This window comes from Solanum stenotomum, chromosome 10, assembly GCF_019186545.1.
Source record: "Solanum stenotomum isolate F172 chromosome 10, ASM1918654v1, whole genome shotgun sequence".
NCBI lineage: Eukaryota > Viridiplantae > Streptophyta > Magnoliopsida > Solanales > Solanaceae > Solanum > Solanum stenotomum.
The window spans coordinates 5,815,786-5,950,218 of record NC_064291.1 but is presented as its reverse complement, the minus strand read 5'-3'; the positions used below and the strand labels follow the sequence as shown (position 1 = coordinate 5,950,218).

The 134,433-nt window shown below is 34.1% G+C and overlaps 9 protein-coding genes and 1 long non-coding RNA gene across 19 annotated transcripts in view; 4 read left to right on the top strand and 6 right to left on the bottom strand.

The window, feature by feature from the left end:
• Positions 1 to 8,014: 8,014 nt before the first annotated feature.
• Positions 8,015 to 17,483, bottom strand: LOC125842136 (serine/threonine-protein kinase RUNKEL). Of its 4 annotated transcripts, none has more exons than XM_049521346.1 (11): positions 17,221 to 17,483; positions 17,048 to 17,137; positions 15,883 to 15,935; positions 15,674 to 15,749; positions 15,086 to 15,147; positions 14,919 to 14,997; positions 14,767 to 14,826; positions 12,255 to 13,901; positions 10,388 to 11,257; positions 8,536 to 9,661; positions 8,015 to 8,397 (listed from the first exon to the last, which is right to left on the bottom strand). In XM_049521346.1, the coding sequence occupies exons 1-10, from the start codon at positions 17,266 to 17,268 to the stop codon at positions 8,546 to 8,548; spliced, it is 4,101 nt and encodes a 1,366-aa protein (XP_049377303.1). In that variant the 5' UTR covers positions 17,269 to 17,483; the 3' UTR covers positions 8,015 to 8,397; positions 8,536 to 8,545. The 4 variants fall into 4 exon arrangements, with proteins under 4 accessions (XP_049377303.1, XP_049377307.1, XP_049377305.1 ...); XM_049521348.1 differs by having other exon boundaries at positions 8,032 to 8,402; XM_049521349.1 differs by having other exon boundaries at positions 8,032 to 8,354.
• Positions 17,484 to 24,948: 7,465 nt separating this feature from the next.
• On the top strand, positions 24,949 to 30,493 carry LOC125842157 (probable peroxidase 61). The gene is made up of 4 exons (XM_049521387.1): positions 24,949 to 25,245; positions 28,779 to 28,958; positions 29,054 to 29,213; positions 29,920 to 30,493. Exons 1-4 carry the CDS (start codon positions 24,982 to 24,984, stop codon positions 30,351 to 30,353), a joined length of 1,038 nt encoding a protein of 345 aa, XP_049377344.1. The 5' UTR covers positions 24,949 to 24,981; the 3' UTR covers positions 30,354 to 30,493.
• Positions 30,494 to 31,828: 1,335 nt separating this feature from the next.
• On the bottom strand, positions 31,829 to 33,919 carry LOC125842175 (protein PLANT CADMIUM RESISTANCE 7-like). The gene is made up of 4 exons (XM_049521410.1): positions 33,479 to 33,919; positions 33,075 to 33,146; positions 32,467 to 32,679; positions 31,829 to 31,955 (listed from the first exon to the last, which is right to left on the bottom strand). The coding sequence occupies exons 1-4, from the start codon at positions 33,759 to 33,761 to the stop codon at positions 31,867 to 31,869; spliced, it is 657 nt and encodes a 218-aa protein (XP_049377367.1). The 5' UTR covers positions 33,762 to 33,919; the 3' UTR covers positions 31,829 to 31,866.
• Positions 33,920 to 35,018: 1,099 nt separating this feature from the next.
• LOC125842160 (cell number regulator 1-like) lies at positions 35,019 to 37,360 on the bottom strand. The gene is made up of 4 exons (XM_049521392.1): positions 36,777 to 37,360; positions 36,619 to 36,690; positions 36,128 to 36,343; positions 35,019 to 35,307 (listed from the first exon to the last, which is right to left on the bottom strand). Exons 1-4 carry the CDS (start codon positions 37,342 to 37,344, stop codon positions 35,213 to 35,215), a joined length of 951 nt encoding a protein of 316 aa, XP_049377349.1. The 5' UTR covers positions 37,345 to 37,360; the 3' UTR covers positions 35,019 to 35,212.
• Positions 37,361 to 52,488: 15,128 nt separating this feature from the next.
• LOC125842137 (protein NLP9-like) lies at positions 52,489 to 58,482 on the top strand. Its single transcript, XM_049521351.1, has 5 exons — positions 52,489 to 53,551; positions 54,819 to 54,863; positions 54,977 to 55,726; positions 55,974 to 56,097; positions 56,646 to 58,482. Exons 1-5 carry the CDS (start codon positions 52,733 to 52,735, stop codon positions 57,785 to 57,787), a joined length of 2,880 nt encoding a protein of 959 aa, XP_049377308.1. The 5' UTR covers positions 52,489 to 52,732; the 3' UTR covers positions 57,788 to 58,482.
• A 1,562-nt stretch (positions 58,483 to 60,044) lies between these two features.
• LOC125842146 (uncharacterized GPI-anchored protein At1g61900-like) lies at positions 60,045 to 73,275 on the bottom strand. 3 transcript variants are annotated; one of them, XM_049521375.1, is made up of 8 exons: positions 73,056 to 73,275; positions 71,572 to 71,711; positions 70,210 to 71,164; positions 68,600 to 68,845; positions 68,479 to 68,493; positions 64,590 to 64,730; positions 64,416 to 64,463; positions 60,045 to 60,265 (listed from the first exon to the last, which is right to left on the bottom strand). In XM_049521375.1, exons 2-8 carry the CDS (start codon positions 71,596 to 71,598, stop codon positions 60,198 to 60,200), a joined length of 1,500 nt encoding a protein of 499 aa, XP_049377332.1. In that variant the 5' UTR covers positions 71,599 to 71,711; positions 73,056 to 73,275; the 3' UTR covers positions 60,045 to 60,197. The 3 variants fall into 3 exon arrangements, with proteins under 3 accessions (XP_049377332.1, XP_049377331.1, XP_049377333.1); XM_049521374.1 differs by having other exon boundaries at positions 64,590 to 64,733; positions 73,056 to 73,273; XM_049521376.1 differs by having other exon boundaries at positions 64,590 to 64,733; positions 70,210 to 71,061; positions 73,056 to 73,269.
• Positions 73,276 to 86,324: 13,049 nt separating this feature from the next.
• Positions 86,325 to 113,964, top strand: LOC125842143 (NAD-dependent malic enzyme 62 kDa isoform, mitochondrial). Its single transcript, XM_049521370.1, has 19 exons — positions 86,325 to 86,732; positions 89,560 to 89,656; positions 90,201 to 90,319; positions 93,768 to 93,935; positions 94,802 to 94,930; positions 95,572 to 95,632; positions 96,617 to 96,720; positions 96,805 to 96,888; positions 97,573 to 97,679; positions 99,855 to 99,966; positions 101,614 to 101,727; positions 102,483 to 102,548; positions 103,093 to 103,165; positions 103,240 to 103,326; positions 108,841 to 108,895; positions 109,004 to 109,075; positions 109,178 to 109,240; positions 110,177 to 110,291; positions 113,458 to 113,964. The coding sequence occupies exons 1-19, from the start codon at positions 86,553 to 86,555 to the stop codon at positions 113,530 to 113,532; spliced, it is 1,881 nt and encodes a 626-aa protein (XP_049377327.1). The 5' UTR covers positions 86,325 to 86,552; the 3' UTR covers positions 113,533 to 113,964.
• Positions 113,965 to 125,106: 11,142 nt separating this feature from the next.
• LOC125842139 (pentatricopeptide repeat-containing protein At5g55740, chloroplastic) lies at positions 125,107 to 128,468 on the top strand. 3 transcript variants are annotated; one of them, XR_007443874.1, is made up of 2 exons: positions 125,107 to 128,237; positions 128,346 to 128,468. XR_007443874.1 is itself a non-coding variant. In XM_049521360.1 (2 exons), exon 2 carries the CDS (start codon positions 125,634 to 125,636, stop codon positions 127,677 to 127,679), a length of 2,046 nt encoding a protein of 681 aa, XP_049377317.1. In that variant the 5' UTR covers positions 125,265 to 125,448; positions 125,579 to 125,633; the 3' UTR covers positions 127,680 to 128,425. The 3 variants fall into 3 exon arrangements, 2 of the variants coding, with proteins under 2 accessions (XP_049377316.1, XP_049377317.1); XM_049521360.1 differs by having other exon boundaries at positions 125,265 to 125,448; positions 125,579 to 128,425; XM_049521359.1 differs by having other exon boundaries at positions 125,107 to 128,425.
• Positions 128,469 to 128,530: 62 nt separating this feature from the next.
• LOC125842149 (UDP-glucosyltransferase 29-like) lies at positions 128,531 to 130,710 on the bottom strand. The gene has a single exon (XM_049521379.1). The coding sequence runs from the start codon at positions 130,708 to 130,710 to the stop codon at positions 129,352 to 129,354; it is 1,359 nt and encodes a 452-aa protein (XP_049377336.1). The 3' UTR covers positions 128,531 to 129,351.
• Positions 130,711 to 132,933: 2,223 nt separating this feature from the next.
• The window catches only part of LOC125842186 (uncharacterized), a 5,227-nt gene continuing 3,727 nt past the window's right edge, over positions 132,934 to 134,433 (bottom strand). For all 3 annotated transcript variants that reach the window (XR_007443877.1, XR_007443875.1, XR_007443876.1), the window contains 2 exons: positions 134,175 to 134,270; positions 132,934 to 133,140 (listed from right to left, as the gene is read on the bottom strand). This is a non-coding gene — a long non-coding RNA (uncharacterized LOC125842186). The remainder of the gene's footprint in view (positions 133,141 to 134,174; positions 134,271 to 134,433) is intronic.

Here is a 134,433-nt window from a genome sequence, read left to right as displayed (position 1 = left end):
TGGTCCAGCCCACCCGTGCCCGACCTTTGGCTACAGCACCCGGTTCGAGTCCGTGGTCCAGCCCATATAGGTTGACTTATTAGCTATAGTACCCGGTTCGAGTCCGTGGTCCAGCTTGCACGTGGTGTATTCCCAATTCCTCACTAAAGCTTCAGTTTAGTCTTGATTACTCTCATCTCTAGGTTGAGGTTTTGGAGGTTGAAGAGATTCCGATTAAAGTTCGGGACGTAATGAGATCCTGGAATATAATTGGGAATGGTTCAGTTAAAAGTCCGGAAATTGGTAATATTGTGATAGACCTTCTTGCTCCATTATTTTACCTCAACTGCCGGTGCATCTGCCGGGTTTATGGAGGTCCGTGCAGGTGGTTTCTTTTATTGTGCACGAGCGTACCCGTCGGGTTTATGAGAGCCCGGCGGAGTTAGTTAGATTACTTGTCTTTGTTGCCTGTACGCTCGTGTACATACCCACATTTACTACTCTTTGCACTTGATGTGACCCTTTATTTGCATTTCAGTTCACTTTTGCTTATCTTGCTCAGTCGGCCTATGATGCCTACTAGGTACCTGTTGTTTTGGTACTCATGCTACGCTCTGCATCTATTTTGTGATGCAGGTCCGAGCACTAGTAGCCAGCGTTGATCGAGCTTGAAGTAGACTTATCTGGAGACGGGGATGAACACAAGGCGTTTTGTACTATTTCAGTCTCCATCTGTATATATAGACTTGTCTTCTTCCTTTCGAGACAGTCCAGTCTCTGTTGTCCACTTTTAGGACTTGTACTCATTTTGTAGTAGCTCTGTACCAGTGACTTCCAGGTTCTGGGAGGGATCTTTTTTTGTATATATGTTTTTGGTTTGCGTCCGTCTGTTTATATTGTTATTTGCCTACTCTTGTTTAATTTCTACCCTCAGACCCATTACTTGTTGTTCCGGGTTACGGGTTGGCTTACCTGCTGGCGGGTTATAGTAGGTGCCATCATGACTTGATAAATCAGGTCGTGATAGCTGAACTACTACTCCACTCTATGACTGGCTCATTAGGAATCTTAAACTTGACAACTTGAGTTCTGCCATCTATAGAGGCATAACAGGCATGAAGCCAGTCCATACCTAGAATGACATCAAAATCTACCATGTCTAGTTCAACTAGATCAGCCATGGTGTCTTTGTGATTAATGGAAATAGGACAATCACGATAGACTCTTTCTGCTAGAATAGACTCCCCAACAGACACAAAAAGGTTCACAAAGTTTCTCAGGGATAACATCAAACTTATTTGCAACATGAGGGGTCACAAAAGATAAATTTGCTCCTGGGTCTAGCAAAGCATAAACGTCAAAAGCAAAGACTTTGATCATACCAGTGACAACATCTGGAGAGTTCTCTTGCTCTTGGCGACTGGTGATTGCATAAAGGCAGTTTGCTCCTCTGCAAGTACCAGAAGTAGCTCATCTAGGTGCAGTCCTGTCTAGTGAAGCAACTGATGAAGACTAGGCTCTATTGCCTGGATTTCCACTACCTTGCTTATTCTTGAGACACTCTTTCAAGAAGTGTCCCTCTTGTCCACACTTGAAACAACCTGTCAAGTCATCACGACACTTACCTGGGTGGGTTCTCCCACACTTAGCACATACAGGAGCCCAACTACCTCCTTATGCCACACTACCCTGGGACTGCGCTGGTTTAGATCTGAAGTTTTGCGAATTTTGACCATAATATTCGCCTTTGTTTCGAGGTGCAGGTGCACTAGCAGATGATGGAGCAAGCCCTTTTTGCTTCTGCTGAAAGGACAAATGATTCACATTGCTTTCTGCTGCCCAGATTCATTCCTTGTCTTCGCTTTCTTACTTCTGAACACTTCCATGTCTCTCAGCTTCTCTTCCTCAACCTGTTACACATAAACCATCAACCTTGATATGTCCATGTCACCTATCAGCATCGCTGCCCTGCCCTCTTTGCTTGACAGACGACCCAAACCAGCAATAAACAAGCTCATTCTGCTCCTCAAGTCCTTAACCATTTCAGGAGCATAGCGGACAGCTGGGTGAACTTCAACCCATACTCATGCACACTCAAGGAATCCTGTTTCAGTGTAAGAAATTCTCGTACCTTAGCCTCCTTCAGTTCTCGGAGAAAGAAACACCCCAAGAAAGCTTTCTCGAAACAAGCCCAACTAGCAGGTGGTGCATTCTCAGGTCAACCCCATTTCCACTGATCGAACCATGTTCTAGCAACATCCTTCAGTTGATATGCAGCTAGTTCAACTTGCTCAATATCTGTCACATGCATCACATCAAATACCTTCTTCAACTCCTCAATAAAATTTTCCAGATCCTCAGTAATGACCGAACCAATGAAACTAGGAGGATTCATTCTCAAGAATTCACGAATCCTCGAAGTGTTAGCCTCATCTTCTCTTGGTCCTCTTGGCTGCCCAACCTGGTTAGTCACAGTTCGGCTCAGCATCCGAATAGCCTCATGGAATTCAGCATTAGTGATCTCGCCTTGAGGTTGCACGTTTGGTGCATTAGGTACCCCTTGCTCTTGTGGTTNGAATCCTCAAAGTGTTAGCCTCATCTTCTCTTGGTCCTCTTGGCTGCCCAACCTGGTAAGTCACAGTTTGGCTCAGCATCCGAATAGCCTCATGGAATTCAGCATTAGTGATCTCGCCTTGAGGTTGCACGTTTGGTGCATTAGGTACCCCTTGCTCTTGTGGTTCAACGTTTCTCCTAGCTGGACGACCTCGTGCTGCTCTTCGTGGAGGCATGGTTATCTGAAACACGCACAAGCACGAATTAGAGGGAAACTTTTAGAGATATACTCTAATGCACGAAATGGATATGAAGGAAGTGAAGAATTTCCTAAATGTTGCATCCTCCTAATTATAAATGTGGCGCGCTTTACACCGATAACTAGGAATCTACTGAAACGGCTTCATAGACTCCCTAGGAGTCTTGAACTTTGTGCTCTGATACCAAGCTTGTCACTCCCCGAGCCTACACCCTGGATGTGGCCGGCACTCAGAGACCATCGCTGGCCCCAAGTGGACCTTTGGACTGGCTTACGTAACTCAGCGGAAGACTTAACTCAACAGAATAAACTCAATGCAATGGTTTAAATGATAACATCTTAGCCAAAACGGCAACTTATGTCTCAAAACAAAGTATTTGCAAATAAATCAATGAGAGACTCAATACTAACTGTCTAACTGTCCATGAAGCCTCTATAATATTGAGATGGATGTTGGGACAGACCCCACAACATCCTAATAAAGCAAAACTAGGAAGCGAATAAAAGAGTCCTCTGAAATGCAAAGAGGCTCACCACTGACTCTAGAGTGCTCGACTAGATCAACGGCGCGCTGGATGCTGATCCTGGTTACCTGCGTCTGCATCATAATACGATGCAGGCCAATTGTCATCAATACATTGAATGTACGAGTATGCGAGTTGGAAAGCTAAACAACAACTTAAGCTTGAAAGGAGTACAAAGGAACACTTACCTTGGCTCTGTTTAACTCATGAACAACTGAACTCAATATAAAGCAATAAGACATATGCAATATATATAAGGCTTGTAAAACAGTGTAAACAACTTAGTTCGTTAAAGATAAAGCAATAACAAACTCAACTTTACTTAAATATAAAAGTGATATAACTTTTGTGGGAGATTCTCTAACCGACAACCACTACTATGAGCCTAAGTGGTGATACAGCGTCTTGCCCATGCTGCCAGAACTGTCCTATACTTTGCCGTCATATAGAACGCTTAACTTAGTGGATCCACTAGTCTATGCTAAAAGCATTTTAAGGAGTCATCTAAAAAGTATGATCATTTACTACCCATGATGGCTACATGGTTTATGGAGACTTGAGTTAATATGAACTCGCATTCCCATATCGGTGCTCAATACCACTCCCAAAATATACATAGCTCATATGTTTGTAAAAACAAAAATCTTTCTTTGAATTGAGATAATTACTCAAAACTTAGATTAAAATCTCTTTTGGAATCGATGTTCCCTTTCTTACCCAAATGTTAAAACATTTATAAACTCTTTGGGAATACTTAGTCCCCTTATAGCTTTTTGAGAAATGAACTCAACTCTTTACTCCTTGCTTAACTTGAAACTTGAGCCTAAAAACGAAGTTAAAACGTTTGTTAAAGACTCTTGAAACTTTAAGAAACTTTGCTTTGACTTGCTTCTTAACTTCTAGATTTGACTCTTAACTTCTTTGACTTTGATCTTAACTTTCCTTGAATTGGATTATGGATTCAAGGTTCATGATCTCATGTTTACAGATGATTTCATGATGTTTAGATGTACCTTAGAGTGTTGGAAACAACTAGAAAACATAGGTACATCGCTTAGGAACAAGTACGAAAAGGTGGGGAACGAATGGGGAGAACTAGCGTCCCTGGCACTCTGAAAGGCGCGGGGCGCCAGCCCTCAAACTTCAGAGAAGTCTAACTGGCGCGACACGCTAGAGGTCAAACTTCAGAGATGTTTTTGTGGCGCTCTGGCAAGCGCGGCGCCCCAACCCTTTTGCCCAGCGACTTCCGACTTTTCTCTTCCGTTCTTCCTCTCTAAACCTCCCTAACTTCCATAGTTCCTTCCCCAAACACTTAGGATCAATTGTATACTCAATATACAACCAATCTAACTCGAAAAACAACTCAGAAATATGAATAAACTCACCCCAAAGCAACAACAACTCAACCAACAAGAATTCTACAATTTGTTCTTCAAGAACCTTACTTCTTTAACATGTAACCAACTCAAAACAATTGGATTGAAACAAGTTGGTGTGTGGGTGAACTAACCCAACACGAAAAGATCTCACATACCTTAATAGGGATCACCCCCGATGAATTCCACTCGCAAGCTTGGATGATCTTGACGAATTCTTGCCTTTTTCTCCCTTTCTTTTTCTTTTCTCTCTTCTCCAAGCCCTAAGCGTATTTCTCAATTCTCCAAACTGACTAAGTCATGTTTTTACCCCAATAAATCCCTAAAATCAAATTAGGAAATTAATTAGAGAAAAGACTACTTTGCCCTTCCCTAAATCCGGATTGGGACTTTCCTCAATCCAATTGCCCAACTTTCGAAAGGCATATCTCACTCATACGATGTCGAAATCGTGTAATCTCGGCAGCGATGGAAAGATCTCTCCAAGGGATTTCCAACCATATCAAGAGTTGCTCCTAACTCCTCCTGAGCTAGGAGTTATGGCCGTTTAAAAATGGACAAAACTCAGTTTCTTAACTTAGACAAAATTTCCAGATTTCCTTATTCTTTCCAAAAATCAATATTTTCATATTTTAAACTCTTTATAATTGTTTCTTGGTGCGAGATGTTACATATGTAAGGCTATCATAGTGGTGAACTGAGTTCGTCCTCACGCCCTACATATATCTAAATTCAGTAAAAGAGTAATCTAGGATTTTATCATGAATTTTGAGTATTCTTGAGATGAGTAGTATCATTGAGTTGTGAGTTTTTAATTTCTTAGTATTGAGTTTTCTATATTGTTATTGAGATCCTTGAGTTGAGGTGCTCATGTTTATATTTCAGCATGAACCCTATTTTGAGTTATAATTTTTGAGAATCTTTTAAAGTAAATATTTTTGTCTTAAACTGATTTTCAGAGAAAGTAAAGATGAGTTTTGAGAAAGAGATTTAAACATGATTTGAGTAAGAGTATAAGGGAACTAAGTATTTCCAAATGTATCACTTTTTTATATTGAGAAAAAAGATATTTTGATTTCTAAATGAGTTAACGAGTTTAGAGATATTTCAGAGCATTACCTCTTTAGAGAGGATATTTTGAGAAATTACCTCAAAATTGAGAAAGAATATGTTTTATACATTTTAGCATGAGTATATATTTATTGGGAGTAGTATTGAGCACTGACATGGGGATGAGTTCAGACAACTCACATTCCTCATAAACCATGTAGCCAACATGGGTAAAAGATCGTACTTTTTAGATGACTCCTTATTGCTTTCAAGCAAAGCCTTAGTGGATCCACTTAGTTGAGATGTTCTATATCCCCGTAAGGTATAGGACAGTTCTAGCAGCATGAGCGAGACATTGTACCATCGCGTTGCTCATAATGATGGTTATCGGTTAGAGAATCTCCCAAATAGAGTTAAAAGTGTATTTTTATCATATCACTTAATATGTTGAGTTCAGAGATGAGTAAGTATTTGTAAAGTTTAAATGTTTTCACTTTTTTATTTCTTTACTTACAGTTGAGTATATATTTATATCTATTGTAGTCCTTTCATTCAGGTATTTTGCTTTCGCGATAGTACATACTCATACATTCAATGTACTGATATCATTCGACCTGCATCTTTTTATAATGCATATACAGGTGTTCGGGATCATCAACAGGCGCTTTGTTGAGATCACTTGCACTTCCAGTTAGCTTTGGTGAGCCTCCTTGCATTCTAGAGGACTCTACTTTTATCTTTTAGTTAGTTATTTTGAGGTGTCGTGGATCTTGTCCCAACATACATCTGGAACAACAAAGGCTTCATAGATAGTTAGTTTTGAATATATTTTATGTATTCCTTTGTTAAATTGTATTTCAACAATTCTTGTTTTTGGAGTATTTTGAGACATTTGAGTACTTTGAGATTAAAGGTTTAATTCTGTTTAAAGCTTGATTCTGCTTGAGTTAGTTTTTCGCTAAGTAGTCAGCCATGCTAAGGGTTCGCTTGAGAACCAACAATGGTTCTCGAGTGTCGGTCACATCTAGGGTGTTGGCTCAGAAGTGACAGGAGAGGACTTCCATTTCATCCCGAGTATCGCGACCCGATTGATCCTAGTCCCGGAGGAAACCCGACTAGAGTCATCCTGATTCCAGTCGTTCCGACCCACCAAACCCAAACCCGTTGCCACCCTTAGGTCAGGTTTAGGCACCGAGTTTCCATCGATCTCACCAAGGTTAGGAACTTGACAAATCCAGGTCGTATAGACACATATTTGATCCTCGTCAATTCTTGTTTATTAAATTCATTAATTTTCAATTTTAAGTATTTGAAATGCTTCTGAGCCTCTCGAGACTCGTCCAAACTATTCAACTAAATATCAAATCATCATCTGAACTCATTGGGACTCTCAAACCTCAGGTTTTTATTTTCTTCTTTAAAGTGCATTTGAGTATTTCAAGATCTGTGATCTCCATCCCTCATGTCAAACCTTATTTATTGAGTTAATAGCTAAAAAGCCTCTTAAACTTGGCATGCACACCTAAACTATGAAAAGTCTTAATACCCCCTTAAACATGGATTTTTGGAATCTTTACCCACCCCCCCACCCCCCTCCCCCACAAACTATGAAATGTCATAGATTTTTGGAACTCTTCACACCTCAAAATTGTGAAATGTCTTGATTACCACCTCAAACATGGAATTTTGAAATTATTTACCCTCTAATATGCCACATGATGGAAAAAATTACTCCATTCATTTTATATGACTCACTTACCCTCCGCAAAGAATAACATGCTATATTAAGTAAATTTAATCTTTGTTTTTATTTATATGATGTTGTTTGACTTGACATAAAATCTACAAAAGAAACAGTCTAAAATAAGTCATAAATATTTATATGACTATAAATCATGTTAAATTTTTACTAAATCTAAAAATCTATCATTCCTTTTGAGATTTGGAAAAGAAAAATAAGTCATATAAATTGAAACATAGTAAAAGGAGGTAATTAATACTTCTCATAAATTAGGAGGTAAATAGTTCTAAATATCTATGTTTGAGGACGCAATTAAGACTTATCATAATCCAGGTTGAGAAAACACCATTGACTATAATTTTGATTCTCGAATCAAAGTTTTAGGGCATTAGAAATAGAGGGGAGTGTAATATTTCCAATTCAGTCTTGCTCAACCCTCCACCAAATTGTATGTAAGTTGTACGATATTGGATGAAACATGACAAGGAAACAAACTGATCAAATGTTTGAAAATACAATTTTTATACAGATTTTGCACATACTTTATCATAACTTATACATACCACTAAATTGAATGTAAATTATGTATAAAATGTGGGAGGGAGAGGATGGGCATGTAAAAGGTAAAAGTCTCTACCTCAAAATGAAAGATGCAGAACCTGGAAAAGGGCATAAATGATAAATTGAACTATTACGGCTTACCATTGATTACAAAAATTTACTGGTATCTGCATGAAGTATTACAAAGAATACCACTCAATTGAAGATATTAAGGATGATAGTCATACATTGGTTTATACAAAAGGTCGATGACAACCACAGTTATCTCCCCATTCACAATATCCATTTGATCCGAGCTGCAGTTTATGTATCTGTGCCAAAAGGGAGATATAACATGCTTCAACACGTCGTTGGCTGCACTCAGAGCAAAGCAAGTGTTTAAGGTTTCAATAAGTTATAATCCGAGCGATGAACAAGGTTTATTATGATGTGATAACTCCTGATGGAAAAGGAAGATAAGAAAGTGGCATACAACCAAAGCAAACAACTAACCTGTCTAAACTCAAATGCAACGAGGCAGTCTCTGAAGCTCCAATGCTGCACGAGAAGCAGCATCAACGAGAGATGGTATTGTGGAGCTTTTGACCTGAGAAACAATTCCTTCGATTTTTGATATCTCAGGCAAACTTATTGACAATATCATTGCATGTGACAGGTACTGTCTACAAGAATAACCAAGTGCAATCAGAATCCGTTGCAACAGCAAGTGAGATGTGCTTTGTCTCCATGACTCAAGGATGAGACTGACTTTGGGAAGATTTGTCAGGAATCCAGTGGTAGCTTCCCTCGGAGCTGCCTTGAGCAATAAAATTAAGCATTCAGAAGCTAAATCTGCAACATTAATCTCATTCAAATGGGTGAGCTCTAATAAGACCCCAACATTTTCACCAAAGTCCATAATATCTCTGATGCATTCATTTTGATCAAAGGCACTAGCTCCATCAGAGGAATTTTCAAATAAACGAACAGGTTCTTTTGCAAACCTAGAGCCTCTCACACTGCCTACTGAGCGTAAAAGGAAAGCCCTACACAAACGAAGCGTAGGCTCAATGAAATCCTCCATCTCCTTAGCATATACAAATTCCAAAAGGCTTCCGATCTTTCTGACAACTTTTAGGTGGGAGAGAGATTTGGTTTCCAGCTCTGGAGCAGATGTAAGAGCCAAGCAGAGCAGTACATTGTTGACATTTGCAGTTGAGAAATCACCAAGGAGAAATTCAAAGCACTGGGAGATAATCTTCATGTGGACAATGTCTGCAATTTTTATATGGTTATACTCAATGAGCATCACAAGAAGTTTCTGAGCATACGCAGGTATTGGGTCCTCATCCTCAATCAAAGAGGGGTAGAGAGGGAGGAAGTAAGAATTAGATATGGACTTCAAAGTCTCCGGCTTCTGTTCATTTTCAGATGTTTCATCCAGTAAAATGACCATCACATCAAACAAAATCTTCAGGCACAAGAATCTGGCATCTCCATCTTTATTCCCTTTGTAAACAACAGATAAACTAGGTAGAATCTGGCTAACAAAAATACTAGAACTTTCTTGAACCAGAGACATCTCCTCTGCTATAGACTCAAGAACACGTAAAAGTGTTATCTGAAAATCATCTCTACCCTGCAACCGAAAGTAAGAATCGTGTAAGGGCTTCGTAGACCAACAAGAAACCCAATCTTCTGCATGCATCTTCAGTTTATCATGGATCAAAATTTTGAGCAAACTAAGCTAAATCCCTAAGCCGTGTCGTAGGGTGTATAAGAATAGTACTGAATAGGGTATTAAATTATTATTAGCAATGCTGGGATCATTTCTTATCTGTGATTTGGTTGGCGTATTCGAGGTAGTTCTGTCTTTAACCAAGTATCAATAACCCTGGTTTTGCTAATACCATGGGTTGCTATGTATTAGTTATACACCCTATAATACTAAATAGGATTAGTTATAGATATATTAGCTATACATACGTTGAAAACACTTCCAGACAAGGTATTAAATAATACCAAGGGTAATACATCCTACCAAACGACCCTTAAGTGTTTAAAATACACAGTCCACATTGACAGATCATCAGCCTAATCTTATGCACACCTACGCCCACCCTTCTTTACCAGAGTTTGGAGCTTATATTAGCTTGGTAGCTAACACTTGGCTCAGGTGACGATTACTAGGAGGTCTTGCAAACGAACCATATTAAATTGAAGGTTCCAAATCTAGGACAAGGGCTATATGTCTTCTATGTGGGCTTTTGAAACATTTGGATTTTTCTTTTCTTCTAAGTAAGAACCTTGTCTTATATGTGGAATTTTACAATTAGAAGAAGTAATAAAGATATCATCAGATTACCTGGAAAGGAGACTCCACCAGTTTAAGTAGATTTGCCAACTGTTGCAGAACCTGATGACTAGCAACCCTTCTTTTCAGTGAAGTGCACCCAAGAAGATGGAGAACAACAGGAAATAAATGCATACTGTTCTTAGAAGAATTTCGACTTGTGACACTAATTATCTGCCCACGGCGTTTACCACCCTTCAGTTGCTGAATGTCCCCAGATATACACTCAAGCAAACTTGGTACAGTTGATGCGACAACCATCCCAAGTGCATCTAAACACTGCTTCACAAAGTCATCCTTCTCCTTAACCAACCTATCAACAGTTGAGAGCAGTTTAGCATTGCAAAAAAATAGTGGCAGCCACCTCTTCCCATTCATACAAAGTAGAGCCACAAATATGAGTGTCTTTCCCTTCAAAACTTCACTTCCCTGCTCAATTAGAGTCACAAGATTCAGAACAAGATTCTTGTCTTCGACCAAGGCAAGAAGGTACCTTCCAACACTTGGAAGTGTATGACTTTCAAGGAGGGTCATGTTCAGAACGTTTAAGCAGATTTGTTGCTCTCGTGGATTACGCTTGACCAGGCTTGAAACCATATCCTTGAATGAAAGTTTTTCCATGACTCGTTGAATACTAGAAGGGCTAAAACGAACAAGACGAGCCAAGCAAGACCCTGCTGTCAGCCTCATGCTCTCCTGCTTTCCAGGAGCCCTAAATATGTAGCAGAGGTTAGTAATGACATCTTGGCTGGTGAAACGAGCAGACCAGTACCCTCCTTGACTGGTGATATTTTCAATTGTCCTCAGAGCATAAAGTTGAGTAATATCATCCTCTCCGTTTCGTAAAAGTGATGAAACCAATGAAATTATTGGATTTGTAACCTACAACATTAACATTTTCAGAAAGGAATGTTAAGACAGAATGTGAGACTTTGCAATATGTAAAGAATTAAAGATAGTATAGATGCTTGTATGATTTTATCTTATTTTATGTAAAGATAGTATAGATGCTTGTATGATTTTATCTTATTTTTCCCACAACCCCAAGAGAAATATCTTAACACTCTTGTTCATTTTACTGCTATCTAGTGTTGCATTACAAGGGAATTGCCAGCTTATTAGTTCTTCCAGTAAAATACAGAGAAAAACTTGTAGAATCTTGTATATATAGATTCTACAATATTTCGTGATGTGGGACAGATAGCTAACAGAAAAAATTGAAGTCTATGCCAAGTTGTCATTTGTCATCCATCTTATTCTTCATGTTAGAAATTTGTCCCATGCAGATTTATAGACATGATTTACTACAAGATAATCATTGTATACACTTACATGTCTGATAGTATACGTGACTGTATAATTATCACTAATTAAAAGATTACTGGTGTTTAACCCATTAATAAGTATACCATTTATATCCTAGTGATAACTTGCATTATTTCTCATAAGAGCTGCATTGGTGCTTGAATTGTGTTTCTGATAGTGTCTATGCTTTTAAGTGATTGCTCATAGAACACTTAATACTTAAAACCCCATTGCAATATAGCCTAGTAATTTATTGTGGAGAGGAATTTTAACAAATATAACTCCCTCCGTTTCAATTTGTTTGTCCAACTTTCCTTTTTGGTCCTTTTCAAAAACAATGTGCCTTCTCTTTTGCAACTCTTTAATTTCATCTTTCCATATGACATGTTTAAGACCACAAGATTTAAGAACATTTGGTACATTCTACACATCTTTAATTTAAGTTCACAAGATTCAAAAATCTTCTTTATTTTCTTAAATGCTATGCCAAGTCAAAATCGGACAAAAATGAAAACGGAGGGAGTAATTAACTTGACAAGCTGCACCAAATAAGAAATTACAGCAACAAAGTTACCTGCCAACAGGATGAGGGTCGGCTGTCCTTAGATGGAGATTCCATTGGTTTGTTATCCCGAGCATGCTCATTTTGAGTAGATATATAAAATAGTAATTCACCCAAAGCAGCCATGGAAAACCTTCTCACTTTCTCTTGCCTGTCTCTCAGACCATCAGTTAGTGCACCTAATATTCCAGAATTTGCCAGCTCATCCCCAATAAAAGTAGAGTGACGAATCAACAAACCAATAAGTGAAGCAAGTTGAGCACGCAACAGAGTAACCTTGGAGTGACGAAGCATTTTGACTAGAACCAACATAATAGACCCATTGGTCAAGATGTTGGCTGCATCAGCATTGCTGCTCAAAAGCTCAAGGTATCTGATCACATTTTGCTTCTCCCCTGAGGGAGTATTCCCACTAACAATACTGATGATTCTACTATTAAAAGAGTCTAATTGCTCCTTTGACATTTTGACAAAATCAGACAGTTGAGGTGCATCGAATGAAAGTGAAGGAATTGCATCTGAACCTTTATCTGATTTTCTGCTAGGCATTACAGGTCTGACCGAGAGATCAGATGGATGCCAAAGAATATCTGAAAGGTTCGTAGATGGTTTTGAGATATCAGAGTCATTCGCAGAATTCTCTTTAATCACAGGAGTCTTTAGCTGAGGGCTATCGTTAGGTAGCATAGCAACCACTTCATATTTAGAAGACTGTTCATGGTCAGATGTCCTTGAATAATCTGAGCAAGGCGTATTAACCACCGCTGGTGTATCTGGATGTCTGCTATCAATATCCATCTCTTCCACATTACCCTCTGTCAGATTTGGAGCTGAAGTAGTTGACTCAGGACTCTGAGTGCTGTCAGTTTCATCAGGTTCATCTTGTGTATCATCCTCATTATTCTCATTAAAGTCAAGTTCCATGTCAGTATTTTCAACCTTAAGTTCAGCATCATTCTCAGAGTTATTAGGCAATGGCCTGCGGTAGTTCTCCTTCTCATTCTCCCTCATTAAATTAGATTTTGCAATTCTTGAAAGACGTAATAGATTGACACCTCTAGTATTGTTCGAGGTGTCTTTCTGCTTGTCATCAGTTGTCCTGCCAGAACCCTTTATTTGAGCTTTCCGGCCACTGGATATTCCTTTAATTGGTGTCATGTAACCTCTGGATCCAGTATTTGAATTTTCATCATGCTTGAGGGACACCTTTGAATCTTTTTCACGAGTCTTTTGTGGGGTCTTGTTTTGTATAGGCTTTTCACTGTTCCTTTCTGAAAGGCATTGTTTAGAAGACATTTCTATCATATTATCAAAAGCAGGCTGAGGAGGTAAAGGCACTGGAGCAAATCTTGTTTTCCAGAAAGCATGTCCTGCAAGCTCGGCCCACTGCATTCTTTCAGAAGGATCTTTTATTAGAAGAGAGTTAATCAGATTGACCAAGGGGCGGCTTGGGGTGCCAGGAAGTGCTGGAGTTGGATCAGAAATGACTGATCTCACTAACTGGGTAAATTCTTTGCCAACAAAAGGAGGTATTCCAGCATAGCATTCAAACAAGACGCAACCAAGAGCCCAGAAATCAGAGGCATAGGAATGGACCCCTCCATCCTGGAAAAGCTCTGGAGCCATGTAATATGGGGTTCCTCGCTTTATTTGTGGTAACTGAAAAATACATGATACAAAAATAGCACATATGAATGACAACAGCAGGGAAAGGACACAAATCAAAACCAAAAGCAATAAATATCACTTTATAAAATCTATATTCTATTCGGTAGTTGATTAAAGGAAACATGCAAAAATTTAGAACTGTGTTTTCCATGTTTGATTTGTGAATTGAAAAGTAAAAGAAAAGAAAGGAAGAAGTCAAGTAATTGTAAGATCTTTGAGAAAACTTGTGCGTCCTCTTGACTTTGAAATTTCTCTAGACAGACCGAAAAAGAATAACTTAGAGAATTTCTGCAGAAATGTCGAGAAGTTAGCTCATTGTAAGATGCTTCTTTTTAATGTCCAAACAACGGAAACCGTGTTCCTCTTAAGTTTTCCTCACTTCCTGCACCAGAAGAATAAAAATCTATTTCTTTTGGCTTCATTTTATGTTTTCTGGCTCAGCTTCCTAATTCCAAAGTGCAGCCTCAGATAATTACAGATGAATATAAACCACTTCTACAAACACAAAAGTGACCGGACTTGACTTGTGCAGAGTCAGTCACCCAAGAAAGTGGACCAATGAAGTGGGTGCAAACCTTGGAAATTAGGGTTCAAATCTTAATAACAACAAAAAACACTTCGTGGTTTCTTGTCATCCTCCTAAGAAGTGGTGGATAGAGTTGCCCAGTTGGTACCTATGTTGGTGGAGGAGGTGCGTGCAAACGAACCCGCACACTACCATTATTAAAAAAAGTGAATTGACTAGTGCACCATTCAGGCATTTACCTTTTATGAACTGCAAAACAGTTATGCCACCAATTTAACTTTTCCTGTGTTCATTTTAGGGGGAAAAGGAGGGGAAAGAGAGTTGAACTACCTGGGAGGAAGGTGTCTTTGATATATCACTCAATTTTCTTGCTAATCCAAAATCACACAGCTGCCAGGAAACAAATTGAACTTCAAAATCATATAATTGGTCAAAAGCATTCATCATGATGTGGAAAAATCTCAACATAAAGATCACCATACCTTCGTGATTCCATTTTCATCCAATAGGATGTTTGATGGCTTTAAGTCACAGTAAATTATTCCCTTTGAATGTAAGTATCTGGTATAGTAGACAGAACAGCAGAAAGGTTATTCATGCCCGAAACAACAAGTGTTACAAAAGAACAATGAAGGCTAAAGTTACTTACAGAAGAGCTCTAACAAGGCCACAAGCAAGATCATGAATTGAATCTTCGGGAAGCTTACCATCCTTCAACCCAGGGATTAAATGACGTTAAAATCTCCCAGGTGTAGTTAAAACTAAAATACAGGTAAGATGATGCAGATGTGACATTATCAACTACAGTAAACTGTGGTCATTTGATTACTCTCAAAATACAAATCAGAAAAAGAAACCTACTTCTTTCACCTCACTTTACTGGTACAAGAAACAAGTTAACCCAAAGTGTCGACAAAATTTATTTGTGAAACTACAAACAATCATCTAAATTGAAGTGTTCAATCGCACATGAAACCAATGTCCTTAGTGCCTGTTTGGGAGTACCAATAGGCGCGCATTCAACAAACTTACCATGAAACCTCAATATTCCATGCCTCTATTAAAAAGGAGACCAAGAAGAATTAGGGTGTTATCACAAATTTGGAGGTTTATATCTAATGTCTGCATGAGGCATCCTATATGCAAACACTAGCAAAACACACCTATTTGGTAAGCAGTTATACCACTGGAATGATAAAATTTATTTATAAAACACAGCAGACCTGCTAGTGCTTACCTGCTGAAGCAAGCTCATGAGATTTCCTCCAACACAATATTCTAAAACCAACCACAGATGTGCAGATGTTTCATACCTACGGGTCAGTTGATTAAGAAAATAAGTCAGAGAAGTCTTCTTATTAAATGCCAAAAAGACCTTCACCCCAGAAACGAAATTGAAGAAAAAGAAAGGAGTTATATGCAAGAAAGGAAAAAGATAATTCTTACCAGGAGTAGAACTTCAACACATTTGCATGATCTAGAGAATGAAGAATTCTGACCTGCAGCAAATGTTGCCAATAGAAGAATAAAATACATGCATAAAGAAAACTGAAGGAAATAGATTTTAAGAAAAAGGTTGGGTTTCCTGATCAATTTGTTCACTGGACTTCAATTTTATGACACGGAATAGGAAGGCTGTGTTATGACTCGTATAATTTCCAATAATCTCATAACTACAATAGTCACAAGCACAACAATCCATAACATCAATAAATATCATGCAAGTTGTTTTCTAAGACCACACTTACTAAAAGCATATACATTTAGCTTCTGAAGTAGTTCAGCTGCTTTTGAAGATGTGCAGGAACTACAGAAAATGTTAGAACAATTGAGAATGCAGATCTATTGAGCAACTGTTGATAAGCAGGCACCTATAGAATTTTACAGCAAGTCAATGTATAACTTACACAACGTGTTATAAGTATATTCTTCCAGCAGATGATTTCTAAATTCCATACTGAGGATGGTTCACAAATAATTACTAAATTCTTTTTGTCTATTCCTCCAAAAGAAGTTGACTACAATGAAAAGTCAATATTATGAAGTTTTCAAAATTCTAAAAGACCTACTGGGTAGGCAATAAACTGTGCAGCTTGGTTCCCAATTAAAATCATAAATTCTCATCCTCCCAATATGGTGGCCTAGCAATCAAATAGATCAAGTAACAGCTTGGGAACTAAGGATAGAATTTCACCAAAGACAACACTAGGTGAAATCTTCTCATCTACATAAACCTTAATGAGCATAGTTAAACAGACAGTCTTATGTACTATAATACGTGGCCCAGATACCACTGTTATCAAGAGTATAAATCAGGCACTTCCACAATTTTATTGTGTCCGAGGTGCAAGCAAATTCAGCTTAGGGTCTATCAAAAACAGTCTAGTCTCTCTACCTCCCAAGGTAAGGATGAGGTCTGTGTATACTCTACCCTCCTCAGACCTCACTTATGAGATTACACTACGTATGTTGTTGTAGGTGAAATCAAAATCAAAACTTCAACGATCCAATTCCACTTCCCTAACAAATTCTATACGAAATAAATCTCAAATTACAATTAAAATTCAAATACAAAACAAAGACAGAAACTTTTTTTCCAGGGATTCCTTACTTCATGAAGAACCTTGTTTTTCTGAGATTTATCCACACTTTTAATCGCAAAATACTCGATTGTCTTCTTCTTTCTTCCTTTATATACAGTCTGCAAAAAAACCAAAAAACTTAAACAACACATTTAACCTAAAAACGCAAACAAAAGAAGAACAGAGAAAAAATAACCATTACCGAGTGTTTACCACGGCCAATAGCTTCATATATATGATACTGATTCATATTTTTCACTTGCTCGCACAAAATTTAGCTAGGGTTTTTCCTCTTTTTCTGAATCTGAAATTGAAACAAATACAGTTCTTTTCTCTGCTAATCAAGGAGATTTACAGAAGAAATGCATTGAAATCAAACAAAAATTCACTGAAATTTTTTGAAAATGGTGAGATTTGTGAGGATGAGAAAGAGAGAGTGTGCGGGCGGGAAGATTTAGAGTTGAAAAATAATGAAATGAAATGAAGAATTATTATTTTTTCAGAGAACGAAAATTTAAAAATATAGAATAGGGGGCAAAAAGGTATATTCCGTTTGTTTAATAATTGTATGCAACGGTTTGATTGACTAATTAATGTACTATTATCATAAGGTTTAAATTTGAATCCGTAACTGCATTTTTAGTTGAATTTTTCCTCTCTTTTTTTTTTAGTTTTACTTAGATAAATATGCTTTATAAAAAAAAGTTGTTTTATTTGTTAGAAAATAGCATGTTTGATCTTTTTTTAAAAAAGTATACTATGTTTGTTCAAAATTTTAAAATATATTTTTGGCCAAATAGAATTTCATAAGAAGTAACAATTTTAGTTGAGGAGGGGGAGATAGTATCTACCCGTTCTGAAAAAAGGCAAGGCAAGATGAGAAAGTGTATGTAATGACACGAAAGGTCAATTTTGAAAGCCTTTCGTAAAATTACCTTTTTACCCTTCTCGATAGTTGTCGCGAGTCATTTCTGATCAGTTTGTGAAATTGGTTTTGAAATTTGAGTGTAATGACCCGTTAGATCATTTTGAGTACTTGAATTATTTGACTATTCCCGAAAATTTTATAAGGGGTATTTTGGACTATTAGTTAATTATAGCTATACAATTAATGGGGCAATTTTAATTATTTATTTACGGAAAAGGGTCAAAAATATCTCTGAAGTACAAGAAAAGGTCTAAAAATACCCTTCATCCATCTTTTGGTCTAAAAATATCCTTCTACTCATCTTTTTGGTCTAAAATTATCCTTCCATCCACCTTTTTGCTCACTTATACCCTTACAACTAACAACCCTCTCTCTTTTTTTAAAATATTTATTATGTGTCATTTTCTTATTGAATGAAATAAAAATCCATCTCTATTAAATTTTTTTCCATAATTTATCCAAATCAAAACAATATATCTTTCCAAGATCCAAAAAATATAGTTTTTTAAATCTAGTAATTTCTATTTTCTATAGCTTTTTTCCACACAAAAAATAATTGTTTTAGATAATTAAAATATTTTTAAAAATACTACTCATGCCACAATTACAGGGACATAATATATTAATATAAATCCTAAAAAAATGTCTATCTTCTTTTTTTTATAAAAAAGAACATTTAATTTTCTTTGACTAATAATCTTATTGTCCGCGTCATTAGTGATCAAATCTTGGACTGGTGCACCAACTGGACCAACTTTTTTTTAGGATTTATATTAATGTATTATGTCCCTGTAATAGTGGCATGACTAATATTTTTTAAAATATTTTAATTATCTAAAACAATTTATTTTTTTTGGAAAAAAGCTATAGAAAATAGAAATTACTAGATTTAAAAAAAAACAACTTGGATCTTGAAAAGATATATTGTTTTGATTTAGATAAATTATGGGGAAAAATTAATAGAGGTGGATTTTTATTTCATTCAATAAGAAAATGACACATAATAAGTAATTAAAAAAAAAGAGAGGGTTGTTAGTTGTAACGGTATAAGTGAGCAAAAAGATGGATGGAAGTGTAATTTTAGACCAAAAAGATGAGTAGAAGGGTATTTTTAGACCCAAAGATGGATGAAGGGTGTTTTTAGACCTTTTCCTGTACTTCAGGGGTATTTTTGGCCCTTTCCGATTTATTTAAGGTCTTATATTACTTGGTCCATGTGTAAAAAAAACTAGGTTTATAATATTTGTGGAAACTGCATAGTCGTGCAGCGTTAATCATAACGACCAGAAGAGAGCGTGAGCAGTGAGTTCTCTTTCTTTAGCTGAAAGAGATTGGAGTTGGAACTTGGAAATTCTCCTAGACAATGTAGGTGGAACAATTTCATGGGATTAAAAATTACATTGATTTGAAAACTCAACGAAAAGGGAAGGCTCAAGTCTCAAAGTGAATTGTGAATCAATATGAGGCAAGTGGATTTCTAAACCCTTGTTAAGTGTATGGAATTCGTGTATTTCCTTGTAATATGTGTTTAAGGGGTAATGAGACTTGGTGATGGGTTGAATTGTCCACATTGATTAATTCTAATGATGAAAAAGGGGTAATAAAAGGCAATGTGATTAATTATTTGTGTGTGATGTGTTGAGAATGGTTTGAAAGGCTTGTTGAATCATTGTTGATGTTGTATCATGATTGTATTGTTGTGAATTGTGCAATGTTATGAAAATGGTCATCTCCTCATATTATTTGTATGAACATGTCATTTGCATTGTTCTGAGACATGGTTGTGACAAGTGTTATGTGAATTGAGAAAGAATAAGAAATTAAAGAGGATGTACCATTTCGAGGAACGTATCACGCGCCGCGATGGATGCATGGACAGATATGTCCCCCATGGGTCCTGGACTGAGAGACAGCGGGTGTGTATCGTTAGGTCAAACATGCATCACTATACTTGACATTACATTGCACATCTTTATTATTGGTGAACTTGATCTTGTGTGTTGCTGATCTTGTGAGTGCCTTTCTGTGGAACTTGTGACTGATGAATATTGAGCATGTTATTGAAGATATGCAATTGTTAGAGTGTTGTTGTTGAGGATATGAAATTGTTAGAGTGTTGTTGTTGAGAATATGAAATTGCTAGAGTGTTGTTGTTGAGCTATGTGCTTTGTAATTGTGAACTGTTAGGTTGGGCTGGTTTTATGCAGTTTGTAGTTGTGGAGGTTCGGTTGGTGTGTAAAGGAGTACCCGTATTTTATCCCCTTAGCTTGTGTTTAAAGGTTTACTTGCTGAGTACCGCGTGATTTGGTACTCACCCCTTGCTACTACATTTTTTGTACGTTACTAGCCCGGACATTTGTGATATATTCTCTTCTTTTTCGAGGCTTCTTGGAGATTTGTGAGGTAGTTGTTTGTCAACTCAGCAGACCTTTTTACTCTTGTTTATGATCTTGTTCTACTCTAGAAACAATGTCATATGAGACTTGTATTTTTCTTTCGATTCAATTGTAATACTTTAGAGGCTTGTACATGTGACAACCAGATTTTGGGGGTATTTTTGAGTTTATTATAAAAATTTCCGCATTTTATTGTAATGGTTGAGTTTTAGGCTGACTTGTCTTGGTGGGTTAAGACGAGTGTCATCACGTCCATTTTTGGGTCGTGACATTGAGTAAGAGATTGTGATTTTTGAAAGTGTTGAGTTTTTAAAGGTTTAAGTTGTTAAAAAGTGGTTTTCGATAACAATCAAAGTTTTGCATTTCGGAATGGAGTTTCGTCAGTTCCATCAACTCCGGAATGTGGAATTTGGTCTAGAAGAGTAACAGAATTCTGAGGACTTTCGTGGACTTGAGGTCTTAAGTTGGAAGTTTGGGTGATTTTGGCCTTTGAGTTGACTTTGGTCAATATTCGGAGTTCAGATGGTTTGATAGAAATTTTGAAGAGCTTAGGACCTCATTTGTTTGCGCTTGATTAAGGTCTTAATCTTAATTATTTAGATATCAATCATTAAGTCTATTTGTTTACAAGGTCTGGATCTTAATCATTCAGATCTTAATCATTAAGTGCGTTTATTTTTCTTAGTCTTACAACCACTTAATAGGTCTGAGTGATTAAGATCTATAACAAAGTGTTAATATCATCAATGGCATAAGCAAAAAAATTCATAAGTGGTATCATTTTTTAAAATGAGAAACAATAAATAAAACAATGTTATACCATAATAAAAAAGAACAAAATATAAATAAAATAAAATTCACATATACCATTTTACCTTTTTTTTAAAAAAAATAAAAAAATATTATAGTTTTTTCTCAATGAGTTTTTTTTTTAAAAAAAAATATATGAGTATAAAATAACATGTATCAAAATGAGGTCATGTGAACTCACAACCAGGCCTATGATACACTAGCACAAAACCAACCAAGTTACGTGCAACTTCAATTAATGGAGTGTCATTTACGATACCTTTATATTTGCTTCTGCTTCTTAACGGTATATATATCTATTTAGTAAATTTTTTCGATGAAGTAGTGTCATGTGACACTCTTTGAATCTTCCTAAATCCACCCAAAGTTATTATTAAAATGACAGTTCACCGCTACTCCATTCACTTTCACCCACCATCTACAAAGATGTCTATTTTAGGGTTACGCAAATTTTGAGCAATAGACTCGATCTATCACTACAGAATCCTCAAACAAGTGTAGAAGTACAAACATTTATGGCAAGCGAATCAAAAATTGAAATTACAATTATCAATTTTTGTATATTCGGCTATCGGATCGTGAGAATATATCCCTATAAAAATAGTAAAATCATCACGTGTAAAGATTTCTTGCTAATATATTTCAGTATCTCAATCGATTCAATCCACATATCTTATAAACCTCGGAGAATTTAGTTGAATCCTTTTTAAAACGAATAATTTCATTCCTAGTTTCTTAAAACAATTTTTTTATGCTAATCCATGGTCGGTCAAGTCATCCATATGTTGCTTAATTTATTTAATTTGTGCATTATGCTTCATGAGTAGTTAATCACTCTTCACAAGCTAATTAGCTGTTTTAACTTTATCCTTATACAATTGTTACTACTAGTGGCCAAGTGGATGAGAATAATTTGGCTTGAATTTAGGAAAACATACTTTTTGAATGTCCCTTTATAGAGCAAGATATTATATTGTGGACTTTATTTCAATATTTTTTTAAAGGTGAGGTATAATAACCAATAGCAAATACTAGTAGTATATATTATGCTTAAGTTAGATACAAAAGTGAACTCTTCATAAAATTAGGTGAGTGAATCTATTTAATTGAGATCAGATTATCTCGAAACTAAAACACATATATATTTAATTCAATTTGTATCTATTTTTGGAATGAAATTTAAGAAAGTAAAAAATATTTTTGAATCTTGTAGTCTTAAATTAAATATAAGTATAATGTATCAAAATATTTTTTTAATTTTGTGATTTTTAACATGCAAGTCATACGGAAAGTTAAAATGACATGGTCGCCAAAAAGGGAAATAGATATTTTTCTTGAAATAGACCTAAAAAAAAGAAAATAAATAAACAAATTAAAATTGATGGAGTAATACAATAAAATCTCTCTTAGTTAATAATATTATAGGTTCCTTTTAAAAAAAAAAAACAATGTTGAAATAAGTATCATAAACAAGGTGAAATTATCTTATACAATCTCCATTTCAATTTTGTTGATTTAGTTTTGACTTTGGCAATGGAGCTTAACTTTTTAAGAAAGTAAAAAATAAAAAATAAAAAATTGAATCTTATGATTTAAACTAAAAATATGTAAAATGTATCAAAATGTTCTTTAATTTTCTTATCTTAAACGTGTCATATGAAAAGTTAGAATTAAAGAGTTGTCAAAAAAAGGAAAGAAATATTCTTTTTCAAACTAACTAAAAAGAAAAGGCATAATACATAAGCATGACCCTTAACTTGACTTCAGCGGACAACTATGCCCTCCAACTTTAAGTGTGCACAAGTAAGCACTTAAACTTGTATAAAATTGAACAAGTAGACACACGTGTTCTACATGACATAATACATGTAGGACGTTACGTAGGACACAAAATTGCCATGTAGGACAAATGTGTATATTTGTTCAATGTTATACAAGTTTAAGTGTCTACTTGTGCACACCCAAAGCTAGGGGTCATAGTTGTCAGCTGATGTCAAGTTAAGAATTATGTTTATGTATTATGCCAAAAGAAAACAAATTGAAAATCTTATTGCAAATTATTTAATAGTACTATATATATAAATTATACATGTACCCTTTTGGGGTGGCCCAGTGGTTTGAGTTTGGGACTTTCATGTTGGAGGTCTCAAGTTCGAAACCCCTTGCCAGCGAAAGCAAAGGGTTGTCTTCTGGGTCGAGCTCGTCGCACCAGTCTTGCCTAGTGTGGGTTACCTCTTCTATGTGGTTTGCGAGCTATTGCATAGGAGCGAGGGTTTTACCCTGTGCACACCAAAGAATAGCGGCTACGGATTTCCCTTGTCATAAAAGAAAAAAAAATTTATACATGTCGAGGTCAAACATCAAATAATGAAAGAAAAAAAAGAAGAAAGAAAAAGAAACATTAAATCATGAATTCTTAAAGCAAAGTGAAAGGGAAAACTCAAGTTTGACATCCACATCTAGTCAGAGACAGCTTGACTACCATAAGAAGAAAAGTCACTTTTCCTTTGGTTCGAGGTTTTACTACGGTAGAAAATAATAAAGAGCATATAATAATCATAAAAATTATATTTGTATGTTATAGCTAAAGTTTGCATAATTGTGTTTCATAGCAAATTTTATTTTTGCTATGAAGCTTTTGATCTGTATAATTCGCTAGATACATCCAATTTTATACAAATTAATCAGTTTTGTATAAATTCATTTGTACATTGTAATTTGTATAATAGATCTGTATTTGTGTAATTATAAGTGTATAGGATGAAAATATATGTATTCATATTTGTATATACACTTTTCTCTCGCTTTATACAAACACAAACGCATTTTATACATTTGTATATCGAATGGGTAATTGTTTACCAAAAATGACTAATTGTATACCGAACCAGATGACAAAAAAATGGGATGTTTGATGCAAATTACAAATAAAATAAACTATGGCTATATCATTTAATTTGAATTAATAGTTTGCTATTTTATATAATTTTCCCAATAAAAAATTAGTGACGGATAAAAATTTGTAGCTGAATATTAAAAAAATCATATTAATTTCATTTTTAGCTATGATTATACAAAAATACAACTAGTTGATGTTCTTTATTATTTTGAAAGGAAAAATTCTTATGTTTGAATATATAGGGGTGTTGAAACGTATAAGTTGCATAGGAGTAACATCAAATCTACATGTAAACTTGCACTAAACATTTGCATACTAGTTTACTGCAAAATGTATACTATAACACCAAGTAACTTCCATAAACAAATGTTTAATATTCCTTTCGTCTACTATATTGAAAATAAATGTTCATTTTTACTTGTCCGATTTAAATAAAATCAAGAGATAATTTATTATTTAGTTCCAAATTAACACTTATTATTAACTACAAATCATTTCTCCAAAATATTGAATTTATGATATTCAAAGGATAATATAATAAAATTGTCATTTTATTTATTGCTATACTGAACAAGTAACGATGAATGTACGATCAAGAATAGAAATCCCTTAAGTTTTGATTCACGTGAAGTTCTAACTTCCATCACATACATTCCTTAAAACTCACAAAAGTGTCTACAAAACAACTATACATATAGTACTATATATATCTTATTAAAATAAAAAAGTGTGCATTGATCAACGAATAATAATATTTTCTTGAATTTCCAACGACTTTCATCAATCCTATACGTGCCATCTCTAAGCCATGTTTTAAGTCTATATATAGCTTTGTCTAGGCATAATAACATAATAACCTATATTATATTCAAGATCATTCAATATTATTGCAAGGAGAAGAAGAAGAAGAAGATCAAACGTTTTATAAAAATGGAAAAATACTCGGGGATTCTTCTTCTTCTTCTTCCGATATTGATGAGTTTTGTTGCAGTGAGCTTGAATGCAGGTTATGCAAACGCCGCGGTGTTTTTGCCACCGGAGGATAAACCATTGGTGAGACATTACTATAAGAAGCTAAATACATGTGCCAATGTGGAACCATTTGTTCAACATCAAGTGAAGCTCTATTGGGACAAGGATAAGACTATTACTGCTAAACTCCTCAAGTTACTCTATGCTGATTGCATGGTTAATGTATGTCTCTTTGTCTCTCTTTATTTCCTGCACAATTTTTAATATTAATGAACGGATATTGTTTTTTTTTTTGTATTATTCCATTGCTATATTACAGCGCATGCAATTGAGTTTGAGAAAGTTGGACAGAGTGTGATGTAGACAATCTATCCCAATATAAATTTTAGTAACTGTTTTCTTAGCTTGAATCTGTGACCCATAGATCACACAAAGATAATTTTATCATTGTTGCAAGACGTACTCCCCTCCATATTATTCCAGTGCTATTTTAGTTTCAATTACTGGACTATCACTATAACAAAAATAACTTTTAGTGGCAATAAATAAACACATTAATAAAGAGTGCTAAAGTTTTTTACCAACATTAATTAAGTACCATTAGGTCCAATGTCGCTAAAGGTTTTAGGGACATATACAAATAGTGCTAATTGTCACTAAAAATACATATTTAGCGATAATTGAGCTATTGCCGTTAATTAATTCCCACTAAAGATCATTTTTGATGTAGTGTATAATGATGAATCTAAGATTTTTAGAATATGAGTGCATCACCAAAAAAAGAAGGAAAAATGCATTAACTACAATTAATCCCCCTAGTACTCTAAGCAATTAACTCACTACTCAACCAAGTGCACCGTTTAGCCATCAATTTAAGAGTAGCATGAAAGCGAACAATTAATATAAACCAATATTAGAAAATAGAGACATAAAATATCTAATTTTACGAAAAGACCATAGATTCACGTGTCTCATTTTTAACCTATAATTATTCCACCCCTCCCTATAATTATAGTTAGGGGTCATCTTATTGCTAGTTAAGGGAGTCGTTCATATACTAAAACTAGCACAACTAATATCATGTTTGATAACTTTTTAGCTACTTTGCATAAAATTTACCACACCAAAAATATGAATAATGTTTTCAATTGCTCAAAATAACGTTACGTGTACGATTATTTTGACACAAATAAGGGAAATATTGCTAGTATTCTCCATTTCCCCATACTTGTTTACAGTGCAAAAGTGAACCTATAAATATACAAATTGAATAATGTCTACTATATATTGCTAAATTTTAAATCCTTTAATAAGTGATTATATCACTAATAGAAGGGGGTGGGGTGGAGTCTCATCTCTAGGAATTTGAGATGAAGAAATACGATGAAAACAAATGATAATATTTCTTTGAATTTCTAGGCTGAGATTCAAACTAGATCAAATTCTTTGTGGTGTCCATGAATATGAGTAAATAATATTACTCCCTCAATTACTATATGGGATGATTACGACGCTACAGACTTCGGCCAACTAGTTCACAAAATATGTATAAAATGTATATAAGTAGTATATACTTTATACTATATATATACAACACATACACTGATATAGTATAGTATATTATATATATTTCGATCATATTGATAAAGTAGTTATAAGCCAAATCATATATATCCTTCGTATAATATCTCTATGGAGGCCTTAGGAAAGAATCTTGGGTAGCTTCGTAAATTGAGATATAGCTTTAACCATAAGCAACTAAGTTTAATACACACTAAAATAGAGGACATATTAGACAATGATCTAGAGATCTAAGCCTATAAAAATGGTGTGTCTCCTCTTTAAAGAAAAAAAATGTAAATATACTACTAAGAGCTGGTTTGGATTGGTATTTGACTATATTTATAAATCAGAAGTCATGAGTTAGAATTTTTAACTTGTAATTTTTAGCTTGTATTTATCATTTTATCTTAATATAATGTGCTTAATACTTCAAAAGTCTTTTAAAAGTATTTAAAATAAGTCAATCTAGACAGGGTCTAAGTTTGTTACACACGCTTGAGAAGATAATTCCTAGAAATAAATTCCATAATAATGAATATTTTTTTAAAAAAAATTCTATAAGTGGAATTAATAATCTGAAAAATAACATAATCAATCTTCTATAGCAGGTTTAACTACACGGTACAAATTTTGTGAATACAATTTACACTAAATTCTCAAAAATAAAGACTTATGTTTATGAATATGAGTTAATTATATGTGATTATAAACAAGTGGGGTTTCTCCGAATTCTGAGGTTACGTTGGATCTAAACTACATCAATTGTGATGTCCAAGAATATAAGTAAATTATATTAATCCCTTTTGTTTTAATTTATCTGAAGAAGTTCAAAGTACGAGAGTTAATATATATATATATATATATATGAATATTACATTAAAAAGTACCCTCTAGTTTATATTAAGTGAATTCAAGTTGGGAGTATGACACACCTTTTAAGAAAAATATGTAAGGATATAAATCAAATACTACTTTCTATAATTATCCTTTTGATTATTTCTAAATTATTCTCCTATGCTATGTCGGTGCACAAAGCAAGCACACAAGGACTGCGTAAATCTTGTAAAGTAGTTAATAACTTTATTAAAAGAAAGGATTAATTTGAAAAAAAAAAAAAGAGTCTTAATAATCTTATGAACTTTGAAAAAGTTCACTTATTTTGAACAAAAAATTCTTAATAATTCCCTTACTATGGACTAGAGGAAGTACTACAAACTAACTAATAATTAATTCAAAATATTTTATATTTTTTTGATAAAATTATAATAATAAAAAATATTATTGGACTCCCCAAACAATAACACCTTATCTTAAAATGGAACATGGGGAATGTATCTCTATTCAGCGCTAAGAAAAGTATCTTGGGCAGCGTCTTAAAGACAGATAGCTTTAATTAAGCAACTAATAATTAATTAAAATAGAGGAAATATTAGATAATGATCTAGATCTAAGCCTCTAAATTTGGTTTGTGATCTCTCTTTAAAGAAACAAATTATATACTCCGTGTTTCCTGAGGAAAATATTTTTGAGAAAATGTTTTTCATATTTAATTGGTCATATATTTTTTCTAGATTAACAAGTTCTTAAAAATGAGGAAAATAACTTTCTTAATCAAAATAGCAAAAACAAGTTACATAAGTGACATTGCAAATTTATTATCTCTTCCCCACGCACCAAATCCTCTCACCCCCTTCCCCTTGAACATCCCAATCTTCGCCACCCCCGAGGGTTACAATTAATTGTAAGATTTCTTCACATTGAATTTGAGTAGAGTGTGTGTTTATATAGAAATCCTAATTATCATAATATTGTCAGATCTCTCGATAACGATATCATTCTTTTGATATTTTTTTTTATTGTAAGATAACATATATCATGAAAGATGGATTCCACGAAAAACATGCATGATTCATGTTATAGTGAAAATTTATTATAAAATATGATCGTTATAAAGAATTTTGACGGTAATTGAAAGTAACTTGAAAAACGACGCAATAAATCACATTAGGTTTGAAATTCATTACACTGTCAGTAAATATGAGTTATATATTCTAAATCATCATATAGAGTATACAATGATAATGACTTTCTTATAATACAACTATTCGTTGAATGACCATCTTAGATATCAACTCAATCACTAACTAATTAATTCGTGCATGTGTACTTATTTCTTTACTATTGTTATCCAGGGTTGCGATGCATCAGTTCTGCTAACGGGTCCAAACACAGAGAGAAATTCATCGAAAAACGCAAGGCTAGATGGATACTTATTGATCGATAAAATAAAAAAAGTGCTTGAAATTCGATGTCCTAGAGCCGTTTCTTGTGCTGATATTCTCAATCTTGCTGTTAGGGATGCCGTCCATTATGTAACTAATTTATCTCTCTCTATCGCGATTTATTTATTTAATTTATCGCGATATATATTAACTAATTTTGAAAAAAAAAAAACCATGTAAAACAGGCAGGTGCACCATCTTATCCAGTGTTCTTGGGAAGAAGGGATGGAGTAGAATCAAAAGCTGAATGGATTGATTATCCTTCACCTTCAATGTCTTGGGAGGAAGGACTTGCTTACTTTGAATCCAAAAATCTTGATGTTCAAGACTTTGTCACACTTTTAGGTACACAAATATGTGACTTATATAATTTTCTGTCATTTTAAAGGCTTATTATATGATTATTCAACTAATAGTTGTTTTCTTAAGAAGTATCTAGAATCAAGAAAAAAATATGACGTTATGAGAAATCAACCCTTATATTAATTCTTCTTTCTTGGTTGTCTTTTTATAGACTCTAGATGCCACCTACTTAGAATTGAGGAGTAGTTGTTTTGAGTTTCCCACATCACCTAAGCGATGGGGGACTTGGTCTCTTTATATGTATTGGGAAATCCTCAATTCTTGAACTAGCTTTTTGGGAAGTTCGATTCAAGATTCATTTCTTTACATGATATCAGAGCTGAATCTATCGTAATTCCACGTTTCACTAATGTTGGGCTTCCATATATTGTCCATGCTCTAGTTGACAGGTCTATACGTAGGTTAGACGATACGAGGGTGTGTTGAGCCTCCTACTCAGGGATGAGGCACTTGGTCTCTTCATATGTCTTGGACATTAATCCTCATCACTTGAACTAGCTTTTGGGGTCGAGCTAGTCAAACCCAAGATCCACTTTTATATAGTTGTTGTCATTTCCTCAACGTCCTTTTTCATCTTCTTTAACGACATTTTAAAAAAAATAATTACACACTTACTCTCCCTAGACCCTAGATTATACTGGATATGTTGTTATTGTTCTAAACGCCGGTCATTTGGTTCCTATTTCAGGGGCACATACAATGGGACAAGCACATTGCAGCTCCTTCTATGACCGCCTTTACGATTTCAAAGGTACCGGAAAACCAGACCCCAGCATGAAGAGATCTGTGTTAGTAAAGCTAAGGAACCAATGTCCTAAAAACAGCAAAAATGATTCACCTGTTTATTTTACTGAAGAATATGGTTCTAACTATACATTCAGTAACAAATTCTACACTAAGGTTCTTGCTCATGAATCACTTCTTAGAGTTGATCAACAATTATCTTATGGAGGTGATACAGGTGAACTAGTCAATGAATACGCAAAGAGTTTGGAGCAATTTCGAAGGGGATTTGCATTATCGATTAGTAGAATGGGAGGTCTTAAAGTGTTGACGGGTAAAAATGGTGAAATTCGTCAAGATTGTAAGTTTACAAATAAGAACAATCCTAATATCAATTAGGTTTGGAGGGTGGATTCTCAAATGTCATACATAATAATAAGTCATTGAATTTTCATGAAGGACAATGTATTTTGTAATAATTGAAGACATTGTAAGTTGATTAATAAAGATGTGTGGAAAATCTCAATTTTCTAGTTGAATTGTGTATTTCCATCTTGGCATCCTCTTTCTTACTCGAGACAGTCTATTGGAAACAACCTCTCTGCTTGTATAAGGTAGGAGTAAGATATGTATATATGTCATCCTCCACAGTTTTCACTTGTGGAAGTACTCGAGGTGTGTGTAAACTGGTTTAGAAGCTCCCAGTGGCACCTTTGAAGTCAACTTTCAAATCACACTTCCTCTGTTTTGATATGATGAACTCTATGGCAAGAAAGATTATTTTTTTTTCAATTCTACTAAATCTTTGACCTTGAAATCTTTTGCAATGTCTTCTTTAATTATTGTCATCATCAGTTTATCAGTAAGTTAATTTTAGGTTGAACCTAGGCATCGTGGAATAGATTCGTGTTTAGGATAGGGATATACATAATACATACTCCCCTTGCTTAGTCATATAGGTGTTGTGGTAGTTTGAATAGGCAAGTGGACACTTGGGCGGAGGCCACGATCAATATCAACCTCGTGATTAGTAAACCAAATTCTCAACCCGTAGAAGCTATTACTAATGCTTGCATTAGAATAGACTATATTCAGCACACCTATTGAGGTGCAGCCCTTCCTCAAACTCTGCATGAACGCGAGATGCTTTGTGCATCGAATTTGTGCCTATTGTAACCTAAAATGCATGTGAGTTGGACTTTACATGAACTTTTTGATTAATGATCATCTAAGGAATGCTTAAATTCATGAAGAACTTAGTTTATACAACCTATTTACATACAAAGAGAAAATTAATTGTAGATATGATCTCTACATTGACTTTATGCCCAATGCTACTAGTTTTTGGAAATGTCCATAACACAACATATGTTTGAGATTAATTTCTATCTACTTGAAGTGGAAAATATATGCAAAATCCAAAATTGTTTTTTTAATCCTAATTCAAGAAGGTAATCAAGTGGATTGTTCTGATAATTACAATCTATTTGAGAATTCACCTACATTTAGGAAAACAAATTAAAGTTAGCTTGGGACATTCCAGCTTTGACCTTTCAAAGATAGCAGCATTAGGTGTAGTTGGTAATTATATCTGCACATATAAATGACAAAATAATAATAATAACAAAGTGTAAGAATTATAGCTATAGTGATATTAATTACTTTTATAACTTGACTTCAGATAGCATCTATAGTGTGCACAAGTAAACACGCATGTCCTATTTAACGTCTTCTGTGTATTATGCCACGTAATACACATGAGTTACTTGTTCAATTTTTGACATATGTGCCAAACTTTACCATTAGAACCAAACTAATGTAAAAACAAACAAGCTGCTTCTTCTGTATTTAGAACAAAACTCTATAATTCTTACCTTGATAATTAACTGATCAAAAAAAAATAATTGAACTGTTATCTTTTCATGGCTTCTTGAACTGGAGGTGGGGTAATAGTGAAAACAGCAACAGCATGGCTTTGCCGCTCAATATTTTCTGCCCATCCTGAACATATGTACATAAAAGATTAGCATAATACACGTAAAATACCAGGTAGGATGTTGCTTAATTAGGACATGAATTGCCTTATAAAACGTCAAGTATGATATGTGTCTACTTGTTCAACTCTATACAAGTTCAAATGCTTAGTTCTGCATATTAAAGTTGGAGGACATAAATATCATATGAGGTCGAATTAAAAAACAATGTTCATGATTTAATTATAAAATCTACGGGATCATGAACCCTAATAGGATAAAATATTGACATGATACATAAATATGTCCAACATTTATTCCCTTCAACTTTGAATGTGCACAAGTAAACACTTAAATTTGTATAAAATTGAACAAATAGACACATTTGTCCTACGTGACATCCTAATGATAATTTTGTGTCTTGGCGTCATACATGTATTGTACCACATTACCACTTAGGACATATGTAACAAAAATATATCAGCTGAAATCAAGTTAAAAAGTTATTTTTACAGAATGCTTTGTGCACCGAGACTTACCAAGTGCAGGGTCAAATCCTTGACGATGAAGCTCACGATATTCTTGACATAAGGCACAATAACAACATAATGTATGAATAAGGCAATCAAGACATTCATTCCCTTCCAACTTAAATTTTCTTCTCAATTTAACTCTGTAGTAAAAAGTATAAAGTGGTGTAGTACAACATAAACAACAGAGTAACATGTTTATTATCACTCCTTCCATGCATGCTGTCCAAAATACAAAAAAAAAAGAAAATTAATTAGCAATAATTAAACATAAACCTAAGTTTAATTTAAACTTATATGACATAATACATGTGCCATTTAACTTAACTTCAGTTCTCCAATTTTGGGTGTGCACAACTAGACACTTAAAACTTGTATGAAGTGGAATAAGTAGACACATATGTCCTACATGACATAATACACATAGAATGTCACGTAAGACATGAATTACCACATAGGATGTCACGTATCTACTTGTTCAACTTTATACAAATTTAAGTGTCTTTTTCTGCATATCCAAAATTGAAGAGTCTAGATGTCAGCTAAAGATAAGTTAAAGGACAAGTTTATGTATTATGCCAACTTATAGCACACATATAACTATTTGTGGATCTTACACGTTCGTCCTTCACTCACTATTTCTGCAATTTGCCCGGATGTTATGCATGGACAAACACATGTTGTAAGACCTAGATACATGCATAAAATGAGGTCATTAATTAACAACAATAATAACAATTACGTCTCAGTTCATAAAAATAAAGAATAAAAAGTTTTGCATGTGTGAGTTTGTTCACGTTATCCATCTCAAAACAGTAGAAAGGAAGACAAAGATGGATGAAAATACAACAATTTAATTATATGTATATAAAAATATTAAATTCTGAACCCTCAAATTTAAAAATATAATGAAGTCATTAAACCCATCAAAAGATGTTGGAATAACGATATTCGATTGACAATTAACATAAAACTATATATATCCGAACATATAAAATGATTAATAAAGAAGAATACATACAATTTTTGGGGTCTCTACCACATGCAAAGATGTTGGTTGACCAAGTTGTCTCTTCCATATGTTTGGTTATTCCAATAGGGGCTCTTTGAATATATACAGAAGACCCATCAGGAGATCCATATGGTTGAGGTTGTTGTTGTGGTGGTGGTGGTGGTGATGGCGGAGGCATACCATATCCATAAGGTAATAAATGAGGGTATGAATATGGTTGCGACGATGCATTATCTAATGGTTTATTAGTAACGAATTGGTTATACCCATTCGAGTTCATGATAGGATACATCTTGTTTTGCAGAAAGAGATGATAATGAAGACAAAACAGGCATGGAAGAGAAGGAAGAAGAAAAAGAGAGGAAAAAAAAAGAAGTAAAGGGCTTTAGTTCTTGATGCACTTTCCCCAAGAATTTGTTTAATCAATTTTCTTGGTTAGGTAGGGCCATATTGGCACCTAGTTTTTTTTTTTTTTTTTAGAAAAAAATGGATATATTGACTCCACTTTTAGGGAAGGAAGACTAATGAATGGTTATAAAGTATGCAAAATTTTTAAAAAATTGTGCCCCCCACACTTGTCATTTGCCTATTTTATAACTCAAATATTTTTTACTCAAAGCGTGTACAAATCTAATTCAATAAATATTAAAAGACAATTATTAGGGAAAAAAACTCTCTCTATTACTACATATGCTAATTCACTTATTTCATTACCAACACTACTTACAAACCTATTAATTCCCTCGAGATAAATTGCTTATTTACACGGAAAATCAAGAATAATATGAGAAGAAGAGGAAATAGAACAATGATCATCAATAAGGACCTTCAATATTCAATGATATGAAGGTTTTCCTATGGATGGATGGAGATCCAGGATTTTGAGGAGAATTACTCCAAAATAGTGTTGTTTGAAAGAAGAAGTGAACATAGGTTTGTCGAGCAATAGGTACTTATGAGAAGGAGTGTTTTGTCATTCGCCCTCAACTATATCCACAAGAGGAGAAAGAAGTAGATGAGGTGAAAGGCTGTGCAAATATTGAGTGGAGAGAATGTGAGTAAATAGAAACGGAAAAATACCCTTGAGCTAATGAAATTGGTATAAAAATACCCTTCGTTGACCTATTGACTTCATATCTCCTTGGTGTCAATTTTTACAACCCTATAATACCCTAATTACAAATTAGACCTTCGAAAAAAAAAACGTGTGTGGAACTGAACATTGAAGAAATCTCAAGAGAAATAAAAGATTCGATGATCTAATCAAATGATAGTACTATGGTTCGAGAGAAAGTAACTATATCTACTAGGACACTATAGTGGAAGTGTATTAAATCAAGAACAGACAGTAAACGTCTTTATTAATTATGAACGCTTTATTATGTCCTCACTTATGGAAGGCCAAGCAGATACTCTCATTACCAACTATAATTACAGTTTTCATTAGTGAAAATGAGGGGCAGGGAACTAATGAGAAGCAAGACATAGAACATTGAAGACAATTGGGTTTTATAAAATTATCATCTAATCAAAGAAATTAGTAGTTATAAAAAAAAAGGATCATGATATATCCCATTTAATTTCCAAAATTTGTGTACATAGCATATTATAGATTCTTCAATGTGAAGAATTCAACAATTGAAATGCATGTAACTTCTGGCTTTGTTAAATATCTAATGATCTAATGATAAAAATCAATAATTTTCTTCAACCACTTTTGACTGGTTTGCAACAATCTTCTATTCATCTAAACATCCCAGGATTAGCCATTGGTGGCACAAATGGAACAGCATTTTGGCTTGCTATTCTTCTTTGTTTCTTCTTATTGGCTTTCCATCCTGAAAATAATAAGAGGTTATAATTTGGTTGGATATTCTATGAAAAATAGTTCCAAATATAAGAAAAAACAATTCTAAAATAGATAATGCAACAACTATAGTCCTAGACGAAATAATATCACATTGAGTTATGTATGAATTTATGTATTATTTTACATAAATTAGAATGTAAAACAAGAATATGTGTATTAGCAATACGAGATAAAAGTATTTAAAGATAAATTCTTGAAGTATGTAATCACAACATAAGAATAACACATATGTATCAACTTGTGACACTCTTTCATTTTTATTCTATTTTGGAAATCGATGACGACATATTTCTATGGTAAAAATAATTTTACATTTAAACTTTCATACCTTTTAACGTGATATAAGATTTATTTAGATCATAAGTTTCAAAAAATGAAACTTTGTGATCAGTCAAACATGGTCACATAAATTTATGGAGCAAATATTTTTGTTCATTACATGACAATATATCTCATCAATATCATTCACTACTTAAAATAATTCTTGTATTGTAATTTTTGTATAACTAGTACTTCATGTGAATCAAACCACACTATTTTTTTAATATTGATCATCTATGAGAATGATAAAACAGTAACAACAAATTTAGCATGATTCCATAAGCAGAGTTTGAGGAGAATATGCTATGCATAAACCTTATTTCTATCATTACGGAGTTGGTAAAGAATTTTTTTTTGTTAGGCGCACAAATCAAATGATCAATGATATCGAACCAGAATTATAAGAAAATATGACAATCAAATAGCAAGATACGAAGCATAGATAAGAATGATGAAAAGAGAATTACCTAGAGCTACATCAAAGCCAAGTTTGTTAAGCTGACGATAATTCTGACAAAGGACCAATCTCATGCAAATAAGAGTAATTGCAAACTCACTGAATAAATTTCCCATCAAATTATATTTTTTTCTGAATTGCACACGATGATACCATGCAAAAACCAATGATGCTTGACAGCAAAATGCTTCCAAAAGTCCAAACATTAATGCAGCTTCCCACCAAGCTATACATTAAAAGAAAATATCAAAAATTAGATAAAATATATATATTTCCTCTCCGTCCCAATCTATATGACATATAGTTCAGATTTCAAGAGTCAAACAAAAAAATCTTTGAGACAGAGGAAGTAATATTATATGTGAGGTTGCATGTATGAATGCGTGATCAAAATAAAGAAGTTTGACTCTCGAAATTCGAACTATGTCATATAAATTGTGACAGATGAGTAGTATAATTATATGTGTTTTGCTATATAAAATATCTTGATTAGAAAATTACTCATTTGTCCTTGAGATAAAATCTCATCCACTTGCCCAAAAGTAACACAGGGACATAAACATGTAATAAAACCTACACAAATATTGTAAAAACATGATTAGCTCTAAAAAAAATTTAAAAATGAGAGAAAAATCAAGGAAATAATTAAAGGAACCTACAATTCTTGATGTCTGAAAAACAATCAAAAAGGCCTGTGGACCAAGGCTGACTATAATTTTGTCCATTTGAGGTATTATTAATATTATTAGTAGTATTTCCAAGGAGCATTGGATGATGAAATGAATGAAATTGGTCATGAGGTAAGGGCATAGGAAAATGTGGAGGAAATGGTGGTGGCACCCCCATTGGTGGGTAATATGGCATCATAGGGGGTTGGTGACATGGAAGTGGTTGGTGTTGTGGTGGAATTAATGGCCACGGAGTTTGTGTCGATAATGATGACAATTGTGCTGGTGGAGGGGGTCCATAAAGGGGATTTTTTGGTGGTGATGATATCAAATTAGACATAATTGGTGTTGTTGTTGCTGGTATAGCTGAATGAGATTCATTCATTGAATTTTGTGATGATGATGAGGATGAGGAGAGATTTCTATGCATTGAATTTTGTGATTGAAATCGTGGTGGTGATGATTGTGATGAAATATCTCCTTGTGCAGAATTTTGTGGTGACAATTGATGACTAGGGGATGTTGGAATGTCCTCATTATTACCAGCTGTTGTTTGCATTTTTTTGAATGAATTGTTTCTTGAAATGTAAATTCAATCAACAAATGTTGAAAGAAAAATATGTTTTTGTTTTGTGTATATAAGATATAAATTAATTACAAAAACTATGAGAATGAAAAAGAAAGAGATGAGGTAATTTCATGAAAGGGGAGAGTTATAACGTAATAGTTGCAACTCTACCCTCTACCTTTTTGATAAAAGGTTTTAATTTTTATCTAATATGATTCACTTTTTTTTCTTTTGATCATCAACCACAATTTGTGGCTCATTTTCTCTCATAAAAAATAAAACAAAATGCAAAGATGTAGTTTGGAGGATATATGAATTATGAGGAGCCAACTCCCCTCTGGATTGATGACACGTGTCAATTAATATAGTTATTTTAAAAATTAATAAATAATCAATTACCAATTTTTATGAGTACGATATTCAAATTTTAAATCATTGTATTATTTGTAAGACCATATATATTTGTGTGTATGTTTGGAATCAACAGTCAATACATTGTTGTGTTGAATTTCCTAAAGATTCATGTCAATTCTCAAGTGTAGTTTGATGTGTTGAATCTCCTGCCATTTACATGGCCACCAAGAATCAGACGAGGCCAAGTTGTGCGAGGATAAAAGTGAAGGTGGATCCTTTAAGGGATTTCCCAAAGCGCATCAAAATTGGGATGATGAAGCAAAATGAAGAAGTGATAGAAAACTGGATTAGAATAAAATATGATTATGTTTCAAAATATTGTAAGACATATGTAAAGATGTTGCAAAGGAGATTAAAGAAAATCATGATTCAACCTATTGCATGTTGAGAAAGTTCTTTATCCAAGAAAATCATTTAGGAGTAGATTTTGAAGTTGAAACTTTAAAATATACAATGAGTTTTTAAAGCTATGCTTGGACATGTATTTTACTTGAAGTGAAACTTCTCCCAAAAGTTGGTCGAGTTTGAAAAATTTTCTATATGGATATTTGAAGACAAATTTCTTTTATGTGATGTATATTTCTGTAAGCTAGGTGGTCACACCCAAATATGGTTCTTTAACTAGGTAATTGACTTAGTGAATCAGTAGTGACGCTTTGCGTCCGTGGGATCAGCGTCTATAAGCTCTCGAGTTTGAACATGATCTGCGTTTGTAGGATCATCTCCACCTTAGAGATCTTACAAATCCGCAATTATAAGCTCTCGAGTTGGAACGTAATCTCCTAAGTGTCTTTTGGCATTTCAAAAACTGCTTGCTTTTTGAAGATGAGAACGCTTCACACTAAAACTTTAAGAACATTGGGTTATATTGCACCAGACACCTAATGTCATGTCCTGATGAGAACGCTTCACACTAATTTTCACTTAGACACTCCAACTAGACTGTTCATTTTAGACAACTAATGTCATGTCCCGATGTGTCATTTTGACACTTTTTGGTGGCATGACATAGTGAGTTGATAAACTCCTTACCAGGGTGTGGAGAGCTTATTTAACCTATTTTTATTTTATTTTTTTCTTCTTCTTCCCCATTTAGCCACCATTTTCTAAAACTGAAACTCCTTCCATGGAAAATTAGATCTAATGGTGCTACAACACCAAGAGATTTCAAGTTTAAACAACTTTTCTTATTTTGTTGTCATTCTTCCTCCTCGAAATGTTTTGAAAAAAATTGATTTTTTTTAAAGTTCTAGGAAATTCTTTTAATAGGGAACTCTTTGTTTGGATTTGAAGAATTGAATTTTATTTGAAGTTATAAATAAGACGAATTAGTTTTTGCAAAGAGATTGTGCTTTTAAAAAATATTTTTTTTCAAACCGTTAAATTACTATGAAAGTATTTTGGAGAAAGACAATCTGGATTGGGGAGAGGTTGGGTTCGGGGGGTGGGGGTGGTGGAGAAGATGATTTGAGTGTGGGAGGGGTAGGGGGTTGTGGACTGTGGAGAAGACATTCTGGTGGGGGAAGGGTTGAGGATCGGGGTGGGGGTGGTGGAGAAGACAACATAGGATGGGTTGTGCAAGTGGTTAATTTTTTTAAAAATTATCTGGATAAAAATTGACATTTGTCATCAAGTCATTGGTCTTTTTTTTCTACTCAAAATTTATTATTTAAAAATTATTTTCAATATATATGCCACGTCTTTATTTAAATCGTCATTTTGACATGTCATCGTTGAGTGTGTTACACACACCTTACACATTTGGCCGATTATAAAAAAAGTGTCAAAATGACACATTGAAACATGACATGAGGTGTCTAAAGTGAACAAAGCCTAGTTGAGTTGTCTAAGTGAAAGTTAGTGCCAACTTTAGGGGGCCACCGATGGGTTAGACCTATTAATAATGTTTGTATTAATTATACATATATAGATGCATTAATCTTATGCATTGTTTGATTTTAGTATATTAAAAATAGCATGCATCGCAAAAAAATATTTACTTATTAAAATACCCTTCACAATTATGATGAAAAAATGTAAAAATCGTTTGAGGCGCAATGGGATCATTAATCATGTTAATGCATGCATAATGCCTTAAATTCTCTTGTATTAATGATACCATGGATTTTCATGTATTAGTAATATACACACCACAACATAGGTTGAAAAGATGTACCAAACAAGTTACTATTAATACACAGATAATTCATGCATTATTTTTTTCTAATATACTCTACCAGACCACTCGTAAGGTGTGTATTACTAATAATACAAAGGGTTGAACACATGTATTAAATTAATTAATGACATAACTATCTCTCTAATCTCTCTCAAAACATTTTTTACTTCTCAAAGCTAAAAAGTGTGAAAGGTATTTTTATAAACAAATGTTTTCTTATAGAACAAGGCCAGTTATTTCTATTGCATCAAACTATATACAAATGTTGATAGCACAGAGATTAGTAACACATGAATTAGTAATAAATGGATTAGCAATGCAGGAATTAGTAATGCATAAATGATTATTTTTATCAAGTGTTTGATTCATTGCTTCCTACCTAATCTTGTGTTTGATTTAAAACTCTACAAAAAAATTATTTCCTACTATACCCTTGAATTACTGTGAGATTTTATATTTCTTGTAATTAGGTCAAGATAGATAACTGTCGGACAATATTTTTTTTTTTAAAAAAAAACCTATTTCATTTAATTTGTCAAGTTAAATACTAATATATATAGCTAAGAAGTATAATTAATTTTATTATAATGACATTTACGTAATTTCTCTATTCTTAAAGAATTCTCAAAAGTCTTAGTTTAACCCTATCAAATTGGGTTACGAATTGGGCCAAATCAGCCCAATGGACCTAGCTATTGAGAAAATACAAGAACAATATGGACCCGCTCAACACCCACTTTATAGTTAAAACCGAAAAGAGAAAATATTATTTAGTTACGAATCTTTTTAGCATACTCAATGAATTTTATAAACCAAAGAATTGTTCCTTCTGTTTCTATTTACTTGATCATTTTTTATTTGGCACATTCATTAAGAAAATAATAATTGACATAGTGAATTTATTAATTTAATACTATTAATTGATAAAATTTCAAAATTGAATTATTAAAGAGGTTCTATCTTTTTCAAAAACGTTAACTCTATAAATAAATTTTAGGTATAAAAGGTAAAAAAATATTGTATTTTCTTGATTTGTCAAAAATGACAAATAAAAAGGGATAACTAAAAAATCAAAAATGGACAAATAAAAAGAGATGGAGCGAGTAATTTTTTTTATACAAATTGAGATTCAGTAGCACACTAGAATCTTTTTGGAATGTGGAGTGCACACATCCCCAAATCTCTCTTAGGTGTCACCTAATACAAAATATCAATTCAAAATATTAATTTGTTTCCTCTTAAAAGAAAAACATAACACAATCTTCAGAAGATTTGCTGATTATTTGGAGGCAGCTAATTGATTATTTTTCATCATTAAAATAGAATATGTCTCATCAAAATGATATTATTGTACACTATGGTCACCATGTCTCATTTGTTTTCTAATCGTGAGTTGTAATTTCTTGTGATACTTAAATACAATTGAATGATTTTAAAATGTTGATGCCATTCGAATCTTTTAACAATTAGTAGTAAATATTTTAGTGAAATTTCAATCAACTAAATTTTTTATATATAGTTCAGAAAAATTGATCTAGTTCATTGGCTTTTATAAAAAAAAAAAAAGTTTACATCAATTTTAAATTTATTGACTCATGGATAGATTGTCCCCAGTTTTAACCAATCATGTTCGCCGATTTTGTGAAACTGACCTAGTTTAAATTGACAATGTTCAGTCTGTCGGTTTAACATTGATTTTTCTTAAAAATTAATCTAGTTCAATATCGATTTTGGCATTCGATTATGATTCAATTTTTAATAATGGTAATGGTTATGATGGTAAAATTAATTGATGTTAGTAGTTAACAATGTGGTTGGTGATCGTTGTAGAATGTGTGGTGGTTGACGATGTATTTGTAGTAGCTGATGGTGGTTCTAACTGTGATGGTGAAGGTGGTAGTGACGGCAACAACAACTATGCTAGTTGCGATTGTGAAGTTGGTTGGTTGCAAAATTTGATCGCAGTAATGGCAGTGATTGATAGTGATGGTGAAGTTGGTGGCGCAACAGTGTTGGAGCTGGAAGCGAAGCGATATAGTGACAATGATGATGGTAGTTGTAATGACAGATGTAGTTGGTAGTTGACGACAGTAATGATAAATGATAGTGATGATAGTTATTATGACAGAGACGGTTAGTAGCGATGGCTAGTGATTATGAACAAAATAATGATAATTAATATTATACACACAAGCTTATTTTTTTAATCATTAAAATCAATTAAATACTTAAATCTTAATAAAAATAAATCTATTTAACGTTCTAAAGTCTGAGCCATTCGAAATAAAACAGATGTTGCAGCTTTGGTTAGATGGAAATAGATATATATATATATATATATATATATATATAGTGTCGTCATCAAAAGGGATTTGGAATCTTATGCCTCACCTGCATCACATGTGATCAAAAGATTCTCAAATATCCAATAGGGATTTCATTGTTTGTTGGATCTATTAGATGCTAAATATAAAATATGAATGAAAAATATAATATTCTTCAACCCAAAATATTATTTCCAAATCTTGTTTGCTTAATGAATGTGTCGAAAGAAATAGATAAAATGAAAAAAATAAATTGTATCCCTCATATTTGAGATATGTTTTAAAGAAATAAATAAGATAGAAAAATCTTAGTACCTTAATTGATTGATTATCTGAACTCCACTTGATTGGTGAGGATGTGATTCCTCAATCCTCATATTGTAATCACCTCCCAGTCCCATTTCCCTTCTCCACCCCAATTAAAAAAAAAGAATTAATTTGTAATGATTTGATACGAAGACTAAGAATTTAGTAACAACTCAATATTTGTTACTTAACATATACAAGATGTACATTATCCACCTCCTTTACCAAAGAATGCAAGTAATGGCTCATATAATATTAAAAAGTGAGAAGATTCTCCCAAGTCCCAATTATGTGTTAGATATCATTACCAACCTAACTTATATATTTAAAATTATCTCAATGAGGAATCTAAAATATTCAAAAAGTTGTCCAAATTGAAAAAGGAATTCTATAATGAGAATTTTAGAATTATAGTAGAAAAAGGTAGTACTAGTAATTATGCGTATTCTAAAAGGGAATAGTAAATATCCTTCATTAGATTTTTCATTACTATTTATAGATGGAAATAATTATTTGAATCATCCTTAAGAAATATCATACTTAAAATGATACTTCCTCCGTCCCATTTTATATGTCACATTTTTATTTTGCACTTGCATTAAGAAATGATGTAGCTTTACCCTTCTACCCTTATTTAATGTTTTCTTAAGTCAACTTTATTAATAAATGACAAGATTAATTAACTATTCTATCAAGGGTATAATAGGTAAAATATGATAATTTATGCATAAATTTTATAAAATAACAAGTATTGTGGTCTAGTTATTTATAGAAAGAGATAGACATATAAAATGGGACCGAGGGAATATTTATTTACCATATGAAAAATTAGCGACTAAACATACTAAATTGGGTGTGTTGTGGCCTTGGGGGGATCCCAAATAATTGATCTTTTTTGTTGTTGTTGTTGATTCCCTCATTGATTAATTGTAATATTCTGAATCTTTATTTGCATAATTTTCGGTGCTTGTTCACTCATTTATTTCATTCATTGGCACTCCTATTTTGTTTAGAATATGATCATTTCTATCACAAAGAAAACTAGGTGTACGATAACTATACTAGCTTTATGATGTTTTTTATTAGGGAGCATTTTTTGAAGTGATAATAAGGGTGTCTTTCTTTTTATCATTTTCTCAAAAAATTAATAAACTTGACGAATATGTATTGAGAAAGTTTGATTTGGGACATTACAAAATATTTCAAAAATGTTATTCCAAGTATTTACCAAATTATGTGATGACGATTAAAGTAAAGCAAAACTAAATAAAAAATTATATAAAAGAGGGAAAATACAAAATTTTAAAGTTGAACAATAAGTCAAAGATGCATATCATTTCTTAATTTTTTAAAAAAACTAACTTTATAAATTTGACAAAAACAACTTTGTGAGAACCTTATTATATTATATATAAATAAAGTAATGTAGTCATTTGAGTTATGCTCAAGTAAGCAAGCATGAATTTATAGAGAAGTAATTTGCGAGATCATGCACCTCTCTTTCCTACTTATAACGGAAAAGAATACAATTGGTTAAAAGTAAAGCAAGAAAAAGAATGTGAGAGCAAAAGTGAGAAATAAACCAAGTTGTTAAGAGTGTAAGTGAGAGATAAAGTTAAATATAAAAAAAATGTAAGATCAAAGTTGAATTCATACTTTATGATAAATAAAATTCAAGTTGCAAATGATTTGTGCTAAAGAAAAATGAGAACTGACTTTTCACACTTTATCAACCACCTTAATTAACCTAAAATGACAAAAGTCACAAAATATCCAAATTTAATATGTTCAACTTTAAAACATGCGCACATGAAACCCAAAACTATTTAATGTTTCCTCCGTTCAATAATAGTTATTCACTTAGCATTCATCTTAAAGAAATAATAAATAATAAACTTGAATATATTATATTTAATATTTTGGAAATGCATTATATATTGAATAGTATTAAATAGTAAAAATAAAATAGACACAAAAAGATAAATTATCTCTTGATTTTTCAAACTCAACAATTATTGTTGGATAATTACTTTTAGTATAGTAGACGAATAAATATGGATGGATGGATGGAGTTTTTTTTTTAAAAAAAATAATCAACTTTTTTTTGGTAAATATCCACATTTTATTACCAAAAGTAGTTTCGTACAGCTCAAGAGATAAAAAAAAAATATGCTTGTTCCTCAACTGGAAATGCCCAGCTTGGGAATGAGCCTCTTATTGACTATTTCTTCAGCTACCAAATAAAACTAAAGGAGAACTATTAAGTAGGGCAATACAATGTTGTAGTCTAGGATGCATGTTGGTCATCACGATATAAGCCTCTTGTCGCCTTTTCTGCTTGAAAACTTTATGATTCCTTTCCATTCAAATTCTCTAGCAACAAGTGTGATTCTATATTAAGGCTGGACATCGGATCGGATCGGAACGGGATAGGTTGATCGGTACCGGGATGAACCGGATCGGAATTACCAGGATGAATATTCGGTTTCGTCCCGTCCCACTATATATCGGGATGATACCGGATCGAAACGGACCGGGACGAGACGACACATATTTCAAAAAATAATAATTTTTTTAGTTATTTTAAATCACAAAAATATGAATGTTTTAAATTTTAATAGTTTTGAAATTTATAATGTAATTTTACTTTAGTTTATTTTAAAGATATTTTTTTAAAAAAAAATTTACTTATTAAAAAAAAATTGAGCTTAAGTTTTCAAGATTTGAATTTGAATCTTTTGAAGTTTATAAGTTATTACTTATTAATATGTTATAAGTTATACTTATAACTTGTAATTTAAATAACGTAAGTTTGTAATTTTAAAAAATTAAATAAAAATAAAAGTATATAACAATGACACAAATTAAAAAAGATATCAATCCAATTTATTCAAATTTGTATTACAATTTACAACTATTAGTAGAGTGCCTAATTTACGCAGCCACCTTATAGGACGAGTTCTGTTTCAACTAAGCCTCGAATGTAATACTAATAGTGGTATCGTCCTATAAAGCCTTTCTCTAACTCAGCTATAGATTGACCGTTATCAATTATTGGTCTTGGTAAAGCTCGTTGACGATCTTGAAGTTCCATGTCGTCGTCACTACCATATCCAATGGTTGAATCTATGAAAAGTTCATATTGACTACTTAACTTTGGAAGTCCTAGATTTCTCCGCTCAGCATTTATCCAATCTCTAAACAACACCGATATCTCCAAACTGTTTTCTGCTAACGAATATCTGTGGTCTCCAATTTGAAATCTTGCCGCGCTGAAAGCTGCCTCCAAAGCTACTGATGATCCTTGAATTGCAAGCACGTCGTCCTTCACCATCCTACTAAGTTTTGAAAATTGAGTTCCATGAGCCCTCCACCAATTCAGAAGTTGTGGTATACCTTCCTCGTTTGTAATATTATCTGAACATTGTTCAAGATATTTAACAAATTCACATTTATTAGAAGAATCAAGACCAAATTTATATTTCATTCTACCATGGACACCTACTTCAGGCATAGACATTTGAGAATTTTCAACATTGTCTAAGGAACAATATTTATCATACATTTCTTTAGCAAGTAATTTTATACTATTTTGACATGTTACCAAATCAGGTTCTTCATCTGGTTGAATATCTAAATTTTGATAGATGCATTCAACTAAAGCTTTTGCACCATATTCTTTACATTCAGGGTTGAAAAGAATTGCAGTTAAATAAATTTAAGGGATAGAAAAAAAATATTTCTTAAATTTTGAAATCATAGCTTCAATAGCATTTGCAAATAGTTCATTTGTATTATATTTAGCAAAGAGAGATGAAATCTGACATACATGTATTAAAATTTCAGAAATAGTAGGATAATACATTTCAGAAAAAAAATTAGTAGCATCATAAAATGATTTCAAAAATATTCTAAGTTCATTTATTTCTTCCCAATCAATGTCATTAAGTTTTGAATAAGAATAAGCATTATTAGAATTAAATTGCATCGTAATAGGTTCTCGATATGCATAAGCAACTTCAAGCATATCATAAAAGGAATTCCATATAGTTTTTACATGCTTTGGAACTTTTCGAAATGGAAGTTGACATGCATTACAAAGCTCTTTAAATCGATTAATTCTACTATTACTATGAATATTAAAATAAAAAAACAAGCATTATCAACTTTTTCACAACTATTTTCAAATAATTTCACACCATCACTAACAATCAAATTTAATATATGCGCAACCCATCTAACGTGAAAAACATATTTACTAATAGGACAAAGTCTAGGTTCTAGCATATTAATAACATTTAAATTAGCGAANATCACTAACAATCAAATTTAATATATGCGCAACACATCTAACGTGAAAAACATATTTACTAATAGGACAAAGTTTAGGTTCTAGCATATTAATAACATTTAAATTAGCGAAGCATTAGCTAAAGTAATACTAATGACTTTATCACAAAGATCGAAAAAATTTAAAATATCCAACACAGTAGTAGCAATATACATCCCAATTTTTTTTCTGTTGACAAATTTTATAACCGATAATTCTTTTTTGTGAATTTCAATTATAATCAATCCAATGCGCGGTAACAGTTAAATAATCAAAACCATTAGGACTACAACCCATATCAATGGTAACACCAACTTTACAATCCATTATTTGAAAATAGGCACGCAAATATTGACAATATTTTTCTTGAAATTCAAAAATATCTCTTTTTACCATGCCTCTTGATAAATCAGTAAAACTAGGATTATATATTTCACGAATATATGCAATAAAATTCGGATATTCTCCAAAACTAAAAGGTAAACCACAAACAATAACTATTTTAGCAAAATTTTCACGATCACGATTCTTATTATAGGTTCGATGTGTAAGAGGACCACTTGGGTTTGAAGTATTTAATTCACTTTGAACCATATTTGACCCTCTAACCGATGCTCCAATGCTAGAATCATCATTAACACCAAGAGAAGATAAATATGCAAACCACTATTTCTTATGTTTTAGAATCAAATGTCTTTTTAATCCCTCCGTTGAACCTCCACTCCCACCAACTGTATATTTAAATTGTTTTTTTACAAGTATTACATATACTAAAAGTTTTTTCATCATTCAAATAACATAATTTCTATACATGTGATTTTTTAGTACGTTCTACCTTGGTCTTACCCCTAGTTGAAATAATAGGAGGACGACTAGTTCCAATCGGAGAATTGTCCTCCTGAGGTGGAACTTCAGTACTATTGAGGTCGGGACTAGTCGGTGTATTATCTAAATCTACTTCTTCATCTTCATCAATTTCTACTTCTTCATTTTCTTGATAATTACCATAATGTCTTTCATAAAGCTCATGGGGAATTATAGGAGTATCTGAATTAATTTCGATAGGATCGGAACGAGAAAAATTAGTTTCATTCACATGCGTAAATTCATCCGTATTTATTCTAACAAGAGGAACTTTAGATTTAGAAGAACTAGAACCTTTATTAGTTCTTATAAACATATTTTTTACTCCTTCTGCAACACCTATTTTACCTTTAATTACCACTTTTTTTAAAAGACTCCATGATATAAAATTATAAATTATAAAATACGAAATTTAACAAGAACAAATAAAATATAATAAGAATAACTTACAAATAATAAATACAAAAAAATAAATATAAGATTAGAGAGTGGAACGAAGTTACCAAACGTTTGTGTAAAGAACAAACGATTATAACCGAAAATTGAAAAATTGATGTCGAAACTTGAAGTTTGAAGATGATTCCTCCTCCAAAAAAAATCAATTTTTAATAGACTGTTGGGAAAAGAAATATAAGCATGAAAGAAAGTTATTTTTTCATTTTAATAAAATATGTCATTATTTTTTATATTAATTGATAAAAAAATGAGAATTCATGTAATCGATCTCAGTTTTTTAGAATTGTGGCATAACTATTATTATTGTAATTGTTAGAAGACAATTTTCTTCATAAAAATCTCACTTTTTTCTTCATCTCTAGAATATAAATGAAATTATATTTGTTAGAGATTTTATTTTATGCAAAATGATCGGCAAGCAGGGATGAATTTAGAAGATCGGATATGAATTTATCTAAACTCAATAATTTTACATTTATTTTACTATAAATTCAATTATTTTTATACTTTTAATTTAAAATTATCATAAAAATTATAAATTTTAAATTTTAAATTCGTCTTACGTCAGCATGCAAGTTGCAACAATTTCTTTCTTGATGATTGCAAAATGCTCATCAACATTTCTGGCAAAGCAATTGCGTTGAGCCGTTGACTATAGAAATGATAGTGACTCATAGGTAGGGGCTGATCTAATGTTACAGTAGCGGGTTTTAAATTTAATATTTTCAACGTGAAATATAAATTTATGTATAAATTTTAAAAATTTATAATAAATAATATATAAGAATTCATAAATTTAAAAAATAAACAATTTAATACTAAAAAATTATATATATTAAATTTAAATTCTGAATCCGTCTCTGCTCGCCGAATTCTTCTCCCTTGGCAGCTTAACTACTAGTAGAAATGATAACGTACTTGTTTGGTGCTCTGTAATCATCCTCTAACTTCCCTTCCTAACACGTTATTACTCAGCAAAGTGAAATCATATATTTTTATTTATTTTAATTGTCATATTTATTAAAAATAATATTTTTTGTTCATTTTAATTAAAGTGTTTTTTTTTGGATTTATCTAAAATATTTTTTAAAATATTTTTATAAGATAATAAATATTTTTAATTTAAGATTACAAAATTTAAAATTTTATTTTTATTTTTTTAAACTCCGTACTCATTCAAATTAGAATAGAGGGAGTAATTATTTTAGAAAGCTTTTATAATTATTTTGCAGATTCTATTTTTTTTTAAATATGGAATATTTATCTATAACAACAAGCAGTAATCCAATATTCCTTCAATTTCAATTTTATTTATATGGTTTTGACTTTAAACAAAATTTAAGAAAACAAAAAAGATTTTAAATCTTGTGATTTTAAATTAAGGTATATAGAATCAAATATTTTTTAATCTTATAATTTTATATATGTCACGTAAAAAATTAAAATTTAAAATTTATAAAAAAGTTAAAAATAAAGAATATTTATTTCATGTAGATCCCACATCTGGACACGTGAGCAACAGGTTAGGCGTGAAGATCCGGAGAATCCCAAGCAAGGTGACGTAAACTTGTTATTTGAGAATTTTTAATAATTATCCTATAATTTCATATTTTATAAATATATTTATCCTTTATAATTTTGAACTGAATTTTAGTCCTAGTTTGTTGTATATAATTTATGTAATTATATACATACTTATATTATACAATTTTATACTCTATACATCCCGTTTTATTATATTACAATAACAAAATAAAACTTTTATCACAATGATTATTCCCTAAATTATTATCATATGAGAATACATATAAAACTCCTCCTAAATTTGACAGCACAATTTATTTTAGCACCTAAATTATACGGACGTTTAAATACCTTCTTAACATTTTTCAAAGATGTTAAGAAGGTTATTTAACCGTTCGTGTAGTCTAAGTGTTAAAGTAAATTGTGCTGTCAAGTTTAGGATTTAGGGGGTGGGGTGGCGTGGGGGGTGGTATGTGTTTTTTCTTATAAAAAATTAATCAAACTTATATATATAACGTTGAATGATAAATAAAAAAACTCAAAGATGTTAAAGGGATTATTTAAACGCTCGTGTAGTTTAAGTGCTAAAGTAAGTTATGCTGCCAAATTTAGGGTTTGGGGGGCTTTATGTGTTTTTTCTTATCAAACTTATAATATATAAATCTAATGTTGAATGATGAATAAAATACTTCGATATTATAGTATAACTAATTTATTATCAATGACAGAGATTTATTGAGTTTTAAGTATGATTTTTTTTTTGATAGAGAACATTTTTCTTAAATCTTACATGATATGAATCTGAAATAGTTAGACTTTAATACGAATATCAAATATCAAGTGAGAAATAATAAAAAAGTTATTACTAAAGGGACAGATTTGAATTAGTTTTAGTATAAGATATATGTAGTGTCGCAATCAAATGAGTTTGGAATCTTATGCCCCACATGGATTGAGGATTCTGAGTATCTTCTCAAATTCTTATCAATAACTTCACATTTCGTACATCATGTCGGCCAAAATATGTGGCCTTTATCTAGACGTACGGTTAATCGAACTTTAATACTGATATTAAACGTTAAATAAAAAAACAAAAAGAAAGAGATAAAATTTATGTAAATAGTGTTCTTCAAATTTTATTAATAATATTTTGAAATTTAAACTTTAATTATTATTGTTTTATGTTTTATATAATTATTTAATTTTTTTTTATTTTAGTTGATTTTTATATTAAAGATAAATATTTATTTTAGTTGTTCATTTTAATCAATCAATAAAAAAAAATCTCATACTATTCTTAGTAATTCTTTTATGAAAAAATATATGAAATATTAATAATCATTTTTTTTTTCTAAATTTTGTTCTTAGTGACTTGCTTTTATGATCACACAAGTTATCGTGACAAATTTTAAGATAAAAAATTTTCAAGTCACATATAAACCAATGGAATATTCAAATCATTCATAAAGATTCAAGTTGATGACGTGAGAGCATTTATTAATATAAAATAATAAAAATATAATATTAAAAGTATAGTTTAAGAGACAGATGTTATACTTTAGTAAAGATCTATACAATTTTTCATATATTTCCTCCTTGCTATCCGCCGTTATGTTTTACTTCTCCGTTTCAAAATAAATGATATTTTTAACTTGAACACGTTATTTAGAAAAATTATCCAATCCTATAAAATAAAAAGTATCTTAATATCTTGTTTATTTTTTAAATGATTCTTTAATAATGTAAATTTTCATATATTAAAAAAAAAACTTCTTAGTAATGAAAAAAACACCTATTTGAAATAAAATAAAAAAAGTAAAATCATCAAATTGTTTCCTAATATATCATATCATATTATATCCTATTGTATTAGTTTGATGAATATCATATTTGGATAAATTACATTTTTTTTATATTTATATAATATCACACATCAACAAAAAAAAACCAATAAGAGATATAACAAGATAAAATCAATACAAAAAGGGTAAAATAACGGCCAAAATCTCTGTTATTACCTAATAATGAATTTCAATAATATAATATAATAAAATTTAAATAACAATAAAAATAAACATCATATTTAAACTGACAATATACTCGATATACAATATGTTTTTTTTATTTCTCACCCTATGTCCAATACCACATTGAGTCCAACTAAATTTGAATTCGCAACGGGAGATTCTATATGAAGGTAAAGTGCTCCTAATAAAAGCGAATGTAAAATAAAACTTGAAATCTCTTAATTAAGAAGGATGAAAAAATGTTTGCCAATCCACCACAACCCTCAGTGACCTATACAATATATAACAGCCATCTAGACAAGCTGTTACAAGTTCTTTCTTCATGTAGGCACAGGGAGTTTATATTGTCAAACACACAGAAAAGAATTCAAATCAATTTTGTTTATTGGGAACTTTCCTTCACCTTACAAAAAATCTTAAACCTTAATAACCACCCTTTTTCCCCTATTCATTTTCCTTTCTTAGCCACTTTTTATAGCTACAAATCTTGATTTGAATCTATTGATTTGGTTTATGGGTTGTTTCTTTATGTGAAATGGGGTTTTGCTAATTGTTACAATTTCTTGAATTTAGGTGTGACAGCTTGAAAAAGATTTCTTTTTTTTGCTGATAAAGTTTGGGGTGTCTTGGATTCTGTGAATTTCTTGAATCTGGTGCTTAAAAATTGGTTCTTTTGGTCCTTGAGATATAAAGTTTACACCTTTGTCTTGATGTGAAGTATAATTTCCATGGAGGGGTAATTAGTAGATTCCTTAATTAAATTAGGAAACTTTTATTATGCTACTAGTATGAGTAGTCTTACTGCACGATTCACTGAGATTTGACACTACGATGTTGGATTCTTGGAATATGTAAAACTGTAGGGAGATTGAACTGCCCTTAGGAGTATTTGGGGTTGTTGTTTGACATTTTGTTGCAATAAAGTATCAGTAGATTTTTGTTAGTTGGATTGGCAATGGAAAATGGTATTGGTTTTTGGGCATCTCCAAGGTGTTCATATATAGATGACAATGTTATGGAGATTATGAATCTTGATACATATTCTGGGATAGAGCAAATTTTTGCTTCTTATCCAACATTTTCGCCTATTAATCCAATGTCCATTAATTATGCACCATTTGAAGAACAGAATACTGAAACTTTTCCATGTGAAGGGGAAAATTTGATGTTTCAGCAGAATGATGACCAGTTTTGTTTCGTAGACTCTAGTGAAGAGGCTGATTTGGTTGATGAAACGGGGAAGAATTCGAGCAAACAGAATTATGTTACTGATCTTGTTGAGAAATGTGTAATTCCAAAATCACCTTGTCAATCACTTGATGAGAGAATGCTCAAGGCATTAGAATTGTTTAAAAAATCATCTGGTGAGGGAATCTTGGCTCAGGTTTGGGTTCCGATGAAGAGTGGTGATCAGTACATTTTAAGCACATATGAACAGCCATTTCTACTTGATCAGGTGTTATCTGGATATCGAGAGGTGTCGAGGAAATTCACTTTTGATTTGGAAATGAAACCAGGATCATGTCCAGGTCTTCCTGGTAGAGTTTTTACTTCAAGAATACCGGAGTGGACATCAAATGTTTTGTACTACAAGGAGGCTGAGTATTTACGCGTACAATATGCAGTTGACCATGAAGTCCGTGGATCGATTGCTTTACCGATTCTAGAGGATGATGGACATGATACACTGTGTTGTGCAGTATTAGAATTAGTCACTGTGAAGGAGAAACCAAATTTTGATTTGGAAACAAGTCATGTTTGCCAGGCTCTGCAGGTTTCTGCTTTTATTCTATTAGTTCCTTTATTCTCCTTTTGTTGCATATGTACCTTTACCACTGAGAAAGAATACTTTTATTTCAGTGTATTTCAGGATAAAAATAGATGACTAAAGAAATCATAATATCTGCCTCAGAATATTTTTTGGAACCTGTTTGAAATCTTGATGAACAAGCTAATAGTCTTTACTTCAAGTATTACTTCTAACTACTAGGCATTTGCTTTTTTTTGTTTCTTCTTTTTTGGTTTTCCTTTTTATCGGGTGTGTCGGATGTAATACGTATTAATGGATGAACTTTAGATCACAATATTGCCTTAACTGTCTTTGATTCGGTATCTAATATTTTGCGAAGAACAGAAAACGTAATTTTGCATCAATTGATTGTTTTAGATGTGTTTTTCCATGTAGCTTTTGACTTAACATCATATTGTAACTTTTCTCTTTTGTCTTTTTTTCTGGTGATGCTTGTGATGTACAGTAATTAAGTTCTTTCCTGTCAGAAGGGAAAATGCTTCGTCAGTTTTCTTCCTTCAGTATTATGTTTTGTTTGGGCATGTAGATGTCAAGACAGATACAGTGACACATCCATTTTTGTCCTCCCACTTGTGGCCAACAGAACTTAATAGCAAGAAAAAGAAACCAACAAAGGCACCCAAGGGTGTGGCCTAGTGGTAAATGAAGTGGTTGAGAACCTTGAGGTCTCAGGTTCAAAACTCAACGGAGACAAATAACACTAGCTGATTCTTCCCATCTGTCCTAGTGTTGGTGGGCAGAGTTACTTGGTACCTGCTGGGTGGGGGGTGGCAGGTATCCCGTGGTATTAGTCGAGGTGCGCAAAGCTGGGGCCCGGACATCATGGTCATCAAAAATAAAAATAAAAACATAGCAACCATAAGGAAAACATGTTCGTTTGATAAAATATGCTAAACATGTTTGTTTGATAAAATATGTTATTCTATTCCTTTTTTTCTAGTGCATCAACGTTTTTGTCTGATCAAATGTAGATCTTTATGTGTTAGCTGGGCTGGTTGAAAAGTTATGCTAGTGTCATGGGAGGTTATATAGGTTGGTTGTCAGTGCATATAGAGGGCTCGACTTTATGGTTGTCTGAATCTAATGGAAGCATGAAGTAACGGAATGTTGCTGTGTGCTCTTTTCTTTTCTTTTCTTTTTTTTCCCTTCTTGTGTTGTTTGTGGTTTGTCCTCTTGAGAATCTCTTAATCTGCTTTAATTTATCCTCAAGAATAGATGGTTTATGTTGCAGGCAGTAAACTTAAGGAGCACAACACCTCCTCAATTTTCTTCCCAGGTAATACTCAATATCTTAATCTCATCAAAGATCTATGCATTATTTCTGGCCATTTGATTGTCTTGATATAGTATTCCCTTCTAATATCCCCTTGTCTTATTGCTTCCTTGCAGAGTCTCTCCAAGAATCAAAGAGCTGCTTTAGCTGAGGTAAAAGATGTTCTGCGAGCAGTTTGCCATGCTCATAGACTGCCTCTTGCTTTGACATGGATTCCCCGTAGTTGTAGAGGAGGTGGTGGTGAAATAAGAGCGCATGCTAGAGAAAGCATTACAAGCTTAGATGAAAAAAGTGTATTATGTGTTGAGAATACAGCTTGTTATGTGAGTGACAAGGAGATGCAAGGATTTCTTCATGCATGTATGGGACATGATCTCGAAGAAGGACAAGGTATTGTTGGGAAATCCCTCCAATCAAACCACCCCTTCTTCTACCCTGATGTGAAAGAGTACCATATAAATGAGTATCCACTTGTTCATCATGCACGGAAGTTTGGTCTAAATGCTGCAGTGGCTATCAGATTACGTAGTATACTCACCGGTGATGATGATTATGTATTAGAGTTCTTTCTTCCTGTCGATATGGAGGGAAGCACCGAACAACAGCTTCTCTTAAATAACCTCTCACGCACCATGCAGAGAATTTGCAGAAGTCTGAGAACACTATCAGATGCAGAATTAGTTGGAGAAGGGGGTGAGAAGTGTGGGTTACAGAGTGAATCTGTTCTGAATTTACCGCCAATTGACTTGTCAAGGAAGAGTTCTGGGCAATCATTATTAGACAGCACTTTAGATTTGAGTAAAGCTCCTATAGATGTATGTGATTCAGAGAGAGCTGGAATAGAAGCTAATATTTCTCACAAACAGGTTTGTCACTCAACTTGTCTTCCTTCTGTTGTCTAGTCTATGCTTACACTGTGCTCGAGTATCCTGTTTCCTTTCTCCCTTTTTACATGTTCTTGAACAATTGTCTTGCGCTGCTCTCGATAGTTGTGTTTCAATAATTCTTAGTTTATGTGCTCCTAGACAAATTATGTTCCTTCTATGTGTTTTTTCAGTCCTATTTCACCCCTTTTGTTTGTCAATACTGAAGTTATTGCATTTCATATTGTAGACACCAAGTGTATCAAGAAAACGGACAGAGAAAAAAAGAAGCGCAGCAGAGAAACATGTCAGCTTGAGTGTTCTTCAGCAACACTTCTCTGGAAGCCTCAAGAATGCTGCACAAAGCATTGGTGGTAAGAACATATACCCTCGTCAAGTGGAAACAATCAACTAATTTGGACATATTGGAAAATTGTATTATTATGTTGGTATCTGTCCTCTTCCATTGGGTTATTATTTTGTGATTCAGATATTCCTTGCAAAAACTTTATGGACATCATCAGATTTTTGAGGCCGTCCCAATTGGGGCTAATATACACTTATTGAGTACCGTCTCTTGTCCCTTCTAACATGATTTTGGGGATCTTACCAGCCCATCCAAACTCTCCTATCCCGAGTCAAATATTCTATTTTTCTTTGCGCCAAGTTCAACTTCTACTTCTTTGTATCTGGTAGTAGTGTCTTGAAATTTAACATGATGGTTATTACAAAAAATGGATGTTTCCCGTGATTTCTGTTCTTCAGTGATATTTCTTTAAAGAAAAGTGACATTACCAATGGGTGCAGACTCTTTACGATATAAAAAGAGTAGTACATATAGAACTGTTTGAAATTGAAAGCACAAAATTATATGATCTTGTAAAAGATGGTTGTAACATTTGTTTGTTATGTGTTTTTGTAGTGTGTCCAACTACATTGAAAAGGATATGTCGGCAATATGGGATCACAAGATGGCCATCCCGGAAGATAAGTAAAGTGAATCGTTCTTTAGTAAAGATACGGACAGTGCTTCAATCAGTCCAAGGGTTAGAAGGAGGACTGAAGTTTGATACAGTCACTGGAGGTTTAGTTGCAGCAACATCTATCCTTCAAGATTTCGACTCTCAGAAAAGAACACTCTTTCCCTGCAAAGATGTCTCAATAGAAAGTTCTGAATTCCTTTTCCAAGATGCTGTGTCTGCGCTCCAAACTTCATGCGTTGACAACCACGACTCTCTGGTGAAAATGGAAGAGGACTTGAATGTGGATGGAAACCAACTACCAGAGTCGAGTAATTTCAGTCCTAGCTCTTTCAGGGTTGGGGATAAACCAAATAGTTCATTGTCTGGAGTTTGTCATGGCTCCAAATTGGCTGCATTAGATAGAAGGTCATCCTTGCCTGCAAATCCAGACACAGTGCCATGCACCAGTTCTGTAAATGTGTCACTGGATTCTTTCCATACAAAAGGAGGATGGGGGAGCTGTGGTTTGAACACAAGCAACTTAAAGTTGGACAATTCTGGTTGCCATTTCATCAGCCGATGCCCTGATTCCATGGCTAATACTGATGATATTGAGAAGAAGATGAAAGGAAGTATAGAAATGGATGGAGATGATGGTGTTATGGAACATAACAAGGTGAGTTCTTCAGGTGTGACAGATTCGTCAAATACGTCCCTGTCAACGATGAATGGAAGTTCGTCTAGCTCCCGTAGTTCTGGTGAGAGAAAACATACAACAGTTGAGGATGGTGGCTCACAAATCACCGTAAAAGCTAGTTACATGGAAGATAAAATCCGATTTAAATTTGAGCCTTCAGCAAGGTGCTTCCAACTCTATGAAGAGGTTGCAAAGAGGTTCAAACTGCAGATAGGGACGTTCCATCTCCACTATCTTGATGATGAAGAGGAATGGGTGATGTTGGTAAATGATGCAGACTTGAACGAGTGTTTGGAAATACTCGACATTCTTGGAACCCGTAATGTAAAATTTCTCGTTCAAGACGTGTCATGCACTGTAGGTAGCTCAGGCAGCAGTAATTGCTTTTTGACAAATGGCTCTTAGTTATCCAGCACGGAAATGCTTCTTGTGTTGTATATTTCTGGGCAGGAATTCGAGGATTTCACGTATACATGGATTGGACTCATAGAAGAACAAAATCAGTTGAAATTTTGTGAAAGATTCCGGTGAAAAGTTTTCATTAACACGGAATTTGTGTCGAATAGACCTTCCTTGAGTCCTGTCATGATTCACACTCGACAAAAGAGCCTTACAAGTGGCATTGCCCTTCTTCATGCATGCAATATTGCTGGATCGGGCTTAATCTGCTATCAGTGTACTGTATATGTCAGAGATTGATTGTAAAAGGTTACAACAGTTTAAGGCACTAGATCGCAAGTGCCTCAACTGGTAAAAATGCAGTTAATGTTGTAAGGTAATGGTTGAAGTTGTAAAAGTTGTTTCAGTAAGGCAAAGTCCTCATATTCTTGAGGCACTACTGGTAAACCCCCAATCTTTTCCTCCTCGTTTAATATCTCATTGAAGTCCCCGCCCACTAGCCAAGGCAAGGACATTGTGTTGACCAGTTGATCGATATTGTCCCAAAGCCTCAAACTTTCACAGTCGGAACATGTAGCATACATCAAAGTGGTAAAAGAGTACATATTGCATTCCTATAAAAACAGTTTCAATGTGATTTGTCGAGATGTATCCATAACTACTTCAACCTCCACAAAGAAACTTTTTTTTTTCCATTGCAATTGCTGCCAGATTACTCCATTCCTGGTGCTCTTCTGTATTTTTTAAAATTTGTGTAGCTCTATGAAATGGCTCCACAAGTGCAATCAGAGTGAATCTGTGATGCCTATGAAGTATTTGTAAGCAGTGGAAAGATTGTTGTGTCTACACTAATCTGATGATCCAAATCATAATCAGTGGAAAGCTTTTGCGTCGGTTGTTGAATATCTGTGTCGCGTTGTATCCTACCTCTCTTTCCTCCTTTTGATTTTGGGGAGATGTAAGATTGTTGTATTCATCTGATTCACCCTCTGTTTAACTGTTGACTCATTTCGTCTTCCTCTTCAACATTGTGGGTTATTGTATCATGCAACTTTCTAATAGGAGACTACTTTTTCTGACTATCTGACTTCAGGAGTGGGTTTCAGAAGGAAAGACTTTGTTTACTTCCTACAAATTACTTATGTAAGAACTAGTAGAAAGAAAGGGGTGATCAGCCTGTAAGGAAATGAAATATGGAGATCCACGAAGGAACGCTAGCTATATGCTTAATAGATGCAAGTCGAACTAAAATGAAAAAGTAGTCGTAAAGTAATGTTCTTGTCTTGGGAGACTTCTTTTTATGAGTAGCTCCCTGATGATCAACTTCAGTTTCCTTAATTATGTCTTGGGAGGGTATGAGTTCCCACCTGTATCTCTTGATTATTCACTTCCTGAATAGGATGTTATTGGAGCCACCACAATAGTTTTGTTATCCAAATCATGTCCTGTGTATGTAGCTTCTTCCTTCTCATCTGGAGCTTCTATGTCACGTCCATTCTTGATCGTGCATCTTCCTTATTTTCATATCTGTTTTCACTGTAACTACCAGATCCTCTTATCTCCCATTTCTTTGACTCACTGTTGAGTTCCTACAATCCCAAAAGATTCTAATTTGTTATAGTACTTGAGACTCCCTAGTATTATCTTACTTTAGATGTATCAATTGTCTTGTCTGGTTCTCCTAACTCCTTGTTGTCTGTGCTCACAATCTCTGCTACACTAGTTATTGGTTACCTTCAAACTTGTTTTGTGTTTCGATATTTGTCAGGCCTGAAGAATATTAATTGGTACACCATTTACAAATTCGTAGTTCTTTGACATAGTAAAGACTCTTTTGTCTTTCATAAGATTCCTTCTTGTTTTCGTAGCTCTGATGTAAAACTTGTACATTTTCTTCATTATGTCACTGCAGTTAAACCTTATTTTTGGTATGATGTGATTTTGGCAAATCTACCTGCACCTTAACTCTTGCACAATTGGATATGGTCTTGATTGTGGCCGAATCAACATTGTATTAGAATTTGCTTACGAAGATCATCAAGTTCAGCAAAATACTACCAAAAATGACATGCTTAGCAATGAAAAAACAATTCACATCTCTTCATGTGTTGTCTGTTCTTTTTTTTATGTTATTTTTTTCATCGATGCAGGAGGACCAAGTTCTGCAATGTGCTTTTGCTTTTCTTTATCCTTCTTTTAAGAAAAAAAAAAGCATTAGAAGTACTGACAAAAAGGCTTGCAAGCAGTCTGTAGAACAGTCTAATATTGCAAAACCATGAATTGACTTACCAAAAAGACAGCAACTATACACGAGGAACTGAGGAAGGATATTCGAAAGTATATATACACATTATCTGGTCACTCAGTGTACCTACAGGGCTCTAACTCAAACTAGATCAGCTTCTGGCAAATCTCTTCAAAACAATATAGAGACAAAAAACAAAAGAATGGGCACGAGGAGATCCGCTCCACCACGGGGACAGCCTGCAATCATGGCATCGATATATGCATCAATATATACCTCAAAATGGGGTAACACAGTAACGTGGACACCAAGACCTTTTTAAAGAATAAAATATGGCACACGTTTGTACCATTCCCACCCCACCACCAAAAGAAAAGAAAAAAAGGTAGAACAACAATGTAGGAGAGAGAAGTTTACAAAATATTTCATGAAAAAAGACAGCTTTATAAGCAACTGTACATGGTTAAAATCCATAAGTAAAACAGAAACCTACTTCTCTGTCTCATTTTGACAAGACGCAATAGCCGTCTGTTATTTCTAGAGTCCGGTAATCGACAATCAAAGTAGATATCAAATATCAAACTTCGGGTAATTTGGGATTTACATAACCTAGGCAGGATTCTATATATTTGAACTCTCTTTTCATTTTTTTTTTTTTTTATGACAAGGGAAACCCGCAGCCGCTACCCTTTGGGTGCGCACAGGGTAAAACCCCCGCTCCTATGCAATAGCTCGTAAACCACATAGGAGAGGTAACCCGCACTAGGCAAGTCAGGTGCGACGAGCTCAACCCAGAAGGCAAACCCCTTGCTTTCGCTGGCAAGGGGTTTCGAACTTGAGACCTCCAACGTGGAAGTCCCAAGCCCAAACCACTAGGCCACCCGAAGGGTTTTCGTTTGTTTTTAAATCAACGTATATACTACAAGAAGACACTAAATATCTCAAAACCATTGGATTCCCTTCAGATCGTTGCCAAATTATCCTGCTGCTTTTTTCCCTGCCTATGCTTTATATCAAGTATAATATATGTACTATCTATCTAAAGGGAATACATTTTGGCTTACAATGTTATGTGATCACTTTATGAGCTATATCTTCGATTTAGACTGTTCCTTTGGTTGTGTTACTTTTCTACTCATTAGATGTGGGGGGTTTTACCGGCTTTTTCAATAGAGGTTTGTACGGACTCACTATATTCTTTGGATAAGCAATCCATCCCACCAAAGAAGGTATTTTTTTTTAAACTAAAGAATCTAAATACATTAATGTTCCTACTGAATATTCAATTATTAATTTATAAAAAAAAATTATTTTTTTTTGATAACCGAGAAATCCGTCTGTGTCCCGCCCTTTGGACCAATTACAGCCTTCTAAACTCGGTGGATAATGGGCGCGCCCATCTACCCTTCTCCACTTAAATACCAGGCTTCGCTTTGCATGGTGTGGGGCTTGAACCTACGACCTAAGCCACAAATCCTCCACCTTTTGCCACTTGAGCTAGGCCTTGGGGGCTTAATTTATAAAGATTTTCTATTTAACAAACCTACAAAACTGGTTGTCTTTTTCAATGAGTTTCTCTTTATATCACCAACTGAAAAGTTCTCCTCATAATAAAATAGTGCAGTCAAAACTAATCCCATAAATTCTCTTTATATTATTATTATGCAAGATGGCATGAAAGAAGTTGGTGTATCTATCAAACATGTAAAGAGAAATGGTAAAGTATATTAGACTAACTCTTGCAAGGCTTAGAAATTTAATGAATGTTGTAAACTCAAAAATATAGAATGTTCAAGTCATTATATGTTTGGATGTTCCTACTAAGTGGAATTCTACCTACTTGATGTTGGATACAACATAACATTTTGAGACTGCATTTGATAGGTACGATCTTATGGATAGTGGATTGTCAACTTATCTTGCTACTAATGTTTGTGAAGATGGAATTGTTGCAGCAGTACTTGAAAGTAATAATTGGCAAAATGTGAAGCATGGTAATATTTATTCAAAGGTTTTATTTATGACTTAACTGTGAAGGTTTCAGGTTCACTCACTCTATGTCAGTTCTAATGTTCACTTTGAAGGCATAATTGAGCTTCACGATCATATAAAAGAATGTATGGAATCTAAAGATCCTAATTTGGCAAAAAGCGCAAAGAAGTTTGTCAAGTTTTGGGTGCTTCTAAAAAAATGAATAAGATGCTTTTTGTTGCCTCTATCTTAGATCCTCGTAACAACCTCGAGTATGTTGGCAGCCACTTGAGGATATGTATAGAGAGGGAAAAGGGAGGAAAATATAAGATAAAGAGATGACTTATATGAAATCTATGTTTGAAGAGTATCTAGAAAAAAATTACATAATGCATCTCGACATACATCTTTTCTCTAATTTACCGAATAAGACATCTGATACAGCTAGCTCTAACATTAACACAAAATCAACAAAAGTGAGAAATAGGCATGAAATAAAGTGGAAAAAACAAGATACTACATGTTTGGGTGATAGGTCAGTTAGAAAAGTATCTTAGTTATGAACAAGAGCTCAATAGTGATGATTTTGATATCTTGCAATGGTGGATAGATATGCTCCCAGAGGTGAATTTCTTTCCGAGATAGCTCATGATGTGATGGCAATTATGATTTCTGGTGTGGCCTCGGGGTGTGCATTTAGCATAGGCCCCGTATACTTGATTCATTTAGGAGTTCATTGACTCCAAAATCGGTGCAAGCTCTTGTTTGTCTTCAAGCTTGTATCGAAGTGAGCCTCTTCCCGTAAATCTTGAAGAAGATTTTGATGACCTTATGTAACTTGAATTTGATATAGTTTTGCGTTTTGTTTCTATTTAGTGCAAAATAAAATAGTTTTTTACTTGGTTAATTAATGACACCCTAAATTCTCTAGAGATATGACATGTAGCACCAGAGATCCCTCATTCTTGATTTCTAGTCGCAAGTTACCTCAGGCCCTTTCTGGCTTTCTGCTAAGTTTTAAACATCATTCACTCTTTGTTGTAGGAATTGTAATTGTACTCAAAGATTCCATTCGTTGTAGGCTGAAGCATTAGTTGGGATGATCTTCTTGATTTCTTTTTTGTTAGCTATGGTGTTTGGTCTAGAACAGAGCTTGAAGTTCATTAAAAACTGAAAAGGACATTGCTTCTGAAGAGAACTTCTGGGATTAGTTGGTAATTGCATTGTTGTTTTATTATGAAGAGAACTTTATTGGTGACCAATTATTTTGAACTTTCAATATTATTATTGGTGTCTTGTCAACATAATTTCTTATTTAAGACTAAGAGTCATTTTGGATTGGCTTAAAAGTTGGTCAAACCTACTTTTAAGTCATTTTTAGCTTTTAGAGTGTTTGGCAAAGTTAAAAAATAACTTAAATTAAGTTTAAAATGACTAAAAAACTTAAAAGTAGATAGTCTCCTACTTTTCATTTTTTAACTTAAAAGTTACTAAAGTTTGACTTTTTTAAAACTACTTTTAAAAAGCTACTATTTTAACGTTACGCCAAACGGACTCTAAATTTCGATGAAGTGAGACAATAACATATTGTATGTTTTGGAATTGAATGACTAGTTTTAGACTTTTAGTTGCTTCAGACCACTTTAAACTTGTTAGTTGTTGGCTCTTGGAAATTTGTGGAAATGTTTCATGCATTTCATAATCTCTGTAGTCTATCTTTTTTATCCTGAATAGGAGAAGTCTTAAGTGGATATATGAAGAGAAACAGTTCCTTCCCTTTTGTAATGCACTGAACTACTGTAGAGATAATATAATTATGTGGACAGAGCTGCTACTATGAATTATATTTATTTCTCTTATCTAACATGAGCTTTGATACATGTACCGATAGTATCCAAGACGAAAAGTTTGATATGTTGTTTTTTTTCAGGATATGCATAGTGTCAGCTATCAATTGTAGTTGATTTTTTTCTTTATATTCATGTTTTTGACTTGTATGATTATCTTTGATCGACATAAAAACAACAAAGCAAATAGCATAGGATGACTTGGAAAGTGTTTCCCAATGGTTATCGAAGATATTTGGTGTCTTTTTGCAGTATATAATTAATTAAAAGCAAACAAATTAGAGTTCAAAAATATATAGAATTCTGTCAAGTTAAGGTAACTCCTGAATTACCGTATCCGGATTTACGTACCGAACCGAACTTTGAGAATTTGGTATTTGGTATAAACTTTCAATTGCCGATTACCGAATTATTGAAACCAAAGTTCGGAAATAAAGCCTACCCCCCCCTGATGATTACTGCAATTCTAGCTTGAGCAGGAAAGCAGACAATACTACCTACTAGGATGACCTTCGCAAATAAATGGCATCACAGGGATAAGCAAAACAGGTAGGAAATGAAAGATACTCACTATAATTTCCCAATATTTCTGATGTTGGTAGAGCTGGCAAAGACATCTCTGCAAATTAAAGTGATTCATCTAGGCACTTGGTTAATGAAAACAAAGTCGATTTATAACAGCTCTATTTATCAAATGTAGCTCTATTTGACAGAATTGGAATTAATGTAAGTTCAGTCAAATTACCAGGAGCACAAAGAGTCCAGGATGTTGCTGTTGATGATGAAGGCCATGGAGCAGCAATATTGTCATTTAAGTCGCAAGTAAAGCTGAAACCTGTTGAGTTGTCATACACCAGATCTGCTGGATAACTTCGAAGCAAGCACCCTGCTAATTAATTTGAATAACTTAATCAGTACAACCTAAGCCAAGAAAACCTAAAACGCGTTCCACACCAAATACTAGTATACAACTGACTGGAGAAAAGCAGCATTGACAACATACTAGTATTGTAACATGCAGTTGAATTTAGTTTTGCAGCCAAACACAGTGATGAACTTCAGTTTGCTCACTAACAACTACAGCGGTATGCATAACATTCCAGTTATCCCTAACCTAGAGGATAACCTTTCAAGTGACCACTTCTCATGAGTAGAACAGCACGTATACATATTCTGGAAGACTGAAGTAGAATTAACCGAATAATTCAACATACTTATTGACGAGCAAGTAGCTGACTGATTTATAAGGTGAATCAGGGAGTATTGATCAGGGGTGTATCTGTGTGGAGAAGCATGGGCTCGCATGCAACCATGCTCCTCTTCCTATAGTATGTATAGCAAAGCTATGTTCTTTAAAACATATGGGGGCACCCAAGCTCAAAGAGTTTTATGATGCAATGATTATTGGTTGCCGCTCAACAAGTGAAGTTGGGGTTCAAATCTCACAATTATCTTGTTATTTTTTCCTTTCTCTTTCTGGAATTGATCTGGGATTCAAATCTCCATGTTTGAGGGCATGTCTGGTGTCCCCTCTTGTGTTTTAATCAAGTACTTTTCTTCACTTTCCTTTCTTTATTTGATTTATCCTTTCAAAATCCCCACATCTGACACATTGAAATCCCTATTCTCCTTTGTCACAGTAAAATCTTATATAAAAAAATTTTGAGACAAGGGCAACTTCGTATTCACAAAAATTTCATCATCCAAGAGATGATGAATTGGAACTTCATCCCACAAGGTATGTGCACACCCTCAAAAGATATAGAATTACAAGTTTCCTATAAAATCAACTATCTCTATGATTTCCCCTACCAATTCTTGTTTACACCCAAAAAAACAAAAAACTTGAGCATTTCATTTTTTTATCTTCAGAAAACTTTCTTTTTGTCCTTCAAAACATCTAGCATTCCTTTCTCTGCATAGAGTCCATCATATACAGGCTGGTATAGTCTTCAACCAATCTTTTTTTCCCTATGTTGCCAATTCCTGTCCAGCTGCTAAGGAGCTCCCTGGTTTTCTTTGGCATCACCTAGCAAACCCCTGATATACACAAAAACATAATCCACAAATTTGGGGCTGCTTTACAGTGGAGAACATATGGTTATTTACCTCTGTTTTCTGCTCACACATAAAGCACCTTGAACAGAATTGCATGTGTTAAATGCCTCATGGGTAAGGCAAGTTTTTCTTATCACTAGCCAAGCAAGACATGATACTTTTAATGGGAGTCTTGTCTGCCACACTAGCTTCCAAGGCCAATTATCTGACAATGATTTATTGACATTCATCCTCCAATAGCAAGATTTATCTGTGAATACTCCTTTGCTATGCAGTCTCCAAATTGGTTTATCCTTTCTTTGAGATATACCTGGTGAGGTATTTAGCACCTCCACTAACCTGGCAAAATCTCAATTTCCCAGTCATTCACAGCCTTCCTGAACACTACGTTCCACCTTTGTTGCCTCCATACTTTGGCAACAGTACCAAATCTTTGAAGGCTCAAATATGGAGGTGCGGGAATAAGCTCCTCAGGCTATCATTCCCTCTCCAAATTTCACTCCAAAAATCTATTTTTAGGCCATCACCCACACTGATATAGATATTGTTGGAAATTAGGCCACAGCTTTCTGATGGTCTTTCCACACACTACATCCAAAAGACCCCATCACCTCCTCAGTAGTCAATTGGCTAAGAAAGCCATATTTCCCTGCTATGAACCTTCTCCGTAGGGCTCACCTCTTCAATACAGAATCTCCATAACCATTTTTGTAGTAAACAGTTATTCTGGTTGTTTAGGTTTCTCAATCCAAGGCTGATTTATGTTCAGAGTGAGTATCTCCAATTTCACCAGATTGTAGCCTCTTTGTTCTTTGTTTCCTTGCCAGATGAAGGATCTTCTCATTTTGTTGATTTTCTTCTCATTCCATACTTCCAATTCCTTTTTTTTTTGGCTCCCAAAGGCAACCCCAGGTACTTTGTAGGCAAAAGTAGCTACAAAGAAGCTACCTGACATCCCAAATTCTTAGCTATACTTTGTAAAATGTCTACCAGATTAATTGGAGAGAGGAAACTTTTTGACCAGTTGACATGAAGTCGTGAGATGCCCTAAAATATTGAAAGGATTACTCTTATGTGTGTGATTTGTTCCACTTCTGCCTCACAAAAAACAGAGTATCATCAGCATAAAAAAGGTGTGCAATTTCTAGATCATCACCCCTCCCTGTCTGAGCACTAAATCCTTTCACACACCCATTTTACTTTGTTGTTCTAAACATGTGGTTCATGCCCTCCATAGTCAGAAGTAACAAAAAAGGTGACATTGGGTTACCTTGTCTCAGACCTTTATGATTGAAAAGATCCTTCAGGTTCACCATTTACGATGAGTGAGAATCTTACACTTGAAATGCAAAATCGTATCCAGCAGATCCATTTTTCTCCAAAGTCCATGACAGAATTTTTAGTAAGAAATTCCAATTGGCATGATCATAAGCTTTTTCAATGTCTAGCTTGCATAGGATGCCTGGTTTATTCTGTTCCACCCTAGAATCTACCAATTCATTTGCCAACAGAACAGCATTCATGATTTGCCTTCCTCTCAAGAATGTCATTTGATGTCCATCTCCCAGCTTCCCTATAACTGTTTTCAATCTTTCAGTAATCAGCTTGGAGATGATCTTGTAAACCCCTCCAATTAGGCTGATTGATCTGAAATCCTTTTATTCTATTGTTCCAGGCTTCTTTGGGATCGAAGCTATGAGAGTAGCATTAAAGGATTTCTCAAGGAAGCTCCTCCGGTGGAAGTTGAGGATAGGGTGCATTAGGTCTTCCTTCAGAATGTCCCAACAGTTAAATCTTATATAATTATGCCAAGTGTCTACATTTTCGTATTTTACTGTAGATGTGGAGGATGTATCATAACGGGTTCAACTAATCTCAACATTTGTATAGGTATTTATGTTAAAAATCACTAAATTTGCAACAAGAAAATTAAAATATAATTTCGAAAGTGCAACGGATTCAAGGCTAAACACGTCAAATATAAATTTAATCCACCTCTCAGTAATAGTACACCAATCATCTTGATATCCCGGATTCACCCCTGCTTGTGATGATCACTAAGGTACTTGTAGGGAACCAATTCTAAAGTCCTGTGATACTTGTACGATACAATTGAGCAATTATCCATATTCTCATCACTAAAGGTGTGAAAGTACAGATTCAGTTTAACGAGAAACTGGGAAAAGAAACTCGTTTCACCTTACCGTCCAACGATACTAACTGTATCCTAATATGTAAAAGAAACTGTTACAGGGCTGTTGGAAGAGGTAATAACTATAGTGGGAATAAAAATTTTATTATAACATTATGGCAGATGGAAAAGGAGAGTCCTGCAACAGTAACAAAAACTGCAATTCTCAATTCAAATTTAAAAGTTTTAAGTTCTTTGGGAGCTATGTATTGGTTGTAACACAGTTCAGAGTTTTTGGGGATCATAACAACTTATTTTCCAAATATCTACGTATGGAAATTTATTAAATTGAATATTTTATGCTAAAAGGGGAAAAACAGATCAATATTTCTTGACCACTAATCAGAGAACCAAAAAACTACAAAATGACGAGGAGAATCAGTACCTTCTTGCCCGTATGCTGCTCCATTGCAAACAGACGTCAATCACAAAGAAAGCAAAAATCAGATAAAATAACAGAAATCAACAAGAGATTGAAAAACAAAATGTAAAAAATGAACAATCACCCTGGAGACTGAAGTCTTTCAGGTCAACATCACAAAGCTCGTAAACATTTGTCATGACCCCGGCCTTCTGTAACATAAAACCAAATGCCGCAGCACATATAATTGCTTGTCGATTTGTAATCAACATCTGCTTCTGTATCCCAGCAATATAGGCATTTAATGAGCTACAACATGAAGGGCTTGGAGCGGCTAAATTTCTGCATGCATTGACCACTTCTAATGGCTGCTTGAATTCCAGGGGACACACTGCAACCCAGATGACAACTGCTTAAAGATATGCCCATAATCACAGCTGATATATGCTAGAAGGTATGGTAAAACACCACTGGTGTGAGCCGGCCGACCCTAACTAGTTCTGCTCTGGGGCATGTTTGTTATTGTTGTTGTTGTAGAAGGTATTCTACACAGATACAACTAGCTTTATAAAAATGTCCAAGTTAACACACTACATAAACGGGGATTATGTTGCTAACTGATTATCCTTCTCATTTGGCGTACATACCTCGTGTATATTTCCGCACTGTTTTCCTATTAGCTGACAAGAATTATGGGATACTGTTGGTAGCTCAAACACTACACCACCAACTGATGTTGACTCAGCAAAATGTGGAAAGACAAAAAGTTGAAAAGGCTATGTATGCTCTAACTGGAACAGTTGAATATGAGTTCTTACAATGGATTAGAAACACCAAGACACCCAAATAAGCTTGGGACACGTTGGCGATGATTTTTACAAAGAAAAATGATGCGAAATAACAAGACTTGAAAATGAGTTTCTATCGATCTCGCAACAGAACATGACAATAAGTTAATACTTCTCAGCGGTTAAATCCTTATGTGATGAAATATCAATATTAGATCCAGAAAATGCAATCAGACAAACAAGGATGAGAAGATAGTTTGTCCATGGATTGAGGCCAAAGTATTAAGGCATAGTGGAAGCCACACACAGGTGGATCACAGAACCAACCTTACCTTAATTGGAAAATTTGTTGGCAAATGAAGAATAGTTGGAGAAGCCATTATCAAACGTTTCTATAAAAGATGAAGATAAGGTGCTCTTCAATTAAAAAGCAAGGCTACCGGAAAAGGATGAAGAGAGAAGCTCACAACCAAGGAGAGACTAGAAGAATCAGCATCAAAGAAACCAGCAAGCCAACAAGCAGGCAAACCAAGATTTCAACAACCGACAAAGGAACAAGTGCTACATAAATCCTCGCCTCAAGTATGTATTTCGCATGTCCCTTGCATAGAGAGTTGGGTAGAAGTTGGATGTAGTGCAAGGGACATCCAAGATACTTGAGGCAAACTTGCTCCACTAACAATTAGTGGTCATGGGCAACTATTCTTAACCCCTTTGGCAATTAAAAAAAATTGTCTATTTCAGCATCCGTTAGAGTTGGCCAAAATCAAATCCCCCCCCACAAAAAAAAAAAAAAAACCAACACAGCATTGACAAAAACATAAATATGAGATTAGTATCGGTTTCACCACAATAATTTTCAGGAATTCCAGTATCAAGTCGCGTAGTAAAAAACAAGAAACATAAGTTCTTTGAGAATAATAAAAAGCTCACAGTCGCTAAGACTGTGAGGAAGACAAAAACTAACCTTTATTAACTTTGCAGGAAGACAATAACCGGAATGCAAAATTGGCATCATCAAATTGTAGTGTTCTTGCAATCCATGAATAGACCACTCCTTTACAGTCGCTAAGTGTATCAATTTCATTTGGTACTCCAACCATGTTCTTACCACCAAGAGCCGTCTTGATCCCTGAAATCAGAAGTGCAGCCTCCGAAATTGCAGGCTGGCAAACAGGCCTACAACATTCTTTAAGAGAATCAACTGTGCTACAAGACTCCAACAACTTGCTTGTATTCACAATTTTTTCGAAAGTACCAATGTCCTTCACAGGGCAAGACCCACCAGTTAGATTTGATGACTTCACAGAGCACAGACCAGAAATGGAGCTGTTTGCTCCTTTACTAGCTAATATACTGATGATATCTCTAAAGCAATCATCAGCTACTGCACTTTGTAAAACTAAAGTATCAGAACGGTTGCTGTAAAATCCCTGGAATATGTGGAGTAAGCTATTGAACTGTGGACAGCATATTACATTTCCAACTACCGTTGACAAAGATCGAGTACAATCAGATGCTGTTTTTTCTGTGATGCTTGAAATGACAGAGAAATTCACAGGGCATCTTCCAGTCAAGACAGGGTCATATGTCTTCGGAAAGGATGGGTACATTGGCGGCAATGATTTCCCCGGGAAAGGATAATGAGGGATGACAGCAGGTGGTATCTCAATTGGTTCAAAGATTCCACTTCTGGGAGGGGTAGCTAGTTCAGATGTGGAAGAAGTTTGGGTTATCTTATGCGGCACATGTAGAGCCACTACATTCTGATAGCTAGTCAAACAGATAGCAATTACTAACAGCTGATGGATAAATGAACCTGCAATCAGATGCAAGTCCTCATTCAGTGTATAGACTAGCAAAGGCCTGGATATGATACGCATGCACAGGCATAAGCATGAGTTGGGAATATCATGTTGCATCTGGAAGTGGTAATTCATGGAATTAATTTATGTAGATACTAGCTTTAACATTTTACATAATATTCAGCATTATAAAGATGTGTCGGTGATTCAAAGAAACCACAAGGCAAAATCAATAACTACACGGCAGCTTGCTCATCTTCATTTAGAAAACAACAACATAATCGCCACTACCTGGAAGGAATGAGGATATGCAACCAAAAATCTATACAACCTTCTCAACAATTGTCAGCTAAATTATGTCTGCTAGAATTAGTAAAAATAGTTTGGATGCCATTCTTTAGGGGACAAAACAGAAAACCACAAAAATATGAGTACATTTATAACAGATGCCACATAGGGAGTCCAATTTTTTCTTCACAGATCTCTAACAAATTAAAGTCTAGCATACAAGTCCAGTACTATACCCTTGAGACAAGTGGCGGTCTTTGCATAAGCCATCCGTCCACTAACCCTCTGGCAACATGGAGACACACAATCGGTACCTTTAAGCTGTTGATGCTACACCAGTTGAGCTGGTCACATAAATATTATGTCGTACCAGTACCTGAGACAGATTCAGTCACCGGGTTAATTAAGAGATTAAGGCAACACAATAAAATCCGAAATTGCCTTAGATACTGTGGTCTATCCATATCCATAAAATAAATAACTTTTTTATCTTTACTTGTAAAAGAAAGAGGTATAACAATCTAATAGGAGCATAACATTCTTCATCTGTTAAGCGGGAAGTTCCAAATGCATCATTTTCTCTTTCTAGAAACATAAACAAACCAACGGTCTTAGATGTCTCTCCATATTATGAAAAAAGCAACCTTAATATGAGTGCTAGCAAACACTACAGCTAATAAGGTAGCAAAATAAGTGCAGGAACCTCACACAACTAAATAAATGCAGAATCTCATCACCCTGTCATAAATTGCACGCTCTAGATGCTATCAGAAAAAAGAAGGCTGAATGTTTTCAAATGCCTCAACATTGCTTTCACTGCAACCGCATAATGATTTACCAATTTGGAGAAGAAGTGGAGATTAGGTCCGCTCATTTCCCTAGACTATGTATAAGCTGAAATTTCTACCACAAAACTGAAACTTCATCACATAACATATACACATAAAGGTGACAATCAGACTTTAGAATAATTCAACAACTCTTTCCCTCCACCCTAGCTTTCCATCTTAACAGAACTATCCTAGTCCGTTCATGGATGACAGAGGTGTCTAGTTCATTCACTCGTGACTTGACATCCCATAATCAAGATGTTAGGTCATTAACTTATTAATGGACAAGAAAGAAGCTTTTTCACCTCAAACTTCTATCTTTTCTCTGTAACAACAAAAAGTAGAAAATATCTCTTCTACTTTACTCAAGTATACTATAAATATCCAAGCAACACGTAATTCAACCCAATCTTGTCTTCCTCCTTTATTCCAACTAGCATTTCCTTCACTGGAAAAAAAGGGTCAACACCAGAGAAGGAGGAGGAAAACTAAGGCTACCTACATTCAAAGAAATAAACTAGGCATTAACGGAAAAATATTAATAAAAAAAACACATTTTTTCCTTGATATAATTATCATACACTGACATTATAGATAACTTGTATACATCTAGACACTTAAACACCAGCTACAACAAACTCAATATTTATGTAACTTTAATTTTTATGAGGAACTCAAGTCTATAGAACTTAAGCCCATATAGTAAAATTTTGAGTCTTCCTAAGTTCTTCAAAACATTTTACCTTTTACCTTATTTACAAACTCAACAACCAAATAAGCAGCAAAAGCAAAATGCAGCACAAAACCCGTAAGATCCGGAACGACCAAAAGCTTAGAAATACAAACTACAGACTTAATAAACATGAAGATAAGCAGAAATAATGGAATACCTGAAGTTAAAATTCCATAAAGACCAGAAATCCTCCCCATTATTTGTCATTAAACAATGTTTGCTTCCAAAATCTAATCCTAAAGACTAAATAAATCAACAAAATTGTTCTAATAAGTAGATGGATGTGCCTAATAAAAACCCTAGAACCAGAGGCAAAGGAAGAAGAAGAAGAGTAGTAGTAGGTAGAGTTAACTTTCCTTTTTTTCTTTTTTTGAGATGAACCCAAACGGTTTCTAGTCTACACGCCTGACCGACTGACCGACTTTGATTACTCCAATTTTAGAGAAAATGACAAAAATGATACCTTATGTTTGAGGTACATACAAAATAACTCCTTAACTATGCATTAAATAGTTTTGGTCCTTTGAGTTTGTTAACTTTTTTAGTCTTAGATAAATATTTAGCAATTATGATGTTTCCAATCCAATTCTATATTTTACTCTCTCAAAATGAATCTTCTTTTTCTTCGATATTTTATTATTATTTCTATTTTTATTTCTTTTTTTCCTTATTTCATAATATAAATCATTTCTTTTTTTTCTAAATAATCTCCATGTAATATAAAATGTTATTCTTTTCAAGTTCTCTATTTAATATAAATTTATATTTTATTCTAAATAACATAAATTGAAAGTAAATATTATATATAATAGGGAAAAGGGACTGATATACCCCTTAATTTTGTCACTTAGAGTTAATATACTCCTTGTTATGTGTGGCTCATATATATCATGCGGTTATACAAATGACTCACATATACTCTTTTTCTCTAACAAAAGTGAAAATGAAAAAAATTAATTTAATTTTTTAATTATATTTTGAAAAATATTTAATCCATATGGGGTATAGTTGATCCTCCTCACACGGTTTTTTTTTTTTTACTTTTTTGTTTCAACGACTAATTTAAATATATTATTTTGATGGTCAAATTTATTTTATGTTTCACTAATTTTCTTGTAAAATTTATTATAAATGATCCATTTTTTTTAATTTTTACAAATACAAAAACTAAATTGCAATATAGCTGCAAAAAAAATTAGTTTTAAATCTTTTCTTTACACTAAATAATGAAAGAAAAAAAAATAAGAAACTCGAATAATGATAATCAAAGAAGTCAAAAAATAATTTTTATATGAAAAAGATTAAAATATACCTTGAACTTTGTTAGAAATATCATATATACCCCTACATGAATTTTTTTTAAAATTTAAAGTCAAAAAAATAAATATAAAACTATTTTTTCCACTTACGTTAGATGAAGGATATATGTGAGCTCCTTTTGTAATGGTAAGGGTATATGTGAGTCATTTGTATAACGGTAAGGATATGTATGAGTCACTTTCATAACAAGGGTATATCATCTCTAAATGACAAAGTTAAGGAGTATATCAGACTTTTTTCCCTATGTTATACATATTAATGGACAACTGAAATAAAAGTGAAATCATTAATAAAATACAATTACATAATACTTAACTTTCAAGATTATTACGTTGCTCCCATAAATGTTATATTAATGCATTACACAGTTCAAAATAAGCATATTTTTCCTTAATTATTATGTTGTATATTGTATTTTTAAATTGAAATTTCATATTGTCATTTAAATTTTGTGCATTCTTTATAGTGAAAAATAATAATAATTTTAAATTGTATCTTTAAAGTGACAAAAAAAAATTAAAAATAAAATATTTTTAATTCAGGATGAAAGTAGTATATATTAAATAATATATTCTTTTAAATGTTATAATACATCTAAAAATAATTAGGAATATTAGCAATTTAATTAATGGTCTTATATAATTTATAGTATTTTAATTACAAATACTATATAATATAAATAATAATAAAATAATCAAAAAGTGAAATAGAGAGTATGAATAGTAGTTCTCCAATATCTCTATAAATGAATAATAGAGAGTAAAATAGAGGTGGATTAGAGATGGTCTTAATGTTCCTTAAAATTGATGGGAACAATGGAAAAATATCAACTATGAATGTCAAGAAAGTCTCATCTAAAAATACACAATAACAACATATCAATATAATCATGCGAATGGGTTCTGGAAAGGGTGGGTTGTATGTAGTCTTATCCTTGTCTTGTAAAGATAAAAAAGTTATTTTCAGTAGACCTTCAACGTGTATATACTAATAACGAGGGAGTAGGTTGTCATATTCTCCCACACATAAACAAATGTTTATCATCAAACGAGTATAAAATCATAAATGAAGCCTCAAGCAAATAGGGGCATTTGTCCCACATGTTCATCTCGAATTCCTAAATAGCCTCATCGTATGGTTCATCCAAAATACTTTCACTGAAGTTATTTTCTTTTATTTTAGATTTCATATCTACCTCATAAAATAACCAAGAGGACTTTTTTGTAAGACAAGTTCATCATCTAGTTGTATAATGATCTGAAATGTCATTTTTGAAAAATTATCAATTTACCTATTTGATAGTTGCCCCTAGTCATGTTCGACAAGTTTACGAGGTTGATTTTGTAATTTAATTGAAAAGTTGTGATCTTTGAAAGTTTTGAGTTTTGAAAGGGTTTAAGTGGTTAAATTTGATTTTTGGTAACAATCAAAGTTTTGAGTCTCGAAATGAAATTTCATCAATTTCATCAGTTTCAGAATATGGAATTTGGTCTAACAATGTTGTCATTTTCCATTTCAGAGTTGTTTCATGAATTTGAGCCCTTGAGTTGAAAGTTTAAGTGATTTTAGACGATGAGTTGATTTTGATCAACATTTAGAGTTTCGATGTTTGAATCGAGTATCTGATGATTCCATTGGTTTTGAGGGATGATTTTAGGAGTAAGAGAGATCTCGGTTGAATTTTCTGAGGTTCTGAGGGTTATTTGGTATTTTTGAGTCTTAAGTTAGTTTATTGCAATTTTCACATATTTTTGGTTTCTGATGTTCTACATTGAGTTGCTGGCAATTGGGGCACTTGGCCACAAAATCCGCTATATCCCTTTTCATACCATTCCACCAATAGACTTCCCGCAGATCACGGTACATCTTAGTAGTGCCTGGATGAATAGAATATCTAGAGTTATGGGTTTCTGCAAGAATCTGTTTTCTCAACTCACCCACCTTAGGAACACATAATCGACCCTGATAGCGAAGTACACCATCTACCCCTTAGGAGAAAACCTCAACTCTCTGTTGATGGATTGCATCCTTTAGTTGAAGCAATATCGAATCACTGTCTTGCTTTTCCTTCACCTCCATTGCCAAAGAAGATTCTGCCCTATTCTGAACTTCTACACCACCATCTTATATGCTCATAAGAAGAACTCCTAGCAAGTTTGTGAACATCTTTCGCTGGTTCCTTTCTTTCTTCCTCAACATGTGCTACACTACCCATAGTGTAACACCCCGTATCCGAAACAGACCAAAAATGCAGATTTTGAGAAGTTACAGGTGCACCCACGGTTGCCATCCATGAACCGTAGGTCAAACTACAGCCCATGCTGGTGGTCCGTGGTTCACCACTGCAACCCCTCCCCAACCCAGCTAAAAAAATTGGCTAAGTCTCGACCCACGGTCCGTAGGTCAGACCACGGTCCGTGGTCTGTGTCCGTGGATCAAGACTCTTTTACCCAACCTCTGACATGAACTACGGTCGACTAGCACGGACCGTCGTTCGATCCACGGTCCATAGGATCTGACCGTAGATGAGGGTTAGCAGTCAATTAGGGGAGAATTGTTGAGTGAGTCAACTTCATATGCTCATAACTCTTAGCACAAAAGGAATTATGTGTCCCATAACCTATGATATGATATATAATTGAATCCTCTTAACAATGCCACCGAGTTTGCTAAAATCTGACCTCCGAGTAAAAAGTTATGCTTGTTTTAGTGAAGCCCTGTCAAACAGACTTGACCGACGACCCCAATCTACGGACCGTCGATTGACCTACGGCCCGTAGGTTCAATCCGTTGGTCACTCCGACAAAAATTAAGTCAGGGGTCTTTTGGTCTTTTCCTATTTCGTTGGACCTCTAAGATACGTCGTTTAGACCCTAAATCATGAGGTTTTAGTCAGTTTAAGCCTAGAAATATAACTAGATCTTATCTAAGTCAAATCATTAATCAAAACTTAGAAAAATTAGAGCGTAAGAGAAGAAGAGAGGTCAAGAATCCTAGTTCAAGAACGCAACAAGGTTCCATAGTTCCAGCCCTAAAATCTACAGATTTCTCTGTGGAATTCATCACCATGTATGTGGGATTTCACTAGTGGGTTCCTTTCGCCTATTGGGTCCCTAGAATTCAGTCAGTTTCTTGATTCCCTTATTATGAATAGACCTAGGGTTTCTAGAATTACAGTAGATCATCATGAATTAGTTATTAACATGTTCCAAATCAGATTATCATGTTATTGCTCAGTTTATTGCATGAATTTCAGAACTCTAGCTATGTATTTCTTTAGTTCTTGAATTACACATGCTAGGTCAGATATTTCAGTATTCAGTTATACATGTCTCAGTTATTAATGCATCATTATCAGATTAATTATTGTATTCTCTGTTTGCATGTTCAGTTTTGAGCTATCCAGTATTTACAGAAATTCAGTCATAACCATTTAACCATTTAATTAATTGGGAGTAGCATAATACCAAGTTGGACTAAGGTTCAACGTACCTATATAGTCCTAGAACTACAAGCCACGTAGGTGAAAGTCCCCTCTGTGGTCAACATCAGTTTAGTGATCATGCCAGCATGCCTCTATACCTCTGGCAGGGTATATTGGGTCCTCTCGATAGGGCATATACATCGGACTCCACATTTAGCTCATGTGGTTTTATGTCGATTATTAGTAGCTCCCACAGTTCAGTCATATTCTATTATATTGACCATTATCAGTATATCCAGTATTCAGTTTCAGCATGTTATAAATTGGTCACTGCATTCAGTTATCTCAACATTCAGTATCTATATCATGTTCAAATTATATCATTGCTTATCTGCTTTGTTTAGTTATATGTTATTTCAGTTTTATCTATCCTGCATGCTCAGTACCTTTCAAGTACTGACGCATACGTGCGCTACATCTTCTCATGATGTAGGTTTAGGTTCTAAGAATCCAGATCACGCTTAGATCAGTTCCCAATCTCCAGTTCAGCATAATCAGTGGTGAGTCCTTATTCTCCGAGGACAATAGTCATGAGTTTCTTTTCAGTATTTTTAGTCTTTAGTTTCAGTTTTGCTAGACTTAGCTGGGGCATGTCCCAGCATTTCTAGTCAGTTAGAGGCTTATTTCAGACATAGTTAGATTCAACTTAGTATTGAGTTAATATCTTCTTTGTATTAAACTCATCAGTTTTTCATTCATCTCAGTTATAGTATATGGGTATTCCCCATCATTTCAGACTTACTTTATGATTTAACTTCCGCATTAGTTATTATTATCTTTAGTATGCTCATGATCATGCCAGCAGGATTAGCTTGGGATCACTTGTGGTCCTAGATCCCGTGTCTGCGTCTTGGGGGTAGCTTGGGGCGTGACACATAGAGAGTCTGCTAAGAGCATCTGCTACTACATTAGCCTTACCAGGATGGCAATGCACACTCATATCATAATCCTTGATGAAATCAAGCCATCTCCTCTGGCAAAGATTCAACTTTTTCTAAGTGAACACATATTGAAGGCTCTTATGGTTTGTGAACACATCTACGTGAACTCTATACAACTAATGTCTCCAAATCTTAAGTGGAAACACCATTGCTGCAAGCTCGAAGTCATGAGTTGGATAGTTCTTCTTATTCACCTTAAGTTGTCTAGAAGCATACGCTATAACCTTACCTCGGTGCATCAACACACAACCTAGGCCGACCCTGGATGCATCACAATAGATCACATAACCGTCTGAACCCTCTGGTAAGGTCAAAATAGGAGTTATAGTTAACATAGTTTATAATTCTGCAAAGTTTTTCTCACAATCATTTGACCACTGAAAATTGACTTTCTTCTTAGTCAACTTAGTCAATGGAGAGGCTTTGGATGAAAACCTTTCCATGAACCTTTTGTAATAACCCACTAGACCCAAGAAACTTCTGATATCTGTAGGAGAGGTAGGTCTGGGCCATAGTTTCACTGCTTCTATCTTCTGAGAACTCGAATCCCTTCGCTTGACACAATATGCCCAAGGAAAGCAACTGCTTGCAACCAAAACTCACATTTGCTAAACTTAGCGAATAATTGGCTATCTTTGAGAGTTTGCAGAATAACCCTCAAATGATTTGCATATTCTTCCTCATTCCTATAGTAAATGAGGTTATCATCAATAAATATAATAACGAACAAGTCCAAATATTGCTTGAACACTCTGTTCATCAAATTCATAAAAGTTGCAGGAGCATTGGTTAGTCCAAATGACATAACTACAAATTCATAATGACCATACCGGGTTCTGAAGGCTGTCTTCAGAATGTCACTATCTCTAACCTTGAGCTGATGATAACCCGATCTGAGGTTTATCTTTGAGAAATGACTAGCATCCTGAAATTGGTCAAACAAGTCATCAATCCTGGGGATAGGGTACTTATTCTTGATTGTGACCTTGTTCAACTATCTATAATCAATGCACATCCTGGGAGAACCATCTTATTCTTTATGAACAACACTGGTGCACCTCATGGGGAAATATTGGGTTTAATGAAACCCTTATGTAGAAGGTCTTTCAACTGTTCTTTCAATTCCTTAAGCTCTGCTGGAGCCATTCTGTAAGGAGGAATAGAAATAGGCTGGGTATCTGGAAGGAGATCAATTCCAAAGTCGATTTCCCTTTCGGGAGAAACTCCAGGAAGATCTTCTGGAAACATTTATGGGAACTCATTGACTACCGAAACTGACTCAAGAGTTGGGATTTCGAAGCTTGAATCCTTAACCTGAACTAGATGATATAGATACCCCTTAGAAATCATATTTCTGGCCTTAAGGTAAGAAATGAATCGACCCATAGGTGCTAAGCTACTACTCTTCTATTCTAAGATTGGTTCGTCTGGAAACTGAAAACGAACAATCCTAGTTTTACAATCGATTGTGGCATAACAAGAATGTAACCAATCCATGCCTAGACTGACATTGAAGTCTACCATTTCTAACTCTACAAGATCCGCTAAGGTAAATTTTTGTATACCCGTCTAGCTATAACTAGGTCACCGACTAGAGGAGAGACTGAGAAAGGTTCTAAGAGAGTTTCTGGACTAATATCGAATTTGTCTGCTATATAAGGAGTTACAAAGGAAAGAGTAGCCTCTGGATCTAACAGTGCATAAACATCTAAGTCGTACACTCGTAACGTACTAGTGACTATATCTGGAGAGTCTTCCTGATCCTGGCGAGCTTGAAAAGCATACAACCTGTTTTAGCGTTGACCACCACCTGTACTAGATGAGTTACCCTGTTGAGTCGGGTGACCTGTTGGTGCTGTTGAAGTTGTGGACTGAGTTTTACCATTATTACCTCTTTGACCATGTTTAGAAGGACAATACTTCAACCTTTGACCAAACTGACCATACCCAAAACATCATTCCTTTCCTGCAAGGCACTCGCTCGGATGGTTCTTACCACACTTAGGACAAGTTGGGTAGGTTCTGGTGCCTGAAACACTACCTTGAGTCTTAGAGCCTGATGTCCTACCTTTCTAATCATTACGGAACTTGGATGATGGAACACTAGCTGATGAAGGTGCTAGAGTTGAAGACTTCTGCTGAAACTGCGAGCGATTTCCACCACCCGATTTCTATTGAGAGTAGTCATAGTTGCCGACCCTAGCCTTCTTATTCTCCTTGGCCTGTTCCCTAAGCTTATCACCCTCAACTTGCTGAGCATGAGTCATGAGCCTAGAGATGTTCATATTCTCAAGTAACATGGCATTCATACACTTTGTTTTCACAAGATCGGATACCCCATACATGAACTTGTTCATTTGAGCCTTGGAGTCAACAAATATGTGAGGAGCATACCTAGAGAGTTGGGTGAACTTGAGTCCATACTCTTGGACCGTCATAGAACCCTGCCTCAGATTCATAAACTTCTGAGCTTTTGCCTCCCTCAACTCTCTTGGGAAGAACCTGTTCAGAAAAGTCTCACTAAAGCATTCCTAAGTAATAGAAGCGACATAAGTACCCATGTTATCTTTCCACTGAGTGTACCAGATATGAGCTACATCCTTAAGCTGGTAAGATGCCAACTCAACCCGATAATTCCCAATTACATGCATCACTCCAAAAATCTTCTTGACCTCATCAACGATATTCAATGGATGTGTATCATTAGGACAAACATGCATAACTATATCTAATATTTTATTTCATTGCATTGCACATTCATTACCATATGTGATCTTGTGAGTGTGTTCGTGTGAAACTTGTGATTGGTGAATATAATACTTGTGTTGATGACTTGTAATCGTTGAAGTGTTGTTATTATGCAATATGTTATATAAATAGTGAACTATTAGATTGGGCTGATTATGTGTAGGTTGTAGTTGTGGAGGTTCGGTTGGAGTGTTAAAAGTACGCGTATTCTATATTGCTTTACTTTAAGTTTAGGGGTTTGCTTGCTCAGCAGTGTGTTGTTTGATACTCACTCATTTACTTCTACACTTGTGTAAGTTACAATCCCGGATCATCGTGATTGCTCTTATTCCCTTCTTAGTCTTAGGCTTATTGTGGAGAGTTATGAAGTAGTTGTTTGTTATCTCGGCAGACCCTTATACTCTTTTATATGATCTTGTTCTATTCTAGAAACAATGATATTGAGACTTGCATTTTCTTACAAAACAAATGTATTACATTAGAGGCTTGTACATATGACAACCAGATTTTAGGGGTTACTTATTATTAGCTATGCTATCTGCATTATTAAATTGTATTAGTCTTTCGTTTTGTTTTACTTCCTTGTTTATTTGTTATAATTGAGTTTTAGACTGACATGTCTGGGTGGGATAAGACGAATGTCATCACGCTCTTTTTTTGGTAGTGAAAAGTTGTACCACATCTAACTTTATGATGTGAAAGTCGTCCCAAGGTACTTTAGGAACATGGGTAAATAAAATATCAGATAAATCATAAATATGTTGGTAAAAGATTAAATCTATAAGTTACTACTCCGATTTTTTCTAATATCTCAAATTGGGCCAATGTAAATATGGAGTCAACTTTTCTTTCTTTTCGAAATGGGTCACACCCTTCATGGGAAAAACTTTTAAGAGAACCTAGTCGTGCTTCACTAACTCCATGTCAAACTCTATTTTTTCCGATCAAAAGGTTACTGATATTATAATAATGTAATTAAGCTTGTTAGGCAGTCTGTCGTCCCGTGTTAACGGGCACTTCATTGTTATAGTTTGGGTCACATCTCGACCCTGGATAATGCAAAAAGGTTCATTTGAAACCATATTATAGCTTGTTCATATTACATCCACATCTAGTTCCTTTTGCACCCATATTGGTGCAGCTTCTAAAAAAGTTGGTTGCCTCGCAACGTCACTTTTTGCTCTTTGCTTCACAAGCTTATCCGCAACTCTGTTCTGCTCGCGGAATACATGCTCCATCTTTGTGATTTCCAGCCTCACTATTAGTGACCTGCATTCAATAATTAGATCATCATAGAGCAAGTTACTATTGTTTAGCATTTTAATGGCTTTAGGGGAATCAAAATTAATTTCTAACCGGCGAAGGTTGTGGTTTATAGCAATGGACGGGCCCCTTCGCAGTGCTTGGAGCTCCACTCTAATGGTGTTTGTTAGGGGGTGTGCTCGATAAATCTCACTTTCCACAGCACCAGGTGGTTTATTATCACACCTCCCAGCCCACCTGGGCCCGGGGTATTCCTGACTGGCCCATCTACGTTAAACTTGAAAGTATTGTGGTCCGGTGGCTTCCAGTTGACTTGTATGGTTGATTTGAAGTTAATTATTTCCATGTAATTCACAATGATTAATTGGAACTCTGTGGCTTGGGAAATTGTAGCGATTGTGCTTATACTTTCCTTTTTGTTGTTGAAAGTTTTGTGGTTCCTTTTTAGCCAAATGTTCCAGAGGTAGAAAGGGATGAGGGTTCCTCTGTTCAGCCGGTCATTAAATTTTCTGTTTTTGAGGGTCTGCCACTGGTTTATCCAATTTGTGTCATTTAAAGATATAAATGAAACGCTGCCAGGTGTGCAACTATTGAAGATTATTTCGTTCCAGAAGGTGATGGAGGTAGGACAATAGAAGAAGATATGGTTAGTGTCTTCAATGTGTCCATTACAATAGCTGCACTTGGGGTCGACACTAAGGCCTCTCTGCTTAAGGGCATGATTAGTTGGCAGTCTCTTGTGATACATAAGACAAATGAAGGTCTTAATTTTGTTTGGGGCCTTAACAACCCAAATCCATTTGAATCTCTCATTTGGTTCCAAGGTTTGAGTTTCATTGGCTGCTTTTATGTATCTGTGGGCCGTGTTGATGGAGAACAGTCCATTAAGGGTTAGCCCCCAGACTATGGTGTTTTCCTTTGTTGCCTCGCCAGTGGGTCTGTAGCTCATAATGATGGCCTTAATTTCTTCCGAAATGGTGAAGGACAAATTTTCAAAGTTCCAATCCCCATTTTGGTAGACTTCTATGACTTTGAGGTTGGTCTCTGCTTCCAAGAATGGGCCATGGATGGTTTTGTTGATGGCATCTAAGTGAGGGATCTATTTATCAATAATGAAGTTCACCTTGTCCCCTTTATAGACTCTTCATTCCGTTGCATCAAGTACATATAACTATCCCCTTTGGATATTTCTCCAAGTTCTGGAGACTATCCTTCTCGAGTTGCACCCTATGTTTGGGTTTTTGTACTTGTTCTAGAGGACCCTGCACCAGAGTTTGGTCGGGTTCTTGTCACAAATTTAAAATCACCTCTAAATGGTCCCAAATTCTAAATATGATATCCTCTCACTATTTAAAGACTTTTGATATATAATTCGCTTAAAACAATTCCTATTTGCAGTCAGAGGCGAATCCAGAATTTTAAGAAAACGGGTGCACCATTGCTTTAAAGATAAGATCAAAAAATTTATAATAACAATAACTAAGCGAGCAATACATAAAAATTACATTACCACAAAAAATATCATCAGTTTACAATTGTACTCGACGACACTTCATATTTTGAAAACGATCTATAATAGCATCATTACTTACATTTTCAAATATCTTCCGCTCTATCTTACAAACTAAACATCCATTCAAAAATTCTTCACCAATGCTATTACGTAGATCATTTTTGATGAGCTTCATTGAGGAGAATGCTCTTTCCACACTTGCCGTAGCTATTCAACTTAGTCAACTATTCTTGCAAATAACTATTCAACTTAGTCACAAATTTAACTAGCAAATTTAAAATAAAATAAGAGAATCTCATATCTTTCACAATAAAAAATAAGGGAATCACACCCTTGCAAGTTCAAATAAAATAGAGGAATCACAATCCTTGCAAATCTAACTAAAATAGAGGAATCACACCCCTTTCACATTTAACAATAAGAAAATCACACATTCATAATAAAAAGAGGACTTATGCCTCTTTTGCATTCGAAATCACATATTCATAGAAAGAAGAGGAATCACACCCCTTTCACATTTAAAAAAATAAGGGAATCACACCCCTTTCACATTAAAAAAAAAAAGAATCACACCCTTCAAAATTGATAATATAATATGAAACACATTCATTACAAGTTACATCCGCAAAATATGTAAGTTTGAAATAATCAATTCTTTAGCTATTGATGATTTCCTATTATAAGTAATGACAATATTTTTTTATATGAAAATCCTAAAATTAAAGTGATATATACATATATATNTTGTGTGGAAAATAGAAAACAAATTTGAAGAGAGAAGAAAAATATTGTTGGAACTTGGAACTTGAAAAGTGTGTGGGAAGGAAACTTTTGAAGTTTTGACTTTTAGAACTTTTTTTTTTGAAGGAAAAATGTGTTTTTAGTTAATAAAAATACATTGGAGCGAATTGGGGCTGCTTGGGATCGAACCTGCGACCTGTGAGTTGAAATCTTGCAATGATACCAATGAACCATCCAGCCATTTTGAGAACGGGTTCAACAAGCTTTAATTTAATATATTCTTTAATAATTATAGAAGTAATATATCGAGTTTAGTCGGATGACCACGGGTTCGGATGACCCAAAATTAATACATAAAATCGCCCCTGTTTGCAGTATATAATTTAAAAAAAAAAATAAAAAAAGAAGAAGAAAAAGAAGAGGAGGCAAAAAGCACAAGAAAAATAAGAAGAAGAATGAGAAGGAAGAGGACAAAGCAAAAGAATGACAACGACAAAGGTTTAAAAAAATGGCCATATTTTTTGTAATTAAATTGAATGAAGGGTCTTTTTGTGTAATTATCCTGTTAAATAATTTATTTGGACTGTCCATCCATCTATGGATGAAGAAAATGTGGTAAGCTCAACTTGAATACCTATAGCCTATTGCACAAATTACCAAAATTACATATGAATTATGTTCTGCGATCTAAACTAATAGAAATAGCACCTTGGCATGGATGGGTATTTAGTTGGTCGTTCTGTTCCCTTCGACTCATTAATTAATTTTTCTTCTTCTCCTTGTTCTTTTTTGTTGATGGTCACAATCACGATTTCTTAATCGTGGAAGCGAGAACGGGTCGTGGAGATTTCGATGCGAGGGATCCCTTCATTGTCCCTTGACTTGTTATAGCTTTTCTTTAACCTCTTCTTTGTCCGTATTGAAATGGAAGAGAAAAAAGTCTCCGTCAATGCAAAAACGACAACTATGCTCCTCTTGTAGGTCAAAGTTAGCTCTATATTTATCATTCCCGAGGTAGAGAAAGTCATCTTAGGCGTACAAGACAAAAAAGGAAAAATAGGAATTCAGATAAAATGAGATAATAGACTAGGAGAGGTCCAAATAATACCATAAATTTATTGGCTTTCAGTATTTCGCTCGACTAATATCCTTCCAAGTAAGAATGGTATTTGAAAGCACCTGAATTTTTTGAATCCCCCTCTCCAACTCGAGCATTGAAGAGGGAATCCAAAAATAACTAAAGTAATTATAAACATATTAAAATACAGCAAGAGGTGTATACGATATTTTTTGAGATTTACTATCATGATTTCATGTCTTGATAAAAAATGTAACATGAGACATCCGATTAAAGACAATATCACCGGGGCATGTAGTAGTGTCATAAATGAGCCGGGTCTAAACACGCTCGACTTTCACACTCTTTTGTCAGTGGAATTCAGCCGACAAAATTAGTCACAAAAATGCAAGGAATTAATCAATTATTACCACTAGTTTAAGCTTTTCCGGCCAGTGAACTTTTCTCGTTTCTTTCACTGTGAAAACTCTACATCGAATGTCGTGATTATTTATTTATAGGGTTTATTAAGAAGTTTCACTTTCCCTTGATCTCCATTCTTCACTGTCTTTCTTCGATCCAGAAAAATGGCGAATTTTTCCAATCAAATGCGACTTTCCTCAACTCTTCTGAGGCGTTTACACCAAAGAGTTGCTGCTGCTGTGAATTCATCTTCTTCAAGAAATTTTACTACAACGGAAGGTCACCGTCCCACCATTGTTCACAAGCGGAGTCTTGATATTCTTCACGATCCATGGTTTAACAAGGTAATTCAATTTTCGTGTTTTTTTTTGAACGTGAATTTACCAGATCGTTGTGTACTTTTGGCTCTATAACTTGAATTGATATTCTCATTATTTGGTTATGTAAATGAATTGTTGAAAGATCAGTAGAAATGTTCTTTTGTTTTGTTAGTTGATTTTTTTTGTTATTGTGGTAATTTTAGTAGCTCTCAGTTGGTTGGCTATGTGAGGTTTCATTTCACCTCCTCAACCCTCAATCTAGAAAAGAAAGAGTTTGTTGTAATTGGAAATTTGTGATCTCTTTTGTTAAGCAAATTTATTTGATATTGAAGTCTTATGATCGGCAGATTGCTATTATTCATTTTATGAGTGAGCAGTTTATGTGCAGCTAAACTAATCTATGGGGCAACTTGCTTTAACATAGAAGCACATGTACTGAGCAATTTTGCCCACCAAGGTTGGATTAGATGACCACACACTGAGTGTTGTAGTTGGGACTCAAATTGGGACTCCCAGTGCTATGCCTCGACCACTCAGTTATTCCCTTGGACACTTGCAAATTGTTAATTATAGTTGTGCACTACAGAGTGGAATTCCTCTATGCACTAGTGAATGAAAATTTAGGAACGTGAGGTCTACTTTGGGTTTAATTATAAGAAAATTAAATCCTTAAATCAATATGAAAGTGATGAAACAAGAACCAATAGTTAGATAATTCGTGCTGCCCCTTTCCACTGGTGTTTGTTTTGTGCAATCTATGCGAACCCTCAACAAATAAATAATAGATTAAAGTAGGCCAATGAATTCACGTCAGGGAAGGGGGCAGTGGTTGTAGCTTACTGACTTTCGACTATTGACCTAAAAGTACACTATTCCAGCAAGCTATAAACTTTAGCTATCAGCATTTGTTGAGAGTGATATCCAATCCTCAGGGAGTAGTCCATATTGTGAAAACTTCCGTTTCAGTACCAACAAAATGCATTCCTGATTTCGTAGTTTTTGATTAATGTATGTGAAAAAATGGACCTTGTGTTTAACTCAATCCCGAAAGCTAGTTCTTGAGGGTGGATTATTGAAGATGATATAAGGAGATAACAGTCCATTGCCCTAACCATGTGAGACTTAACTTCCCATCCTCCCCCTTCCCCTGTACGCCTAGGACCGGACAACTGAAGCGTGGATAATGTAAACACGGGGATTCAACATTGAATTACACAACAACTTGAATCGATGAGTCTTATCTCTAATACCATATGTATTGTTTGGGCAGCCATAATTAATGTCCTGAAGTTCTTTGTAATGTTATAAAGTTTGCTCAACTCATTGGGTAGTTGTCATGGTCCTCACCATAAGTAACCTTGGTAGATGGCATGAGATTAATTAAACAAGTCATAAAGACTACATCGACCCAAAATTATTTAGGAACCTTTGTTTGGAGTGGAAGTGCAAGTTGTCTTATGCAAAGGCTATTTTAGGCTCAACAGTTCCGATTTGAGAGGGTGTATCAACACGAGATGGTTGGTGGAGAATCACGTGTTGTCTCATGTCAAACTTAAATGATTTTGACATATACTCTCACTCTTTAGTATGTGCACAATAGTATTAAATTGGGATTTAACTTCAACACAATAAGCACAAAATTGGGAATATACTTGGGATAATTTTTTCATAAAGTAACCCCAAGTCATTCGATAAAAAATCATCCACAAAGGTTAGAAAATACTTAAACCCAATTTTGGACAGAACATGACATGGTCATATCAGAATGAGCCAAGCCAAACGGACTCTCTTCGATTATTAACTCTAGGACCTATCGAGCTATGGTGATATTTTGTACCGACACAACTCACATTCCAATGAAGAAATATTATGAAACAATAGGTCAAAGCTCCTTAAAAGTAGACAGTTAAGGATGTTCCAACTGACCTTCATCAAAAAAGGATGTTCCAACCTACTATCTGCTTCAAATGGAGACATGACTCTAGAACATGCAACATATCGAGACCACCAATCTTCAAGGATGTAGAGACCATTAGATAATGTCTTGTACTAATAATTTGCTTAGTCATACCACAACAACGTACCCAGTATAATCCCACAAGGAGGGTCTGGGGTATTTGTTTCATCATAAGATCCTAAAATAGACAATAATACGAAAAGAATGAGATACAATAGTTTAGATCTTATGTTACAGTCTACGCACAAAGATTAAACTTAAGGCGAGTTTTGGTACACTACTTCAAAAAGGTATGAAGTTTAGCTGTCTGTAATTGATGAGCGTGATATCCAATCCTCAACTAATAGTCCATATTATGTAAACATCCTTGTTTTTGTCTTCAGTACCACCAAAATGCGTTCCTAGTTTCGTAGTTTTTGATTGAAGTATATGAAGAAATAGGCCTTGTGCCTAACTAAATCTCGAAAGCTAGCTCTTGAGGGGTCGATTGTTGAAAACGATATAAGGAGACTACACCCCCCCCTAAAGAAGAAAGAGAAGAGATTACTGTTTAACTTGACCCGGTGTAGCTAGCAAAAGTATATCTCTGAAGAAAAGCTTTAAATCACCTTTTCTTTCTAGTGGATAGTATTTGACAAGGGGACAGCTTTACGCCCTTCATCAGTTTGTTTCATTTTAAACAATTCATCTTCTGTTTTTAAGTGCTTGAATTGGAGTATTAACTGGCAAAATTGTGTATAGAAATGTGGATAATGCAGCCTATCCTGATCACTCGTGCTGGAAAGCATCGTGCGATAAGCATTTTCTTGCCTTTAACTATTTCATATTGTGAACTTCATGTGAACACTGGAAAATACTGAAGTCAAGATTCATAATAATATGTATGAATTTTAGGGAACAGCATTCTCATTTACTGAACGTGATCGTCTTCACATTCGTGGCTTACTGCCTCCAAACGTGATGTCTTTTGAACAACAAATTGCACGGTTCAGTAAGTCTCTATCCACAATTTAATTGCTATCAAATTTGGGCTATCTTCAAAGTCAAAATCTGTGACACTTTAGCATCTGAGTGTTGTAATGAATAGATACTTCCTCGCAACCTTTTAGTATTCATTTTTTTGAGTTTGAGAAGAAATTTGTAGTTTTCTTCACAAATTGGAGATTTTCAGGATCATGTGAATTTTAACGGAGGATATTTCTGCCTTTTTTTTTCTTCTAATACGCCTTGATAGTTTCTCACTTTTATTAGCGGGATATACTTTCTCCCCTTGTCAATTCCAAGTAATGGATCCATTTACAGTTTTTTTTTTTCCTTCTTCAAAATTTGAATTGTTAAAGCTCACCAATTCTTTTTTTTTTTTTTTCTGAAACTAAAGCTTACCAATTCTTTTCCTGAAATTTGAATCCTTAAAGCAACAAATTCAGAGTTTTAATCATGTAGGCATTCCCCCCCCTTCCCCCCCCAAGAAGTGCGGTTTTTTTGAGTTCATTTACTTACATTGCCAATTTTAAACCTTTTTCTGCATGTAACAGTGGCTGACTTGAAGAGGCTTGAAGTACAAGCTAGAGATGGTCCATCTGACCCATATGTTTTGGCCAAGTGGCGCATACTTAATCGCTTGCACGATAGAAATGAGACTTTGTACTACAAGGTGAGTAACTGAACTTGTCTTTTAACAGCACTACATTGTCTTGTGATGCTCTATGATGACATTAAGGGGTCTTTTGTTGGAGGGATTAGGAAAAATAATTCCAATATAAATTTCTGTATAAAATTTACAATGCTTGGTTGGAGGAATTTCGAAAATAATCCACACATTTAATGCAGTCTTTGGTTGGTCATAGTAAAAATCATTCCTGCATAACTAATCCGACACTTGATTGGCGGTATTACATGATAAGAACATTGAATTATGCGAGAATCTATGTATTATTTTATGTGTCAATATGAAATAAAAGTACATTTATTAGCATTGCGGAGATAAAAGTATTTTACGACAAAAGTACCCTTAAAATAAGTAATCCCTTTATAACTGTTCATGTATTAATTGTTTTTCTTTTGGATAACCGTGGTGTTCGGGCCACTTGCGCGCACCTCAACTAATTTCATGGGATACTTACTTTTCACCAGATATCAACCTCTGTATTATTATTCACCTTATATAATTCCTTCATTATTATTTCCTGCATACACAATCCCTACATAAGACCCGCATATCTAGTATGTGAACTAAACAACCCCTAAAGTGCTTCGGTTTGCAAATCTCAGTCGGACATGTCTCTTGCACTGTGACAATACCCACCTTCTGTTTAGTAACTACCATTCCAGTGCATAGCAAACCTCGCCCCCTAAAGAACAAGAAAGCAGCAAGCTACAAGCTATGTGTGGCATTCTTTCTCTTACCGTGGAATTGACTGTTGCCTAAGAAATACAAAATACTTGCTCTTAAGAATTTCTTGTCTTTCAGCTCCCATGTGTCCTTTTTAAGATCTGTCATCCTGATTTTTTAAAATCCCAAAGCGTCTGATACCAAGCAGGACCATTTCCCATTACATAAACCATCAAAAATCTTCGGTTTTGTTCAGATATGGCCTCTAATGGGGTTATGTAGGATATGTCTCTGTCTCTTTTGTATAGAAGCCTTTATTTTTTTTTGTTTCTCTCTCTTTACATATATATATATATATATAAGGTCTTGCTAACCTACTATTTGAAGGTAGTTGGTTAGCAATGCCCCCATTTTTCATTTACCTAAAATACCCTCACCATCTCACTTAAAATGGGACTTCTCTGTCCTTTCATTAGAAAAATTAAAATCGAACGCACCTCCTCTCTCTCCTCCTTTTTTTCCTCTTTCCCTTGCGAGTTCCACTGCTACTCCAAAGTCTGGTGAGCTCTGGTGTTCGGATTTCAGTATTTTTTTTAATGCTCATATTAGAGCTCATAGAAAATAGAAATTAAAAGCAACATTAAAGTTCGCTGTATAGAAAAAAAGTTAAGAAAATAATAGGATGGGGAAAAATGATGAGTAAATGAGTTTGCTTTTGATCGGGAAAGAATCTCTTAAGAATTGGAAATAATGGAAGATGATTAATTTTATTTCTCTCCCCCACTAAATCTATTTAGTCATGTTATCTCTAATTCTTTTTCAGGTTAGGCACATCATCAAACATTTTGTCACAACACAATGTATATCAATATTGATGAGGGAAAAAGATTTTAGCCAACTATTCAAGTTCAAAAAAAAGAAGAAGATTTTAGCCAACTATTAAAAATCATACATCAAGATGTCTATTTCCAACATGCATGAGCAAAAATCAAATAAAATTTCTGACATGTAATAGAAACGAAAAAAAGAATTTGCCAAAAAAATAGGAAAAAGCTAACACTAATCACCAAAAAGAACATCACATTTAACAAAATTGTGATCACCAGCAAAAAAGGTGCATCAAATTAAAAAGGAACCCCCCTACTGAGATTTGGTGGCAATTTATTAGAAATGCTTAGCATAAAGATTGTTGTGCTCTCTATAAGACCTTGTGCCTTGCCAGCGCCATTTTATAAGGAAAAAAAAAATGAGCAAGAAAATATAAGTGATAGAGAGGGAAAATACCCATTTTCCAATTTTTTATTGAGAAGGCCCATTTTCCAATATTCATCAGAAATAATTAGCATAAAGAACTTGTAACAAAATTAGACCAAAACACTCCAATTTTTAATTCTCCAAAAGAAAGGAACTTGCGATATCAAGAAAAGAAAGAAGAAAATAACATGAGATCGAAAAGAAGAGTACCTTAACGTAAGGCATGTTGTAAACCCAAAGAATGAGAGAGAAGGAGGGTGTCAAAGTGAGAGCAGGGTTAGTGATTTATGGGAGGTTAAAGGCAATATTGGTGGGTTGCATACATGTGTAATGTACGGACATCACAAACAGACGAAAAATAACCTTCATCGTACCTCAACCTCATACATTTTTATATATATATATATATATATATATACACACACATATACATACTAGTTTTGGACACATGTGTTGCGCGTGTGTCCCATGCGGCAAGTAGTACATATGCTATAAGTCATATGAAAATTGTTGTGAAAGAATATGGATAACATAATTAAACAAGAAGAAGTAATCAAAGTACATATTTGGTGTTCTAAAAAAGTGTAATAGAACTTTTGGCATGACATTGAAGTTCCCAAAACCAACAACAACAACCTCCCAGTATAGTCCCAATTCCCAAAAAAGGGGTCTAGAGAGGGTAGAGTGTACACAAACCTTACAACTAGGCTGTTTACAGAAGACCCTTGGTAAGAGTAACGAACATCAAAGCAGCTAATAGAAAAATATAGAAGTAAAGAGGACATAGAAACTAACAAGGACAACATAACATAACATACCAAAGAGGGGCAACTACCATAACCAACTTATGTGATAACTAAAGCATAACAAATAACGAGTAACAAAAGTTGTGAGATAGGCCAACTCGCTAGACAAATGCTATTACTTCTGGTAAAAAAATAAATATCGGGAAAAAGATACAGTGCACCACTATATCCTGCTAGGAAATGACCTTCTACCCTAATCTGTGACCTCCATAACTTCCTATCTAAGGTTATGCCCTCGGAAAGCTGGTGTTGCGCCATGTCCTGTCTAATCACCTCTCCCCAATACGGCATTGAGGTTTTCAAAACCAAAAGAACTTATTTTGTTTATGGTGCAGACGTCGTTTCTTTGCCGACAATTTTTCTCCTAAAAAATTGAAGTTGTGAACATGCTTTTAATATGAAAGACAAAAAGGAGGAAGGCACAAGGGAAAACTTAACTTTACACACCTAGTAAGTTTGCATCTATTTATTTTAAAAAAAGAAGTTTGCAACTATGCTCCGTTGTTCTTCAAAGGTGAGAGTTAGGCATACGCTTAATGTCCATTATAAAAGATGATTAATTAATGAGCAAAATTCAATATATCATGTTAGATAATTTATCATTAATTCAATTTATTAGGTGAAGCAACATTTAGTTAATTTATATTGGTTTGTTATAAAAAAATTGTATATGAGGACCTATGGATGAGAGTTTTTCCTTACTGTGGCAGGTTCTAATGGAAAATATTGAGGAATATGCACCCATAGTGTATACTCCTACAGTTGGTCTTGTTTGCCAGAAGTACAGTGGATTGTTCAGACGTCCGAGGGGAATGTACTTCAGTGCCGAAGATCGTGGGGAAATGATGTCAATGGTTTACAATTGGCCAGCTGATCAGGTTTGTGTATATATGAACCAATCTATATGTAAAGCTTTACTTGTTACTCTGGGAAGACATTTGAATATTTTGGTATTTCCTACTAAACTGATGTGAACTGCTCTTAGTTACCTTGTACAGATCATTTGTACTTCAATATCTTCCTCGATACACACAGATGCATATTGTTTTGAATTTTTGCTTATAAAAGGGCTGAAGAAAACAGTAAAGTAATCGTGCGGGTGCTCTGCAATTACTGAGCAGTTCAGTTGATTTTTAGATGAACAGAACATGTCAAATTGATTAGATCATAACACTATGCAGCACATTAATTTGCTTTTGCATAATATTAGGTAAACATTATATGTCAAATAGAAGTTTTTCGTCAAAACAGCCTACTGACAACATAAATGGTGAAAAATGAAGATCTTGTGACCCTTATCAAGAAAAATGAACATATATACAGTTTCATTGCAATACTATCAATTGACTTATCCTTTACAGTTCCATCCATCCCTCAAAAAGGGAAAAAAAGATAAAAAAGAGGATAAATTCACTATGAGTTGTAATTGGTCTTGTGAGATAGTTAACTCTTCCTTTTGACTTTGATCTTGTTCACTAGCATGGATGATTCTACTGCTTCTCCATTATGTTTGTGTGTAATTGCTTCTTTTTTTTTTCCTTCTGATAGTTATTTTATAGTAACTATCTTGTGAGATAGTTAACTCTTCCTTTTGACTTTGATCTTATTCACTAGCATGGATGATTCTACTGCTTCTCCATTATGTTAGTGCGTAACTGCTTTTCTTCTTTTTCTTCTGATAAGTTATTTTATATATCAACACTCAACAATGAAAGTGCATTTCATAGCTGGAGTTGCAATGTAGGTTGACATGATTGTTGTAACTGATGGAAGTAGAATATTGGGTCTTGGAGATCTCGGAATTCAGGGAATTGGTATTGCAATTGGGAAGCTGGATCTGTATGTGGCTGCTGCTGGGATCAACCCTCAAAGAGTATAATCTTGCTCCATGTTGCCATTTCATATTGCTTGATGAATAAGGTTGCTTTCATGTAGTAAGCACTAAAACAAATAAATCTTGCTCCATGTTACCTCTTCATATTGCTAGATGAATAAGGTTGCTTTCATGTAGTTAGCACTAAAACAAATAAAAGGACATGGGAAAAAAATTTACTTATGGGAAGTGATGGAAAGAGGAAATAGATAAAGTATTTGTATGTCAAGAGATTTTCTTTCTCTTTATTTGAGAAGTTTTATTTGTTAAAAAGGGTTGATGCAATTGTCAGTGACTCTTGAAGCATTTATAGCTTTGCTTGCTTTAGGAAATGAATGAAAATGAAGAGATACCATGTCAAGCGCTTTATAACTTTCTATTATGGTTCTTTTATTCTTTTAAAAATTGAAGTATCATATCTAGTGAATAGTAGTAGTCTTTAATGGTTTTCTTATTGTAGAAGCTACTTTTTAGTGGATCAACTTATTTCTGACATTGCTGATGTGAGGCATCAGATATCTGTAATTCCTTATGATATAGTTTCTCTTGCCATTTTTAGTTTCTCATACATGTTTTTGTACTTAACTCTCGTCGTTAGCATTCTTTATAAATTTACTGATTCCTTTTTCTGTTTCCAATAGGTACTGCCTGTAATGATTGATGTTGGAACTGACAACGAGAATCTCTTGAAAGACCCTTTATGTGAGTACTTATTCTTTATCACGGTTGATGTTAATTCACATATAGTTCTCCAATGATCAAATCAATACAAACCAACTACTACATTATGTTCTCTTTAGGTTCTGGAATATGTCCCTGTTTATGCGTCTTTGTTTACCTGAATGAATAGGTATATATTAACACAGTTGTTTTTAATATCTTAACGGAAGGCATGATCATACTACTCATTGAAGTGTGCGGTTAAATGGGATTTTATGTTGTGTATACCTGGCATTTGGAGTTGCACAAATCCATGTATTATAAAAGAAACTTCCAAAATACAAGCGCATATGAACTTTGCCTAGCAGATGCTTAGCATTTGTTCTGATCTAACCAAGCTAAAAATTTTGGTCATTGCTTGATAGATGTACTTGCTCTTGATATATCCTCCTTAGTCCTGTTTCTCCTTCCTTACCAGTAGTAGTAGCATTATTCTTGTAGTTCCTTGTCCTTTGATTATTGCGTTATTTGGCTGTTGTTGTTATTCCTTTTCTACGAATGCTATGCTTTCCTTATTATTTACTATGTCCTCTTTGATTCTGTATTTTTCTTTTCTATTGTCTTTGATATGTGTTATTTGAGCTGAGGGTTTTTCGGAACTTGCTTCTATACCTCCATGAGGTAGGGGTAAAGCCTGTGTATTCTCTACCGTCCCCAAACCCTACCTGTGGGTTTATACTGGTATGCTGTTGTTGAGTACTTATTCAAACATCCTGTTTTCATACTCTTTTAAGTTTATCTATGTGGATACTGTAGATTGTTGAAATTTCTTATTGCAACTATTGTTATCCCTGATATAGATGATTACTATCATTGCTCACTACCTTTCGGAATCTCGAATGTGTTAGATCGTTTTTTGATATCAATTATCACTCGGTCATATTTAGCTTGCTACTAGTAATGCCTATTGATTCAGGATATCTCTCACATTCTTACTTTGAGGATATTCCCTTTTCATGCTCATAGATTTGGGACTGCAAGATCATCGGCTTGACGGAGAGGAGTATATTGAAGTAATTGATGAATTTATGGAGGCTGTTTTTACTCGTTGGCCCCATGTGATTGTGCAGGTACTTCCCATGGTTCATTTGAGCTCTTTTCTTCATTCTCCTAACTAATTTCACGCTAAGTTTGTATTGCCCTTAAATTAACAGTTTGAAGATTTTCAAAGCAAGTGGGCCTTTAAGCTGTTGCAGCGTTATAGAAACAACTACAGAATGTTTAATGATGATGTCCAGGTAAATAACTTTATCAGTCATTGCCAAAGTATTTTGGTGTTTGGAAAAATATGATTACGATTATAAATGAGTGAATAATAAAAGTTGTTGACCTTACTTATTGACATTCTTAGGATTAGGGATATTGATTTACTCATAAATCGAATGAAGCAAAAGATTAAGCTGCTACAAACATCTGTAAAATATTCAAGGCATCTACTTGCTATGTATCTGCAAACCTTGTGGGGAGAAAAGAAAATATTATGTGCATTCACCCCACGTGTCTCATCTCTTGTTGTCTAGAGAGAGTGCAAAGTTTACTCAATAATTATGATATTCATGTTTGCTTTACATGGCCATACTTCCACAACATTTGCTTGTTCTTGGATGCCAGAAAACGGAGGAACTCTAGGACTTGAGATGACAAATTGTATCCATCTTTTGGTACATTATTGGCCTTTTTGTTTGTGACGGGTGTTTCTTACTCTCAATGAGACATTTTGCTTCCAGTATCCTTATTTTCTCAAGTCAATTTTCTTATCTCCTCTTGAAATTTAGAGCCGTAATATATTATTCTTATACGCGTCTGCTCTTATCTTCAGATCAGATAGAATTCCTTACTGGAGTTCCTTAAAGTTTCTGTGCTCTTCATTGTTTAACCAAGTTTTGTGTTACAAGTGTGGTACAATTTTGTTTTTTACTCAGGGAACTGCAGGAGTTGCTATTGCTGGTCTTCTGGGAGCAGTAAGAGCACAGGGAAGACCAATGATTGATTTCCCAAAAATGAAGATTGTGGTGGCGGGTGCTGGAAGGTTAGACTAGTAAACTGTTCTTTTCCTCTCACTGCACCATATAATTTCTTACTCGAGTTATTAGCATGCCATTATACAAGAACTGTTTCGTTGTTCATATGCTTCATTCTTTCTGTATTGCATTAATGTACAATTCTTTCCATGTTCCAAGTCACTCCAATCCTGTTGTTCATATCTTATTGCCCTGAATCCTAGAAATACTGTTCGATTAAATATAGTAGATTTGGTTATTCAGTCTTTGCATTACTGGTTGAATGGTTAGTTATGGTAGAAGATGTCTGGTGTGATACTTAAAAGGAATATGGTCTCATGTTGAGTTGAATTATTGCTGCTTTCCATTTCATATGAGTTATTTGAGGGGCGGGGGACACACACTAACACATACATTGGGAAGTGGGGAGGATGGAGAGTTTGACTCTGTTAAAAAAAAATGGACCTTTGGTTGAATTCAACCCTAAGGGCTCGTTTAGTACGAGAGATAAGGGATAACTAATCCCGGAATTAATTTTAGGATGGGTTTATCTCATGTTTAGTTGGGATAAAATCGCTGGATAACTTGTCCCGAGATTAGTTATCCCGGGATTGTAGTGTTATTTTTATTCCACATTGAGGGTGAGATAACAATCCTGGGATAACTTGTTCTCCAACCAAACGAGGCCTAAAGCTAGCTCATGTGGTGAGGATTAACCAAGACCATATAAGGAGACCACCACCATTCCCTCAACCAAGTGGAAAACTTAACACCTTCTTGTACACCTAGGGCAGGACATTTGGAATGTGGACAGCAGAAAATGCGGCTCAATATTGTGTCAACTAATAATAGGGATGAGTCTGCTCTGATGCCATGTTATAGAAGGTAGACATTGGGCCTAACATAGCCACAATAACTAGCTCATGAAATGATCTTCATAAAAATAAATAAAAAATAAGTAGCTCATGATATGAAAATTGTCCAAGAGCATACAAGGCGACCACATTCATTTAATTAATCTGGAACACTCTAATAAACGAGTAGAATACTATTTGAGACATTTGGTGCACTGAGCTTTTCCTCCTTTTGTTTTCTTAGAGCTTTCTTAAGGTGCCTTGTTCTCCAGGTGGAAATCTGTATTGAGGAGCTCTTTTATGCAGCCAAAATACTAGTTGGAACATTTGAAACATCTCACCCTTTCTTCCTTTTCTAGAGTTTATAAGTTGATCCAAATTATATGCTGCTAGATGTACCCTGTAGATGGAAATCCAGGTTGAGACCTATATCATCCTGCTATGTGATGTCAGAATCATTGAAGTGCTAGCATTCATGGGTTTGCACTGCCTCCAATTTTACTTGAGTCCATTTTACTTCTTAATGAATAAACAGAAAGACCGATGCCTGCCTTTTTGACATATCATTGTGGACTATATTCTAACCTAATGTTAGCTCTTATTTATTAATCTGAAATATGACTGTTTTGACATTAGTAAGTTTGTAACTTTTGAGAGTCTATATCTCTATGAGCTATGACTTAAAGAAGTTGGTATGCTAGGCCCGAACATCCAATTCGCGCCGATAGACAAGCATGGTTCTGTTGTCAAAGCAAATTGCCCAAGACAGAGGGCAAGCCTATGATGCTTAGGTGCACATTACACCTCAGGCTAATCAGAATGATTGAAAAAGTTAGGAACCTTATAAGAATGAGTTCAAAATCAATTGTTGAGGCATCTTTTGGGTTAAAACCCATAGGATAAATTCATGTGGGCTTAGGCCCAAAGTACACAACCTTGACAGTTGGACCTGGACTGTTACTCGGATGGCAGTCGTTTGGGGGTTCTTTAAGGACAAATTCACTTTATGTAGATTGACTTCGCACGCTGAATACTAAAAGTAATTAATTATGAGATATTAATAGACCATCTTCAATAAATTATTTCATAATCTTGATCTTCAATTTCAGTCCTCCTAATTACTCACCCTTAAACTTTACCTAGCAGTAGGCTGCAAGAAATACCATTTGATTGGGACATAATTTTTATCATGCAGAGTGAACAGTGAAGTTGGAAAACGAGACTTGAGTGGCTTGTTTTCCTTATTTTTAAATCTTAAATTTCTTTCTATCTGCACGAGAGACTTTTTGAGCCTTTTGCATTACGGTAAATCTTTAAGGTTTCTATATTTTAAATCTTTTGGTAGTGCAGTGCAGGAATAGGGGTTCTTAATGCTGCTAGGAAGACAATGGCAAGAATGCTAGGGAATACTGAAATTGCTTTTGAAAGTGCAAGGAGTCAGTTCTGGGTGGTTGATGCCAAGGTAAGCATCCCCTCAACAACCTTTTGACTCAAAACTATGCTTCAATCGAGCAGTATGACATTTTTTTGTTATTTTTTCTTCCTTCAGTCAATGACATTCTTGTTATCTTTTTCTTATTGCCGGGTTAGTACCTGTTCATAATTATCTTAGAGAATATTTACCTTTCCTTTTATCCTGTTTTCATCATCTTTTTTTTTACGAATAGTAGAAATGATAGTTTTCATAAAATCTTCGTTCTTTTTAAGTGCATTTAACTTTTGAAAATGTTGTCTAACCATTGAAAAGGTAATAGTAGAACTGATAGTTTTCACTATTGCTTGTATTTTGTTATAAAACTCCTGTCCACTGCAGTGTTAAGACTCGTGCCTAAGTCTTGAAGGCAGGTGCAGCACATGGTGGATGTTTTGCTTAGTTTAGGTGGTGCAGGTGCGTCAGTGTGGGCATAAAGACACCAAGCTACTTTGAGACGTCTTATCACCCATAAGCTCTATTTTGAAAGATGATTTTATCAAACAATGAATATTGTCAACAAAGGGACATATTTTGTTAGCGAATGTAATGAATGAATTTATAAATTTACTACTCCCTTTGACTATGCACGAAATTTAGGAAAGTAAGTGAGACTTTTAAATCTTGTGGTCTTTAAACTAAAGATATGTATAATGTAGTAATGTACCAAAATGCCCTTAGTATACGTGGTCTTAAACATGCCAGGTGAGATGTTGGAATTAAATGGTTACTAAACATAGAATGTGGCATTGTTTTAAAACAGACTAAAACGGAAAGAAAGATAATTGAAACAAAGTGAGTATAAGAAAACTAGCATTTATCCTCTATTATGAACTTAAGATTTCAAATTTGTGTCTGAATCAGAAGTTTAAAATGATTTTGGGCTTAGTTACATTATTTTACTTCATTTATTTCACTTGGTGGTATTTTTTTCAATTCAAATATCCATATAGTTGTTTCTTGTATTTACAGCAACTTTTTTTGCATCATTCAAATAATTTTCATTTGTTTCTTCATTTACGTCGTGCTTCACTAATGGTCAGGCTTGAATTATGCCTTACACTCGAACCTTATCAATCCTTGGTGCTTTTCTATGCACACCTTTGCCAATGCTGATCCAGAGCCCAATGCATACAGATATAAGTGAGAGCATAAGTCCTGTGAACAATTAAAAAATCTGGTGGTGGTTTAGGTATTGCGTAGAAAAATGGGAAAGAAAGTACAGATACAGCAACAGAGTGGAATATCAGTTATCAGGTAGAAATTTGACGAATAGTGAGTAATTATAGGGTTATACAGCATATTACTATCAGCCTCTTTTGGCAGAAATTATAAGGGTCAATGCAACAAGCAAGGTCCTGAAAAGTGCTGACATGCTTGTTGCCTGTGAGCAGTTTTCAATTTAGACTTTGGTTGTGCCTTAAATGCATTTAATGTGTTTCTTTCTCTTCTCTAGCTTAGATTGTTGAAGTAGTCTGATCCAATGGCTACAGTATAATGATATTGTAAATGTTAGTCTGGACTTCTTTTGCTTTTCTATATTCCTCTGTGGATATGAAATTATTTGGGGAAGTGAAATGTATTAGGTGGGTTTAATTATGACATGATTATTGATGGGTGTTTAACAAATGTATCTAGGGATTAATTACTGAGGCACGTGAAAATGTTGATCCCGATGCTCGCCCGTTTGCCAGAAAGATCAAAGAGATTGAACGTCAAGGTCTAAGTGAAGGTGCAACTCTTGCGGAAGTGGTAATTGACCTTTATCCTTTCATGAGTGAAAACTGCCTTTCTCATTTTTATTTAAGAATCGGGGCTTTTATGGTCTGTCACTCTGTCTCATCTTAGTGTAGGACTCAAAGTTTTCATAATTTCTCAATTGCTTACTGTGAATATATGTTAAGTAAATTTAGATGAAAGGAAAATGTTCACTTAACGGCTGTTTCAGCCATCAGATAAACATTTGAAATCTCAAGGAAATGTTGAGGCAAAAATAAGAAATTGCAGTTGTGTTCAAATGCAGCTAATTAAGTTAGTGGGGCAATAGAAACTAATTGGTCAGAGTAGTGGAAATAATATGATGATGGATTAACTCTGATAAGGCCAGCCAAGATATATTAGATCTTTGGATTTGACAGTTTGCCTGAATAGTGGTGCTGTGAACTTGTCCAACATGAAAAACAGAACATAAATTTTGATGCAATAAAATCTTCCATAAACTAAAAGTGTGAAAGCATTCTACAAAATAGAGAAAATGTAGGTAATTATGAGGTTGTGACTTACCTTTGAATCATGTTGCCAATCAACTGTTTTCTGGAAGGCTCGTCTTTTCCATTGTGAGAGCCATAACAGAGCTGAAGAGAGAGAAAGTTAGGTATGAGATGGAGAGTATAGAGATAGAAGCTTATATACCAAGAAATGCATTGATTCATGAGTGAAATATGCCATATATTCTTTGCCATGTACTATTAGTATGACACAAATTACAATGTCTTGATTCCAATCAGGTACGCGAAGTGAAGCCAGATGTACTTCTTGGTTTATCTGCTTGTGGAGGCTTGTTTTCAAAAGAGGTATGGCATATAGAAATTGATAATTTGAATCTCTTTTAGCTACATAAATATATACACTAGTTTCCTATATTTGTGGCCGCAACGAGAACATAAAATTTTGCGTGATAAATTTTAGCGAGATTTATGATTCAGCATTCTAACAGTGATAAGAAGCAACATGCTTCTCCAAATTTACTTAACATACTAGCATTTTTGTCACAATCTATATCATGATCTAACAATGTTTGCCCAAATTTACTTAACAAAAAAGTACCTCACTTAACATTATTTGTAAGTGTTTATGATCATCAAACACTCCATGTATCTCTAGCTGAAACCGATCTCTCTGTTTCTTGGATGACATTTGGAAACTAAAAAAGAGAGAATCAGGCCAGTTTAAGGATTCTCATTAGGTATTAAAGTTGGCTTGTGGATTGGCATCCGTACACTGGAGAAAATGAGAGCTGCTTTAAACATTACTTACGCAGGGAAAGAAAAGGAGAATGATATATACTAATTGAAAACATACAAGGTTTTGAGAAATTGTGAAATGTGAATATTTCAGGTACTGGAAGCCCTTAAGCATTCAACTTCAACCCGGCCTGCAATTTTTCCTATGTCAAACCCAACGAGAAATGGTATATACTAATTGAGAACATACAAGGTTTTGAGGTTGATAACATTCTCATTCACTGTTTTTCTTCATTAATAGCTGAATGCACCCCTGAGGAAGCATTTTCTATTCTCGGTGAGAACATTATATTTGCAAGTGGAAGCCCATTCAAGGATGTGGATCTTGGTATGTCTAGTAACAAATTGGTTCTAAAATCTGCTATCATTCTTTTGAGTTCCTCTGACTTGATAGAGTTTTCATACTTTTCTGCTTTTGGTTAGTAACATTTGGAGTACTGGTTTGCATGCAAGTATTATACATAGATAGCAATTACAAAATAGTAATTTTATGTAAACTGTAATACTCCCTCGTTCCATTTTATGTGATGATTGTTGACTGGGCGGGTAGTTTATTTAAAAAAAGGACAATATATGGAGTTTTTGGAGCTTTTAGGGAGATGTTGTAATTGACTGTATGGATATTCCCAGCAGTGTTGTGTAACTTTTGGTTTTGGTATTTGTTATAATAGAAATAGCCAAATAGGTATATACAATCCTACTTAGAATAGGAATAGGAATAATATATAGTTTCCTACTTTGTAAAGGATTGTATTATAGTGTCTATAAATAGGGATTCTATGTAATAATTTTTTTTTTGAGAAAGAGGGATTCTATGTAATAATGTAGACACGAAAACAATTTAATAATATTCTTCTCATATATATCTCGCATGGTATCAGAGGTAGAGAATCAAAGAGCTTCCGTTGTTGGCGGGTGACTGTGACCCATATATGCCACCCGTCTGGCCAATGGCTATGTTAACAAAAGTAGGGCCAATGATATATGCATGAACCCCATATTCTGGGGAAGAAAACTCAGTCTGACAGGTCACCATGCGTCAATTTTCAGTGACTTTCTAGGATTGTTTGTGTCAATCCTATATCCGTCAGTGTTTGTGTAGCACTGAGCCATCTTTATGGTGACTACTTTTTCATATCTAATTTGTGTAGCATCGTGCCATCCTTTCGGTGACTACCTTCTCATTTCTAATTTGTGTAGCAGCGTGCCATCCTTTCAGTGACTTCTTTCTCATATCTTATTTGTGTAGCACCGTGCCATATTTTCGGTGACTACTTTTTCATCTTCAATTTGTGTAGCACCGTGCCATCTTTTCGGTGATTACTTTTTCATATCTGAATTCTGTTGCACCGTTTTTTCTGGTGACTAATTTCTTATTTGTGTATTGTCGTGCCATCATTCCGAATCTACCCATATAATTTCTCTTTTTCAGTAGGGTCTTGCCGGCAATCCGACCCTACCCATTTAATTTCTATTTTCCAGTAGGGTCGTGCCATCATACCGACCCTACCCATATACTTTTATTTCTTAGATTGTGACCACTTTTTTTGACAAAGGTAACAGTTTTGTGTATTAATATTTAGCACTAAAGGTTGGGATCCCAAATTTACATCATGGAGCTACATACAATTGCGTGTACTTAAAACAAAACTAAACTAGATCCTACTTCATCTTACAAAGGACCTAGGATATCTCTAACCGCTATAGGGTCATCTACATACTCTGAACTACACCAATAGCAAAAAGTGATTATGTAGTTCATTTTAATCCTGTGTAAAGGACTACTACTACTCTCAAAGCATCTCATATTTCTCTCCTTCCATATGGTCCACCAAATCACTGCTGGGACAATCCTCCATCTGCTTTGGTCTGTACTGCCACTGCCTTCATTGTTCCAGCTTTCTATAGCCTGACTTGCCCTTTGTGGCATGGTCCAGTTTGTGCCCCTGAAGCTGGTAAATAAGTGCCACAGTTGTCTAACCACCTTGCAATGAAGAAACAGATGGTTGATTGTCTCTGCCTGTTGCTCACAAAAAAAAACATCTAGGATACATATGTATTCCCCTCTTCATTAGATTCTCCTGTGTTAGTACCGCCTCTTTAACTACCAACCAAGTAAAGACTGTCACCTTATATGGAATTTTGACTTTCCAGATAAGCTTCCAAGGCAAAAATCTGAGTTGAGTCCCCATTTGATTCAGGTTCTTGTAGGCAGAGCTAACTGTGAAGATACCTTTGCTGTGATGAATCCACCTAAGAGTGTCTTCTCCCTCTTTCAATCCTCCAAAATGGTCCAGGGTGCCATAAAATTCAGCTAGTCTATCTACCTCCCAGTCTTGTATCCTCCTTCTGTATGTTAAGTTCCATCCATGGATGGACCAAACTTCTTGCACAGTGGCCTCATGTTGCTGATTCAACAGATAGATGTCTGGAAAGAGCTGTTTGAGGCTGCCATTTCCTAACCAATTATCGTCCCAAAACAAAATCTTTCTTCCATTGTTTACATTGAATCTAGTTCTTTGAAAGAAACAATGCCACAAATTTCTGATTGATCTCCATAGGCTAATACCATAGGTAGAAGTCACTTCCTTAGTTTTCCAGTGATCTATCTTCTCATACTTGGCCTGAATCACTCTAACCCAAAGGGCCTGCTCCTCTTTAGGAAATCTCCACAACCACTTCATCATAAGGCTTTTGTTCTGTTTCTTCAAGTTTCTAATGCCTAAACCACCTTGTTTCTTTGAAAGAATTACAGTCTTCCATTTGACCAAATGAAATCCTTTGTATTCTTTCTCTCCATTCCACAAAAAATTCCTCCTTAATGCATCAATTCTTTCCTCCACCTTAGGGGGGAGAGGAAAAACTGACATCAAATATGTTGGCAAAGCATCTAAGACTGAGTTGATCAGGGTCAATCTTCCACCTCTAGACAAATATTGTGCTTTCCATCTAGATAGTCTTCTTTCACATCTCTCCAGCACCCCATTCCAGATTTCATTGGATTTGCTTTTGTCTCCCAAAGGCATCCCCAAGTATACTGTTGGTAGTTTACCTATTTCTCCTCCCAAGATCTCTGTCAGATGTTGCATTTTGTTCACCTCATTAATTGGAAAAATAAGACTTTTTCTCCAGTTGATATGGAGACCTGAAGTTGCTTCAAAAAGAATGAGTATCACTCTCAGGATCTTAAGTTGGCTTTCTTCTGCATCACAGAAGATGAGAGTGTCATCTGCATATTGGAGATGAGTGACTTCCAATCTTAGATTCCCCTCATTTGCTACATTAAAGCCCCTTATCCACCCTTTAGTGTGAGCAGTCTTTAGCATATTGTTTAGGCCTTCCATCACTATAATGAATAAAAAAGGTGTGAGGGGATCACCTTGTCTTAGTCCTCTGTCTGATGGAAAGAAACCTTCAGGAGATCCATTTATCAGTATTGAGAATTTAACAGTGCTTATACAAAACTTTATCCATCTGATCCATTTCAATCCAAAGCCCATTCTCTGCATGATTTCAAGTAGGAAGCTCCAATTGACATGATCATATGCTTTCTCTATGTCCAGTTTGCACATGACTCCTGGGGACTTTTCCTTCACTCTCGAGTCTAGACACTCATTGGCAATTAAGATTGCATCAGTTATTTGTCTTTCTCTTAGGAAGGCCATTTGTTGAGTATCTACTAGCTTGTGCATCACTTTCTTCAATCTTTCTGTGAGAATCTTTGCAATCAACTTGTATACACTTCCAATTAAACTGATTGGTCTGAAGTCTCTCAATTCCTTTGCACCACTCTTTTTTGGGATGAGAACTATATATGTTGCATTAAAGCTCTTTTCAAAAAACTCCTGGGAGTGAAAGTTCTGCATAGTAGACATCAAATCCCCCTTCACTATCTCCCAGTAATTAACAAAAAAGCCCATTGTGTATCCATCTGGACCTAGTGCTTTGTCTACAGCACAAGCTTTAAGTCCAAGAAGGACCTCCTCTTCTTCAAAAGGCTTTTGTAGTTCTTGTTGCTCCTCAAAGCTGATGGAAGGACACTGGTTCATGTGAAAGGATGGTCTCCAGTTCTCACTTTCCTTGTACAACTTCCTATAAAAAGAAATAATTTCTGTTTTGATATCTATAGGATCCACCAGTTCTTGATCTTCTACCACCAGTTTATCATCAAATCTAATACTCCGGCGTATGAGCATGTTCCGACTAGTTTTTCAGAGACTTTCTTGTCTAATATTGACTCACCTATTGATTCCAACGCGATCCATATACTTTATACTGGATTTTGAGCACTTTCCGACAACCGCTGCATTGTGAAGAAGTCTATATGGAGCAACCACCTAATTTTGTTGCTTAGGGGGAGCTTAGCAGCCTTGTATGTTGATTACTATTTCATGAGAAGACCAAACACATTGAGATTGACTGACATTATGCATTTAATCCAGTATTTTAATGAGAAGATTAAGCATGTTGAGATTGAATGTCAATTTTGTGAAATCGAGTGATCAACTTGCAAATATCTCACCAAGCCTCTCATCGGCCCTCGTATTAATTGAATTTGTAACAATCTAGGTACATATGACTTGTATGCACCAGCTTGAGGGAGAGTGTTGGAATAGAAATAGGTATATACAATCCTACTTAGAATAGGAATATGAATAGTAATAGGAATAAAAATAGTATATAGTTTCCTACTTGATAAAGGACTGTATTATAGTGTCTATAAATAAGGGTTTTATTTAATAATGTAGATACAAAAACAATTTAATAATATTCTTCTCATATATTTCTCACAAGAAGGTACTTGGTCAATAAACCTTTACCTTATAAAAAAAAAGGTTTATAAAACAAGAACTTTTGACATATAAGCTTAATATATGCAAAATATGAACATTTCCGTAACTACCAACAGTTAAAATGATAGGTGGTAAGTGTTCCACACAACCCTTCTTCTTTCCCCTCCTAATAAAATATAGAGTAGTTTTTTATCTAGTGGGGTTCCAACAAGTCAAAAGGAGTTGGGATGTAAGCTTAAATAATTTCTAAGTATAGAAAAGGTGCCTATCTTTTCAGACATACTAATAAGGAAAGAGAGTCGACATAATATAGAATGAGGGAGTAGTGTTTAGGTATAAAATAAAAATTCATGCTACTGTGTTTTCGTCATGCATATAATTAATTGACTAATTCTATTTATTGTGAGTTTAATATTTTAAAGTTGATCCAATTTCTTGTTTATGACATATACTACTTTAGTTTAGTCATGCACTAATTAAGGAAATAAGTATTTTGTAAGTAATTTTAAGTGCATAGGATTTTAATATATATGTTCTCTAAGTGGTTTGAAATCTAAGCATGCTTATGCCAAGACTAAATTGGAACATAACCAAGTTTTATCATAACGTTATTCAACATTTAAGACAGGGACTTCCCTAACTTGGGTTGGGAGATACAATAAAATTGCAATATATTTGGGAAACTAATCCTCTACGATTAGCTTGAATTTTAGTTTAGAGTTTCACTGTGTTTCTTTTATTCTCTCTCTCTCATATGAGAAAAATGCTAGTAGGATAGGGTAAATGTCGCAGTCCACTTTTCTGATATTCATTTTACTGCCGTTTATATGGAAAAAGAATTACTGTGTAACATTTAAATAATTTCTTCTTACTTTTGACAAGGAAAAAAAGAATCATGGTCTTCAAACCGTGTTTAGCCAACTTAAAAAAGAAAGAAAAGTCTTGTAAAGGAAAGTTTGGAAAACTTGATATTGGTATAGATAAAGGCATACAAGATAAATTGATAATATTTGGGTTGACAATGTTTTATCTGCATGTGAATTTTGCAGGAAACGGTCATGTTGGACACTGCAACCAAGCAAACAACATGTTCCTTTTTCCTGGGTTAGACTCCAAATGTCCAAAGTTTAAGATAGCTAGTCTATGCTCTTCTATACTCTCTTTACTATTGACTTTCTTTCCTCCTAACAATATATTCCGTACATGCTTCAGAATAGGACTTGGTACTCTTCTGTCTGGATCTAGAATCGTTTCAGATGGCATGTTACAGGCTGCAGCTGAGTGGTACTTCCCTTTTTCGATGCTTTAGTAAAGTTTCCAAGTCTTGATTTATAGCACATGAGTAGCTTCTACTTCTATTTTCTAACTACAGTGTGGATTTTACAGTTTGGCTGCATATATTACAGAGGAGGAGGTACTCAAGGGGATTATATACCCTTCGATATCCAGGTATATGCCTTAGGAGTATTAGGGAACTATTTTAGAGGTTTACACATCCCCCCCCCCCAAAAAAAAAAAAAAAAAAAGAAAAGAAAAGATTTATGCAGGGTTGGGGGTGGCTTCTTTGATCTACGAAGTGCAAGTGTGAGACTAGTGAAAGAAATTGTTGACTTTAACTCGGAAGTAATAAAATAGGATAAACTTTTACTATAAAAAAGATATCTAATGTCAGTAACTGTGGTTATTTCTTTATTCAACTAAAAACCAATACAAAACAAAATTCACAGGACTTATGCCCACACCTTGGGGCTTATATCAGTGGGTCTTGCGTCTCGCCCGTGGTAGACAAAATACATCGTCTCATGCCCTCGCCTTTTACATTGCTGTTGGAACGTAAATTGTGGAATGTCATTTACATTTAAAAAAAGATTTGTGGGAGCAAAATCTGCTCCTATGTTTGGCTTTTGCTGTTATTCTTTCTATCTCAATCAGTTCCTAGCAGCAAAATTAAACATTTACTGCAGGGAACTTTCAGATCAATTCATATGTCATATTTACTGCCGTCTAAAAATAGATAGGGAATATAAATTTTCTCAGTTTGACTCAGAAGTTGCTTTCCACTACAAGATACAAAAATTCAATTTCAGAAAAATAAGAAAATTCAATTTCAGAGACAATGCACCTGAATTTCTTTAGTTGGAGAGCAATAAGAAACTTGTCTCAAGTTGGGACCAGCCTGAGGATCTGCTAAATTCCCAGTGAAACCCTCTTGATATAAGTAAATATGTCATACAAAGCTCCAGACTTCCTCAACCTTCTTAGATCTAGTTCTCTGTATCTTAAGAATCATTTTACATTTTGAAATGCATCACTAAGATGTCATTGCTCTATATGCTTCAGATTTACATTGTTGCTAACATAGTGAATGATCTATTTTCATCACAGGATACGCGATATAACAAAGGAGGTGGCTGCAGCTGTGGTGAAAGAAGCTATAGAAGAGGATCTGGCTGAAGGATACCGTGAAATGGACAGCCGAGAGTTACGGAAACTTGATGAGGTATTTTTACTTTATGGATCTTTCTATGTACCAGTTACTTTGGAGATACAAAAGAGTTTCCATAGCTGTCTTTGCATGGGTGACTTTTTTGGACTATGTAATTAGTTAACTCAGTTATTGGATGAACTAACCAATAGCATATAGGATGAAGTATGTGCTATTTGCATGTGTTATAGTTGATGTGGCAAGGGATTCAACTAAATTTGAACCCACTGGAAGCATAAATGATTTCGTAATAGGCTAGAATTAAGATAGAATGCAAGTTTAGCTCCCATAAGAATAAAGGCATATGAAGAATGATTGTGAAATGAGATTGCGGTGCATAAATGCAGGCAATTTGGATATCCTAAGTTCATTTTTTTCTGGTATAATGGCAATGATAGATAGAGATTTAACATACAAAATTAAAATTGGATTGTCCGAGTCACTGACCAATTTGCCTAAGCCACAATGGTACCTAAACCATACTTGTTAGGCTAACCCGATAATCATGCAACCCAATGTTATTATGTTACCTTGAATGGCATAACTAAGTTTGAAAGCAGGAAATCAGCACAAGGACATAAGTTTAAAACCAAAGCAGTGTGGAAAGGTCTAAAATAACCCCCAAAGACTGGTGTCACAAGTCATGAGTGTCTAATGGAATAATAATACATTGGTGTCAAATTACAAATACTGTCTGAAGGAAAACAGTAATGAAACAAGATAGGGGGAGAACTCCAAGATGCTGTGGAATAGGCCTAACAGCTCTCCCCAACAGTGTCCAAGTACTCTTGGACCCGCTCCTGAGCTCCGATGGTACTAGGGTCAGAAACGGCTCAAAAAGTGCAGCAAATGAAGCACAAGCTCACCAACTCTTATCCTGTAAGTATCATCGGCCGTCCCAACAAGGTAGTGAGGAGGGTTGGTCTAAAAATACCCACTTAAATAACCTGCAATAATATTATAATCTGAACAAAAGTAAAGCACATAACATCATAATGAAGTATGCACAAGTATAGCATATTAATATATGCACAGATGTAGCATATTAAGATATGCACAGATACACGAGTCAGAAATTGTGGATGTATGATAAAGATTTGACCTGTAGTCCTTTACTCAACACCAGTGCTTCCAGTGCAATAATCCTATGTGTACACTGCATCGCTGCCCAAGTGACCCGAGTGATGCAGCACAATGATCCTGCCTGTACAAGCGCACGGACAGCTCACATACCTTATCATATCATATGGACGTGTCATAGTGGCATCCAAGTGTGAAATCAAGTATGCAATTACAAAGTATCATACAATGCATGACTAACGACTAAACATGTAATCAAACATGCACATAACTCATAATGTTAAATTAGCATGAAAATATTGCATGATATAATGCTTAAAGTTGTGATGATACAGAAAGAACATATAAAGCATGTATGACAACAATATCTTATATCCCATATAACAATCATAACCCCGGTACCCTCTTATCTCTTGTCATCTTACATATATGGTACTTGCATATACATAGTATACATAAAACATTATTAATTTGGGGAAATTCCCTCATTGAGGTCAAAGCCTTATCTTACCTCAATCTGAAGTAACTCTTAACCTTCTCAAACCACCTTTCCTCACTCTGAATCCTCAAATAAGCTTGATCTACTCAAAAGAATACTCTATGAGGTTAGATGAATCCATGTATGTCGATTCCATATTTGAAAGCTCTGTCGAAGCAGAGTCAACCCAAAAAGGTCAACCCTGTGTGTCGTGGTCAAATTCCAAAATAAATTATGTTTTCGAGTTACTCATAACCCTACGAGTCCAAATCTACAATTAGATTTCTAATCCGACTCAAGAGTAAGTGTGAGAGAACCTATTTTCCTCTTAAGGAAGATAATTTTAATGTTGGAATGGTGCTGAATATAACAAGATATAGAGAATTCAAACAGCCGATCCCAAAAGCTAGTTCACAAGGCGCGAGAATTGCCTAATACCATATAAGGATACCAATTATCTATCACACAACCAATGTGGGACTTCTGGTTCCACTCAGCCCCATCCTCTGCACGCCCAAGACTTTGAAATGTGGAGCATGGACAATATAATATGGGAGACAACATCGGGTAAACCATGGACCGGGATGGGTCTGTACTCCTATACTATGTTAAGAAATGGGTCTTGGGGCTAACCCAACTCCAAAAGAGCTTGCGAGGTGAGAACTGCTCATGACCATATAAGGATACAAATTATCCATCCCTTATCTGATGAGGGACTTCTAACAAGGTCTAATAAATTGATTGATTTCTACTAGTTAGCTTGAGTTTGAATTTTCGGTTCTATGATAATATTTAGAGAAGAAGCAAGAATCTGTAGTATGAAATGAAATAGAGAAACATAACAGTCGATTAAGGTTAAAGGGACTGTATAAGCAGTGTATGAGTCCTGTTGTATTACTGTGCATAAAAGAATGAAGCACAAAAGGACTAAAATCTGAAGTAGAGCATTTCAGTTACCAGATGATGCGACTCTCACGGGGACATTAAAAGGATCTGCAAAAAAGAGACTCAAGCATGGAGCTAGAACTCACTAGTACGCTACACTGCAGAGATATGTTCGACGAGCTATTGCACATATTACCTGCTTCATAAAAGGTCATTCTGTATATTTACAGAAACGCCTTTGGCAGAAGATCACCTCAATATTTAGAAGCTGGCTGAAGTGTTATACCATAGTGGGATCTTGAAAACTCTTATAATTTACATCTTTTATAATTCTAGAAAATGAACAAAAAACTTTTTAGCTAGCGTAATCATCATAAAAAATATCCTCTTCCAGCTGTATGCTCATTATTGTAGGTGCTACTTTGTTTCTTACTTCCTGAGAGAAATTGAAATAACAAGGTTGCCCTCCTAAGGCATTCTCTCTCCTTCATCCATTCAGATTGATAGACCTTGAAACTGGTTTGGCTCTCCTTTTTTAGGATTACCATGTTCCGTCATTTCTCAAGGTTTCCCGCTGATGCGATACTTGTAGTTTCTCAGAATGTTATTGCACTACCACTTGGGAAAACCTAAACCTTTTTTGATCATTCAAGTAGTTTGTTCTGTTGGTTGTAGAAATTGCGTACATTAATATTATTTCAAAACTTGGTTACTTTAATTGGTTGAACTCTATTGCAGGCACAAATATCTGAGTTCGTGGAGAACAATATGTGGAGTCCGGATTATCCAACACTGGTTTACAAGAAAGATTGATCATCTATAGCTGCTTGCAAAGCTTCATCTTTTCATGTTTCTCGCAACATCAGCAAGGGCGTGATGGATCAAATACGATCATGGACATTTTGTGACATGATGGGATCATGTTAAATTTAACATCCAGTAATATCCCATTCTTCAACATTTGATTGGCTGATGACTTCTTGATATTATAGCTTTTGTTGAGTAGTCCATAAATTGGTTGTCTGTAAAAGTGAATAAATCCCCTTCTCCTTTCAATTCTGATTTTGAGCTTCGTCAACACAGACGATGTAGTCTTACGGGCTGTTGCTGCACAAATGTACTATAAATTGCTCTGTGATGTAGATGTTGTGTAAAAAGTGTTTGTGAAGTTCTGATAGTTCTCTGTACTCTATTTGACTTGTACAATAAAGGGATGACTAGTATTAACATCGTTTCGTCAAAAATTATTACTACTAAACAAAACGGGATGAACTTTAGTACTTCATCAATGGAGGTTGAATTTTTCGATTCAAATTTGAGCAGTGGTCTCTTTAGTTATAGTAGAATTGGAAGGACAAGAGTCATTTCATTGTAAATTTATGGAGCTTAAAGGGGCGGATCTACATGGGTGTCAACCCCTCGGCAAAATATTACACTATATATATAGGATAGATTTTTAATATTTTTGTATATATACTAATTTTGAGCCAAAGAAGAGAGATAGCCCAGTGGAATTGGACTGTGCAACTTGGGCCGCGAATGCTATCTTTAGTTTATAGGTTTGATTTCTGTTGGATGCGCAAGCTGCCTAATTTTTCTAAATTTAATTTTTTGGAGTTTGTACTTTGTACTCTAGTTCACACATTAATATTTTATTTGTCGAATAGCCTGACATAAGAGATATTGTTACAAGTGATATGGAAAGAAATTACAAATGATTTTTTTTAAAATAAGAGATACATATAGTTTGAGAGTACTCGTTAAGGAATTCAAGTTTGGGAAATAATGGGAGGTAATAGCTGAAAAAATGGGGAAGATAAAAAGAGAAAAATAAAATAAAAAATTGGCTAAATAAATTTTCACATGCTTATTTTGAGGGTGCATTACGGAAAAATGAGCTTAAAAAGCCTGTTAAATTTTCAATTAAAAAAAAGGGACAAGTGGGCCCCCCTCTTTTTTTCTTCTCTATTTTTTGATTTTTAATATTAATAAAAAAGGACTAAACTATTAATTTTAAAACCTTAAGGACCTAAAATAACATTTTTAAAATTATGATAAAAAACTTAAAAATTAAATTGTATATCCCCATTAGCTTTTTAAGAGTTTCTTTTCAGTTAGAACACGATCGGACGGGTAGGACGAAGGGACGAAAATTTGGGAAAATTTTTCAAACTTATTGCTTCTTCTTCAACTTCAAAATCATTCAACTTTTTCTATTGTGTTTTCTTCCTGATCATACAAGGTAAATTTTCTTCTCTTTTCTATTTCAAAATATTAAAACTAGGGTTTCATAAAGAAGAAAATCATTATCATCTATCTATGATATTTTTTTGTTATTTTGCATTGCATTTATTCCGTTTGAAGTTGGACATTAACTCAAAGAGTTTTTTAGTCCGTATTAAATTATTTTGTGTTAATTAGTGAATCCAATTTAGTTATTTCAGCCAACAATTTTCGTAGTTGTCCAGGCAACTACTGAAGTTGTTTATAGAAATAATTAGGCATATCTTTTAGATACAAAATGGTCCAACAACTGCATGTAGTTGTCGGACGACTAGATAAGTTGTTCCCACAAGACTACTGTGTTCAGTTGTTGATCAATTGATTAGTTGTAGGAAAAATAATATAATTATTGATGTTTAACAATTACACATTTTCTATTGACCCTATTAAGTTAATTTTATACCATTTACTATTTAAAAAAAAAAACTATTTTAGTATAGATATAATGCGTTAATATAAGAGGAAGAGAATTGGAACATCTTCATTCAATCCAGATGCTGGAGAAAATGCTAAGAGCTTAACTGTTGCTAAAAAAGAGGTATTGCAACACTTCAAAATAGTAAGTGCAGCAGTGACCTACTAGGAGAAGAAAAAAGTGATGAAAATAGTGGCAAACAATTTAGTGAGTGGAAAAAAGTAGTAGGAGCAGCAGTGACCTATTAGGTGAAGAAAAAAAGTAATGAGAATAACAACAAAAATTCAAGCGAAAAAAAAAAAGATGACGAGAGTGATGGAGATAAATTAAGTAGAGAGAAAAAAAGTAATGAATGTGATGGAGATAAATCTAGTGGAGAAGAAAAAAGTGATGAAAGTGAAAGTGCGCAATCAGATGAAAAAGAAGAAGATGGTATTAAATCCTCTCCAGATTATGTGAAAATCATTTCCAATGGTATGTATAAATTTAAGACTCACTTGAATGTGTGTGGGTTTTATGATTCTAGAATTAATGCGAGAGTTGATTTTGGAGTTCAATTTGTTGAGTTTAGAAAGATTCTAATCGCACAAAATATTGAAAATGTTTTTAAAAAATCTTGCTTTGGTCACTTTTTGAAGTTGAATAAAGACTACAACTTCCAATGAAGTTAGTACATGGTCTTAATCTTTGTCGTATATTTTCTGAAAAGAAAAAAGAGTTTTGGAGTGATTATAATGGTTTGTCAATTTGTTTTGGCATTAATGATTTCGCTATTGGACTTCGATGACATTCTCTTTTTCCTCTAAGTCAGCAATTAGCGAAAATTGAAAAAGAAGGTGAAATTTTGATTCAAACTCTTGACACAGACATATTTTGCTTCGAAAATGGACCATTGCGATCCCATTGTCCGCGGTGATGCTGAAGGTATCTTCATCAATTTGATGAACCAATAACTTATTTTCCAGATTCTTGTTAGCCATTATTTTGATATCAGCTGGAGGGGCAAAAGTGATTTTTAACTTGACATATGCCATTTGTCTCTCATAAAATTTTTCTGACCATCTTTTACTTATATCATTTAACGGGACAATAATGAAAAATTTTCTTGCTTCATTGAACATTTCATTGACAGACTCCACAATATTTGAAGTCAACACATCATATCTAAAATATAAAAAATTGAAAGATATCAAGAAACTAAAATACAAAGTATTGTTGATTTTAAATAACGATTGCACATTTGGAACAACTATTGACAAAAGCCCAGTCATAATAGCAAATTTCACCTTCTTCATCAACCAAAATTTCACTTTCTTTTTCAATTTTCGCTAATTGCTGACTTAGAGGAAGAAGAGAATTACATCGAAGTCCAGTCATAATACCAAATTCATTAATGCCAAAACAAATTGGCAAACCATTATAATCAATCCAAACCTCTTTTTTTCTTTTAAAAAAATATATGACGAAGATTAAGACCATGTACTAACTTCATCGGAAGTTGTACTGCTACATTTTTATCCAACTTCAAAAAGTGATCAAAGCAAGATTTTTTAAAATCATTTTCAATATTTTGTGCGATCAAAATTTTTCTAAACTCAACAAATTGAACTCCAAAATCGATTCTCGCATTAATTCTAGAATCACAAGACCCAGACACATTCAAGTGAGTCTTAAATTTATACGTACCATTGAAAATGATTTTGACATAATTTGGAGAGGATTCAATACCTTCTTCTTCTTTTTCATCTAATTGCTCACTTTCACTTTCATCACTTTTTTCTTCTCCACTAGATTTATCTCCATCACTTTCATTAATTTTTCCCTCTCCTACTTAATTTATCTCCATCACTCTCATCATCTTTTTCTTTTTCGCTTGAATTTTTGTTGCTATTCTAATTACTTTTTTCTTTACCTAATACGTCATTGCTGTTCTTACTATTTTTTTCCATCTCACTAGATTGCTTGCCGCTATTTTCATCACTTTTTTCTTCTCCTAATAGGTCACTGCTGCTCTTACAATTTTGAAGTGTTTCAGTACCTCTTTTTTTAGCAGCATTTAAACTCTCAACATTTTCTCTAGCATCTGGATTGAATGAAGATATTTCAATTCTCTTCTTCTTATATTGACGCATTATATCTACACTAAAATAGTTAAAAAATTAATAAACAGTATAACATTAACTTGATAGGATCAATAGAAAATGTGTAATTGTAGTACATCAAACATCAATAATTATATTATTTGTCTTACAACTAACCAATTGATCAACAACTGAACACAGTTGTCCAATAACTGTCGCAGTTGTGGGAACAACTTATCTAGTCGTCCGACAATTACATGCAGTTGTTGGACCATTTTGTATCTGAACGATATGCCTAATTATTTCTATAAACAACTTCAGTAGTTGTCCAGACAACTACGAAAGTTGTTGGCTAAAACAATTAAATTGGATTTAACACAAAATAATTTTATACGGACTAAAAAACTCTTTGAGTTAATTTCAACGTCAAACAGTGCAAAATAACAAAAAAAATATCATAGATAGATGATAATGATTTTGTTCTTTATGAAACCCTAGTTTTAATATTTTGAAATAGAAAAGAAAAGAAAATTTACTTTGTATCAGGATGAAAACACAATAGAAAAAGTTGAATGATTTTGAAGTTGAAGAAGAAACAAAAAGTTGAATTTTTTTTTCAAATTTTCGTCCCTTCGTCCTCCCCGTCTGGTCGTGTTCTAACTGAAAAGAAACTCTTCAAAAACTAATGGGGATATGTAATTTAGTCTTTAAGTTTTTATCACAATTTGAAAAATGCTATTTTAAGTCCTTAAGTTTTTAAAATTAGTAGTTTAGTCCTTTTTTATTAATATTAAAAACCAAAAAATAGAGGGAAAAAAAGGGGGACTCACTTGTCCCTTTTTTTTTAAATTGAAAACTTAACAGGCATTTTAAGCTCATTTTTCAATAGAAAGTCATGAAATTACACCATTACTTGTTTATGCAACTCCATTTGATCTGGTTGGACATGTGTTTTTTTTGTGGCCAAATCTTTTGCATAAAGAACATTTATTTCTCTTCTTTGAAACAAATTCTCCTATAGTAGGTACCCGTTTCATCCGCTTCCTTCTTGATTTAGTTTTCTTTTCAGGTGGATGTATTATTCTCCCTAAATTTTTCAAAGAAAGATTTCAATATTCTTCAGCTGGCAACAGATAAATTGAATATGTATATGCAAGTATATACGACTCTACCTTATAATATGGAGAGGAAAACTTGTAAATCATCTTACCATATTCATCTCCAAATTTATGCCTGAGCATTGCCATAGCGTGTTGACAAGGTATTTTGTCCAAGTCAAGCTCTCGACACGAACACATTTTGCTTTGAAGATGGACCATTGCGATCCCATTGTCTGCGGTGACGCTGAAGGTATCTTCATCAATTTTATGAACCAATTATAACTTATTTCCCAAATTCTTTTTAGCCATTATTTTAATTTTAGTTGAAGGGACAAAAGTGGTTTTTAACTTAGCATGGCCGCACGGAATTTCCATAGCCAATTTTTCATTTTTGATAGAAGGTGCTGTCTTTGGTACTACTATTATTTTGCACGATTCAGAAACTTTCATAACGTTGGCTTGATTCGATTTGAGCAACGGTTCCTGACGTGATACATCCTCGTAATGAAAATAGAGTGGAAACATGAGTTGATCCATAATGAGTATTAGATTGAAGTTCTCTTAAAGAATATCGCTAACTCCTATCCCGAAGATACAAAGCGCCCGATCCTCTTCTCTTGTGTCGAAGTGTAGTGTGGTGAGGTTTTGCCTCACAGAAAGAGTGGGAAATTGGGATAAAAAAAGGAAGAATTTACGCTCTGCCATTTGTCTCTCATAAAATTTTTCTAACCATCTTTTACTTATATCATTCAACAGGTCAGTAATAGGAAATTATCTTGCTTGAACATTGCATTAACAAACTCCGCAATATTTGAAGTCAATTCATCATACCTGAAATATAAAAATTGAAAAATATCAAGAAATTAAAATACAAAGTATTGTTGGTTTAAATAACGATTGGAGATTTGAAACAACTATTCTAATGTCCCTCAACTACTGCAGTTGCTGGAACAACTGTTTATTTCAACAACTATAAAATTGTCCCAACAACTATAATAATTGTTTCAACAACTACAATAATTGTTGGGGACCTGCAATATTCATGTTTAAACTAGTATGAAAATTTACTTGTTTCCTGAAAGATATGCTTTACTCTATTTGTGAAATTCAATATTTTCAAGATAATTCACGACTTTCGCATTGATAATTCTGATTTGTTCAAAATGATCATGGAACGCATCTCTTCGATATGCTTTTGTTGCATGATAATAATGTCCAAGAAAATCTCCACAATGAAATTTTTACTAGCATTATAACCAAGATGCCTCGTACAACATCTGTGGTGCTCGTCAGAGTAAAACTTTGATAATGCTTTTTTTTATGCTTGGATGTATATCAGTTTCTCAAAAAAAATAATACTCATATGCAGCATCACACTCCTTATCTACTACACAAAATGCAACAGGAAAAATATGATTTTATGTATCCTGTGCGACAATAGACAACAAAACTCCATCACAACGACCTCTTAAAAATGTACCATCAACAACTAATACTTTTCTCATATGCACAAACCCTCTAACCCAAGCTCCATACGATACAAAAAAAATATTTGAACCTTCCCTTGTCATCAAGCTTCAACGATGTCTTGCTTCCTTCATTTACAATCATACGCATATGACAATAACCATCTAAAATTGCATATCCATGCTCCAGTGTCCCTTTTATCATAGCCTTGCAATTTCACTGCTTTTTAAACACTTTCAGTAGCTAATCTTGCAGCCCAAATCTGCTTGAACAATAATTTTTATATCTTTTGTGGAGGGACCTTTTCCATTCAAGAAACTAGGTAGCATGTATTCTGCGATGACCTCCGCTGAAGCATGTGGATGATGACTTGTAAGATGTTGTGCCCCACATGAGTGAATGCTGCGGTATTGTTTAATTTCAAATCTATTACAACTTTGAAGTTTTGTTGCTCGCATTCACCGATCACAATTTGATCTACACATCTAGCACAATACACATCTTTAGAACTCTTTAGTGATTTGAGTCTTTGATCTTTCTTCACAGAAGCAAGCTTCAACAATTTAGTTAATTCTTGCTTGTCCTTGAAAATTTTACCTTTATAAAAATTTGTGCCGTCATCATTCATGTGTCTGCCTTGTGTTGGTATAAAATGTTGAGAAGTGTCCTCGTTTATAGAAATATCAATAGTAACAGGGTGTTCTTAATTATTTGCTACTGAATTTGTTGTCTCTGCTATCTTTTCAACCACATATATTCTTAAAATGGGCCTACTTCGATCATCCAAAAAATATTGTAAATAACGATTATCCCTTATCCTAGAAGGAGCTCCTTTTTGCTTTTCAATGAAGCCAAACATGTAAGTAATAGAGAGATCATCTTTATCACAATGATCTCAACCAACTAATTGTACATAACATTCTCACTTATCTTTATTGGTACTGTTTCTCGACCCTTTGATCGCCAAGTATAACGAGTAGGATTCTCTACCCATTCACCATGTAATCAACTGCTATTATTATTTGATCTTTCATAGATGGACACAATACCTGAAGACATTACACAATCTTCAACTAGTGAGACATTCATCAAACAACTTTGAAATCGCTAAAGAATATTTAATACTTGTTTTTACACCTATTTCGTTGTTTCACAACTATCAACAATAGTAAGAAAATTTTAGTAGCTTTAGAAATTTTTATAATTCTTCGACTGATCAACAACAGAACACAGTTGTCGAACAACTGCACTAATTGTTGGGACAACTTCTACTATCGCCGGACAACTAAAGACAATTGTTGGACATCAACAGACATACATATGTAATTATTTCAATAAACAACTTCGATAGTTGTCCGGTCAACTACGAAAGTCGTTGACTGAAACAATCACTTTGGATTCACTAAGCGCAACTTAAGAATGGACACAAAGTGATTTTCATACTTATCAATAATGCTCTTTTTAGTTTATTCAAAGCTCAAACAAAATAAATGCAATACAAAAAAACTCAAACATATACATATTTTGTTATTCTTTTTTCATAATTTTTTCTTGATAAATCTTCTTAATAAAAGCACATATTTTTGCATATAAAGGAAGATGGAGAAGAAGAAAGGATTGACAAATATGCCTACGGTTGAAGAGGATCGATCGGAAGAAGATGGAGTTGTGAAAGAGCACCTTTTTTTTTTTTGTCTATTTTGGTAAAAATTTAAATATTTAAGGTAAAAAATATAGAGAAAAAAAGTGTAAAAGTTAAAAGTTTGAGGCTATTGAGAAAATATCTTTTAACCTAATTAATATTATTTATTTATTCGTCACTTCTACCCAATATTTAAGACTTGAAGGACTCCAACTTAATTGACTAACTTGTTTGTCCCTTTTAATAGACCTTCCCGTTTATTATACTCATCCATGTCATATCAACGAAAAGTGCTTAAAATGATGTGTTAAATGTACAAGTCTCACTTGAAGTGTTTAAGCGCAAAATGATATAAACTTTAAGAATTTACCAATGAGTTCTTCCATTTACGTATCTTATCGTGTTTGGAATATAGAAATAACAAATTTATTGCCACCCTCACCCCCGGGTCCATCTCCCTCTTTTTACTCTCAATCTCTCATCGATTGTGAAACTTCTTCACATTTTCACCAGTAAAGTATCATAGATGAATTACATCAAATTTAAACAATCATCACCTTATTCCATCGATATCTCCAACAAATCTACTAAGAATATGTAAACTCACTTCATCCTCATGCTTCTCCTTCTCCCCCTCTTCCCCTCCTCCTCCTCTTCCTCATTCTTCTTCTCTTTCTAAATATGAATCCATGATCAGATACATTGTTGGGATAAATTAGTGTATATTTGATATTAGATTTTTTATTGAATGTACGGAGAAGGGCCTAAAATGCCCTTCAAGTATTTGAATTGATACAAAATTACCCTCCATCCACCTATCGGCCCTAAAATACCCTTGACGTCCACCTTTCAACTCAAAACTACCCTTATGTCTAACAGATCATACTCATAAGGTGGATGGAGGGTAATATTATACCAAACCTCATAGTTTAAGGGCATTTTAGGTCCTTTTCCGTTAAAATAATTTGAAATTACTTAATATATATAAGCTCACATGATTGACTTGATTTTGAATTTCTTAGTAAATTTAAAATTATAAAAAAGTTAGGCATCTACTCTCTACACTCCTCCCTCCTTGACCCACTTCCTATCTCTTCCTTTTTTTTTTCTATTTGGATCTTGTCCACTATTTTTTAAAAAAATTTATGACAAACAAGAGAGAAAAAAAAAGGAGAAAAATAACGATGCATTCATATAGAAATAATTAGTTCAATAAAAGATGACTTAATTAAGTAAATATGTACAAATATTATATTTTTCTTTTGTGTGTACCCAAAATTAAAAATAAAAGAATAAAAATAATCATTTTTCTTATCCCCATCCTCATCCCATCAAGACAATAATACTAATTAAAAGAATATAAATATGCGAGTTCATTTCAAATTTGAGTCCCGAATATCCTAATTAATTAAGAATAAGAGATTACAAAAAGGAATAAAAGCGAAAATGAACAAGACATTTGGATAATTGAGAGAAAATTTTATATTAATGAAAATAATAATTTTTTTAGATGGAGTGATCGACAATCAGTCTGGGTAAGTATGGATTTTAGTTGGATCCCCATTTATGAGTTGGGTTACGTTATAATAAATTGGGGTCGATTTAAAATTGGTCAATAGAAAGATATTATGAAATTAATTATTTTTTCAATATTATTTTCAAGTGCATCGGGTCAAAATATGAATCATAAGTGGTTTTATAGAAAAATAGAATTTTTAAAAATATCATTTTTATTATTTATTTGAGAAGGGTTTAAATTTGGACCAATCACATTAAGCAATATAATAAATACATATTTAATAATTTTACTTTAAGGGAGCTATTAAAAATAAGGGCAAATATATATGAGTCAAAGGATTAACATCGAGGGTATTTTTGAGCCGAAAGGTGGATGTTAGAGGTATTTTAGGGCCGATAGGTGGATGAAGGTAATTTTGTACCAATTCAAATACTTGAGGAGCATTTTAGACCCTTCTCCAATTGAACGTATTAGTATATATTTGATATCAATAAAAATTACATAGGATACATGTGATTCCAGGCTAACCAAAACACAAATATACATGCGTGTATGATACTCTACATGTAACATGTATGGTAGTAAAAATGGATACATTTATGCAATGAAACAGATATATGCAGGTATAAAAAACATAGATAAACATATATACTTGTGCATTAGATACATGTATGATATTTAAAATTGAATTGTGAAACATAAATACAGAGAGGGAGATAGTGGAGTTAGTGATGAAAAATTTAAGCAGTTTTAAGCAAAGTATTGTTATCTCCTTTAAACTCAGATATGATATGTTATAATTGAAAATATCGCTGCATAAAGTAATTTAGTGATATCATAATTTATGATTTTTTTTTTTAAATAATTAATTTCATCTTAATGTTATAGAATGACATTGTAATTATATTTGTTTAGGATCTAGGGAAAAGGAGAAAGAAAAGAAGGTATGGTGATAATATCTACTTGAACATGTTAATTTATTAGGTTTCAGTAATTCTGTATAATTTGCAAATTTGTATCTGTTGTTGTTTGGGTGAGTTTATTGATCATCGTAGCCTTACCTAATAGTAAGCCTCCATATCAAAAGAGTGACCAAAAAATCTATTCATGACTAACTCATAAATAGTATTTTGCTGCTGATCGATACAATAGAGCATAAGCAAAAAGTCTATTTTTATTGCCTTCTTAACCTTTTGAGACAATCGATTTAATAACCTTGAAAATTAATATGGTACGGGGAAAGTAATAAATTTTCTAAGCTAAACATACAAATAGAAATGATCTCAGCCGATAAAAGTGAGAGGAAAACAAATTTTAATAACTCAATTGATTGACTATCTTAATTTTCACTTTATTGCTGAGGGTTCAATTTTCTGCCTAGTAATTTCCTTCTCGTACACCCATTTTTAAAAGGGGAAAAAAATAAATATACCCCTGAACTATCGTAAATGATATGCAGATATCCTCCGTCATATTTTTGGGACATTGGTACCCCTGCCGTCCAAAAACTAGAGCATATATACCCTTTATACTAACAAACATACACATGTCATAATCTTATTCACGATTCGACATTTATTAAATATCGCATCGACGAATAAGATTGTGCCATGTGTCCCTATTTAGTCTCTTGTTAGAGTGAAGGACATATATGCTCTAGTTTTTGGACAACATGGGCATCAATGTCCCAAAAATATGACGTAGAATATCTTCATACCATTTACGATAGTTCGGGGTATATTTGTCATTTTTCCCTTCTTTCTAAAAAAGAAGGATAAAAATGAGGGAAAAACAAAAGAAATTTGTACTCTTTTTGTAAATGGTAAAATGACCAAACACCCCTAGCTTGTTTGTAAGGCCAAAATGATCACACCATATCCATATTACACTACTCTTCTTCAAAACTATACAATTAAGCATGGCTTCACTGCCCATTAACCCAACCTTCAATCCTCACACCCCTGGCCGTGGCACCTCTAAACCCAATTCATTTCAGAAATTCCCACAGACCCATTTCATATCATACCAAGAAGATGGAACAAATGAAAAATTTCTCAATAAATCTCACTACTTCAAGCTCCTTGGGTCTCTATGCAAAGAGGGTAAACTTCAAGAAGCTGTGGACTTTCTTAAGGAAATGGAGTATGGGAATTTATATGTTGGACCTGAGTTCTATGGTGAACTCCTCCAAGGCTGTGTCTATGAGAGAAACCAAAAATTGGGTAAGCAAATTCATGCCAAGATTCTAAAAAGGGGTGATTTTTTTTCCAGGAATGAGTACATTGAGACAAAGCTTGTTATTTTTTATGCAAAATGTGATGTTTTTGATGTTTCCAATCATTTGTTTTGCAGACTGAGAAAACAGAATGTGTTTTCTTGGGCTGCAATTATTGGACTACATTGTAGGATGAATTTGTCTAAAGAAGCTTTGTTGAAATACATTGAAATGCTTGAAAGTGGGATTCTTGGTGACAATTTTGTTCTCCCAAATGTATTGAAAGCTTGTGGTGCTTTGAATTTTGTTGAATTTGGGAAATGTGTACATGGGCATGTCTTGAAATTAAGTTATGAAGATTGTGTATTTGTGGCTAGTAGTCTTATTGACATGTATGGGAAATGTGGGGTTTTGGATGATGCACGGAAGGTGTTTGATTGTATGTGTGAAAGAAACGTAGTTGCATGGAACTCGCTAATCGTAAGTTATATGCAAAATGGATTCAATGAGGAAGCTATTGGAGTCTTCTATGATATGAGAACTGAAGAAATTGAACCAACTCATGTAACTCTGTCGAGTTTTCTTTCGGCTTCAGCCAATTTATGTGCTCTACAAGAAGGCAAGCAAGGCCATGCTATATCTATCGTAAGTGGATTAGATTTGAATAACATATTGGGGAGCTCACTTATAAACTTTTATGCTAAAGTTGGTTTGGTTAATGATGCTGAGCTAATATTTGATAGGCTGTTTGAGAAAGATGTAGTAACATGGAACTTGCTAATGTCTTGTTATGTACAATCTGGTAAAATTGACAAGGCTCTCAACTTGTCCCGTTGGATGAGATTAAAAGGTTTTAGGTTTGACTCCGTGACACTATCAACAATATTATCAGCCTCAGCAGAATTAAGGGATTTGAAACTTGGCAGAGAAGGGCATTGTTTTTGTATCAGAAACAATTTTGAGGATGACATAGTTGTAGCAAGTGGTATTATAAATATGTACTCCAAATGTGAGAAAATCCCAGATGCAAGACGGGTTTTTGACTACACAATGGAGAAAGATCTAGTCTTGTGGAATACATTATTGGCTGCTTATGCAGAAGTGGGTTTGAGTGGTGAGTCATTAAGATTATTTTACCAGATGCAGCTTTATGGTTTACAACAAAATACCATATCTTGGAATTCTGTAATTCTTGGATTCTTAAGAAATGGACAGATAAATGAGGCCATAGACATGTTTACACAAATGAAAACTGTTGGTTTAGACCCTAACACGGTTACTTATACTACTCTTATCAGTGGTCTATCACAAAATGGTCACAACAGTGAGGCACTTACATATTTTAAGCAACTGCTTCAAGCAGGGTATCGACCAAATAGTGCAAGTATTGTTGCCGCCCTCTCAGCCTCTACAAATATGGCGTCACTGCACGACGGAAGAGCCATTCATGGATACATTTTAAGGCAAAAGATTCCATTATCTCTTCCAGTAGCAACTTCATTAGTTGATATGTATACTAAATGTGGAAGTCTAAATTGTGCAAAATGCATTTTTGATTTGATTCCAGAAAAGGAGTTGGCCTTGTATAATGCTATGATATCTGGTTATGCTTTACATGGCCGTGCTATTGAAGCACTTGCATTGTTCAAACATCTGTGCAAGGAAGGCGTGGAACCAGACAGCATAACCTTCACCAGTGTGCTATCCTCTTGTTGTCATGCTGGACTGGTAAAAGAAGGCTTAGACGTTTTTTATGACATGCTCTCTGTGTATCATATGAAGCCAAGAGTGGAACATTATGGTTGTATGATCACTCTTCTCTCTAGGTGTGGTGATCTCGATGAAGCTATGCAGCTCATTCAGAGTATGCCTTTCAAACCTGATGCAAATGTTTTTGAATCACTGCTTGTGGCTTGTAGAGAACTCAGAGAGACAGAACTCGAGGAGCGTATAGCTAATTGTTTAATTAAGATGGAACCGGATAATTCAGGACACTATGTGTCACTTTCAAATGCATATGCAACAACTGGAAGATGGGATGAAGTCTCAAAACTGAGGGATTTGATGAAGAAAAAGGGTCTTAGGAAGAGACCTGGATGCAGTTGGATTCAGGTTGGAACAGAATTTCATATGTTTGTTTCAGGAGACAAGTGGCATTCACACACAGAGGAAATAAGTACAATGTTGGCTTTGCTGGATAGGGAAATGCAGCTTACTAGATTCTTTTTCAACAACTGAGAATATCAAGTTATGATTCCTTGGGCACATTTGTCATCTTTGCAAACTGTACTCATGTTAATCTGATACTATCAAGATCACAATTTTGAGAGGTTAAAAATGACTTGAAGACCCGAAAAGCCCCAACACAAGAGAATGCCAATCATGTCATCGCTTGTGAAAAGATATATCTGTATTCTTCTTCAGGAGACAACATTGAAGTTTTGATTCTGGACCAGTTCATATAAATTTCCTGATGGATCAGAGGCTTAGATGAGACAACATTATGCTTTGTGGGCAAAATGATTTCGTGTGTTAACCACAACTTGGGTATGGCCAAGTGAAGTCTATCCTCTTGGGGCAAGCAGTGGGTATTTCCAACAACCCAATGTAGTAATTGCATCATTTTATTCACAACAAAGACTGATGTATGGATTGGATAGATGACAGAGATGGTTCCTACATGAGTTGTCTAATGGAAGTACTTCTGTTCTTCTAGGTTGTGGTACTAAAGACCAAATTGAAAATTTTAAAACTATTGGAGCTGCTGTAAATAAACACATTTGGAATCCTTTTCTAGTAATTTCTCTAAATTGATTACAATTCATCACATTTTCTTATGACTAGCAATTCACCTTGAAAATTTAGTGCTCAATGTGCTGATCCACGAATGCCTTCTGTGTACAGATCATTCTTTTCCATTTTCATTTTTCAAACTGATGCACAGACTTCCTTGGAAGGAGGGCATTAGCATCTATCCGTTTGCAAGAAAATGGAGAAACACACTGAGAAAAACTTTTCTAGGATGCAAGAAGAAGTGAGTGTTATCATAGATCAAGTTGGTGAATGCTCCTTTATGTATCGATCCATAAGGTAATTGATCATTCCATGTGTTAAATTTGCAAGTTTTTCTATTTTGTCATTTCGAGGGAAATTAAATGCAACAGTGGCATTTCAGTCTTCATTCTCACTGGTCTGGAACAAGTTGTTTATCCATCGAGGAAGTAAAAGGGTTATACAAACCTGGTTGTTGAATGTGCGAACAAATCCTATAATGGTAGTTGAAAAGATGGGGAAGCTACATATAAGGTGTAGATATACTCTTACTAGTGTGAAACTTTTCAGAGAAAACCGTGTGGGATTGGCCTGAAGCAGACAATATCACACCATGTTAAGAATATCTTTCAGCTATTTTAGTCCAATAACTAATAGCAGAACCAATGATTTGATGATATGATTATGGAGATGGTGGAGTGATGCCATGGGGCTCGATTTGTTAACTTTATCATGCCAAAGGTAGCTTTGAGACGCACACGCACAAGTAGAAGCTAGTTCTGGGCTTCGGTGACCATAAATGGTCAGTCATGTGGGTAGTAGATTGTTTATCTTAAAAATTGACCCATCAATCATTGGTAATGGGCCATGTGAACTTAGTTCTAGGAGAACTGTGGATTGTTGTAGTGAGCCACATGGAACTTCGTTCAATGGGAGATTGTTGAGTGTGCTAACAAAATCCTACTGGTAGTTGAAAAGATCGGGAAGGTACATGTAAGGTATAGGTATACTCTTAATAGTATGAGGCATTTTGGAGAAGACCATGATAAAACAGAAAAGAGGATAAATGATCTGTAAATACAACCAGTTAAATTACATTTATGGAGTAATGGTCATAACTCTTAAATTTTATTTCTGATCATTTGTTGTTACAAAGTGCCAACAGCTCTTCCACCACACCATCTATCTCTTCATCCCCTTTTGCATTCATATATTCACTCAGTTCCTTAGCTTTCTTCCTCATCGCTTCCCCACCTTTCTCCACTACCACCTTCCTTATCGCCTTTGCAATCTCTTCACTTTGTAGTTTCCCTTTCTCGTCCCTCACTACCTCCATTCCCATCCCAATATATTCTACAAGCTTAGCGTTCATTGGTTGGTCACCCTGCATAGGCATGGCAATTATGGGCACACCACATTTCATACTTTCCATGAAAGAACTCCATCCACAGTGGCTCACGAACCCTCCAATGCTTGTGTGTTGAAGAATTGTTGCTTGAGGAGCCAATCCTTCAATAATTATTCCTCTTTCTCCTACCCGTTCAAGAAACCCTTCCGGTAATGCATCTCGAATGTTAATTCTTTCACCTTGTGGAAACCTGATGACCCAAACGAAGTTCACTTTGCTAAGCTCTAGTCCTTGAGCTACTTCATGAATTTCTTCCTTTGATAGAAAATACTCACTCCCAAATGAAACAAACACAGTTGAACCTCTATGTTTCTTGTCAAGCCATTGCATGATCTCCTCACTGTCATCTTTGTTGGTGGATTCTTGAACTAGTGTACCAACTGGGACTATTTTCTTGGAGACTAAACTTGCAAGATAATCCATATATTTCCCTTCAAAATCTCTGCAAGTTTTCATCAGAACAATGTCCTGTGATCGCCTAAGACCCTCATCGAATGGGAACTTCCAACCAGGGACAGTATTCTTCAATGAAAGTATTTCTTGTTCACGCAGGTACAATTCAGGAAATGGGAACATTTCTCCTGGCCTATCATACATGTGGATGCCCAAAGCAATCACGGCTGCGCTAAAAGTGAGGAACTGCACTGCAGGAATGTTAACAGAGGAGGCACAGTCAGCAGCCCATGGCAGATTGAAGTCATAAATAACCAAGTCTGGATGTAGAGTTTGTAATATCCTAGAAAAGTTTGGAGTGCTCATTTCAAAAGTATTTTTGAGAGTTGTCATGAGATGGGGTGGAAGGCCATTGGTAGTGTGGTAATGAGGAGGAAGATTTGGCAATGATGGAAGATGAAAATCAACTAAATCTATTGACTGAGAATACTCCTCTGTAACTCTTTTCTTGATTGAGCTTAGACATACAGGAGTGGAACAAATGTAAATGTGGAAGTTTCTATTTGCAAGCTTCTTGGCTAGCTCTAGGTATGGATTTATGTGACCATGGGCTAGCCATGGTAACATAAGTACACTAATGGTGTTTTTCTTGGCCTCCATTAACAATTCTGTGTGTAATGGACGTAGCATATACATGTATATATGATGATGATAAACTATTGTTAGTATTTGCTGATCTTTGTTGTGGGTTGCTAAATGGCATGGTGCATATATAGTAGTAGTATATATAGGGTCAAAATGTCCTTAAAACTATTACGCACCACAATTGATTACGTAGAGAATATGCACAACTCACCTTTCAACCATTAGCTGGTAAAAAGAATCAAGCATGCACATGAGAGGCGTGTTAAATACATATTTATGCTACTAATTAAACTTTGCGTATTATACCTACACACATGCAAATATAGCATCACTATTTATATTCATTTGAATGGTAGATGACATGACTTAACTATCCAACATACTATAATGGAACAAACACTAATTTATGGTTATTTATGGGGTTGAGCAATCTAACTAAATAATCAGCGATAAATTTATGATTTTTAGAATACGGGTATACCACTTCATAAAAGGAGAAAACTATATAAAGTGGGAATTGATCTGTATATTTTTAGATAAATTAGTTTCTGGATATGTGCGTTGCACGTGTGTTCCATGAGAATTTTCATAAATTTGTTGGAATAATTAAAATTTTATGAAAACATGTAGTGAGTAATAAAATGCAGTTTTAATTAATAATACATCTTTAAAATATGGCAAAAAGTACCAAATAAGAAGCGTATTTAATGTTTAAAATCAAGTTCTTTTAAGCAACCAACTGTAAGTTTTGAATTTTGGTTAGTAGTTAGCAAACTTTCAATAAAGTCACAAATGACTAATCAATCAAAAATTCATAGAAAATTAAATTTAAAAAGTCTAATAGATAGAAAACACAAAAATACAATGTACTCATCTTTCTTAAGAATTTAATCATACAATATAGATGTAAACATAAATACATAAATAGTACATATTTTTTCGAGTTATTGTCGACTCCTTCTACCATAGTCAATCAAAATTGAAGATCCTTCTTTGTTGAGTCAAACTAAAGAATGAATCAATAGAACAAAAATGATATAAATGTTTCACTACTTTAACTATAGAATGAAAAGGATACCTAAGGATCTCATGAAACAAAGAAGATGATTTATATAAATAAAATTGGAGGAACACCAATAGTTATCTTAAAATCTTAAATTAAATATTTAGAGGTTGTGAATATGAAAAGTATGAGAGTTATATATATAGTAGCAATTGAATATGTAATTAGTTATGAGATATAAAAGTGGATATTTAAAGCAAATAAAAGAGAAAAATAATAAATAAATGAAAGCGTATAAGTTTCATAAAACCAAAGCTAAAAAAATAACAAATATATAATACAAGACATACAAAAAAGAATTGAAAAAATATTCAAATGTGTTAATATTAAGCTTAAGAAACATTTCAGGAAGAAAATAAAAATATATATGCAATAACCATCATAAATGTATATGTAACTACCATTGGGTATGCAATAATTGAGAAATATGCAGCAAAGAGATGTGGGTTTGATTATTAAAATTTAGTAGGTTGTAGTTATTAGAAAATGTTCTAAGCAAAGAAATTAGGGGGGTTTAGGTTATTAGAATTTTGGGGTTGTAGTTATTTGACCTATTTTTAAGTATTAATGCAACCAAGAGATGAGGGGTTTTGGTTATTGAAATTTAGGGCTTGTGTATATTCCAACGTGTAAAGTTAATCTAAATTTGTAATTCATTTAATGCATAAGATGAATGTATGTTACTTCATGAAAACATTAATGTCTTTCTAATTCACCATCCTTTACTATGATGTGGAAGTTATGAAAATGAAAATGTGTGAATTCTGGAGTTAAATCTTTTAAATAAAGTAATTAGAAATAAGAAATACTTTAAAGTAGATTATTAAAATGCCTATTTTATATGATATATATATATTATGTTAAGTAAATCGAAGGAGAAAAATAAAAATAAATACAATTTTTTTTTTGAAAAAATGTAACTAATTTATTTTTTAAAAGGATAAAAATGTATGTCTAACTATTTTCTATGAATTTAGAATTTAGTATAATATAATAATAATATTATATAATTACTATTTAATATTTAATTGATTAGCTATTTTATAATATTTTTATTTAGTGTAGGGATAAAATGGTATTTCAACTTTTAACTTTTTTTGTTCCCACACATATATATATACTAGATGGGCATGGCCCGTGCTGGCACGGGCCCAACACGTATATTTGTGTATTTTTGACCTTTTTTTAATTTCCAATGCAGAAAAAATGACTTTTGAACACTTGTATCAAAAACATTTTAATTGTCATTACATAATACATAACATATAAAAATTGAATATTCTAATCACTGTAGTTCTAGTTAAATAAAGAGGAACTCAAAAACTAAATAAATATTCTATAGTTGATGCAAAGAAAAATCCAACCATTCAAAAGTCCTCCCTGCATTGTTGTCACAAGCTAAGATTTTGACAAAGAACCTGAAGCACAATAAGCAAACCTTAATTGTTAACGGTATAAACTTATCATCTTCCTTAATATTTTGTTCACATTACTCAAATCAAATACTACTATGAAGAAGACTCGGTAAATGTCTCATTAAATAAATAGTGCAAATGCATTTCACAGAAATCACACTCACAGATCCATTTGTGTAAATACCTTTGGTAACTTGCTTGTGGAATTATTTGAATTGAAAATGTCATAACAACCAAAAAGCAGAGAACATAATTTATACTTGATTCTCTTCTGTAGAAACTTCACCAATCATTATTCATAATAAAAGGAACTTTAATTGCTAAAAAAATAGAAAATATCAAGTACACTGAAAAGTAACTTTGAGTTGTAGAAGGAAAGGAGAAACTACTTTTTCCCTTAATATATTATAACTTAGGTATTTTAAGAAGTCATCAAACCCTTGAATATCTTTCAAGGAACCTTCCTACTAACTGGAAATTAGGAGTTGATTTCCTCCTTTATACTGTCTTACATTTTGATCGTATTAAAATTAATATCCTCATTTTGTCATATTTAATTAGTAAATGCTTTCGTATCATCAGTATGTCACTTTACCTACAATCTTTGTTTCGGCAATACACCATCTACAATGAATTTCATTGTTAGTTCTTCTCATTTATCATGAGATCAAATATAGTCAGTTGTCTCACCTTGTCCTTTCTGTCAATAATATTAGTACTTGAAGAGACTTATCAGATCGAACAACTTACAACTGTTGGAACTTAGGGAACATTTTTAAGACATATGAAATAGCCTAGAAGACTGAAAAAATAACACTACTGTAGGAGTTAATGTTCACTAATTTTATGTTCTAACAAATTCTTTAGCATCTAATGAGTTTTCATTAAATATAGAGGCAACTAATATATTATAAAGATATGCGGCAAAACATCATCAAAACTAAACATTCTTTAGCTACTACATAACACCTTCATATTTATAGAGCATAAAATAAAACCATATAGATGATTCCTTGTGCATGCCAGAAACAACTTACCATTAAACTCTTTGTAAAGCTTCTCCTGTTAGTACCCTTTTGCCAAGATCATTTCTCCATATTCTTCTTCATTTCTTCTTCTTCTTTTCTCAGACGCTGAATTTATTTAGTGATAGCAAGCACAATATTAACTTTTTTATTGTAAAAATAACTAAATTTAACTTAAGGGAATCAATATGGAAAAACTTAAAAGTAATGTAAAATTGAAATTTTTCTGCTCAATTTTCAACAATGCCAAAGAAATTTTAACTTTTTAACA

Excerpts from the sequence above, each read along its gene's own strand:
- LOC125842149 (XM_049521379.1), bottom strand. The coding sequence starts at position 130,710 with ATGTATATGCTACGTCCATTACACACAGAATTGTTAATGGAGGCCAAG.
- LOC125842175 (XM_049521410.1), bottom strand. The coding sequence starts at position 33,761 with ATGTATCCTATCATGAACTCGAATGGGTATAACCAATTCGTTACTAAT. Across the intron at positions 33,147-33,478 it reads TGGTAGAGACCCCAAAAATT|GTCTTACAACATGTGTTTGT; the intron begins GTATGTATTCTT and ends GCATGTATCTAG. Across the intron at positions 31,956-32,466 it reads AGGATTTGACCCTGCACTTG|GATGGGCAGAAAATATTGAG; the intron begins GTAAGTCTCGGT and ends ACATATGTTCAG.
- LOC125842139 (XM_049521359.1), top strand. The coding sequence starts at position 125,145 with ATGGCTTCACTGCCCATTAACCCAACCTTCAATCCTCACACCCCTGGC.
- LOC125842136 (XM_049521346.1), bottom strand. The coding sequence starts at position 17,268 with ATGAATCAGTATCATATATATGAAGCTATTGGCCGTGGTAAACACTCG. Across the intron at positions 15,936-17,047 it reads AAAACAAGGTTCTTCATGAA|GTCAGAATTCTTCATTCTCT; the intron begins GTAAGGAATCCC and ends CATTTGCTGCAG. Across the intron at positions 13,902-14,766 it reads CAAAGACACCTTCCTCCCAG|TTACCACAAATAAAGCGAGG; the intron begins GTAGTTCAACTC and ends TGTATTTTTCAG.
- LOC125842143 (XM_049521370.1), top strand. The coding sequence starts at position 86,553 with ATGGCGAATTTTTCCAATCAAATGCGACTTTCCTCAACTCTTCTGAGG. Across the intron at positions 94,931-95,571 it reads CTGGGATCAACCCTCAAAGA|GTACTGCCTGTAATGATTGA; the intron begins GTATAATCTTGC and ends TGTTTCCAATAG. Across the intron at positions 109,241-110,176 it reads ATATACCCTTCGATATCCAG|GATACGCGATATAACAAAGG; the intron begins GTATATGCCTTA and ends TTTTCATCACAG.
- LOC125842160 (XM_049521392.1), bottom strand. The coding sequence starts at position 37,344 with ATGCAAACAACAGCTGGTAATAATGAGGACATTCCAACATCCCCTAGT. Across the intron at positions 36,344-36,618 it reads TTTATCTCAAGGACAAATGA|CTTGGTGGGAAGCTGCATTA; the intron begins GTAATTTTCTAA and ends TTTAATGTATAG. Across the intron at positions 35,308-36,127 it reads TGGCTTTGATGTAGCTCTAG|GATGGAAAGCCAATAAGAAG; the intron begins GTAATTCTCTTT and ends TATTATTTTCAG.
- LOC125842146 (XM_049521374.1), bottom strand. The coding sequence starts at position 71,598 with ATGCAAAGACCGCCACTTGTCTCAAGG. Across the intron at positions 71,165-71,571 it reads GACCGCCACTTGTCTCAAGG|ATGCAACATGATATTCCCAA; the intron begins GTATAGTACTGG and ends TACCACTTCCAG. Across the intron at positions 64,464-64,589 it reads CTGGACTCTTTGTGCTCCTG|AGATGTCTTTGCCAGCTCTA; the intron begins GTAATTTGACTG and ends TTTAATTTGCAG.
- LOC125842137 (XM_049521351.1), top strand. The coding sequence starts at position 52,733 with ATGGAAAATGGTATTGGTTTTTGGGCATCTCCAAGGTGTTCATATATA. Across the intron at positions 53,552-54,818 it reads ATGTTTGCCAGGCTCTGCAG|GCAGTAAACTTAAGGAGCAC; the intron begins GTTTCTGCTTTT and ends TTTATGTTGCAG. Across the intron at positions 55,727-55,973 it reads CTAATATTTCTCACAAACAG|ACACCAAGTGTATCAAGAAA; the intron begins GTTTGTCACTCA and ends TTCATATTGTAG.
- LOC125842157 (XM_049521387.1), top strand. The coding sequence starts at position 24,982 with ATGGAAAAATACTCGGGGATTCTTCTTCTTCTTCTTCCGATATTGATG. Across the intron at positions 28,959-29,053 it reads TTAGGGATGCCGTCCATTAT|GCAGGTGCACCATCTTATCC; the intron begins GTAACTAATTTA and ends CATGTAAAACAG. Across the intron at positions 29,214-29,919 it reads AGACTTTGTCACACTTTTAG|GGGCACATACAATGGGACAA; the intron begins GTACACAAATAT and ends TTCCTATTTCAG.